Source organism: Sander lucioperca, chromosome 14, assembly GCF_008315115.2.
Source record: "Sander lucioperca isolate FBNREF2018 chromosome 14, SLUC_FBN_1.2, whole genome shotgun sequence".
Classification (NCBI taxonomy): domain Eukaryota; kingdom Metazoa; phylum Chordata; class Actinopteri; order Perciformes; family Percidae; genus Sander; species Sander lucioperca.
In genome coordinates this window covers 12,236,306-12,365,901 of record NC_050186.1, presented here as the reverse complement: position 1 = coordinate 12,365,901, position 129,596 = coordinate 12,236,306, and the positions used below count along the sequence as shown (strand labels likewise).

The following is a 129,596-nucleotide window of genomic DNA, read 5'->3' as shown; positions in this document are numbered from 1 at the left end:
CAGCAAAGGTCCCTGGTTGGAAGTGAATCAATGAATTCAACTTTAAACATTAATGGGTATCTTTTTTTGTTTAATCAGAGGACGGTTTAATCCTCAAATGAGCGAGAAAGAAGCAGCAGCCTTCATCATCAAAGTCATCCAAAGCTGTTTCCTCAGCAGCAGGTAAGAAAAACCCCACCTCTCTGCAGCTTTTTTACTAATCTCAAGTGACATTAAAGGGATAGTTTATATAGTTTAAAGATGGCGGTCGGCACGCCCCCAGTTTGGAGAAGCAGGCAGGAGTACCGACACGGAAGATAAGCAATGTCCTGCTGTGGACGGAGGCAGCAGCTAAACACATTTTAGACACCTGAAAACACCTCTATCAGTTTAAGTGGACGCTATATTTAGAGTATTTTCAGCGCTTTACCTTGCTGTCAGATAGCCCTTTACGACGGGGAACTGAGGCCGTTATCTCTGCTCTCTTCAAATCCACCAGACTACTTTGACAAAAACAGTGATTTTACCTCGCAGAACATGGGAGTTGCTGCTCTACTGCTGCCTGTTAGTTTTTGTGTTATTATGTGACTTTGGTGTTAAAGGGTTAATTCGGATTCACCCAAGTCACACAATGACACAAACTAACTAATCGATGGAGGCAGCAGTAGAGCAGCAACTCCTGTGTTCTGCGAGGTAAAATCACTGTTTTTGTCAAAGGAGTCTGGTGGCTTTGAAGAGCAGAGATAACCCGTCGTAAAGGGCTGTCTGACAGCAAGGTAAAGCGCTGAAAATACTCTAAATATAGCATCTACTTAAACTGATATCAATGTTTTATGGTGTCAAAAATGTGTTTAGCTGCTGCCCCCCCCCCCCCCTCCACAGCAGGACGTTGCTTAGCTTCTGTGTCGGTACTCCTGTCTGCTTCTCCAAACTGTTGTCTTGCCGACCGCCATCTACCGTAACACACTGACTATGGAGAAGTAGCTCATACAAACACACTTTAGAAGATCAAAACTATCCCTTTAGCATCATGCAAACACCAACATGAGAAGAATTGTTATAACCTAGAGATGGGGTTGTTACTAATATATATTTTTCATGAACTTGTTTTCAACAGGAGCAAAACGTACGACATGCTGCAGTATTACCAGAACCAAATCCCGTACTGAAAGTCTCTTTTGCCGGACCTCAGCTGTACTGTACGTCCAATACAAACGTCTCTACACAAGCAATGCAAACCCTCTTTTTGGATGATTTTAATACGGCGCTGGATGCACTTTACGTGTGTGTCCAGCCGATTCTGTACTCCACTCTGAGACAACAATATGGCACTTTGATCCTAATGCTCCACTTTTATTCAGCATATTGTAAGTTGTCGGATTTTATAATGTACTTCTGAGTTTTAAAGATGTTTAACTTGTGAAGAACAATGTACGACCAAAAAAGGCATTTGAATCACCCTTTAAGTATTTTCTTCTTGATGCTGTTATTTGTTACCAACACTAATTGTCACACGTGAGGAAGATGGCCAGAAAGGGAGCCATATTTATACACTTTGTCAAAGCAGCTTTTATCATCATTGTTATCATTGTGTTACTATGCTGGTATCCACTTTTATGCACTTTATAGATCACAGTATTTCATCGGCTTCTCCTGCCTATGATCACAAGCTTGAGTGGAGATTATACGTGAGAAATCAGAGATTAAAACGACCTGCATTTAAATCAACCGATCAATAGAATTGCAGTATTTTTGATTTAGTAGAACACAAGCTGATTGATGGATCAAAAATCAATGCAGGAATCATATCGCATTTAATCTAACGCTAGTCTTTAGGAATGTAACGGTATTTAGAGGATCAGACGTAATTGTGCTGTAGTCTTTACTGTAGAATATTTACTGTAGAATTACATCAACATCACAGATCTCTTTCTGTGATTTACGTTAACTTGTAGAGTTATATGTGACGAACATATTAGTCAGAAGGTTTTTAATAACTGGTACTTTGATGCTTATCCTCAAAGCCGGTTATGTCGCACATCTTCATGTCAGCTTTTAGCTTTAATTGGTTATTTAAATGGTGTTTTTTATCAACTATGGGAACTTAATGCCCCGTAAACTGGACCTTTTTAAGGAGCTGTAAAGCATTGGTGTTAGGTTCTGTCTTTTGTTTCCACTGTATTTTTAAAAGCCGGGTTAGTTTGGGTACACGTCATTGAAGAGACAACATTTTTAGGTGCTGTTTGGTCGTAATAAACGGCCCAGTTTGTGCTTCTATATTTTAGTCACAGAACTGAGCGAACACATATCACTGTTATGGAGGTACACTGAACAAAATTATAAACGCAGCACTTTTGTTTTTGCCCCCATTTTTCATGAGCGGAACTCAAAGATCTAAGACTTTTTCTATGTACACAAAAGGCCTATTTCTCTCAAATATTTTTCACAAATCTGTCTAAATCTGTGTTAGTGTGCACTTCTCCTTTGCCGAGTTTTAGGTGTTAGGGTTAGGGTTCAACCATCTCTCTCTCTCTCTCTCTCTCTCTCTCTCTCTCTCTCTCTTTCTTTCTTTCTTTCTTTCTTTCTTTCTTTCTTTCTTTCTTTCTTTCTCTCTCTCTCTCTCTCTCTCTCTCTCTCTCTCTCTCTCTCTCTCTCTCTCTCTCTCTCTCTCTCGACCTGACTGCAGTTCGTCGTCGTAACCATCTTGAGTGGGCAAATGCTCACATTCGATGGTGTCTGGCACTTTGGAGAGGTGTTCTCTTCACGGATGAACCCTAACCCTAACACCAGATACTGACTGGTTTTCGGACCCCTCCTGGACCCCCCCAATGCACATTTTAGAGTGGCTTTTTACTGTGGCCAGCCTAAGGCACACCTGTGCAATAATCATGCTGTCTAATCAGCATCTTGATATGCCACCCCTGTGAGTTGGATGTATTATCTCGGCAAAGGAGAAGTGCTCACTAACACAGATTTAGACAGATTTGTGAACAATATTTGAGAGAAATAGGCCTTTTGTGTACATAGAAAAAGTCTTAGATCTTTGAGTTCAGCTCATGAAAATGGGGGGCAAAAACAAAAGTGTTGCGTTTTATAATTTTGTTCAGTATATTTACAGAATCCTACAAAACTCATCGTACCATCTGGATGAAAAGATATTTAGTTTGTTTCAGTTGCTTCACTACCCGATCCGTACCGGAAACTAGGGGTGGGACCCTCTAGACCCCTTTACGATTTGATTCAATGGGCTAAAATGAGATTATAAAACGATTATCTATGCATCTTGTTGCATCAAAGAAATGTATTTCTATACATGTTTTGCGATTGATTATTTCTCACTGTGTGACTACTTGCTACTTTTAAAACATACATTTGTAATGATCCATACTTAAAATAAACAAATACATGTACTTCCATTATCTTTTGTTAATACAAGGAACATGAAATATGGTCCCTCATGTTTGTTGTGTTACCAAATAGTTGCAACAAACAACAATAACAATAGTTGCACAACTTGCATACAGTGGGTCTCTCATCCAGGGTCCCTTAAACTTCATAGAAGCCAAAATGCTTCCACACGCTAGCTTTTAACCCAGGGGGTGTCGATCGGTTTGTATCCATATGTGGTTGCTCACACTCAGCCATCCTCACCAAAACTCAAGTAGTAGCCTAGTCGGATGTCCTCACTTCGGCCGGATGTCCGTCCCCTTCCTCTTTCTTTGTGTTGGCGTTCTAACCTCCGGTGGATTTGTGAGGACTATGGTTAACTGCTCCTCAGATCTCTGCAGGGTAAATCCAGACAGCTAGCTAGACTATCTGTCCAAGCTGAGTTTTCTGTTGCACGACTAAAACAACTTTTGAACGTACACATGTTCCACCAAAACAACTTCTTTCCCGAGGCTTGCAGAGGCACCGTTGCTCCGTCCGTCGTTTAGCGCCGCCCGAGACGATTGTGATTGGTTTAAAGAAATGCCAATAAACCAGAGCACGTTTTTCTCCCATCCAGGAATGCTGTATGGACTAACCAGACCCTTCTCCGCAGCGTTGCGGAGGAAGGTCCGGTAATGCGAGACTAGTAGTAGCCTAGCTTAGATCACGACGCACATTTTTACTTCCGTAAGGTTGCACCAATCATTTCGTACAGCTATAAGGAACATATAGCCCGGTCGTACAAAGTTGTTACCGGTAATCACATCAGGGTAATAATGTGAACTGAAACTTTTGATGTTATTATTAAGTTATAGCGGTATGTTGATGTTTGTTTCCAGTAACCTGGATTAGAAAATATAGTCACAACTTAAAAGAAACGAGTGTATTGATTAACAGATGAAACCTTTTTTCGTCCAGATGTTTTTTTGAAGAGTCTTTGAGGATTCTGCAAAGACCTTCAGCTAACAACAACTATTGTTACCTGAATTAGTTCCAGGGTGGAGAACAGTGGAAATAAAAGCAGAACCTGCGACAGTGGCTACATGTTGAGTTCATGTAGTGGAAAAAGTGAGTTGATACAGCAAAGAGGGTAGACCGGGCGCTCACTGACTGCTCTACATCAGATATATTTTGTCCTGTCTAATAACGTGTCAGAAGCACGTTTGAAACCCCTTTACGATATGTGTAACCCTGTCTTGAAACATTCCTTATTTGAGTTATATCGAACATCTTTGAGCGTTGAAAGTTGATCTTGCTTTTACTGAAGCGGGTGATGATACTACCTAAAAAGCCATTTCTCGGTAGAAACACAACTGTAGTAATACTTGACAAAAAACCCTAACTTTATGCAATATATTCATGTATATTGATGCTGTATTTGTGTGTTGTGATCAACAAATGAACTTGCTATAATTCCCTCCATCCTGATCCTTGTGTGAGAAGTGTTTCATGTCGCAGCTCGGACTTTGCCGTCATTTCATAATTGAGTATATTTATGTATGTCAGTATACACTCACAAAGTACTTCTGAGAAGAGTTGAAGGGGCTGACAATGCTGTGATTAACTCTCTACAGAGCCATTGTAAATGTAGTGGATTTTATGGAGTTGCTGTATTTTCAATGCGTTAGTCATTCCTTATGTCGGCTGTGATCTGTCAACCAGATGTGTAATATATAAATATATATATATATGTACGCGTGCAGTTTCTTTGTTTGTATTTGCTCAGTTTGTGGCGAAATCATTGCCGGTTCATATGAGATCACGTCTGTTGTTCTGATAATGTGTGAAAACGTATTTTTTTCCAGATTAAATGTGCGAACATGTCATCAGTCAGACTACTGATGTGTTTGACTTCTTTGTTCTTTTTTTATCTTCTCGTCTTCCTTGTCGTCTCTTTATGTCTTTATGTCCATCTCTCTTTCATGTCGTCTTCCTTTTTGTGTGTGTGTGTGTGTGTGTGTGTGTGTGTCTGTCTGTGTGTGTCTCTGTTTGTGTGTCTGTGTGTGTCTCTGTTTGTGTGTGTGTGTGTGTGTGTGTGTGTGTGTGTGTGTGTGTGTGTGTGTGTCTGTCTCTGTGTTTGTGTGTGTGTGTCTGTCTGTGTGTGTCTTTGTGTGTGTGTGTGTGTGTGTCTGTCTGCGTGTGTCTCTGTTTGTGTGTGTGTGTGTGTGTGTGTGTCTGTGTGTGTCTCTGTTTGTGTGTGTGTGTCTGCGTGTGTCTCTGTTTGTGTGTGTGTGTGTGTGTCTGTCTGCGTGTGTCTCTGTTTGTGTGTGTCCGTGTGTGTGTGTCTGTCTCTGTGTTTGTGTGTGTGTGTGTGTCTGTCTGCGTGTGTCTCTGTTTGTGTCCGTGTGTGTCCGTGTGTGTCTGTGTGTGTCCGTGTGTGTCTGTGTGTGTCCGTGTGTGTCTGTGTGTGTCCGTGTGTGTCTGTGTGTGTGTGTGTGTGTGTTCAAAATGAAGGCCAACATCAGAGATGCGTGTGGTCCGATCCTGGGTGATGAAGTAGAGGGTAGAAAGTAGGGATGGTTGTTCCGTTGCTCCCCCACTTTACGCCCCTGGCTCCATTCTTTGTGGCTGGTGCGATCCTATTGCAAAATGGTCTCTAGTTCTTGTTATTCTTTCACGTCGTTTTGGATCTAGCACAATAGACTGGGCTGAAATCCCTGAGACTGCTGGAGAGGCTGAGGGGAGAGGTGTTAGATTCACTGCCTGGTATTCTTTCTTCCTTGTTTTCAACTGCGACATCTGCAGCCAGATTTTGGCGGGATGGGGTCTTAAAGTAACCTGACTCCGCCAGATGGATCGCTTCGCATTTGCTCGGCATATCCATCTGGGAACTTTCCGTTGGAGAACTTTTGGAAAGGGGCAAAAATACTGGTTAGCTGATTGGATCAACCATCTGTCTATCACCACCTATGTTGGTGATAGACGGGCCAAATCAACCAATCAGATCAACGATATATCAAACTGTTGCCGAAACCAGTCGGGAGAAGAGCAAAACATCTTTTCCTCTGAGAAAAGCCTCTAGTGCCGTTTTTTTGCTCTTTCAATGAAGGAATACTTTCTAATTCGGATAAAACTTGCGCAATAGCTACGCTCATCTCATCCGTGGAAGCCGCCATGTTATTTAGACTGAACAGTCGCTTCTCATTGCGTCACACCTAAACCTGCCTCAAAACCAACGCTGATTGGTCGGTCATTTGGCGAACGGCTCCAAATTTTCTCTGTCTCAAGATGCCAGACTGATCTGCGAGTGGAAAACTGGAGCTCGTGAGATCAGGACGGTTTCACGAGGCTAGTCTTAAAGAGACAAGCGCTAAAACGGAGCATTTCAGACAGAGAGTGAATACAGGTATATGGTATACTCAAAAAAAAGCATGTAAACATGTTATAGTAGAAACACAAAATACAAGTATGAACAAGAAATTGAGCATGATATGGGACCTTTAATGAATAATGAATGAATACTTTTACTATGTTCATTAAATCTGATGAAGCTATGAAGTAATGAATGACCTATAGCTACACCCTGGGCATTTATATGAATTGTTTCATAACAGTAAATCAGTGTAAGAAATACTTTTTTAAAGAAAGCTGAGCAGCTGAAGCTCTGTTGTCTCGGCCTGGAAGCTGCTCCATGACGGTGTGAACGAAGACAAAGAAAGAAAGAAGAGTTTGGTGAGAATGCAGCCAGTTGTGTTGAACTTTGACATTGGTATTTGAGGTAATTAGGAAGATTCTGACTGAGAGAAGTGCCCAAAAAGGATAAAAAATACGTTTAAAGTTTGGTATTTTACAATGGATTGATAATAGAAGAAGATACTTCTAGTTTTGTCAATTGAGCAAAGCGCCCATCGAAGACGGTGCCAGTAACACAAAAACCAAGACGGCCGTGGGAGTGAAACTTTGACATGTGCACAAAGGACCCCGCAATGTCTCCTTTTGTCACTGAGCTATAGAGGCCCCCGGGGCCCCTCGGGACATACTCACAAAACATCCCAACACTAAAAGTAGCTCCTAACCGGCCGAGTTTAGAGAAAAAGTAAAGGTAGCTCCTGAGTCTGAGAGTCCCTCAGAACTGCAGTAATGAGCTGTGTCACAATAATCAACTTTTAAAAAAAAGATGTGATGCCTCTTAGGCAGCTCATCCTCCCTACCTGTATACAGAGGGACATTATTTTCACCAGATTTTAGTTTGAGGCTATTGTGTGTTCATTTTCAATCATAAATTGAGTTTTAGTGACCAGGTGAGGTTTTACATCGAACCCCCCCACAGGTTTCTGACCTCTCCAGCACACATCCCGTCTTTTCATGTTTTAATAATAATAATAATAATAATGTATACTTTATTAATCCCGCAAGGAAAAGTACAGTGTTTTCACTCTGGTGTTGTTATTATAAACATTACACACAGGCCTGAATTACACACACATGCTCGGTACCTATACATGCACTAATGGAGAAATGTCAGAGTGAGGGGGCTGCAGTTGGGGGTTCAGTACCTTGCTCAAGAGCACCTTGGCAGTGCCCAGGAGGTGAACTGGCACCTCTCCAGCTACCAGTCTACCACCATACTTTGGTATATTGTTTTGTATGAATGTGTGCTAATTAATAATTCAAATCAAATGTGGGAGAGTAGCTCAATAAGGATCCAATCTTTGTAAAGACAATTGTAAAATACTGTAACAGACACACACACGTGTAGAAACTCTCTCTCTGTTGAACAGAGCACTCACCTTTGTCCTTCCCCCGTCCATCACATCTCAGCATGTTATACTGTAACTACAGAGCGCCATCTAGAGTTCAGCAGAAATACTACTGATAATCAGTTGTGGAAGATAAGATAAAATAGACTTTATTAATCCCACACTGGGGAAATTCCTGTGCTACAGCAGCTCAAAAGAAGAAAAATTACACACATTAGAATAACACAAATGCACATTAAGTAGACATAGGAGAAAAAATATACATAAAGTATAAGAAATTATAAGTATATAACATATTTAGACAAACACCCTTATATAAACAGACAGTATATAAACACAGATATACAGATGAGTAAGGTGCAGATGAATAGAAATGACATATTGCACAGTTGGAGGTGACACAACGTAATAAATAAATAAATAACGAAGTATTCAGATCCTTTACTTCAGTAAAAGTACTTATACCACAGTGTAAAAATACTCAGTTACAATTTAAAGTCCTGCATTCAAAATCTTACCTAAATAAAAGTACGAAAGTATCCAAACTGTTGTCATGCCGACTGCCATCTGCTGTAGCTAACACACTGACTACGGAGAAGTAGCTCATACAAACACACTTCTAACACCCGACCCATACCTTTAAATTACTTTGCAGATATAATCAACACGTAATTTATGATATATTATTATAAGTTAAGTTAACTTTATTGATCTACAAGGGTGAATTCATAAACTACCAAGCATCTTTACAGCAGCAGCATTCAAGTGATTACAAAGTTAATGCATCAATAATTATAATATAATATATATTATTCTAAAAGGGACCATTCTGCAGAATGAGTACTTTTACTTTTAGTACTTTAAGTATATTTTGATGCTGCTAATACTTTTACTTTTAGCCAACGAGTACAAGTACAATTTTGAGGACTTGTAACACAGAGTATTTGTACACAAGTTCAATATTCTTCAACCTCTGACAAAGTCTTATCTTTAGCCATAATAATTATGATCATGTATTTGTTGATTATATTATGTTTTATTGATCTGAATCTGGAAAAAGCCCATTTCCGTCATTATAATGAGATAGTATCTCGAAATATTAAGAAAGTTTCTCAAAATAATAAGTTAATATCTTAAAATAGTGCCTTAGTAGGCTATATTTGGAGAAATCATCTCATTATTTTGAGAAATTAAGTCATTATTTTGAGAAAGTTTCTCATTATAATGACTTAGTTATTTTTTTCGTCATATTGGCGGAAATGGGTTTCCATATTAAGTACATTTAGTGCAGTAAAAAAGTAGAGTATTTCCTTTTGAAATGTAGTGGAAGTAGAAAGTAGCAAGTTGAAATACTCTGAGTACAAGTACCTCACAACAGTATTTGAGTGAATGTACTCAGTTTATGGCTGCCTCAGGTAAAACATTTTTATGTTTTTGTCTTCAAAAAAACTTTATTATTCAAGTACAGATACACAAACACATTGAAAACATTAAATACATACATACATACATACATACATACATACATGCAAAAAGGGGCGCATGAAATTTACATTAAATAGGTTGTAAGGCATTGCAAATGTTCAGAGTCCGGATGGCTTTCTTATTTGTCCTTTTAAAGTTTCAAAATATAATTTCATGTCATTTTTAAATTGGTGAATATTCGGTTTTCTTTTAGACCATTTATGGATATACAATTTTCCAAATCAAATTAAAAGATTCAAAATGAAAACATGGCATTTATCCAAATCATTTCCTTCATAGTAAAAAAATAATGTCTCTACTTTGTAATTTCACAATACATGAAATACATCCTCCACATCAATCCAGAACAATCGGACATAAAAACATTCACAAAACAAATGTGCAATCGTCATCCTCAGGTAAATTAAGCCCCGCCCCCACAGTCTGAGTGACGTCACGGGGATGGGCAGGTCGGAGTCGCGAGGGAAACCTGTAGGTTCAACGTTACTGAAATGGGAGAGAGAGAGAAAAAAGGAAAAGGAGGAGAAGGAAAGGAAGCGAACAAGGTAAGTTAGGCAGACTACATATATTTAGACTGTATTTACATACCATAGTCAAACGTATTAATCCGTGTGTTAGGTTAAATATCGATTAGGAGTCCTTTGTAGTTTGAAACGTGAACTTTTAATGTCATAAAGTCAGTAAACGTAACGTTACGTTTAAAGCTTAACGGGCACATCGAGCGAAGTCTACCGATGTTGCAACGAAACTTGTAGAAAACCCTCAACTAAGAGCAACAATTTTGAAAGCTACATTCTTTATTGCATTTATAAAACAACTTTAAACAGGATATGACTTAACAATCACATGTTGAGAGTCAAAGTGTTACATTGACTCGTTCCCCCGACCGAGCCCTCTGGCTGTGTGCCAGCTGCAGGTTTGTTGTAACGTTATGAGGCCTCCATGACTGCACACACAGTGTTAACGTTATATGTAATACGTTGGACTGAATATTATACATATCGTCTAGGTATACGTGCAGTTTAGTGTCCCAAATTCCCCATACAATGTCCTTAATTAATTATGAACCTGCTCACCCTAACCCTCAGTTTTTTGGAAAATAAACTAACCTGTCATCATTTGGAACAGTTGTTGGGAAATAATTTGGGACACTAAACTGCACGTATAGGCTACCTATCGTCTATATATAAGTGTCATGTTATTGTATCAGAGCTGACATGTTTATAAACTCCTATTTTATTATAAAACCGTTTCCTCATAACAGGAGTAGTCGTCTGTCTGACTCAATCTGATAATAATGTTAGTACACAAACAGTCATCCTCAACGTGAGCCGTTATCCTAGTATTCAGGTCCTGTACTGAAGTTAAAGTACTAATACCACACTGTAGAAATGCTACACTACAAGTTAAAGTACTGCAATAAAAAGGTGTTACTTAAAGGAGATACTCTGCCGATATTTAACCAACTTTATATCACAATAATGCTGGAAGTGTGTGTAAATGAACTTTGTTAAACTTCCCTTCCCGCATCTGTCCAGTGACCTCACAGGCCAGCAGCTAACCTCCAAGTGATGCATCACTTGGAGGTTAGCTAATCACTCCGCTCAAGTAGCAGAAGTAGCAGTGCTTCGCCTTCTGAGAATATAGTTCCCAGTATGTATACGGTTAGAAGACGGCTGTGTCTCATGTGACCTTGTTATTTGTACACGCTGTGACTATACAAATCACAACATGTAAATAGGAACATGTTGGCGTTATTTTGTCACTTATTGGGAGCAGTAGGCTAGATGGAGCCGGTTACCTCCAGGATCTGTGCTAGCTAGCTAGGAGCGGTTACCTCACGTCGTGCTAACTAGGTACGGTGGGGGCGTCAGACAGAGTTACGACACGCACGGAGATGAGAAGGGTATGTATGGACTTATCTAACTCTGGGGGATACGGTGAATAAGACAAAGTCCCAATAAGTCGGTGTGTTCCTTTTAACATAGCGGCTGAACAATGGAAATACAACTTCTGTGTCTATCACGTGATGCCATGGGGCCCAAAAATATTTTTTCCCATAGACTTACATGGCCAAAGAGATGTCTTTCAATCAGTGGATGCATTTTTTTTTTTTTAGCTGTACAACCCCCGTGGAATGACTTGTTTCACTATCAGACTTTGATACGTCATCCCCATTTGAAGTTAACAGGGCGTTAATGCACCATGACCACATTCAGCCCCAACAGAACATAGCAACACCAGTTTTTATATTGAAACGTGGGCATGTTGAGCGCTCTGCCTTTTTATTACCACGAGACCCGTCTCTGCTGATCTGGTATCACCTGTGGCGCACCCACCAAACGAGAGAAAACATATCTCAAAGCCGTTGCACACAGTTCCAAGGAAACATGTCGTTCAACCAGTAAACCGTAGCAAAACGTGCACACCGTTTTTTGAGAATGAACATGCCCCTGCTCTTTGGGCTGCAGGTCTAATAATGTCCCCCCCCATCTTCACATCTCAGACCTTTTTATATCTTTGTGTCTTTACAGGCGATTCCTCAGCACTCTGTACGTTCACACCAGGTTTGCATTCTGAACTGCAGGCCAATGTAAGTCGTGTTGAGTGACTGCGTGTGAAAGAGGTATACAAGCACAGTTCATTATATTTTTTACTTCTCGGGATCATTTAAGGAAATGGGCTTTTAAGGGCTGATTGGTCGTCAAGAATGTATTTTTGTGCTGTCTGACTGCAACAACTGTTGGTAAGTTGAGCATTTACTGGAAAGCAACACATGAGCATTTTTTTTTTACAACAACCACAGGGGATTCTGTGCTTCCTAATTTGGTTGCAGCACAAAAATGCATTCTTGACTCAGCTTGCATGGAGGATGCTGGGATAACATCTTCACTCATGAGGGCTTTTTCTCTGGTGAGCTCAGGTACTGGGGGTCAGCTGTATCTGTTCGGAACGGGGAGTAAACAGACTTTGCATGAATTGTATTCTTGAATTTCTTATCAGTCTGGGGACTTGTTATCTTCTGGTTTCTTCCTTTTTATGTTTCCTCTTTCTTTGCCTACTGAGTTCTGTTTTTGATGATAATATGTTGAGAGCTTAAACGATTAATTCATTCATTGATGGAAAAATAACTGGCAACAATTTTGATATTTGTGTCAATAATAGTCATTTTTTCAAGCAAGTTCCTGCTTGTCATTTGTGGGGATTTGATGCTTTTCTATTTCTTACATGATACTAAATTGAGAGTTTGAGGGTTTTTTGTTTTTTTTTGGGGGGGTGGGGGGGGGGGTGGGGGGGGAAGAGACATTCAAGGATGTCACCTTGAAAAGTGGGACTTTAAAAATGTGTCCTGGTTATTCATTTGGTCTATTACACAGTAAAAAATATCTCTAATGATATCTTTTAAATTCCTGTTTTTGTCCAAACCCCATTTAATGAAACTGAGAAAAGCGACAAATCCTCATATTTTGATAAGCTGGAAAACGCAAATATTTGGCCTTTCTGCTAATAAGTCACTTATCAAAATAGTTGACAAATCGTTTCCTGTCGAGCAACAAATTGTCTTTAAAAATAGTTTTACTTGCAGCTCAAATGTAAACACATTTAAACGTGTGTGTGTGTGTGTGTGTGTGTGTGTGTGTGTGTGTGTGTGTGTGTGTGTGTGTGTGTCAGGGACCATCACCATCCTAATGTCCAATGGAGGAGGCTTTTACGGACGCACTGAGCGTGTCCGTCAGTCGCCGTACTATGACCAGGTACCGCTGGGCTCCTTACCGCGAGCCGACTCCAACGATCTGCTGCCGCTGAGGGAGCAGAGAGCGCCTCACCTCGCCCAGAGCGCCGACCCGCTCCCTCCTCCGCCTCTGCCGGACCAGCCTCCCGTGGGGCCCGAGTTGTATCCCAGCGGCAGCGAAGACAACCCAGACCCGGACCACGACCCCGCCCTCGACATCAAGCCGGTCCACCGCTTCATCCCCGATTCCTGGAAGAACTTATTCAGAGGAAGCAACCGTAGCAGTAAAAAGGCGTGGTCTATGCCTGGCTCCTCGTCTAACAACAACAACAGCGCCACCAGCGAGGGGGTTCGCTGCTCTCCTCCACATTCCCCCTCCGTTCCTGGATCCTACCGGGATCCGTATGGCGGCTCAGGCGGCAGCCACAACTCGCACAAGGAGCTTCTGGACGCCCATGAGTCTGTGTCGGGGCAAACCTACCGCACAGCTCTGACCTACAGCGAGCGGGTGGAGGAGTATCATATGCGCTACGACTACATGAAGTCCTGGGCTGGACTGCTGAGGATTCTGGGATGTGTGGAGCTCCTGCTGGGAGCGGCTGTGTTCGCCTGCGTCTGTGCTTACATCCACAAAGATAACGAGTGGTTCAACATGTTTGGATACTCGTCTCCTGGAGGAGGGTACGGCGGAGGTGGGTACGGAGGTTACGGTGATGTGACAGGGGGGTCCTACTACTCAGGCCCCAAGACCCCGTTTGTGTTGGTGGTGGCGGGGCTGGCCTGGTTGGTGACTGTGATAATGTTAGTGCTGGGGATGACCATGTACTACCGCACCATCCTGCTGGACTCCTCCTGGTGGCCTCTGACTGAGTTCACCATAAACCTGGCGCTGGCAGTGCTGTACATGGGAGCAGGTAGGTAACGCAGCTGCACATCCAACACATTTCAGTGTTTTCTACAGGTTTTTGTGAGACTATGGTGGGTGGACCTCTGACCCTCTGCTCCCCTGAAAGAAAATGGTGTGCATTTTAAAGTTAAATGCATCAATCTGGTGCACTTTGAGAGCAACATCAAGAAGCTGGATCTATAAAGAGTCTGTGCTCTTCTAAAAAATGTCTTCTTGTTAGCAATTTAATCATAAACACATTGTTTGGGCTGCACAATATATCGTTTTTTTATTGCCATTACAATATCACCTGGCGCAATAAAAAAAAAGAGAGGTTTCGACACATTGCGAAAGACACTCAGAGATTTTGTTTTGTTAGTTGAAAGAAAATATCAGTAGCAAGCTGCAATTTAAAGTCTAACTGTCGTTCTTTTTTTTTTTAGTGGTGCCTTTTTAGGTTCAATTCAATGTTCAATTAGTTTAAGTATATTTAGTTTTAGTATTATAGTTTATATTCAACAAGCAATTTGTTTTGCATTTTAGCAGAATCCTGAAAACAGCAGAAATTCAGAACGGAGTACACTTTAATATCTGTTTATTTATCGCAACTAATTCAAACAACGTTATCGCATATTTTCCTCATATCGTGCAGCCCTAGTTTTTGTATAGATATGAATGGTGAGGACATGATAAAAAAGTCACGCCCGCAAAGCATGGTAAACGAGACGGGGTTTCGATCACAAATGGTCAAAACACAAAATCGACTGTCGTACTGTATTGATGGATACCACTTTTTTTAGACTGTCTCTTTATTGCATGTTATCTTTTTTGTTTACCAGGCATTGCCTATGTCCGAGACACAACCCGCGGAGGGCTCTGCTCCTACCCGGTCTTCAACAATGGCATCAATGGGGCGTTCTGCAGAACAGAGGCAGGCCAGACTGCTGCCATTATCTTCCTGTTTGTCACTCTGCTTTTGTATCTGATCGGAGCCTTGGTGAGTCTCAAGCTGTGGAGACACGAAGCTGCTCGCAGATACCGGGAGAAGCACGGCCTTGAGGTGAGATCGCAGACTGTTTGTTTTGTTTTAAGGGTTGGGTCCTGGGATTCTTCAAAATCACTCAGGGATTCCTCTTAAACTTTAACCCTATCTATCACTCCGATGGCTAAAAAAACAGGCTACAGACATGTTGACACACACACACAGACTGCAATGCAAACCACATCATTTGCACACAGGCGTACAGCTGTGGAGGAATGACTAGGTGCTGTCTGTGAGTCCTGTCTGTGTGCCGCAGGGCAAAAAGGTGCACACACAGGATAGTTTAACTATGCTAGTTTTATTTTTTATTTTTTTGGGGGGCTTTTCCCTTTATTAGATAGTGACAGTGGATAGACAGGAAAGGTGGAGAGAGATGGGGGATGACACGCAGCTGCAAAGGACTCAGCCTACGCTCTTACTGGGTGAGCTAGCGGCAGCCCCAACTATGCTAGTTTTTGAGGCTACATTTACACTACTACATTTTGGTTTAAAAGCGATTATTTTTTCCCACGTTAACGCTTTGCATTCACACTACTCCGGCCCCTAAAACGGAGACATTTGCAAACACCGCTGCCCCCGTTTTGGTTTGAAAACTCCGCGGTTGCTTTGTAGTCTGGATGGTCATAAACGGAGACCTTTGGAAACGACGACGCACGTCAATCAGTGTTATCGGTTAGGTAGGCTTCAAAGTTTTCAGTAACAGTTCCACCTCGTCGTCGGTACAAGCTAATGAATCCCTGCTCTTACTTTTCACCGTTGTTGTTCTTTCTCCAAAGTATTTTCTGTATTTTCAACTTATACACCCATGATTTTAAACCGCAGAGTAACGTCAGACAATCTACTTCCTGTTTACACCGGCACGCACATGCCCAGTGTGTGTGAACGGTCATGTGATATGTGTTGTCAGACCTGTTAATATGGACGGAGATTAGTTCTGCTACTGGAGCTAAAACTCCATGTGGACAGAGATTGTTTTTGTCTCAAAACGCCACATAAGAAATTTGTAGTGTGGATGTAGCCTGCACCATATTAAACTCTTGTTTGTTTTTTCGTCTCTTGGGAAATATGCTCATTTGCTTTCTTGCAGAGAGTTAGATGAGAGGATTGATACCAATGTGGACAAAACGAGACATTTGAGGCCGTCTTGGGCTTTGGAAAACACGGATCGACATTTTTCACAATTTTCTGGCATTTTAAAGACCAATCATCTTTATATTAGACAGACGAATCAACAATGAAAATAATCGTTATTGGCAGCCCTATTATCAATTCTCTCATCTAATTCTCTGCAAGAAAGCGAATAAACACATTTCCCAAAACGTCAAACTATTCTTTTAATAGTTGATCATCAATATTAGCTGCATGTTAACTTTGTTAATTATTCTTTGTGTATGTTTTGTATACACAGATGCGTCCCTCCGACTTGCGAACGACACAATCATTGGTAAGCACATCCTGTAATTTAAAAATCATAATACAGACAGAAACGTATCTACGTTGGGGTTGATGAAAGCATGAAAGTTAACACTCTTTTCATGTAATTCGGTAGCTCAATCAGCACAATTAATCTGACATGGTTTGGTTTTCCTGTTGCTGTGTCCATGCAGATAGCTCCAGTTTCGGCTTCTGCAGCCAGAGCTCCTGAACAGATCCAAGGCTCCTCGGTCGTTCCCATCCAGGCTGCTCCAAAAGCAGTTCCACCACACATTTTGCAGGGAGCCATACCATCAGGACACATTCCAAAACCTGTCATTGTGCCTGACTACATCAGGTAAGTGCTAAAAAAAAAACGAGTAGAACTTTACTTGTACCCAGAGAGGCAATTGGTTTTGCAGCAGTGACAACAGTAATCAATCTAAATACAACATATAATAATAAATAGTTAAAAAAAACATAATTAAAAAGCCATGTTTGCCAAGCACGGTTGGTGGTCAAGCTGATATTACCTTATCCAATTTGAGTTTAGCAGTGAGATGGCTGATGGTATGAAGGAGTGTTTATATCTGTTGGTTTTAACTACTATGTATATGAAGCGGGTCCCAGAAGACACGGTCTGAAAATCTAAGTGCAGTGTGTGGGTGATGTCAGACAGAATGGATTCTGCTTTCTTTAACAACTGTTTTTTTATACAAATCAAGACTTTTCTGTTGAGTAGCCGTGATACTGCTACAGACCTTTGTCGCCTTTTGTTAAAAATGTAATTTTTTTTAATTTTTTTACTGTATACTGTATAGTACAGTAGATACAATAAACTGTAGGGCTGCAACTAATAATTATTTGTATCGATTTGTAACGATTAATCCAGCAATTGTTTTCTCAATAAATCGTTTGTCCTTTAAAGTGCTCATATTATGCTCATTTTCAGGTTCATAATTGTATTTAGAGCTTCTATCAGAATTCATATTATATCAGTTTACATGGTTTAATTTTCAAAAAACACCATATTTTTGTCATACTGCACATTGCTGCAGCTCCTCTTTTCACCCTGTGTGTTGTGTTTTAGCTACAGAGTGAGACCTCTCACTTCTGTTCCATCTTTGTTGGGAGTCGCACATGCTCAGTAGCTAGTTAAGGACTACTAGCCAGTCAGAAGCAGAGTATGAGGGCGTGCCCTGACAGTACCTAGGTAAGGACTACTAGCCAGTCAGAAGCAGAGTATGAGGGCGTGCCATGCTAGCAGCTAGGCGAGCATTATAACGTGTGTTCCAAAGTGACCACGTTTGTCTCTGAAGTAAAGGCTGGACTACAATAGAGCTGTTTGGAGCAGTTTGTGAACAGTGTTTTCTGTTGGAGATGGTAAGTCCCTTTGGGGTGGACTTTGGGCTTTTTCACTTTGTAAACCTATAACATGCACAGAAAAGATATATAACACAATAAAGGAAAGGGGAAAAGCCAAAAAGCATAATATGAGCACTTTAAGATGTCAGAAAGCACTTTATTCAACTTGACCCGAGGAGCACGCCAGGGTGTTCATCCTCTTTTTGCAGCGGTCTCGACTGAGTGGTCCAGTCCGCACCACAGTTTGATTGATTGACAGCTTTCACACCGGCTGAAATGATCTAAACTGAACGGGCAAACACACCTGAGTTAGTTTACTCTCATAATGTTACTGAAGTGTTCTTCTCTACCTCCATCGTGCAGCAAGTACCCAACGATCCGGTCAGACGAGGAGCGGGACCAGTACCGAGCCGTCTTCAATGACCAGTACTCGGAGTACAAAGAAATCCACTCGGAGGTGCAGGCTACCCTCAAGAAGTTCGATGAGATGGATGCCATAATGCGCAGTCTGCCCCAGAACCCCACCAGCCAGATGGTGATTGGTTGCACACATCTCCTATGCTTCTCTAAATTTTTCTTTGTGTGCATTTATTGTTTCTGAAGTCAGGCTTTGATTATCTAGTTTGGAGTATTTTTGTCTCAGATATATACATGCTATTTAAAAGGCTCATTAACAGTGATTTTACACATAATTTAAATCATTATAAGTAGATTTATTCAACAGGCAGGGACGGTTTAAGAAAAGTTATAGTCACCTTGCATTATGGGAATTGCAGGCTCCGTATTTTTGTAGGTTGACCCACGCTCAGGACTTAAATTTTCATCAAAATCGAGGCCGAGATAGTTTTTTTTTTTTTTTTTTTTTGTGTGTGTTTTACAATTGCAGAAGTCCTCTTTTAGTATTTGAATATGCAGTACTCCTTACGTATATTTACATATTTCACATTGTGCAGACAGTTTCCAACAAACTGCACTGCCCAGAAAGGATCTTTTTCAGGTTTGGAAAAACATTTTGATGCTCGCAGTTTAGGTGTAGTCCATTTTAAACGCTGTCTTTGCAAACAATTCAAGATGAAATTAAAAAGTAAGAAGTTGGTTCAATCCCCAGACCAGCAGGATAAAATCTGGGTGGTGAAAGTGAAAGAGCAGCGCTTTTCCCTCCCTCATCACCACCACTGAGGTGCCCTTGAGCAAGGCCCTTAACCCCAACTGCTCCAGTGGAGCTGCTCAGTGGCCAGCAGATCAGACTGTGGTTGTACTGGGCAGCTTCCAGGTATGAATGTGGAACTGTGAATGTGATCAGGCTGTTCTTGCAAAAGAGAGCCTGCCTCTCAGTGAACCTTCCCTGAATAAATAAAGGTTAAAAAAGCTGATTGAGAAATTAGTTTTCTTTAGGACCTTTAATCCAACCTAGTTCTCATTGTGTGCTGCTGGTAGTCACACCTTTACCAACCCACAAATACTTAAAGTGCACCATCACAGCACACTGGACTGCACTTTGCATTGATTAACAAAAGTTATCGCCTATTCAATCTGATTCTGTGTGTCAGAAACCCTGCTGGACAGTTTCGACCAGTGTTTGGTTTCATGTGAGCGCTGAGGAAACATTTTGGTCAGGGACCGGTTGTGTCTGGAATATTGCACCTAGTTTTTTTGTTGAAACGTGCCTCATTTCCCTATCTTGTAACATCCTCTGTTTACACTTCCTGTTCCCGCTGCACTTCCCCTCCACCCTCAAATTCCTTCTCTGCTCCATGCAGAAGCACTTCATTTTCAGTGCACCTGATTTTCATAATTGTTGAAGCATTTTACTCTTTAATGGATCGAGCTGAGTTTAACACGCTCTCTCTCTCTCTCTCTCTCTCTCTCTCTCTCTCTCTCTCTCTCTCGTTGCAGGAGGTTGATCGCATTAACAGAATCCTTCAGGACTACCAGAGGAAGAAAAATGTGAGCCTATTGTCTTGTTGATGTTTTGTATACACCGTCTGTAGCAGTGGCTTTTTTTTTTTTTGTTGTTGCTCTTTGACACGGATTCTAAATATCTAAATAGATTAATGTAAAAGTCAGCTTTTATATTTTTCTTTTTGTCAACAAATCCCACGAGAAGACCAAAACTAACAACATGTAAGTCCGTCCCTCGATACTTTGTCTGTTGCTCTCAGTTCCAAGCCCATTGGTTCCTACTAAGGACGTACATTTTTAAAAACACAAATATACAGTTTCATCAGTATCGGTAACTTCCTAAAACAGCTGGTTGCTATAATTTTTATCAAACAAACAGGAAGAAATAGTGCATTTGTTTTTAGACTATTTTCAGCGGTGCATTAATCCACATTTGGTGCTCTAGTGAGTATGTGTGTCAGCAGGACGGTGTGGGTGTGTGTGTGGGTGTGGGTGTGTGTTTGTGTGGGATTGAGTCAAAATAAACTACAGTGTGTGTGTGTGTGTGTGTGTGAGTGTGTTCATGCTGATGAGGGAACACGTCACCAAGTGCAGCAGTGTGGCTCACCGACGTGTTTTTAACAACAATAGAGCTTTGTGTCACAGAGGAAGAACATATATCAGGGTTTGATACACACAGTACTTGTTAGTTGATACATTCACTGTTGGTTTGGGTCTTTTTATGGGATAATTAGAAAAATATAGAAAATCGGACGAACAACTGTTTTTACAGTTTTCAGCGGTGATCCAGAATGAAAATCTGCAGAATTTAGCGGACTGCTTTTCAGCTTGGGGTGGAGATGTGATAACATTCTGAGTTTAATAAAAAACGTAATTCTTTTTTTGGACTCTGCGGAAAACTTTTACGGAATTCTGCGTCCGCAGATTCCGTGCGGCCCCGAATATCACCAGCGTTATCTGTTAGGTATAATAGTAGTCATATGAGTAACCGCTCCTTAACAGCTGAATAAAACCGTGAATAATCATTGAGGTGACTAGTTTGTCTGAAAGTCAAACCTTTTCGTTTTCATTCATCCAACCAGGACCCGACTTTCCTCGAGAAGAAGGAGCGCTGCGAGTACCTGAAGAGCAAACTGTCGCACATCAAAAAGAAGATCCAAGAATACGATAAAGTGATGGAGTGGAACGACGGATTCGGCTAAAGCTCTGAGGTGTCTCTACCCTGTTACACCACTGATCACTAAAGCTAACTATTTCTGACAGCTGAGCACTACTGGTGGTGGAAACGACATTTTAACTGGAGAGTAAACAGGATGTTTCTGTAGCCGTACAGTGGTTGTTGTCTATCAGCAGTTTTGTATGTATGGATGTATGTTTACTAAAGCCCACACGTAGAACCAAAGGGGAAGGCTTTTATACTTAAAGGAATAATTTGACATTTTGGGAAATCTGCTCCAAGATTTAATGGGTGCTTCCTTGGCCCATGCTACCTTGTAGGATAAGGCTGGGTATTGCCAATGACTTCCCAAATCATTTAGACTCAGATTCACATGGTCCCAAGTCACCTTTTTTAATTTGGTATCAATTAGGTTGGGGAAATTGCAGTTATAATACAAGTTTAGCCTGGATATAAAAGAGATTCTCAGATAACTTATGCCAGAAATTGTACAAGAAAGAACAACCCTCAAATGCTTTTTATAATGCACCTGTTTAATGATTACATTAAGAATTTGCCCCGAAAAAGTGAGTTTAAAGTACTTTTTACTTAACAGGACTTACATGACATGTCATTGACAAACTACAGCAGTCGTCAACACAATATAGTGCAACTGTCAACTACAGTCAGTAAGTAGAGTGATCATGTTGAAGAACAACTATACAACTATACCATTGTAAACAATCAAAAAAGCCCTCTCTCTCTGACAATTCAACAGAACTTCTGGTCTTTACAGTTGAATTTAGCTGAGAAAGGGTACCATGAGGGTGGCGGTTAAATTTAGCCGATAAAGGGTGACTGATTTGCGGCAAGGACAGTTAAAGGGTAACTACCGTGTTTTTTCAAGTTAAGGGAAAAAACACAACAATGTCACCCAGGAAACAGGTGTTTATATCCTGGGACTACTTAAGGAGACTGGTGTTTTAACCTAAACCACAGTCATTTTTTTTCTTTTCTTACTAGTTGTTTTGAAGTCTAAACTTAAAAGGGTAACTACCATTTTTTTCAACCTGGACCCTATTGCGGTCAGCAGCGGAGAAACAAGCTACAATGTAAGTTAATGGGGCAATTGTCCAGCTTGTATTTACCTTCACAAAAGTGCTCGTTTTGCCGCTGACAGGCTCAGATTAATATTCTAAGTGTCTGACAACATTATGGAAAGGATCCCTACAGAGATGGACCTTTTAAAACATTTAAAAAAAAAAGCAATACTTTAGCGTGTATAGAGCCAACATATTTTCACATGTAAATCAGTAAACTGTGTTTATTTGAACTAAAACTAGAGTTGTGATGGTTGGAAAAGTGGAAAGACGACCCAAAACGGCTTTTCATAGTTTTATTTTTTCTCTTTCGACTTTGTATGAAGTGTATTTCACGATGCCAAAATGTATTTACATGGAGTCTGGTGGGTTTAGCGAACGCAATTTTGCTTACTCTTTAACAGAAAGGTTAAAGAGTAAGATCCTCCTTAGAAATCCTTTCCATAATGTTGTCAGACACTTAGAATATTAATCTGAGTCTGTCAGCGGCAAAACGAGCACTTTTGTGAAGGAAAATACAAGCTGGACAATTGCCCCGTTAACTTACATTGTAGCTTGTTTCTCCGCTGCCGACTGCAGCGATCTCGCTTAATACTGGACCAATGTCAAAGATTGTTGTTCCCATCAGTCACTTAGACACAAAAACCTAGGAAAATAGGGTCCAGGTTGAAAAAAATCGGTAGTTACCCTTTCAAGTTTAGACTCCAAAACAACTAGTTAAGATAAGAAAAAGAAGATTGTAGTTTGGGTTAAAACACAAGTCTCCTTAAGTAGTCCCGGGACACAAACACCTGTTTCCTGGGTGACGTTGTTGCGTTCTCCTTAACTTCTTCCTGGACATGAAATCCGCACCCCAGCTTGACAGCTCTGTGTGTGTTACATGATGCCCGTATACATCCATAGTGGAAAGGTATATATTAAAAGATCATTTTCAGGATATCTGATCCCTCAAACAAAGATCGATTTAAATTGGAAAATCGATTATTTTGAACCCAGCCCTACACCTTTACAACAACTTTCATGAAAATCAGGCCACTGGTTTTTCTGTATTCCTGCTGACAGACAAGCCGCACTGTAAAACTAACCTCCTTGGTGGAAGAAATGATACGAGAGGGGTATCGATCATCTCATCTGACTCTGCCAGCAAGTAATTAAACACGTTTCCCAAAATGTCAAACTATTCCTTTTTAAAATGTATCGTAATATGCAAAGAACTTTATATATATATATATATATATATATATATATATATATATATATATATATATATATATATATATATGTATATGTGTGTGTGTGATACTGTGACTGTGATTGTATCTGAGGCTTAACTCTTAATCTCATAAAATGACACTGGTATCCGATGGATGAATGTTTGCATGTAATCAGTGGAAGATGGAAAGGTAAAAATGTAAGACGCTGCATTTATTTCTGTAAAGGTTTACCTCCGCTGCAAGTCCGCCTCTTGCCAGTCAGTTTTCATGTCTGTCTGTCTGTCCACATAAATTTCACAAATGAAAACCACCACTTGTTTGGACTAATCCTAATCTAGCTGGTTTCTTGAACTGCTGTGACTATTTGCATTTTTTTTTAAATTTTTATTATTGTACACTGTGTCTTCTGTTTGTCTCAATCTGGAATTATGCATGTCTTATCGTAGAATTTTAAATGTGTGTTGTAACACTACCATTTCACAGATTAAACATTTTGTACTTTATAGTCACTAAGTTCCTAAATATCTCCATTGTATCTTCTTTATACCACTGTAAACATTGGACTCTTTGATTGACAGGAGATTATATCATAAGGTCTGTGTTTCTCTTTCGTTATCAAGTATAATTGTACATGTTGCTGTATATTTTTTTTTTTCTTCATAATTTAAAGTGATTAATTGGTGCGTTCTGTCTGAAGAATACAGTTTTGCTTCTGCACTGACACTCTGTGGTCTTCCTTTATTCCTTTATCAGCAGGCAGCCAGTTTCTTAAACTGGAAAAGGGAAAAAGAACAATGCAGGGTGTTGTGTTAAACTCAGCAGAATAAAGCTGAAGAAACTCCAGAGATAAATGAGTAAGTAGGGTCACTTGTTCAAGTCATTTTTTACTGCAAAAAAACAGGAAACATTCCTTTGTTACAGCTTTTCAAATGTAAAAATGTGCAGCTTTTATTATTTACAATCGTATCGGGAAACCATAATGTAAGGACAGGTCCTAATTAGGGTTGGGCATCGTTTGGATTTTAACGATTCTAATTCCGATTCCAATTCTTCTTTCCGATTTCGATTCTCGATTCCGATTCTTTGAGAGGTGGAGTTGAAACGGGTCACATGCTTATTTCACAAATAAGAGGAAAGTTTGATTTTTATTCAATGGTGGGTTGCAGTTTCACCGGGCTTTTTCAACGTTAAATAAAGCCACACTAGAGCGCCGCTTACTGTGCTCCATGGCTGCAGCACAACAAGCGCCTGGTTGCTATGGAAACCAAAACCTGCGCATGTTAAATTTGGAACCCATGATCAGATTTGAAACCAAATCCTCCAAAACGATTCCAATAAAGAAACGATTAATAATATTTTTTGAAGCGATTCCGAGTAGGAATCGGTTCTTGATGCCCAGTCCTAGTCCTAATGAGATGTAACAGCACATTAAGTTAAAAAAATATATAGTTTGTAGGATATTAGGCCTATGTATTTTGTATTTTTCGTCGATTCCTCTGCCCTGTTTGATTAATGCTGCCACACACACACACACACACACACACACACATACACACACTCATGTTTGTTTCACTATCTTTGTGGGGACCCGTCATTGACATAATGCATTCCCTAGCCCCTTACCCTAACCTTAACCATCACAACTAAATGCCTAACCTTAACCCTTACCCTCACCCTAACCATAACCTAATTCTAACCCTAATCCTACAACCAAGTCTTAACCCTCAAACAGACCTTTAACCTTGTGTGGTCCAGCATTTTGGCCCCACAAGGCTGTGCAGACTCCACAAGTATACTGTATTCCCCGGTTTTTGGACCCCACGAATATAGTAAAACACACACACACACACACACACACACACACACACACACACACACACACACACACACACACACACACACACACACACACACACACCACACACACACACACACACACACACACACTTACTGAAGCATCTCGAGGTATTTCCAAGACATTTACAAGGTATTTCCGGTTCAGTTAGGTAATGTGACACCTGTTAGGGGGCGGGGCTAAACTGACCGAGCGCACCAGAGCTCACCAAGGTGTGGCCTGGATTGTTTTTATCAGCAGTTTCAGTTGAGACATTTCAGGTGCAGCAGAGACAAAGAGACAGGTGAGTGTGTCCCTTCAGTTCGTTACATTAGTACCAGACACTTGTTTCACTTTTTGGTTTTAATCTTTGATAACGTGTTAACCTGTGGCGACAACAAACAGGTGTGTTGTTAGTGACGACTTAAATATACTTATCTCCTGAACAACATCTCTGCTGTGTTGCCAAAATAACGCGTTAAAAGTGGGTAATTATTAGGAATTAAACATACAAAATGGTTGAATATGTTGGCTGTCACTTTATTTTGGATTAAACAGGAAGTTGTTTTTAGTTTTATAGTTTTAAAAACCATGAAAATGAAGTGGCGAGATGTTTCCCTTTGAGACAATTTACAGTCTCCGCCAAACCTGGAGGTGAAAATGTCCGTTTAAAAACTCACAGCACGTTATGATGTCGTAGTGTAATTAAAATAAACACTAAAGGACTAAAGGATTTGTTAGTTGACCAGAGAAATAATTGGCAACCGTTTTTATAATAGATTAATCGTTTTCAGTCATTTTTCAAGCAAAAATGTCCCAGCTTCTTACGTGTGAGGAATTTGTTTTGTCGTAGTAAACGTACTATCTTTAGGTTTTTAGGAATTATGTTCGATAATGTATTGTCCTTTTTTAAAATTTAATGAAGTAAATCATTGCTAACAATAGAAATGTTGTTGCAGATTCTTCTCACAGAGCAGCACCCAGTCAGTCATGTCCTCCATGCCCAATGGGAGTCCACCTCCCTACGACTCGGATACCAGAGAGTAAGTCCTTTTCCATAATAATACAGTAAACGTATTGTTTCGATTTATTTTATATGCCTAATTTAAAAATATTCACTGAGCTCAAGCTAATGCCAGACTGTATGAACACCCTCAGCTTGGTTTAAATGTTGAAGAATGTTACTGAAGAAGACATGCCTTCATTTATCCCGCGAGGGGAAATTCACATTTTTCACTCTGTTAGTACATTTGCACACACATTACACACACATGCTCAGGACCTATACATGCTATACACACTAATGGAGAAATGTCAGAGTGAGGGGGCTGCTCCCTAAGAGCAGTTGGGGGCGGGCATGATATATCGACTTAATATCGTTATCGCGATATCATGTTGCACAATATTATATCGAAAGTGTCGCGATAAGTATGCAATATTTTAATTTATTTTGTGGAGCGCTGCGTCCCGTCCATTGGCTGTGCGGCTTAGTTGTGTTTGATTTAGAGCTTGAAACGCTATAATGATCATGTTTCATTGGCCAGTTACCGTGCCACTTGCACATGTTGGTACACGTCAGCGCACGGGTCCACTACGTCACAATGTGGATATGACACATGCCTTTGGTGTGGGAGACCTGGGTTCGATTCCCACTGCGATACATCAACCAACGTGTCCCTGAGCAAGACACTTAACACTTAACCCCTAGTTGCTCCAGAGGCGTGTGGCCTCTGACATATATAGCAATTGTATGTCGCTTTGGATAAAACAGGTCCTAATTAGGGTTGGGCATCGTTTGGATTTTAACGATTCCGATTCCAATTCTTCTTTTCGATTCCGGTTCTCATCGATTCTCGATTCCGATTCTGTGAGAGGTGGAGTTGAAACGGGTCACATGCTTATTTCACAAATAAGAGGAAAGTTTGATTTTGATTCAATGGTGGGTTGCAGTTTTACCGGGCTTTTTCAACGTAAAATAAAGCCACGCTAGAGCGCCGCTTACTGTGCTCCATGGCTGCAGCACAACAAGCGCCTGGTCGCTATGGAAACCAAAACTTGCAAATTTGGAACCCATGATCAGATTTGAAACCAAATCCTCCAAAACGATTCCAATAAAGAAACTATTAATATTTTTTGAAGCGATTCCGAGTAGGAATCGGTTCTTGATGCCCAGTCCTAGTCCTAATGAGATGTAACAGCACATTAAGTTAAAAAAATATATAGTTTGTAGGATATTAGGCCTATGTATTTTGTATTTTTCGTCGATTCCTCTGCCCTGTTTGATTAATGCTGCGCCGAGTAAAACATGTCCTGTTCTGTAGACATGGTCATTATGTTGTAAGAAAACTTGTTTAATTTATCATGAATCTATTTTGATGCGTTTACCCAAAACTTTTGTAATTTTACATGTTTAAAAATATCGAAATTAACTGATATCGCAATATTCATAATCAATATCGCAATATCACATTTTGTCAATATCGTGCAACTCTAGCTCAATGGCACCTTGGCAGTGCCCAGGTAGTGAACTGGCACCTCTGCAGTAACCAATACACGCTCCGTATTTTGCTTGAACCGGCGACCCTCTGGTTCCCAACCCAACTCCCTAAGGACTGGGAATACTTAATGATATTTTTTTGTAGTGTGGTTGAAGTGGACAGAGGCATTGGCTTAACAGATTTTACACACCTAAAAATAATCTGCATCATCTGTACCCGTTTAGAAAGTTTTCACAGCTTTACCTTTCTGTCAGGGAAGTTCAATTTTATTCCGGACAAAAGAAAGCATTCAAATATACACTTAATTGGGCGCCTGGATAGCTCAGTTGGTAGAGCGGGCACCCATATATAGAGGTTTACTCCTCGACGCAGCGGGCCCGGGTTCAACTCCGACCTGCGGCCCTTTGCTGCATGTCATTCCTCCCCTCTCTCTCTCCCCTTTCATGTCTTCAGCTGTCCTGTCATTAAAGGCCTAAAAATGCCCCAAAACAATAATCTTTAAATATACAGTTGATTATAAGATTATTTCCTTCCATGGTGCACTCCTTCTGATTTGACTGACTCAGTGATGTCTTTGTTACTCTCTTCGCAGTTACATCCCCCCCGAGCCGGCCTATTCCTACTACCCAGATGACGAGTTCCAGCATTTCTACCGATGGTCGTCTCCGCCAGGCATCCTTAAAATCATGTCCATCATCTGCATCGTACTGAGCGTTGGCATATTCGCGTGCGTCGCGTCCACGCTGGCTTGGGACGTTCAGGGAGCTATGGATGGCTTCGGGGGCTACGGCTACGGAGGCTACGGGGGAACCGGGTATGGCGGGGGCAACTCGTATGGCAGCTTTGGTGGCGGTGCATACGGAGCTGGAAACAGCTATGGCTACGGTGGGCTCGGAGGGAACTACTACGACCCCAGAAAGAGCAAAGGGTTTATCATCTTCATGGCGGCCGCCACCTTCATCACCTGTCTGACCATCTTCATCATCATCGTGTCTCACCAGACCCTAACGGACAGCAGGAGGTTCTACCTGGCAGTGATCATCATCTGCGCCATCCTAGCGCTGCTAATGCTAATAGCCTCCATAGTGTACTTGGTGGCGGTGAACCCCATGGCTCAGTCCTACGGATCGACGTTCGGCATGCAGATCGCCGGTCTGTGTTCTCAGTACCAAGGGCCGCAGGCTTCAGGACTTTTAGTCAATCAGTACCTCTACCACTACTGCGTCCTGGAGCCACAAGAGGTGAACATTTTCATTCCCTCGCGCCTTTTCTCATGTACAAAGCAGTAGGGTTGGGCATCGTTTGGATTTTAACGATTCTGATTCCAATTCTGATTCTTATCGATTCTCGATTCCGGTTCTTTGAGAGGTGGAGTTGAAACGGGTCACATGCTTATTTCACAAATAAGAGGAAAGTTTGATTTTGATTTAGTGGTGGTTTGCAGTTTCACCAGGCTTTTTCCAACATAAAATAAAGCCACCCTAAAGCGGCGCTTACTGTGCTCCATGGCTGCAGCACAACAAGCGCCTGGTCGCTAAGGAAACCAAAACTTGCGCATGTTAAATTGGGAAGCGATGATCAGATTTGAAACCAAATCCTCCAAAACGATTTCAATAAAGAAACGATTCCACTGGAATCGTAATTTTTGAAGCGATTCGAGGGTAGGAATCGGTTCTCGATGCCCAATCCTACAAAGCAGGCTTATTGTTAGGGGTGTTAATCACGCCTTTTATAACGATACGATATTATAGCCATTTGTTGGACAACAAAACTATTTACTGATCACAAAGTCTGCCACCGTAAGATTTTGAGTCAATTCAGGGGCCTGATACATAAGTCCATTTAACACAATCGGTTACATATATATATATATATATATATATATATATATATATATATTACTAAAATACGTTCCTAAAAGTAACTAAAATATGATTTGACAATTTCATTACTGAGCTCTTCCAGACATTTAAATTGAAAACAAATTACTCTAAAATAAAATATTTTTAGTAAATAGAAACTAAATAAAAAACGATATGTAATGATATATTGCCATGTTTATAAAAAAAAAAAAAAAACTAATACAAGTTTTAGTTTTTTACAGAAAATGAACGGGCTTAACATTGACATTCCAGGATTTGGCGCTGGGCTGCATATTACATCACATCGGACACTAACGTAGTGTGAAGATTAAACATTAAACATCATGGCCATTCCTACACAGTTCTCAAACTATGGATTCTGTATGTATACGTAGCTACGTACTTCTGAGACTTTATCCGGCCCTGACAAAACAAACAAACTACTTCAAAACTTAATATATAAAAACTAAACCTTTCTGAAAAAACTGAAACTAAACTAAAACTAACAAACACACTCTGAAAACTAACTTAAACTAAAATAAATGAAAACTAATTGAACGTTCCAAACTACATAAATATAAAACCTTGGTTGTGTCTGTAACTGGCTGGTTTGCGTCTCCTTTCAGGCCATCGCAGCGGTGTTCGGCTTCCTGGTCGGCGTCGCTCTCATCATCATGCTCGTCTTCGCTCTGAAGACTCGCCAGAGAATCCAAAACTACGGCAAGAGCAACATTTTGTGGAAAAAGGTGAAGGTCCTCAACGAGATGGAGCCACCTCAAGACGTGGAGGCGTGGGTGAGTTGATTGTTGAGCATTACTAGAGCAATAATTCAATAAGATCATTCATCATTATCAAAATGAAGTGCAATACGAGGGGGAGGATGTGTTGTGGGTTCTCTTCTGTGATTGTGAGGAAAGGTAGGGGTGGGGGGGTACTGTGTGAGGTTTATTAGATGTTTCTTCGAAGCATTGGATGAGATAATGTATGATTATGTTTCTATATAGGTGAACTGTATTTTTATTGGGTGTCGCCATTCTGTTTCTCTCGAATGCCCAAGATGAAGTTCTCCTATAGGAGACAGTAAAGGCTTATCTTATCTTAACTTATGATGACTTATCGCCTTTCAATGGAATCATATCGTGATGAAATCATATATAGACAGACCGTGATATACAATTACGTTGTCTAAATTGATAATAACAAGCACATACTAACTAAATTTTCTCAGAAAATCTGTTGTGAAACATTTTGAGGAAATATATGGTTTGAAGAATTGCAGATTTGTTTTAACATCACACTACTTTTGTTCATGTGTGATGGTGTCGGAATATGTGTGGGGTTTTGGACGAAACAAGACATTTGGAGATGTCTCCTCGGTCTGTGGGAAGTTATAACGGGCGTATTTTTACTATTTTATAGACAGAACAATTAATAGATGAAACGAAAAAAATGAGCGCATAACGTCAGTCGCAGCCCTTAAACACTTAATCAGTGATCAAAATAGTTGACTGTTCGTAGATCGATTGAGTCACGCTTTCAGCTCGAAACTCTTTGTAGAGATAGTCTCGGCTAAAAAGTCTCTCTGATGCAGCAGCAGTTTGAGTTTGTACCAGGCAAAGTTGTCCAACCAGTTTGGTGGGAGTCACCTGTTTGTTAGCGGGGGAGGGGGAAGTGTGAGTAGCAATACTAAGCTTAGTTTCAAGGTGTGGCATGTACACGGGTGACAGTTTCAATCTTGCGGTGACATATCATGTTAGCAGGAAGAACTCCCAACAATAAAAACCTGGACTTTGTATTGTCAAACCTTTACAAAGCACTGTACTCGACATTCAGAACATTATTTAAAGAAGACATATTTGATATGGACAGATAAAGTGGAGTAATAGCGTCCTGAGCAGAGAAAAAAGTCACACTGACAGGTGTGCTGTGATCCGAGCTTCTCTGTTCTTTGTTTTGATAACCAGTCCGACGTGTACATGCAGGTTAGTTCACTTTATGCAGATTATATAAAAAAAAAAAAACCAATAAGGCAACACAGCCTTACATCACATAGACTGCAGCGATGCTCATGCAGTGTGATGAAAACGCAGGCGTTTAAGATGCGGCGGGGGATGCCGCAGGGGGGAACCGGGGGGGGGGGGGACGCAGCGCCCTGCAGCGAAAAGTCAAGACGAATTAAACCTTTGAAGAAACACAACCTGACGTCAGGCTGAGGTGGCCAATCATGGGCAGTCAGACTAGTCAGTGTGTTTTTGAGGGCGATGTGAGAGTCCCGTACAGGAAACAGGAAACATCCCTGCCGCTATCACTGTCACAAGAAAGTTTTAAAACCCTACGAGGGTAAAAACAAAAAAGGGTTAAAGAACACAAGTCGTCACAAATGGGACTTTTAAGTGACACTCCCACCGCTGCACAACCCTGTGGAAAATTGCCGGATTGGATTTTCTAGTGTGAATGGGCCCTTAAAGGTCCATTGTGTAGGAATTTCTCCCATCTAGCATTGAGATCATATCGCAATCAACTCTCTCGCTCCACGCAGTTCAGAGTACGTCTTACAGCTACGGTAACCTTCACGCTTCAAGAAGGGCCGGGAAGTGACGATACCCATTAGCAGTATGTCCTGTATGTCCTTTACCGGCTAACGTATTTCAAGATGGAGCATGAATATGGAGCGTCTACCCCAGTTCATGCAAATGCAAATGTAAAATTTCAAGCCAATAGGAATACTTGGAATTGATGGTGGTGGTAAATATTCATGAAAAAGGACAAGTTTGTGAACGGGCAACACAGATTTTGATAATGAACAACTAAACATGTTACACACTGGGCCCTTAATAACACTAGTTCACTAAGCAGCAGTGAAAACTACAAAAGAAGAACAATAAAGAGTGTAAGTTTACAAAATGGGATGAATTACAATAAGATTTTAAAAGCTTTTCAAATGTTTTTGAACGACATGAATGCCAGTGCATGTAACCGTGATTAAAACGTAGGTATTTCACGTAATGGGGAGCGGTATGTGAGAGCTGTGTGGAGGCAATCCCAGCCTGCGGTTTTTCCTTGAGTATTTTGAGTACAGCCCCTTTTTTTAATATTCAGTATTTACATTTCAGGATGAGTCATACTTTGTGTAGTTATTTTCAGGAGTGTTTCTGCACCCACTCTCACATCTGCATACTCCGGCGTAGCATTGTGTGGGTGAGTCATTTTGTTAATAGTTGTAAGTCATGATGACATTCAGCACAGCACAGTCCTGAGTTAATGGCAGAGCGGCGAAGAGGAAGAAAGGGTTGGCCGGGAACTCAAGCCCAACAGTTAGCAGACACATGTAACCCCAGTAACATGACACTGGGAACCAGAGGCATTTATTTCACCGTAGCTTGTGGGAACTCGTGTGAAAGTGCTGAGGCAGAGTGACTGCAGCGCCCAGCAGCACATACATGTTGTTTTGGAGGAGTTCAGCAGGGCGTGGCTTTTTTGTGTCCCATACTTTCAGAGGACAAGTACATGCAGGTTTGTCATACCAGAGTTGGAAGAGACTCGACGTGTTTGTCGCCTGCCGGAAGCTTTTAGACAGGCTGAGTCTGTGGATGCTTTTAAGAAGACTCACTTTTATTCTCTGGCTTTTTTTGTGTTTAAAGGCCTCATTAAGTGAAAAAATGCATTTTTCCAGTGTTAAGGCAGTGTTAACTCTCGCCAAAATGCAACCTAGGGTGTTTTTGTGAATGTACCCGAGTCAAACTTTCGTTTAAAAGCATATTTAGCCACTTTTAAGATTTACCGTATTCTCGCTTTTCGATCAAATGGCCTTTTGAATGGGAGTGCTAGGGGCACTACTATGCTAGCCTCAAAATAGCTGTTTTTAAACCACTAAGAAGGCTCGACACAACATGAAACTTTGCTCCAAGTATCACCAGGGGCTCTACACCTTAACTACACCAGTGCACCAGGGATATACTAAATCTGTGGCTACTTTTTGATATCGACTCGTTTTGACTGCCGAGGTGGTAGCGGCCGGAAACAACAAAAGCTACGTTGAGTTGTTCAAAACCTTTCTTTTTAGTAAACTCTGGGTACACAAACAATGTTGTCAATGCTTTCGTTAAGGTGTAGAGCCCCTGGTGATACTTGGAGCAAAGTCTCATGTTGTGTGGAGCCTTTTTGTGTTTTAAAAATAGCTATTTTAAGGCTAGCATAAAAGTGCCCCTAGCACTCCCATTCAAAAGGCCATTTGACGAAAAATGAGAATACGGTAAATCCTAAAAGTGGCGCTTCCGTCCTAAATATGCTACTAAACTAAAGTTTGACTCGGGTACATTCACAAAAAGACCCTAGGTTGCATTTTGGCGAGAGTTACGGTTTAACCTTATGTCTTAGCCTGACGTGGTCATACTCAGATTCTAGTCAGAATATGAGTCTGATGCTGCTCCATTGGGCTGTGATTATGAGGCGTGTTTCAACCGAACCAGGAAAGAAAATTCCTCTCCACTCAATTGGATAGACCTACAACCAATCAGAGCGCCCCATCTTCTTAGCAACCATCGCCAACTGATAACTTTTGCCGAATCCCGTAGGAAGGAAGGCAAAAACATCTTACCGATTGACAAATGCCTTGAGCGTGGTTCTCTGTTCCTCTTTTAAAATGAATGCGCTGTCGATATCTTCTATAAAAGACGCAATGGCGGAATCTACACATCTCAATTCTCCAGCGGCAGCCATCTTTGTTGTAAACTAATTCAACCCAAGCGCTCTTTGGTGACGTGGTTGATTATGTTACTGTTGATCATCTGTCCATCATCGTATAAAGCCCGCCCTGACAATTTGATTGGTCCAAACAGCTCTGGTTCGAGCATAGTTGCTCCACAACGGATCAAGTCCAGACCCAACTTCCTGACCTCAAATGTTGTGGGCGGGGCTAAGTTTGGCTGGCATCCAGGCTACCTGTGTCCCTATGATAAATGGTCGTTTATCTATTGTTCTATACCAAATGTTTGTAAAGAAAAATTCAATTTTGAGTATTTTTACATTATAATCACGGTCCTTTATCTTCCTGTGAAATAGTTTCAAAGGTTTGATGACTCATTCTGAACTCGAGGGCGTTTACTAATTTTATGTCCAATGAAAACATCAAGTTTTGACGCCCCCATGACTATCTATATATTAGTATAAATGCATACAGCACAAAAATATGTGGAAATCATACCAATTACAGTGCTTAACTTTTCGAGCGTATGATTCATGAGAACGGGCTGCTTCCGGCGGTCCCATGTTTAGCAGCTGTCACTCTGGCGGGGGGAGGGTGGAGCCCAACGCCCACACAGCGCTATTGGCTACTTTAAATGGCAATCAATATCATATTTTTTTTTTATCGGAATTGCGGAAACAAATAGAGCTCTGATTTCCATTTCATGTGGCCTTTAACCTGTTTTTATTTCTTCTTTATTTCTTTGTGTTTTTATCTGATTTTTATGGGTTTAAGGCATTATCACACTTGGTCTGTTTCAGCCCTCCAAAAGAACACCTAATAGGCTGCATTCAGACCAAAAAAAGCGATCTAGACATTTTTCATAGGGTTGTGCGGTAGTCTGATCTCCGGTTACATGATTGGCCACCGCAGCGTCACGTCAGGTTGTATTTTTCCAAAAGTTGAGTCGTTGCAACTTTTCGCCACAGGCCTCTGCATTTCTTTTTTTTCTTCAAAAAACGGTCTATTCTGTCGAAACATTCAGTTTAATACCGTGTACGGCAAAAAAAAAAAATAAAAATAAAATCCTCACATTCCAGTCGCTGGAACAAACCAATATTTGGCTGTTTCTAAAAGTATTTAAATCATCAAAATAATTTTATTGACATGTGTTGTTGTGATATTGTGGTGCTAATAGGTGTGATTTTTATTTACTTTCTCTCCCAAAGGTGAACAATGTGTCCCATGGTACTGAAGTGATGCCGATGGACTACCCTGAGAAGATGAGAGGCTCCAGGAGTCACCTGGATGACGAAAGCACCAACTACGACAAACCCCCCTACGTCTACACCCCACAGTGAGTATACACCACAGTCTGTATATAAAGATGGAAGACGGGTCTCCACTTCCTCCCACTGGACAAAATCTCCCGGATACAGGCACTGGCATCTTGTAATTTTGACCCAGAGTCTGCGCAGTAGTGATCGGGGCGGTGGTGCCGTGATATCAAAGTCCCGCCCATACACCCGCCCGACCAATCGCGAGCGAATCCCAGCTGTCAGTCATAGTACTTCACCCCGTTTTTACAGCATCAAATAACTACTAAAAACCAAACTTATAAGAAAAATTAACACAAATACAAATATCAGCGTGATCACAGCTACCTAAAGTGACAGAAACTATCTTTGGTAAAATGTATTTGACGTGTACTTTGATTTTTTTTTTTGTTTGGCCCATGTCCCATCCGCAAACAACAAACTCAAACTATTAGTTCCTTCAAAAAGTGGGGCCCTGCAGAAATAGTTTGGGAACTGACTGACAGTCTATGCATCAACACCTGGTATACATTGTGATAAACAGCTGTAGGGACAGGTGCGTGTGTGCATGCATGCGTGAGTGATGTTGGATGCACTGCAGATAGCAGCATAGAGAGAGTTACACTCTGTGACCCAATGTCATACTTTTTGAAGGTTTTTCATTTGACAGTAGAGAGAGAGATGGGAAATATGGTGAGAAAGCAACAAAAGCACCCAGCCGTAACATTGCTACATTGCAGTTACATGTTATTAGACCACCATACCACAGAGACGCTTGGGGTTTGTGTTTATGCTGCAAAACTTTGAATATCCTTTTGAATATCCTGACTTTGAATGTTTATCTAGACCGGAATAAGACGGCTTTAGGAAAGAAATAACGTATTATTTGGATGAACCTTCTTTCTCTCTCCCTGTTAAAGCTGCAACAACTGAATATTCTGCATTAACAAGAATTTTTACAACAAGTAGATCTGACCAGGCAATCTGATTGGTCAACTAGACATTTAGAACGTGATCAAATCAGCATGACAGCACACCCAGGCTCATCTCTAAAAATATTACTCCGCCATTTCCATTTCAACTTTCCAGAGTTGAATCAAAGTGTTTTGAAACATTTGTATTCATGAAATAAATCTATTTTTTTATTTTGAGACTGAATTGGCCAAAATATGACAACAGTTTATTTTATTTTTGTAATGCTTTTGTTGGTAACCGTTGTTTGTATTCGCAATATTGCAATAGATGGTGTGAATTCTTTTTTATTTTTATTTTTATTTTTTTAAGGTCATATTATTGGCACCTCAGTGACGCTTACAGATCTAGCCGCATCGCTGTCGTGCCAATAATTACATTAAATCACACCCTCTGTGTAATATTGCTTAAAACAGGTATAAATGTGTAGTATTTTAACAACATTAGAGTATTGTACAGGCGTTGGACACAGCTTTAGACTGGTTTTCTTCAGATGGCTGCTGTCAACTTGCAAGAACTTGTTATTCAGCAAAAATGTGGATCAGGCTGTTTTTTTTCCTTTGAGGAGAGTTGACAAGCTTCTCTTTTTATCCGCGTGGACGTTAACGTTGCCAGTTCCGCATTTTCTTGCAACACTGAAACGAAGTGAAATACTTCTGTGTTGATTAGGGAACGTGGAAAGTATGTATGAGGGAAACAAGAAGTCATTGTTGACGTCATATGAAAGATACTGAACAGTAGAGAGATTTGACATTTAGAAACAGCCATGAATACATACAGCAGTTTATTGGATTGACAGACATTATTTTGCCATGTAAGGCAAGAGTCTTCATCTCTAAATCTAAAACAAATGAGAGTTGCATGATGAATGTATCTGTTCTAGGGCTGTACGATACGAGGAAAATATCTGATTGGGATTATTTTGACTGACATTGCGATATGTTTCACGATATTGGAGGGTAATGCTCATTTTTGTTTTCATTATTCTTTTTTTCATGGAAAAAATAAAATGTAAAGGATATAGTGTGATTTTTGCAATGATCTGTACCAAACAAAGATGGTTTCTGTAGTCTGTAGGATAGGATTTGTAGGCTGGGACGTCTCTGCAGCACCGCAATACTTGATTTAGAATGGTTTGACACGTTTTACCTTTTTTTTTTTTTTTTTTTTTTTTTTTTAACAGATATTGCGCCCCCCCTCCTGCGATTTGGATATTGCAGGAGTCCATATTGCAATTTCGGTTAATTGTGCAGCCCTAATCTGTTCCTTGTCCCGCAGGCCTGCAGTGGAAGACGACCTGCCCTTGCAGAACGGGGATCGCTACAGCTCTTACTCAGACATGCCCAGCTCGGCGGGAAAGCCTAAAAAGAGACGCGCGGCGCGGCCGCGTCAGGACAACGAGACGGACTACAACTCCTCCGGAGACGAGCTGGACGACAACGACTTTGACACGTAGGGAGAAATTAAAGACGCACATCTCAACTGCTGCAATTAAAGTGCTATTTAAGTAAAATTACAGAAGTATTATCAGTAAAATGTAATTAAAAAAAAAAAAAAAAAAAATGCTGAATTTGTTAGGGTTGCTCCCTCTTACGCTGGGTTTCCACAGGCGGCGGTTGTGTCACCACTACATGATGCCGACGTTTTGCAGACAATGACTTGTTGGTGTTGATATGTTTTCTATCTGTTTAAATCTGGCCTAACACAACTGTCTCTCAAGTCACACACATTTCTGGTTAAAAAAGTTGTTTAATTTTAATCCACTTATATTACTAGCAACAAGCTAGTTGTCATTTCTACAATGCTAACGTTACTACAATGCTACTACTACTAAAACAAATCCATATAAAAACCCACCAGGAGTGCCAACTGCATGGACAACCTTTTGCCAAGCTAGCGGTTAGCATCCCTGTAGTCATACAGAGACGTAACATAAAGTAAGCTATAAGAAAATCACAATCTTTTAATTTGCACGTACAGTATGTGTGTAGAATATACTGGAGGCACGTTCGCTAATCTGCCCTCTCATTGGCTACCGAGCGAGAGAGAGAGATTTTAGAGACCGACAACCCTGTTAAAATCCCTGATGGGTATCTTTATGAAATATATTGATTTTCAGCGCAGAGAATAGGCTATTTGTCGGCTTCCTGAGCCGTGTGTTGCCAATGCGCACATCGGTTTGAATTATATGTTTTTATTTGCTCCAACGATCGCGTACCACTGCCAGGGTTGCAACTGAAATAAAAGGCTAAAGCAACGACAGTTTATGGAAAGCACAAGTGTAATTATGGTCAGATCTTGTGCCTGACTGATGGGGAAGTGATATTAATAAGCGTTGTGATTTACACATAACAGCGTCGGCTATTTTTTTTTTTTCCTGTTTTAGGAAGCAGCGACTGTACTGCTTTTTGCCTGTAAACCCGTGTCTGTGTTCTTCATATTTATGTAGAATTATAGTTTGCTCTTCTTATGAGAAATATGCGGCTCTGGTAGATGTTTGCGATTGGTCGTGCTGTGCAAACACCGCCTCTTTTATGTGGACGCGCATGCTGCTGGATAGGGAAACCCTGGGTTGATTGAACTAGTTGTTAACCACCGTCGTGACACAGGTTATGCGGGACCGCGGTTGTTAGGGTTAGTGAAGCCGGGTAACTCAAATCAATCCAGGGCATGTTGATCTTGATTCGTAGTACAGGCCTCGGGTTCTCCCAAAGTTGACCCGGAGTCAACATTGCGGGAGCGGGGAGAGCGGTGAACATCCGGGCACTTTCACCAACGCCAGCAGATTTCGCTCGTACCGCTGTTCTCATAGGAAATAATCGCTCTGTGGACACCCAGCGTTAGACGATAAGTCGACTAAGCTGTCGTTTTGGTCTCAGTCGACGGCGATTTCTTTAGTTTATTCATGTTTTTATGCGTTTTTAATGCTGAATGATTTATTTCCAAGAAACTTCTGAGCGCATCTCTGGTCAACAAGATTTAAAGTGCTTTTACAGATCAACTTGTTTTTAGAAGTTTTTGTAAATGAGCGTGAGAGAAGAATCAAGAAAAAAAAGTCTCATCATTCTAGAAAATACATACAACTTGTTGACCTCTATTAAAACACAATTATCCAATCACTGTGGCAGATGTTTCCTTGTTATAAGGAAGAAAAAAGACTTTTAGGACACAAATTGAAATGAAATGAAGAGTTTTGAGGTGTTTGCAAAATGTTAATCTACAACCTGAAACTGTGGTGTTCCAGATTACTTTTACATGTTTTTCCTCCTGTATTTTAAATCTTCCCTTTCTTTCCTCCTTGTTTTTCCACCTCCAGTGAATTTCCTCCCATAGCGAACGAGGTGGAGCGCACCGACTACAAGCGTCAGTTTGACCGCGACCACAAGGAGTACAAAGACCTGCAGGTGGAGCTGGACGCACTCAACAAGAACCTGTCGGACGTGGACAAAGAGCTGGACGAGCTGCAGGAGGGCAGCCCACAGTTCCTGGTGAGAGCTCGCAGCAACACGCACTTCTTATTCGTTTATTCACTGATTTATATTTGTTCATATGATTAAAACCAGAGATTGAAGATTTGAAGCATGTTGATGGGTGGTCTCAATTTATAAAAAAATGACGTAACTGGCAGCAAGGACCAAGGAATGTAGTTTCCTTTTTTAAAGTTCATTAAAGCTGCTTCAATACATTTTTTTCGGAATGGATCAAATGGCTTTGTGTGATGTGAAAGGAGTCGCTTGTACAGACAATTATCACCAACTAGCGTCTTCTAACTAGCCCGTCGAGCCAGATGGTGTGTTAACACAGAACCATCTGAGAAGCCGTCATTGGAAACGGTTTGGAACTTACAAAAAACACATCAGTGGCAGCCGTCTCACACACACCTAAACCACACCCGGAGCTGCCAGTAGCTTCTCACCGGAAGCTGATTGGTTGACTAGCTAGACCCTCCTCCACAGCGCTGTGGAGGAGGGTCTGGACAGGCCTGGCGCCAGGGTAAAATGACTAAGGTGGCAGGTAAAAATCTCTTCTCCGTAAAATAGGCTAAAATTAACTAATTTACCCAGGCTTTACCTGCTGCCACAACAGGGTCAGCACCCTAAATATTGCATTTCTTGAAGCAGTTAAGTTGTCCATTTTTATCTATTTAAAAAAAAAAATATGTAGCCTACGACTTGACAAAGTAACCATTTTAAAAGTCAGTTTATGGCCTTTAGGCTCTTTCATTATCAAACACACACACACACACGGCTGTGACTGCGCTCTCCCAGTGCGTGCTCACGGTTGTAGACACTACATTTTTTTTTTTTTTTTTTGCTAGTGCAGTAAGCTAACGTCAGAAACTGCTAACGTTACACGAGTTACATCTAACTAGGATGCGTATCGCTTGGCTCTAACTGAGGCACCTGTCCCACCAGCGTCTGAGGGCGGCTGCGCTGCGATGACACGGGTAGATGGGCGCTCCTCGTCATCAGATGAAGATTCCTCATCAGATGAAAATGACGGGTCACTGATCTCTCCCCGATCCGATTCTCCATCACTCATGTCCAAATCTAGCTTGCTGTAGCTTCTGATAATGCAGCCGCCTTGTTAAAAGACGTATAAACAATACGCATTGCTAGGCTACCAACAGTGGCCTGACCGCAGCACAGCGGCTTTTATAAGGGGGTTAAAGTCATAGACATATATACTAATGAAGTGAGAAATATCGCCGCAGATGGGATTACATTGTTAGTAGTTGAAAAGCCCCCTGCGATAAAGATGCCATGGAGACCTTGTAATAGTAATTGTGTTGTTGTGTTTGCACGTTTAATGGATGTAAGCTGCTGAAACAAGGGAGCAGAAAATACAACTGAGGGGGCAAAGCCCCCTTGTGGCGCCGGGCGCGGGTCTGGCAAAGCGAGACTATACCGAGTGTAAACGGAGTCGATATGTTTACAGCTTGTTCTTTTGCCCCTCAAGTGGCCCAAAATGTTTTAGTTTAAGACTGATGAGGTGATGGAGACAAAATAAAGTTTGTTTCCATGAAAATATTGTTAAAAGTGAGATTTTGTCGACCTAATGTCATTTTGAAATGTGATGAATTGTTGATGCACTCTTTAACAGGATGCTTTGGATGAGTACAACAGGATTAAAGACATTAAAAAGGTACGTGGGATTATTGTTGATGTTCAAAATCAAAATGCAGATTCAACATTATAGTCACAGCTTCTGGTTTTATTTTATTTTTTTTTACATCTTACAAGCCGTTGATCGTATATAACTCTGTTATTTGCTCCCATCATCCCCGCAGACTCCAGACTACCAGGTGAAGAAGCGCAGGTGTAAATATCTCAAGTCCAAGCTGAGCCACATCAAGAAGATGGTCAGCGACTTCGACCGCAGGGCCTGAACAACTCTGTGAGGATGTTAACGCCTGTTTGAGACAGGAAAGAAAGGACTAAATCTTGTTTTAGGGGGGAAATGTCGGAGGCTTTTCTGACCACGGCAGACTGTAGAGAACAGAGCTACACTGATATAACACAGAAGTCTGTCTGAGCTGTTAGCTGGTGAAACGTTGCAAAGCTTGTTTTATACTTTGGAGGCACAGAAAACAAATATTCTCTCTTGTATTAGATGCCACTCTTTGTGTTGTCAGTATCACCTGCTAGATGCATTTAAATGTATTTATTTTCTTTGCAATAGTTTGAAAAAGTAACTGAAATAGTCTTCGAGGAGTTAAGCTACTATAGTGGAGTGAACAGACTCCTTTATAATCCTTGTTTGTTTTTAATAGCTCTTGTTACAATGGAATCAACATGAGATGCTAATTTGTTAAGATATCTTTAATTCTCATTTTTAATCCTTTCTCAGCGATGTAAATATGTGGGAAACTGTTTTTAGAAGTAAGTTCACATGTATGTATGTGTGTGTGTTTCTTTTATGGATGGTAGAACAGACGGACACTTTTACAATGATTATGCATATTTAATGCGTAATATATGTACTTTTACAATGAGTTGTGATACCTTTTTATTATAATAAATTCATTTGTTAAACAATTTTTTTCTTGCTGTTCCTACACAGTAAGCGTTGTAGCTGACAGACATATTTGGGACTCCTTGAGTGGAAAGCGAGAGAGAAAGCACTTAACCATCTTGATTTTTTTTTTTAAGCAATTATCACATCTTTTATTTTAATATATCATTTTTTTTGTAGAAAAAGGAAACATTTGTGTTTCTGTCTTCCATGGTGATTTTTCTGCACATACAGTAGTGACTTCAAAGCTGCGCTAATCAATATTTTTTTATATTAATAGATCAAAAAAGCATACTTAATGTGAAACGTGTTATTTGAAGTGACAGATCCACAGATAATTATCAACTTTAAGTCTGCGCTGCTTTTTAGCCTCTTTTAAGCTCATGGTTTTGGTTTTGAACCTGCAAATTACGCTCTCATCCACCCTGTTTTTAAAGCTCAGATAAACCTACCATACAGTACCTGCCCAGCACTAAACTGAAGAAAGACCCAATTAAGGTGTGTTCAGATGAAACGCAGAACAATTCTTTTTAATGTGACGTGATTACACACTAGTCAATGCAAATTAGTATATATTCTTGACGCTCTACTTTCGGGATTGCTCCGGTGCCGCACGAAGTTCCGCCGGATGCATGTCTTCCTTCCTCTTCCTTCGTGTTGCCGTTCTAACCTCTGGTGGATTTCTGAGGACTATGGTTAACTGCTCCTCAGATCTCTGCAGGGTAAATCCAGACAGATCTCTCTAATCTGAGTTTTCTCCCGCACAACTATTGTACAGCGGCTCCGTGCGGAGCTTAGCGCCATCCAAGACGATTGTGATTGGTTTAAAGAAATGCCAATAAACCAGAGCACTTTTTTCTCCCATCCAGGAATGCTGTGTGGACCAGCCGGACCCTCCTCCGCTCCGCAGCGTGTGGATGGTCTGGCAAAGCGAGACTAATGCGAATTGATGTGAATCCGCCGCGGCCGACACAAATATGCGCCCATGCGAGTTAAAATGTTCAAGTGTTTAAGCCTATCAGCGTTGAGATTCTCCTGACGTCACCGAGATTCAAATGGAGGACAAACTTCTTGTCTCCCGTCTGTGAGGACTCGGAGCTCTACGACTCAACATCGGTACTTTACATAGACGGAAGAAAAAAAGTAGAGGGCTTGGTGAAAACTGAGCTAAGCAATGGGACTACATAGCAGTGTTGTAGTACTAGAGATTGGTCTTGGTCTCAAGACCACTTTTTGAAGGTCTCGTCTTGGAATCGACCGCATTTTTACTCCGTCTTGTCTCGGTCTTAGATGAAGAGGACTCTGGATTTTATTTCTGGTCAAGACCACAACTTCAGGCATATCCCTAAATTACCTGTGTTTCGTCTGATTTATGTGTTAACATCATTATTATGATTGGATGTAAAATGTCCTGCTTCAAATACAACCAATAAGTTGACTCATTTCTAGTTTGTAATGTGTTACTGTTAACCCCTGTTCCCCGCCCCCCTTAACACGCACTCCCAAAGTGAATGTAGGTAACGGGAGAAGAATCTCTGGCTGTCTGGGAGATTTCAGCCAAATCGTCGGTAATAACATTTTATTTATTTATTACATTTTTTTAAAGAGTTTATTCCCAAAACATCTAAAAGAAAACACAGCAGTGTGTAAATTCTGCAATGTAATGCTAACCGACACAGCTCAGACCACCTAAAATAGTAAGGAAGTATAAAGAAAGGTAAGCTAAGTGTAAGTGACGCCAGCAAAGCTAGCTAGCTAACGTTATCAATCTGCCTCTGTACCAAAACGCTTCAGAAATATTAGCTATACACATTAGCTAGTTTTGTATATACTGTGTGTTTCAGGGATCTAGTTTCAGTTGTTTGGTCTGGTCTGGTCTCGGTCTCAACCCCTTAAGGTCTCGATACACTTTGGTCTTGGTAATAACTTGGTCTCGGTTTAGGTGGTCTTGACTACAACACTGCTACATAGTAAGTTCTGAAAATATGTATTTGTTACTTGATTGGTTGTCCTTTACTACAAAACAAGTTAGGACTAAAGTCATAACGTAACTAATGTAAAGGCCAATATTCGGGAGTTGAGAAATTTTCCAAAAAACACTCCAGAAAATTCACTTTTCGTTTGGTCCGAACACGACTAACATCTCGTGAAAGAGACAAATATTTTTCAAGAGACGAAGACACGGGCAAAAATATTGGACTAACATTTGTCAGACTGACCAGAAACATGGCTTAAAATAAGTACTAATGTTGCTCTGTATCACTGACTGTATATAAAGATGGACGACGCGTCTCCACTTCCTCCCACTGTAAAAAAGTAAAGCCAAAATCTCCCGGATATAGGCGCTGCCATCTTATAAGTTTGGAGCCAGTCTGCCCAGTAGTCCCGCCCATACACCCGCCTGGCCAATTAATCGAGAGTCAATCACAGCTGTCGATCATGATGTTTTAAACTTGCTCTGTTGTCACTAAGTGGCCAAAAAATCTTAATGCAGGTTTCTGGAAGTGTTACTAGTAAAACATTCACACTTAAGCCACATGCAGAGTGATGCCACGCGGCACACTGAAGCAGAGGAAACCACCCATAGTGTGTTACGTCGATAAGGATGCTTTGTTTCTCTTTTATAGCCTCTTTGGTTTCCCGCGTTGAATTTCACCACATGACGGAACATTTCACATTAAAACACGCGGATGAACTACAGAAATTCACACTGAGGTTTTGAACTGTTCGGTCTGCATGGAGTGTCTCCTCAGCAGCATCCTCCTGGTCAGCTCTTTGGGGTGTCCAGGAGGAGCGGAGGGAAGGAAACTCTTTAGGCCAGACTCTTTCTCACAGAAACCACCTCCTGCACTGGAGCTGAGGTTATAAACATTTAAGACGGGGGTGTTGGTGGAGCCGAGGGTCAGAGGTGGCAGAGATCGAGGCCTGGCCTGCGAGTTGTGGTCCAACAAGAAAGTTCCAGACCCTCTGCGCTCGTACCCAGACAGCACTCTCCTGCTCGGGCCCAAGGTCGACAGGGACTCCTTGGAGCCCAGCGTGCCGGAGAAATGTAACGGGGCATGCCTCTTACCATCTATTGAGTCTTTTGCTTTCTGCTGGGACTCCTCAGGCAGATTGTGGATGTCTCTAGCTAGCTGGGGGTCAGAACTGTAGATGTCCGCCCCGAGTTTGCGCCTCTGGATGATGCTGTGAAGGCTTGAAGAGGCCATGCTGTGAAGTGGAGCGCCAAGGTTTTTGCCACCAGAACAGGAGGAAGAAGAGGCGAGAGAATCTGTTCCAAGGTTTGCAGAATGGAGGTTAGGGTGGGAGGCAGAGTGGGATGAAAGGAGACCTGGTAAGGATAGCTTTTGTCCCACGTGTTTGGGGCATTCATTCTTTCCTTCTTCTCCTCCTTTGTCCCTTGCCAATCCTCCTTCATACCATTTGCAGCTGTCGGTTGTTGGAGTCGTGCCATCCAATTTGGGAATTCTGAGAGCGAGGTCCTCAGTTTGGGTGACGTCTTTGCCGTCTTTTAACGACGGGGCTGCATAAGACGCTGGGACCTTGAGCCACGGCTCAGAGTTCAACCTCAGGAGGGGCTGCTGCAGGGGCTGCTGCAGGCCCTTCGCCGGCGCTTTGCGGAGCCTTTGAAACCGTGATGGGGAGCATAGATGGGAGCTTACGCCACAGGACTGGGCTTCTTTAAAGGAGAAGACAGTCTTTGGGGGACATAAAGAAGAGGAGGTGCACTGTGGGGAGGTGATGAGCTGGATTTCAGAGGGAGATGCAGGAGCTGCTGACGCCATTTTGTCCGTCTGATCAAGAGGACCAAGGGGAGGCATGCTGAGGTACTGCTTGGCTTGCAGTTTCCCACACGGGAATTGGTCAGTGGTTATGATGATCACCTCCTTCCCCTTGGCCTTGTATGTGTCGAGCATCAGCTTCAGAACCTTCCAGTCTCCGGCCATGACTGCATAGACCAGCGCTGACGTCCCGGACTGATCCTCCAGGCCAATGTCCGCTCCGCTGGCAAGGAGCAGAGACACCACCTCGGGGCCGGCCTGCTCCTGGCAGGCGTGCATCAGTACAGAGCGACCCTCCTTGTCCTGGATGTTGGGGTCTGCTCCTTTCTCCAGGAGAAACTGGACCAGCTTGACCCGGCTGGCGCTCTGAGCGTCACTATGCTGCGTCCTGCAGGCCACCATCAGCGGCGTCTGGCCTTGGCTGTCGCTCTCGTTGATGTAAGCGCCTCCCTCCAGGAGCAGCCGCGTGAGTCGCAGGCGACGGAGGAAGACGGCTCTTAGCAAGGGGTTACCTGAATCCATGGCTACCCCATGGTTGCTGCCTTCTCCCTCCATCTCTCTTGGTCCCAGCTGGCGGGTTTCGGAGACGTCGTCAGACAGGCTTCTGTGGAAAATGACAAAACACTTTCAGAGAAGATGAGCAGGGAAGCTATTTTCATACACAAGTTCAAAAGTTGAGACACTTCTGAAACAGACACATGCATTCTAGGGTCAAACACATTACACAACAGCAACCCCCAAATTTTTGGTTTTGTTTTTTAATCATTCATCATTTTATTCCAGTTGTTTTCTCTCATTTTTGGCACCTTCTGTACTTGCGATCCAGAAAATGACATCACCACGTCTTTCACGTCCAGCTCGAAGGCTCCGCAAGTTGTTGCGGTATGTGATCGTGCACCTTTGAATTTTTGTAACTCTGCACGCGTTGCATTTCAACATGGTCAGCTAGAAAAGACTGGCCGAGCCGGTTCACCTGGTCAAACATCCGTATAATTCACAGGACCCCCTCAAAACTGACATGCTGCCGTACATCTCAAGGGGCTATCCTTTCAATAAATTAAAATTCTTCATGTAGAGACCACAGGGGACAGTTAAATGATCTTAAATTCGTGGAAGGAGAGAGACACCACACTGGGGAAAAAAAGAGGCATTTTGCTGGAGGGTGTGGGAAAACATGAGAGATCGCTTTGTCCAAGCTAAAAAAACGGTCTCATGGAAAGAGTGTTTGTAACATCGAGAGGCAGACAGTCATTTTCAACTTGAAGATAAGCGACTAACTTTAATGATTACACAAATGCAATGATTGGCGTTACGTCGGTGTTAATAAGAACTGGATACAGCGTTCGAAGGGGAGCCCCGTTCATTCCTATGAGAGTTGCTCCATGGATCATGAAGCCATCATAGAGCCAAAAATGACCCAGATGAATGCCAGATGTGCAGCCCACAGAGCAGGCACACTAGAGACCTCCACCCGGCGTGCCGGCCACTTACAGTTTAATGCTCTGCTAATTTAAATGGGGATTAGGATAGCTCACCTGGTAGAGCGTGTGCCCATATATAGGTTTACTCTTTGAACCAGTGGCCACAGGTTTGACTCTGGCCTGCGGCCCTTTGCTTCATGTGATTCCCCCTCTCTCTCCCCCCCTCCCTCTCTCCGCTTTCATGTCTTCAGCTGTCCTATAAAAACAAAGCTCTTCTAGACTTTCCAAATGAAGAAGTCAAACTAGTCATTTTGCTGGGGGTTGTGACTCTGAAAAAAAATGTATCCACTGATTTACAGACGTCTCCTTTGCCATATAAATCTATGGGAAGAAGTATTTTTGGGCCAAAGGGCATCACGTGACGGGCTGGGAGTTGGAATTCCACCGTTTGGTCGCTATAGCTATGTTCAATATGCTTCAAAGCCACAGCGCACTGCCTGGTTCTCAGGTCAAACACATTACACAACAGCAGTGGTGGAATGTAACTAAGTACATTTACTCAAGTACTGTACTTAAGTACAAATTTGAGATACTTTTACATTACTTGAGTCTTTTCTTTTCATACCACTTTCTACTTCTACTCTGCTACATTTCAGAGAGAAATGTTGTACTTTTTACTTTACAAACTGCACAAAAAAAACACGTAGTTTATAAAATACGATGTTTTATTATAAATTAGCCTACCCAAAAATATAAAAACCTACAGTTACAGCTGTTTTCTTTTCTGCATTGAGTACTTTTACTTTTAATACTTTAAGTACATTTTTGTGATGATACTTACATACTTTTACTTATGTAACATTTTTAATGCAGGACTTTAACATGTAAGGACTCAGCCTACATGGGGAGCACGCTCTTACTGGGAGAGCTAGAGGCCGCCCCCTCTTTGGTCTTTTTTACTTGAATGTGAAACATAATAGTTTTGGCGTTGGAAAAGCAGAACATATACAGTTCTTGTCTTTCTTGCATATAGGAATCATTCAGCAGCTGCTTTTCATGCTTGTCCTCCACAGCACCAGCAGAGGCAGCTACTTTCTATCAGCCTTTGTGCTGTTTGTCCTTGCTTCTCTTTATTAAACCAGATAAGGTGGCAGTTTCCAATGTTGAGTCACAGACCATGAGAGTGAAACATAGTGACAAACATTTTTTAAAGGAAAGAACATTATTTTGTATGCTGCAACGGTATACAAAGTGTGTGTGTGTGTGTGTGTGTGTGTGTGTGTGTGTGGTGGGGGGGGGGGAACTGTGCACGCACCTGTGTGAGAGAATAAGATCCTGTGCATACACTTTACATAAACATGATTTTAATTATTGTGAATTAAAATTATTTTGTATGCTGCAAAGGTATACAAAGTGTGTGTGTGTGTGTGTGTGTGTGTGCGTGTGCGTGCGTCTGTGTGTGTGTGGGGCTCATAAATGTCTTCTACCAACCATAATGGAGCTGTAATGACGATGAATGACACACTGAACAGCAACAAGTATCAGCGCAGGAGTTTGAGTGATCAATGATTTGAAGATACATCTCTTGGGCGTTTGTTTTTTTTCAATGATTAGCCTCATTGTGAGGGGGAAAAAATAGCAGCTAGGTAGCAACCAATATCATAATAATAATCAGTGTCAAGTTGATGCTAATGTCAATCAAACATTAGCCACAGAAATGGACCAGGTGAGCCGTATACGTCTGCAAAATTAGTACTTTTATTTTTGGTTATTTTTGCTAATACTTATACTTTTACTTAAGTAAGATTTTAAATGCAGGACTTTTCTGGGATTTGTTGAGTAAGAGATGTTTGCATATATTGTTGTATTGTTCACTTATAATGCCATATATGCCATACTGTGCAGAAATATGGGGAAATGCATTTAAAACGAATATAGATCCTATAATTAAACTTCATAAGTGCGATTAGAATAATACAGAAAACTTAATATGAACTAATCAATTTTTTATAAGTTCCAGCATCTTAAAATGTCCAGATCTTGTATATTTAAAACATTTAGAGATACTTTTTCCAGTTGTGAACAAGGCCTTCCTGTCTGTATTCATCTTTTTTTTAATTAAAGCTTTAGTGCGTAACTTTTTGATATTAAAACGTCCGTTACATTCAAGCCATGGCCAAATGAGTTGCTACAAAGCTAATTAAGACTATCAGCTCCACACAACTCTCTCTGGATTTCTCAGTATGACTATGTTCAGAAGATTGTGGCGTCCGGCGAACTTCCCGCGCAGAAACTCAAGTGAAGATAATGACGTCTTCTGAAGAGTCCGTCATGTTTTTTTAATCCTCCGTGTCCTCCTTGGCTACTAGCAACTGCGTGGAGGAGGGAGGTGGGGGTGGCATCACGTAAGGATGTATCATGTGGACGCACCGACAGTTTTGTTGTCATTACTTAGAATTCCTCATGGGGGAGACAGACGCACTATAGCTTTAAGAGAAGGTAATTATAATTTAAGACTGTTCTCTATCTTTGCAACTGGTAAAGTTAGGGACTAATGTAAAATATACATGTGTTTCAGTTTTGGGGCTTAAATTATGGACTTAATGATGAGTTGAAAATGTGTACGTCTTTGTTGAGTTTCAAAAAAGCTTTAAAATCTAAAATAATCAACGGTTATCAAGTAATTTAATTAAAATGGAAAATGACTAGGATTGTACTCAAGTATTTAGTTTTATTTAGTTTTGTTGGATTTCTGGATGATTCTATGGGATTATATACGGACCATGCCGTATGAGAGCCGTTCTTCTTTCACTCCCTCTCCTACGCTTTGCTAGCCTGGCTCTGCCCTCCTATGTACTTCCGCTCAATTTTCATTTTCCTTCAGTACTACGTCTGGGTTTGCGGTATATTCTTGGGTTTTCTCCGGTCAAAATTTAACCGGTCCAATCAGCGAACAGAGGGAGTGGCTGAGAACGATGACGTTGAGGTCGTGCGCTAGTTTGAGTTGTAGTTCCGTAATGGCGGTGGAGAAAGATGCGAGCGAAGCCATTCGGTCCGTTGTGGCAACGCTGCTGAATATCCAGAAGTTAAAGCCCGAGCAAGAACAATCTTTGCTGAGTTATGTTGGTGGCCAGTTGGCTAAGGCTAACGCTAGCGATGCTAAGCCGATGTCACGACCAAACGTTAGCGATTGGTTATGGCAGATCCAGAGTGGCTCTTGGCAGATCCAATAGTTTTAAACTTCAACAGAGTACCCGCCTTCAAGGAAGTTAACACTTGTGTTGAGTCTGGTAGGACCAGGCTAGTGTGCCAGAGTCTGGTAGGACCACTAGGGGATTATAGTATCGGCAAAAATAAGCCTTGGCTTCAGCCTATTCCTTTTCCGGTTAGCTAAGGTGGCAAATTGTGGGAATTAATTGTTTTTTTTCCATGAATGTTAATCGAAATAAAAATGATTAATCATTTCTACACTGTACTATTACTACTTTTACTTAAGTAAAATATGGCTATCTCCACCTTCTGATTGCATCACTGGCTTAGACATGAGCAGATCTTTTCTTTCTTCTTCTTCTTCTAGTGCTTCATCCTGCTGCTGCCGTCAGCGGTGACATCATCCCTAAAACTAATCGGAGCTCTTTCCGCTGGCAGCCTCACATGTCTGAGACAAAAACACCACCTGCACGGACCATGTTTGACAGATGAGGTGGAGGTGGCGTGCATTTAATCACGCTGTTCCTTTTTTTAGTCGACAGTTCAGTCTTTGTGCTGTTGCACAGATCAATCATTGAGTCATTAAAACACTTTGTTACACAACTCTACAGGTTTCTTATTGTCACCTGCATGCCTTGAATTTAAGGTACTTTACTTGAGTATTTCCATTTTATGCAACTTTATATTTCTACTCCACTACATTTGTCTGACAGCTTCAGTTATTTTTTTTCAGATGACAGTTTTTCATCCCCTTCCTGTCCAGTGAGAACCTCGTATCTCCAGATGTGTTGATGTTGAATGTTTGTGATAAACTGAAGGATGAAGTCTTCCTTCACGTGTTGACGGAAACTCTCCTCCTTCTTAAGCTAAATTAAGTCTTTAAAAAACCTTTTGGATCAGCAGTCGACTAATCGCTAAGTAGCAGATGGAATCGTCGATTAATAAAGTAATTTTTTTAGATTATTTTTTTTTGGCTTTTCCGCCTTTAAGCGACAGGACAGCTAGGTGAGAAAGGGGAGAGAGAGAGGGGGAAGACACGCAGGAAATCGTCACAGGTCAGACTCGAACCCTGGACCTCTGCATCGAGGCATAACCCTCCAAGTATATGTGCGCCTGCTCCACCCACTGACCCAACCCGGCCACTGTTAAAGTAATTTTTTTAATGCAAAAATGGCAGAAAATACTGTTTTCAGCCACTCAAATATGGAAATTTCCTGTTTTTTTTCTGTTCAAAAACCAGAATAAATCTAATACATTTGGGTATTGAACTGACATAACAAGATATTTAAAGCCACACCTCAGTCTTTGAGAAACTGGGATGGACATTTATCACAATTTTTTTGACATTTTATAGAAGAAAATAATCCTTAGTTGCAGCCCTAATCGTCACAAAGCTGAAAACAGGGCTGTTTATCTGATACCATGAACAGTTTCTAAACTTTTTTTGGATACGTGGTTCTCACAGGACAGCGAGCAACGCTACAAACATACAGTATAAACGTGATGACCTTGTAGAATATGATGCATTGCTGTAGATGCATCTTTCTAAAGCTCTTTTGTGCACGAAGTAACAATGACACACATTCAGCTGTACCTGTGTCAGCATCAGGGTACTATATAGATATAAAGAGCCACCCTGTTCATCTGTTGTGGATGTAAACACCCTCAAAATGAAGCTGAAAGTCTGCACTTTATCTTCATACTGTAGTCAAATGTTGGTTCCTTTCTAATACTTACAAACTGCCCTTTACATGCTCATATGGTACAGTGTATTGTAGTGTTTTGTTTCCACCCTGCCTGCAGATGGAGGATAGAAAAGTCCACTTCACCTGAACAGGCTTCGCTCAAACACTCATCCTCTCTAACAGCCCTCTAACATCACTGTGTGTGTGCGTGCGTGCGTGCGGTGCACGTCTGAGCCGTGCAACACACTCTCAAGCAGACAATATGATTAAATACAGCATCATGAAACATGTTAAACACATAAAATAAAGCTTTACATCCAAGCTGGGGATGTGAGGACACACTCAACTCACGGTTCGATGCGATTCACGATTTTAAGTTCAAGATACAATTGTTTCTCACGATTTTTTTTTAACAGAATGAGCTGCAGTGAAATGACTGAAAAATACTCCTTTATACATATAAACTGTGCAAAACCACAGATGTGTCCCCCTTATAAAAAGTGCAACTGAGATTGTATTTTATCTTAAATAACAAAAATTGAAATGCTCCCACAAATCCCACATCAAAATAACTAAATAAATGGAAAAAAATGTTTTTAAATAAATAAACTAAGAAGACGTAGTGACATCTGAAGTCCAACAAGTGAAATCTAAAGTAAATTAGGCCCTAGGCCGTTTAAAAATTGCATTGCGATACATTTTCTTTACAATCTTTACACATGTATGTGTGTGTGTACTACTTACCTTCAGTCAGGATGAGCCCTCTCTTGCAGACATCTACTCTCCGCTTGCAGAGCTGCGACTGACTGCAACCAGGCAGCGCTGTGTGTGTGTGTGTGTGTGTGTGTGTGTGTGTGTGTGCGTGTGTGTGTGTGTGTGCGTGTGTGCGTGTGTAGACAGGAGCTGCAGCAGTCAAGGTTTTTCAGCTTGTGTTTGTTCCTCAGACAAAGTAGAGTGGTCCACGCTTGTCGTCAGGCAGGTCTAAAAAACGGTTAGTCCATTACAGCAGCAGCAGCAGCAGCTCAGAGAGCCACGGAGGAGAGAACAGGAAAGGTTGACAGATATAAACGCGCTGGAGGTGAAGCACTATAGCAACCCAGCGTCTCTGATTTGCCTCTCCTTTTTCTTCTTTTTTTTCTTTCCAGAGTATTGCATACGTTCATGGCATTTCCAGTTACTTCTCCTTGTTGATTACAGTAAACATGAAACACTTGATTAATGGTGTTCATAACCAGCAATATATAAAACATAATCAACACCCCCCCCCCCCCCACTGTTTCCCTCCCCTTTAGATAAGAAAGCATATTACATTTATGCACTCTGATTTTTCTTTTTATTAAAGGAAGGTCTTTCAATTTGTGGAACTGCCTCACTGGACTTTTCTTTCTTTAGTTACAAACAGAAAGGAAAAATGGTTTTGTCCACCTTATCAATGGCATCTCCATGACAACCGTCAAGGAGGGCGGATGACGGTACATGTTGTAATTGTGCTAGCGGAACTGTACTTTGTGTCTTTCAGTGTGTGTGTGTGTGTGGGAGTGTGCACGCACCTGTGTGAGAAAATAAGATCCTGTGCATACACTTTGCATGAACATGGCTTTGATTATTGTGATTTCAGAAATTATGAGAATGCAGGGGCGGAGCCAGATGTTGTAAACATTCGGGGCTCAGCCCAAAACCTAGGGGGGCATGTTCCCTCAGGAAGACCCCCCCCCCCCCATTTTAGGCGCCTATTTGCACTATTTTTCAAGCAATGTGATAATAGAATGCCTAAAAATCTGTAAACCATTTGTGAACCAATGATAGTCACAGAGGAACAACTGCAGGAAGTAAGCATGTCTGTAAACGGGAGACTTGTGGGCACCCATAGGGTACGTCCCTTAAAGCTTTAGTGCGTAACTTTTTGATATTAATGAACGTCCGTTACATTCAAGCCATCACCAAATGAGTTGCTACAAAGCTAATTAAGACTATCAGCTCCACACAACTCTCTCTGGATTTCTCAGTATGACTATGTTCAGAAGATTGTGGCGTCCGGCGACTTTCCCGCGCAGAAGCTCGAGTGAAGATAATGACCTTTTCTGACGAGTCCATCATGTTTTTTAATCATCCGTGTCTTCCTTGGCTACTAGCAACTGTGTGGAGGAGGGGGGTGGGGGGGACGTCACTGAAGGCTTGTATCATGTGGACGCCGACAGTGTTGTTGTCATTACTTAGAATTCCTCATGGGGGCGGCAGAAACTACGCACTATAGCTTTAAATTGCATCCATGTTTCCTTCCTTTGCTTCCCTTCGAGGAAACGAGGAAATGTGTTTATAAAGGGACAAGACGTCCTTTCCTCTGAAGCGTCACGTGAATACGTCAGCTGTATGGGCGGAGTTAGCAACAGCTTTCAGCTGCACGGCTTCAAGGAAGGCTGCTCTCGTGTATCCTCGCTCATAGCTCCTCAGAGATCCCTCCTCCATCCTCCATCCTCCATCCTCCCTCCTCCCTCCTCCATCCTCCATCCTCCATCCTCCATCCTCCCTCCTCCCTCCTCCCTCCTCCATCCTCCATCCTCGGGGCAGGTATTACATCTTTGAGATGGCCTTCACGAAGGAGGGCCAGAACAACTTCCAGTTCAGCCGGGGAGCAAGATGTCAAATAAGAGACTTGGGATCCACCCGTAGAACCCATTTTCATTCAGATATCTGGAGGTGAGAGGTCAAGGGACGCCTCTGAAAACTGGCCATGCCAGTATTTCCCTCACAAACGATATTTAGGTTCGTATGATACCAAAATCTAGCTTCACTCTGGCTTTAGAACGGAGCCTGCTTAAGCTTTTGAAAGACAGTAAATTCAGCCTTTGAAATTCCAGGCTTTTGAGAAAACATTCAGGGCTTTTGAGCCCCAGAAGCCCCTGGGAGAATGTGAGTGATTCTTTGATTGATTTTAAATGTAACTTAAATATAAAATACAGGCACCAGAGATGGGATAAGAAGAAAGGAAAGAGAAACCTGTTATGCAGGTAGTTATCATATTAACATTAGATGATGTAATATGTAACTCTGCAGGAGTAAATACAAACCTGCACTGGCATCGTGATATACAAAACGCTGCATGATTAAAAAAAAAAAAAAAAAAAACATGTTCTTTGTATCCTCTGTCCAAAACATTACTTACCCAGCTGGTAGTTTTGCAAACCTGTAGCCATAGAAACACTGTGACTTCACACAGCGCAGTTCATAAATCCACCACAAGATGTCAGCGTCTGACCATAAGTTACAGAGCCGTAGAGAGACTTTGGCCAGCTGAGCTATCGCGTTATGCGATTGGTTCCGAGGTGGCCACGTGTTTCGTGGACTCCATGCTGGATGTCACCATTCACCTGATTCCCATTGACATAGTGCAGGGAATAGTGGAAATGAAATGTAAGCATAAATCACTGAAAAAATGCCCTATTGTTGCGCGTTTGGCTGCAAAGAAAGACAGGGAAGGGGCAAAAGATTTCACAAGTTCCCCCGTGAACCAAAAAGGCGAAAAGTATGGGAGCTGAAGGTGAAAAGAGCAAACTGGAAGGCAAATGACTACTCAATATTGTGTGAGGTAAATGTCAGTTTCTCTCTTCGACCTATGATAACATATTACATAGGACAAATAAGTAATACCCTCGTTAATGTGTACCATGCTGCTGTCAAACAAGTTCCAACACTGCTTTAGAAATGAAGTTTGAAGTTAGCCATGCCCTATGCTAGCGTTAGCTTCTTCACTAGCACTCCATGTACACCTGACCAAAACACACTTTTTACCCGTATGCTGTCGGCCGCATTATCATTGTCTTATCGTGTATTTTGTCAAAAGACTGTGAGTAACTTTGTTAAGAGTTCAGTTGCTAGTCATGGCGTTTTGGGAAATACAGAAATCAAGTAAGTTACTGAATGCCCTTCTGTATTTGGCCTGTCCTGCTTGTAGGACCACTTTGAGGAAGCAGCCTATGAGACTGGCAGAGTTGATGGTCTGAGGAGGCTCAGGTCGACTGCTGTCCCAACACAGTTCGTCTTCACACCACGAAAGCTCCCTGGCAGAACCACCAAGCGCAGTAGGAGGACAGAAGGTGAACCATGTGTTGGTGGACAGGAACACATACAAATTGACCATTCATATTGTTCTACATCCTGTGCTCCATCCTTTGAAGTTCAAACAGGTAATTATGTTTAAGGTCAAGTGAGAACTGATTTAAAGTTGTTTGGAAATTGATTATCTCAGCAACAGGGGTGCAAAATGATCACAGGGGTGCAAAATGGAGGTATAAAGTTAATGAAATGTGCACATAAATAACAACTTATTGGAGAATGTAAATTTACTGTTGCTGTATTTTATTTGTAGGTGTTAATAGTTTTCATGAAAAGATGATACATTAATCAAAAGACTAATTTACATCATCAAACTAGGGATCGACCGATATGGATTTTTTTTTTCGTCAGCCTTAGCCGATGACCGATACGGGCTGCCGATTTTCTTGAGCCGATATTTGGAGCCGATACTGCTTTCGCTCCCTGAATTTATATCATAAACATGTAAACCCAGCCACACTGGATTTGTTTTTCGGAATCTGCTCTGCCATTTCTTTAAAAAATAATAAACAAAAACACAGATCAGTGTCACTTCTGCAATCATCTTACATTCATATCACCCAAATTATGTGTGCAATGTCCATCATATGGATTGGTGCACTGCATATGGTTAACTGTGCAAGGGTGAAAGGCTTTAATCAACATCTACAACACAGCCTTGATGATGCATTGCTTGCTGACATATTATGAGACAGATATAATCAGGTCTTCACAAAATGTCCTTTGTCAACACATTTAAATAATTTAAGAAAACAATAAACCTGAAAAGTAGCAATTGAAATAAATTGCTTGATTTGTAATTTAAGACTGCTAGTGGGGGAGGGGCAGTGCATGGTCTGCATGTGAACTGCAGCGTCTCCAGCAACACAGAGCTGCCTGTGGACGCCTGTCTGTAAATAATGCCGGAAAAAAAAATATTGGCGAACGCAGCAGCTGCGTATCGGCCGATTTGATTTGACGATAAAATCGGTCTATCACTACATCAAACAACATAAGGCACATTTTGTTTATTATTAATTTCAGTAATGTTTACAATTGCAAACTCAAAGTCTGAGCATGACTGACACTGCACCATTACCATTATCCTCGACGGAGGTGATACTAAAAAGTACCTGTCGAGTCGAGTCGAGCAGGTACCATGTGATGGAAAAACGCCATTAGTCTGCATGCATGTTACACAAACAATGTGTAACAAATGTTAATCATGCTGCTTCTACTCTTTAAAAAAAAAAAAAAAAAAAATAATTCTATTCCAGATATCCAAGTTGGCCATGAAGAGTTTGATCTGAGGAACAACGCCTGCACTGGTGGGACTGTGAGCAGCGAGCCGATCGGCGAGGACCTGGTCAGCCGGGACACGGTCAGCGACGAGGCGGTCAGCGGGGAGACAGCGGGCAGGAAGAGTGTCAGCAGGGGAACTGCGAGAGGGGAAGAAGAACTGAACGCCTTGAAAAACAAAGTATCATCACTCCAGCGGGCTCTTGTAAAAGAAAGGAAAGAGAAGTGGAAGGTCATCGGGCGGATCAAACAACTCAAAGCAAATGTTTCAGGAGTCTTCAACACAAATCAGCTTTACAAACTTAGCCACGCAAGTAGACGGGGGACAAAATGGTCAGCTGACACGATCAGAAAAGGTCTTCAATTAAAGTTTGCATGTGGTGCTAATGGATACAACCTGCTTCTTGCCCAAAATCAACCTCTGCCATCAGCTAGATCACTACGAAGAAGTTTGGAAGCTGTCCCATATTCGCCCCATAGGGTTACACCGTAGAGCAGGGGTCACCAACCTTTTAGAAACTGAGAGCTATTTCATGGGTACTGAGTCAGACCAAGGGCTACCAGTTTGATACACTCTTCTGAAATAACAAATTTGCTCAGTTTGCCTTTAGTTATATATGATTATTAATGATTAATGATACTCATCTATGTGAAGACACTGATCACGTTAATGATTTCTCACAATAACTATCAACAATGACTTAAGGTGGGAAACAGATATCAATATTCAATTTTCATTTTTAGAACAGGCCTGAGGGCTACTCATGTGGTCCTTGGGGGCTACCTGGTGCCCGCGGGCACCGTGTTGGTGACCCCTGCCGTAGAGTCTCTATATACGGCTCTGATAAGTTACGTACATCATGTGTAATGACTTTCAATTTCAATAGCGCAATAGTTTGAGTGTTTTTGCACAATAATAAAATAACTCAACCTACGGAAGCACAATTTACTTTTCTATAAATGACTTTAGAACAAATAAATAACAGAAAGATACAGAAAATAAAGCAGTTGGTGTGCTCGGAAATCCAAACAAATAATGAAAGAAGGGAACTCAAAAAGTAAAAAAAAAAAAGGAAAGGTCCAAGGCACCATTCTTGCAAAAAGTTAAGAAGCCTTTATTTAGATGGCTATTTCATGTTGATATTGTAGGTAGGGGCATAGTGGCATATTTATAACATAATAACAATAGCCGTCTAGGCTAAATAAAGGCTTTTTAACTAATTAATTAATATATATATATTTTTTCATTAAATATGTCTTAAAAATACAAAATAACATAAATCCAACATATTAGCAAAGATAAATCGGCCCATTCGTGGGAAACAAATAACTAACATTTAAAGGGTAACTACTGTTTTTTTCCAACCTGGACCCTGTTTTCCTATGTTTTTGTGTCTAAGTCACTGATGGGAACAACAATCTTTGACATTGGTCCAGTATTAAGAGAGCTCGCTGCAGTGGGGTCAGCCCTATGTTCCCACATTTTTAAGAATTTTTTTTTCACTGAAAATTAGGCCCTTTGTTCCCACAGCCGTATGTTCCCACATTTCTAAGGTTTTTCTTAAAATTAGGCCCTATGTTCCCACAGCCCTATGTTCCCAGGGTTAGGGTTAGTTACCAGATTTAGCTAAAAGCTACATTCCATCTGTAGTCCATTGCTACTGGATAATAGGGTGGGTGTAATTGGCTACCAAAGTGGGAGAAAGGGGGATAAAATCTGATACAAATTTAGGAGAAAGGAAATGTGGGAACGTAGGGCTGTGCCTGTTGTCAGGCTACAATGTAAGTTAATAGGGGCAATTAACCAGCTTGTATTTACCTTCACTAAAGTGCTTGTTTTGTCGCTGACAGGCTCAGATTAATACTCTAAGTGTCTGACAACATTATGGAAAGGATCCCTTCAGAGATGGACCTTAAAATCCTCTTTCCTCAGCCTTCAGTCTGACAGTAACAGTGACTAACAGTCACAGTTCAGATCTGACTCTAAATGGGGAAAAAAACTCTTTTTACTGTCAGTTTTTGAGCTGCAAATCAGAGCTCTGCATATCTATGGAAAAAACATCCAAATAAAAAAAGTGTGTTCTTGCTTTAAGAGGGCAATCACACAGGTGCCTGGTTAGTCATGATGTCTAAACATACAGTCCCGTGGGTGTCTCCAGTTTCCAGCTCAGAGTACTTGTTTGCTGTGCTGATTTCCATCCCAACAGGGCAGAGAAGGGGTGCAGGTAACGGCTGCTTGTTGTGCATCACATTCAGGACTCTCACACGATCCTCTCCTGAAATAATAACAGTCACAATAAAAACTGCATTTGTCAGTTATCCCACAGTGTGCCTTTTCCTAGAGGCCTTGAATATGAAACAAAATCAAAATAGTAAAGAACGATAAGAGAATATGTCGTACGTAGGTGTGAAACTCGTGTCTTTTGCTTCCACTTCACCTTCAGACCTCGAGACTCTCACCCAGAATTACCTTTCCAACCCTGGCAATGTACAACTATATCAAAGTTTCATGTTATAGACAGCCAAGGGTGTAACTTTGGGTTCAACATTGGTGGGGTTGAGATCTCCGCTATCTAGGGAGGTCCCGGGACATGTATGCATGTATTTAAAAAAGCCACAAAAACATTGAAAAACTTGTCCGAAAGAAGCGACAAAAACGCCAAATGTATTTTTTGGGCATTTTAGCCCTTTTTATTTGTATAGGACAGCTAAAGACATGAAGGGGGGGGGGGGGGGGGGGGGAGGACATGCAGCAGGTTGGAGTCGCACCTGCGGCTGTTGCGTCGAGGAGTAAACCTCTATATATGGGCGCCTGCTCTACCATGTGAGCTAACCAGGAGCCTTTATTTTGCTAATTTTTTAACATTTTATTGTCTTATTGTTGTAATTTTTAGTCTTGCTTAATTTTGTTTTTTGTTTTATCTGTGTTGTTTTAATTTTGTTCTGTGAAAGGTATAAATAAAGTTGAGTTGATTGTGTGGCTCTGTAACATCTATAGTTAATATCAAAGTAACTGTGTTATTGGCAGCTTATCATATACATCATTCCCAGTGATGGAATGTAACTAAGTACATTTACTCAAGTACAGGCTACAATGTTGAGGTACTTGTACTTGACTAAAGTATTTCCATTTTCTGCTACTTTCTTTCTACTTCTACAGTATAAATGGAAATATTGTACTTTTTACTCCACTACATTTATTTGTTTTAGTTACTTTACAGATTTAGATATAATACAAAATATAAAAATAATCTACCCAACAGTAAATACACTAATTAAAATGAGCTCCACCTTTACCAGCTGCAACATTAAAGTGATGAACACGTTATAATCCAATAATATATATTATTCTGAAATAAGCCATTCTGCAAAATGAGTATACTTTTTGTAACTGACAGTTGTGCCCACTCAGAGTTAAATGACCAAAGACTATTTGGCTTCATGGAGAAATAATAATCAGGTACATGAAGTTTCATTGTACGCTGACAATATTCTTCTCCGTTTAACTGTTATCGGCCTCTGTTTTTTAACAATTATTTGTTGCAGTTCACCAGATGCCCTCTAGGACTTTCCCTCCTTCCCCACCCACCTGCTCACCTGTTACCACTTCCCTCATCAGCCCTGCAGATATTTAACCAGCCTTTTCCACGCACTCTGTTTTTTTTTTGTCGCTTCTTGCTGTTTGCGTTCAAGTCTGTGATTCCTGGAACCTGGACCTTGTACCGGAGTCCTCCGTCCTCTGCTGCCCGAATTCACCCCTGTGTCAGCAAAATATCCAGGTACAAGAGTAATGACAACAAAAGTCTGAAGCTCTGCCTCTAGACACTAAGTTATTCGCTGTCAAAGTGACGCCAAAATGAATGGGAGTCAATGGAATACTAGCAGAAGGTGATGGCTTGTTAGCCTCAGAATCTCCCCATAGGAGGCATGCTTTCCGGATGCTCGCTTACCCCCTTGGATTTACGTATAAGATATAAGATGTCTTTTATACGCAAAATTGCTTGCTTGGGTTATCTGGATTATTATCCTGTGTGTGGTTTTATTTTGTGCCTAAATGTTTAAATTGTGTTTATTTAATGTTATACAGGTTGATGCAGTGTTCCCCCAAAGACAAGCATACTACTTTATTCATGTCTGAACAAGAGCATATAAATTATAGCTGCTTTAATGAATAATTTGTATGTTTATTTTGCAATCTGAGCTGTTGTTGTGTCTTCTTGTGTTCAGGGATTTTCAAATGCATCAGGGATATTCCCTAACTTGCTGACGTGTAGCTGAACCTCGGCCTGCTGCCATCCTCTCAGACATCACTGGACAGGACATCACCGTGCTGTCGGCACCTGAAAACATCCTGAGGTGGGTGGTTTTACAAAGCTGTTGCTTTGACAGAAGTTCCGTTTTTGAAAAAAAAGCAAAACACAGGAAGACAAAAGAGTGCATGGGTCAGAGATATATTTCTGTATGGCCCAGGTAAATCCCAACAGCATACATGCAGACCACTAGACTAAAGGACTGCGGAGTTGTGGAGGAGTTGTGGGTCTCATCTGCTGTTCACGCAGGTTCACGGGCTCACCCAAAATAACACATCACATGTAAGAGATGCAGAAGCAGCTGTGAATTTAAAGTCTTAAAGAAAAAACTCTTAAACCAGTGTTTCTCAAATACCCCTAAGGGTGCTTTGGAGGACTGTCCAGTTTGACATTTTCTTTTTTTTAAGATCATTTTTTAGGCATTTGTAGGCCTTTATTTGACAGGACAGCTTAGACTTGAAAGGCGAGAGAGAGGGGGAATGACATGCAGCAAAGGGTTGCAGGCTGGAATTGAACCCGCGACCGCTACCCAGGCACTCCCGGTGTGACATTATTATACTATAATGATGAGTGACTTTAGTGATGATTCTAAACATTTGAAATGTAGGCTAGCATAGCAAGTGTTTTTCAGTGTCAAGTCGTTTTTATTTCTATAGCATATTTAAAACCACAGAAGTTGACCCAAAGTGCTTTCCAGTCGAGGCAGATGGTTCAAGATCTGCCTTAATACAGATAAACATCATAGAGATGACGATACAAAATGTAATACAAATCAACTGTGAGACCAAAGTCAATAGATTTAAAAAGCAGCATAGGGAATTAAAAATAATACTCAAATAGTCAAGAGAGGACTTAAGAAAAGCCGAGCAGCCACGAAATAAACCAAAAGCGAGTGAAAAAGGTAGGTCTTTGAATTTGATTTAAAGGGCCGATATTATGAAAAAATCACTTTTTCTGGGATTTGGGGTGTTATTTTGTGTCTCTGGTGCTTCCACACACATACAAACTTGGAAAAAACATCCATGCTGTTTTGAGTGAGATACGGTTTCTGAATGTAACCTGCCTTCAGTCTCCGGATGAGCTGTTCAAAATCTGCACGGCTTTCTATGTCATCGGCTGAAACATTTGGTGTGTGCTAACCACTTTAGCTAATACCACATCAGCTAGCTGTTTCTCCAACTTCAGTCAGTGCAAGGCAGGATTAGCCGGGAGACTTCTTCTAAACGAGGGCACACTTCCAACTTTGAGTGGAATACCTGCAGAACAGGGACATGGAAGTAGTTCTATATCATTTCTGTTGTAGATTAGGGTGAACTAGTGTGTGTTGTAGCAGTGTTTTGCCATTGAGAACGAGGTGGCTAACCACTAGCAGCGCTAGCTTCTAGCTAGTAGTCCTTACCTAGCTACTGAGCATGTGTGACTCCCAACAAAGATGAACAGAAGTGAGAGGTCTCACTCTGTAGCTAAAACAGAGAGCTCAACACACAGGGTGAAAAGAGGAGCTGCAGCAATGTGCAGTACAACAAAAATATGGTGTTTTTTGAAAATTAAACCATGTAAACCTATTCTGGTATAACCTCTAAATACAATTATGAACCTGAAAATGAGCATAATATGAGCACTTTAAAACTTTCAATTTTGGAACAATTGAAAATTGCGTTGTGCCTCATTATATAGGCTGTTTTCCCCTACCAACAATGTTTTGCGCTGTTCAGGGGTTACTTGCCTAACTAAATATTTCAAAGGGACTACATTATTGGAAAAAGTTTGAGAAGCACTGTCTTAAAGTTCTAAACACAAGAAATGCTGCAGCAGCTTTTAAAGAGTACGCAGCATAAGATTGTAAAAACTGTATTTCAGAAAGTAAAAAATGATGATGTTCGTTGTGCAACATAAACACACAAACATTTCTGATCCTGATCAGTGATGTTTGGTGGTTTATGTGCAGCGGTCATAGTGGCAGACACACAGTGATAGTAATCCCCCATAATCCTTTGCCGGCTATATCTACAGATGAGAGCGAGCGCTGTCATTAAAGCCCCTTATATCCCAACACAAGACCACCCACTGTGACAGGTCACACGCACAGGATCAAATAAACTGTTCATGTTGGCACTCAGGCAGATTTCATACGGAGAACTTTGTGTGTGTTTGGCTCTGCACACAAATGTATGAAGTTTAACTTGAACACGAACTGAAGCTTTTTATACTTTAAAGATGCACTAATTGATTATTTTTAAACTTACAATGAATCAAATAACGTGCAATGGGAAAGGTGTTGCTCGTAGTGCCAAAATCACAGAATCTGTTGTTCCTTTGAGCTCTACGAGGCTTTTCTAAGCATCTTCCAGCTTATTTTTTTTTTGGGGGGGGGGGCATTTTTAGGCCTTTATTGACAGGACAGCTGAAGAAATGAAAGGGGAGAGAGAGGGGGGGGAATGACATGCAGCAAAGGACCGCAGGCCGGAGTCGAACCTGGACCTCTTGTCGAGGAGTACCTCTATATATGGGCACCCGCTCTACCAACTGAGCTATCCGGGCGCCCAATCTTCCAGCTTCTTGTTTTGGTTTCAAACCATAGTCGGTGTATAAAGATGGATGACTCGTCTCCACTTCCTCCCGCTGTACAAAGTGAAGCCAAAATCTCAAAACAAGAATTGTGTCTAACGTTACTTGTGCTACATCTTCTATGTAGCTTTAAACTTTGGAGCGTATAGCTTTAACAAGTCTCATTCTCTAACAGATTTGTTGTAAATGTACATGATTCCTAAAAAAAACATCTTGAAATATGTGTGATGTTTTGAATGTGAAGAAAGTTTTGAACAACATTTTTCTTTACAAGACATTTGCACCATAAATTGATGCATAAAAAGTCACCAGAATGCAGGAAATAAAGTGTTTGATGCTTAAAATTTTATGTGAAAGGAGAGCTCCCAGACCCCCAGTTACAATGTGTCCGCCCCCAATGTTGAAACCAAACCTACGCCCTTGTCTAAAGCTATTATTAAACCAACAGAAGAACATTTACTCAATTATATGAGATGCATTAAGTGATAGCAGTAGCAAAGAACAGTTGAAGGCATTTCTAAAAACCTAAAAGATTCAGGGCTTCGGAGACTGGAGCCCCAGAAGCCACCCCTTGCTCCGCCCTTGCTGCCACTTTGTAAATGCACAGATCAGGCTGAAAAACAGCTGAAACTGAGCAGGAGTCTGGTGCAGCAGTGGCTGTGATGCAACGCGCCCTTGCCCTCTCCTTTAACCTCTGGGATTGTTTCTCTCCGTGCAGCTCCACTGATGATATTGAGCTGCGATGAGACTTTTCATTTGTCAGCATTTGCCTGCGGACATCAGATGTGGTCTTTAAGGCTCGCGAAGAGATAAGACGCGACAGGATGAGGTTAATCTACCTCTAGTGGTTAATGTGTTCGCTCGCCAAGACTTAGCCTGATTACCTACCCAGCCCTGGATCACATAGATCCGATGTCTTTCTACAATAACGGCACAGTTTAAGACATTATTCTTACTGAGCGCTGAAGCTATTAATCGATTAATCAGTTAGATGTTCCTCAGGAAAAAAACATTTTAGATTAAAATATTCAAGAGTTTAAGCATCTTGCATGTGAAGATTTGCAGCTTTTCTATGTTTTCAATTGTAAAATTAACATTTGGGGGTTTTAAACTCTTGGTTGGACAAATTAAGCTGTGACAAAGTCAGTTTAGGCCTTTTTTTTTTAATACTATTTTCTGACACAAAAAAATATAATAGCCAGATTAATCAACAGTGCAAATAATTGTTAGTTGCAGCCCTGTTCTTATTCAAAATCTAAATGTCTTATCTGTTAGGTTATATACTATTCCTGTATTTTAATTGTCTGATGTTTGCATCATTGTGTCCTCTAATGCTTTTATCATCCTGGTTCAAACATGTAAAGCACTTTGTTTTTAAAAGAGTGCTGTATGAATAACGTTTGCAATTATTATGTTACAGAAAAATTTAACTCAGCAAAAAGCTTGTTCATAGCAACACATAATATCTAAACACAGACTTTATTCTCTGTTCTGTTGTGCCGTTCCTTTCCCTCTGCATGCTTCATTTGCATCTGAGCATGTGCAGAAGAGTCTCAGGTGCAAGGTGGGTTATAGGAGTTGGCGTGCGGTCTCTTTACCTGGCGCTCCTGTTTTAGCCTCCCAGAGGGAACAGCTCTGCTCCAGCAGCGTGGGCTTGATTATTCTCCGTCAGCTCTGCTGATGTAGGCGGCGGCTGAACTGGGAAAGATGCACTCTGGCTTCAACTGAAAGTGTGTTTTTGTTACATTATCCCTTTATCAAATAAAACCTCAACAGGCAGCGGTGGAGGAAAGTATTTAGATCTTCTACTTCGGTAAAAAGTACTAATACCACACTGTAAAACACTCTATTACAAGTCAAAGTCCTGCATTTAAAACCGTAAAGTATTACCAGCTAAATGTACTTAATTAAGTGGATTAATCTGCTGATTATTTTCTCGAGTTATCGACTGGATTGATTGTTTGGTTTGTAACATTTTCAAAAATAGTCTCAGTATTTGTAGTCCAAAATGTCAAAATGACTAAATAGATGTGAAATAACTAAAAGGAAAAGCAGCAAATCTTCACATTTAAGAAGCTGGAAGCAGACTATGTTTTTATATTTTTACAGTTGCCATTGATTTTCTGTATAAAAGTGAAGGTATCATATTTTTCATCCACGGAAGTACATTTCCAGGATAAAGCATCTGACGCGTGATGTCCCTCACCTTCCGCTCTGTGTCGCCGTTCTTGAACTCTGTTCGCTTCGGGAAACAACAACAAACTTGAAGCTAGCAAGCTACACGCTGAAAAAAGTTTTGAAGAAAATTTGGATCGTGCAACAAGGCAGGTCTGCTTGGTTCTTTCCGACCCATTCTCACTCTGAACTCGTAAAATACGGACGTTTGGGCAGTAGCTGTTGGCGTCAGAAGTGACGCAAAAAGCGCCCTTCAGCGTGTCTGTAGACTGCACCAGGGAGAGCAGCAGCTACACGGGGTGTAAAAGGTGGCGTAGCACTAAGAGCGACTATGGTAGTGAGTAGTATGAAAGACTGAAAATCCACATAGGGAGGTTGGTTGGGGGGGGGAGGATGGAACAACACAGGACTTTCACCCAGGAGACCGGGAATCGTGTCCCGCGTGTCACGTTTCCTAAACCCAACCGTCCCGTTCTTCCTGCGTGTCATGGAAACGTAAGCCCACCCACAACCTTTTCCTAAACCTAACTGCGTCAAAAGTGACGCCAATAGTCTCAACCAAGCGTGTTTTGATATGACGCTAAAGACTTTTAGCGTCAATAACGACGCCAAAGACACCTGACCAAGCATCCGTATTTTACGCGATGGGAGTGAGAATGTGTGTTCTTCTTACTGTATTGTCAACAGTTCACTTCATTTAATATTATATGAGGCGTTTTCTTTTGCAGGGTGCAAATGTTCCACCAAAACAAGTTCCTACCCGAGACCATTTAGCAGAGCTTAGCGACGCCCAAGACAACTGGGATTTGTTTAAAGAAATGCAAACCCAGTGTTTTTTTTTTTTTTCTCCTATCCCAGAATGCATCTGTGGTGTAGCCAGACCTTCCTCCACAGCGCTGTGGAGGAAGGTCTGACAGTGTGAGACCATGTTTTACAAACTCTTCACATGTTTTATGCAAAAATCGTAATGTAGCGAAAGCTGTCAGACAAATGAAGTGGAGAAGTATAAAGTGAAATGAAAAGAAAACACTCAAGTAAAGTACAATTACTTCAAATATAGAGTACTTGAGTAGATGTACTCGGTTATGTTCCATCACTGTGAGCAGGTCACTGCAGAGTCGGGTAGACTTCATCACAGTAAACTGATGCTAAGCTGCCTAACAGATTAGAGCAGCGTCGTCTGTGCGTGACATTGTGTCTTTTGTGTGTGTGTGTGTGTGTGTGTGTGTGTGTGTGTGTTTTATCTGTTATGTGATGTCCATGAAGTGTTGCATGTGTCTGGCCCTGAACTCAGCCAGACCTCCACCTGACCCTTGGACTGCAGGGCGGAGCGACAGGGCAGTGTCTTCGGGATTAATACCCCTCCATCTCGCCAACATGGAGGCGACCCGACCCAATCTATCACCACATCATGCACAGGGAACATAAGCGAGAGGCAAAACTCTGTGGCAGCTTAGCTTGAAAAAAACAAATAACATCTGTCCACACACACACACACACACACACACACACACACACACACACACACACACACACACACACTCTGAAGCAAACAGATGTTGTGCGTTCAGGCTGGATGACAGTTTCGTTGTCTCCTGAAGCATAACCTCACTTTACAAAAATAGAAACTTCTGCTTGTGTGTGTGTGTGTGTGTGTGTGGGGAGGGCGAAAGACTCAAACATTTCTGTAACGCCCTCATTTGTCTAAAATCATAGTTGGAAAAAAAAGAAATTTATACGTACGCATCACAGCCGGGTTAGTGAATTAGTCCTTTAAAGGGTGTTTTTTATATTTGGATCCTTTTTTTAATCCGAAATAAACACCTGCTATTTAATCAGAGGAGTGAAGAAACTAGAAAATATTCACATTTAAGAAGCTGGAGTCAGAGAAATTTTACTTTTTTTTTCATTAAAAAATAACCCAAACCAAATAACTGGGGAAAAAAAATCTAAATTGTTGGCGATTAATGTAACAGTTGACAAGTAATCAATTAATCTTTTTATTTTATTTTTTTGGGGGGGTGGGGCTTTTTTCCCCTTTATTAGATGGTGACAGTGGATAGACAGGAAAGGTGGGAGAGAGATTGGGGATGACACGCAGCAAAGGGCCGCAGGCAATATCTGTATTTTGACCCTTTCAGCAGTGACACAGACTGTCTATTCATGTATACTGCGTTATCGCCATATCCCTTTCGCATATCCTTCGGCTTACTTACTCCACACGTTTGTGTCAGCTTTGTAATGCCTACTTAATCTGCACTTTATGTAGCCTTTATGTAGCCTATTGTATTTTGTACTCCTGTATTGTATTGAATGTGAAACTGTATGTTGTCTCGCACGCTCATACTTTCTTGGCCAGGTCGCTGTTGCAAATGAGAACCTGTTCTCAACGGCCTACCTGTTTAAATAAAGGTTAAATAAAAGTACATTTAAAAAAAAAAAAGGTCAGATTCGAACTGGGGCCGCTGCAAAGGCCTCAGCCTACATGGGGCGCACGCTCTTACTGGGTGAGCTAGAGGTAATCGATTTAATCTTTAAAGATTATTTTTTTGGGCATTTTAGGCCTTTATTTGACAGGACAGTTGAATTAAATTTTTCAATTCAATTTTATTTATAGTATCAAATCATAACGAGTTATCTCGAGACACTTTACAGATAGAGTAGGTCTAGATCTCACACTATAATTTACAAAGCCCCAACAATTCCAGTAGTTCCCCCAAGAGCAAGCATTAGCAGAAAAACTCCCTTTTAGGAAGAAACCTCGGCAGACCCAGACTCAGGCGGTGTCTGACGGTTGGGGTTATGACGGTACAGGATGTAGCGTGGCACAGCAGAGCATGGGTGGACGCGGTGGACGTAGCAGGACGTAGCCGGGCATTGCAGGGAATCGCAGAGCGTAGCAGGGTGTAGCAGGTCCATAGCCACAGCTGCACCCAAGACCCAGGTCTTGGTGTCGCCCTAATCCGAGGCAATGTTCTGGGCGAAGAAGAAACCTAAGGACTCCGGGGAGTAAACTCCCCAGAGCTAGGTGAGTAACAAGCACTTCTGGGACAGGATGTGCATAAAAGGAAACAAAAGAAAAGAGCGTGTCATAAGAAGGAAGGAACTTCCTCGGCAGTCTAGAATTATAATAGCATAACTAGGAGAGGCACTATATTATTGATTATACGATAGGTAAATCTGATGACTGTAAAGAGAAGCAGAGAAAAGCAGGGGTGCTGTGTCTGCAGCTATACACCCTGCCCCGCCGGTCTAGGCGTTCACTGCAACTCCTCACTCCCTAACTATAAGCTTTATCAAAGAGGAGAGTTTTCAGTTTAGTCTTAAATGTAGCGACGGTGTCTGCCCCCCGAACCCAGATTGGGAGCTGGTTCCACAGGAGAGGAGTTGAAGACATGAAAGGGGAGAGAGAGTGGGGAATGACACACAGCAAAGGGAAGCAGGTTGGAGTCGAACCTGGGCCCGCTGTGCCGAGGAGTACACCTCCAAATATGGGCGCCCGCTCTACCAACTGAGCTATCCGGGCGCCCAATAATCGATTCATCTTTGCAGCTCTTGTCCCTTTAAGTCAATTACAGCACCTCCTAACTTGTTTTTAATTGCTCTTGTATTTACATTTACCCTTTTGCTAGTTATATACACCTCTTATTTTATTGTATTTGTATTTCTATCTGTAATCTGTCCTGATATTTCCCTCTGGGGCTCAATAAAGGATTATTTATTGTATCTTAAAGAGGGAACGCAGACTGCTGAAGCCTAACATTAGCTTTTGTGAATTTTTTTTTTATCGCCCATCACTGAAACTGCTTTAAGAAGAGATTTCTTTGTGACCAGTTTGGACAGGAGGAATTGTTTACAACCTGTAACAAACAAAAACATATGATTTTAAAAAAAGAAAACATTACACATTAACTATACGAGTATTAAGAATCTGTCACTTTCAAAGCACTTCTTAAAACCTGTATCGTTAGACAACCCAGTCTCACGGCAGTTTGTGAAATGGTAATAATAATAATAATAATAATAATAATAATAATAATCACGTTTAACTTGTTTAATATGCTTGTTTTGTGTTTTATTGCTTGCCCTGCTTTTATTGTATTTACCATGGTTTTGTAGTGTCTGAGCAGTTAGAAAAGCGCTATATAAATACAATTTATTATTATTAATAATAATAATACATCTAAAATGGAGGTCAGCAGACTCTAACACACCTGTCAGGCTGTGATGTTACCCTTTCAACTTTTGGCCCCCCTCACGCGCTCCTGCGCACCTGCACTCCCAAGGGGCGTTCCTCGGCTCGTGCGCTCCTGTGATGAGGCGCGAGGCGCAGCGAGGCGCAGCGAGGCAGACAGCAGCGCGCGGCGGGCTGCAGGCAGCGACCTGTCTCTTTAAGTTGGTGTCAAAGCCGATTACCGCTGATCTCCGTCGTGATTCTGTTTTCACCGTCTGTTCCCTCAATCTATTTCTGTCTCCGCGGTGCTGCCGGGACGACAAGCTTTCTTCTTTTTCATCGCTCAGGTAGAGTAACATCCGAGGGCTCGAGCGCTAGCTAACTCCTCGCCAAAGTTTGGAGCACGGGAGCGTCGTGAAGGGTTTCCGGCGGCTTTGCTTTGTGAGAAAGCCCCGACATTAAAGCCCCAATTTGCCGGTGAGCTGAATGTCTTTCCAACTTTTTCTACCATGGTAAGCTTGGATTACTTTCCCTGTTAACGGAGATATGAACCGCTTTCTCTCTGCTCATAACGGCAGTGACAGAAAACCGGGGGATGCAGTGATGCAGTGATGCCTCGGGTTACTGTTTGAAGTTTGCACCAAAATAAAAAAAATCCGGTTGGACATAAGATGCAGAAGGGCGTGCGGTACAACGAGGGCCACGCTCTGTATCTGTCGGTGGTTGCGCGTAAAGAGGGCTCCAAGCGCGGCTTCCTGAGCAAGAAGACCACGGAGATCAGCCGCTGGACCGAGAAGTACTTCGCTCTCTACCAGAACGTGCTCTTCTACTTTGAGAACGACCAGAGCGCGAGGCCCTCCGGGATATACCTACTGGAGGGATGCACGTGCGAGCGGGCACCTGCACCCAAAGTCTCCGCCATCAGCAAGGAGCCCATGGAGAAACAGCAGGTGAGTCCCGCTGAACTGTAACTGAGAGGAAGGGCAGCGTCGAGGCAATGCACTCTTGCAGGAAATCTCAATTTACACACATTTCTGAAAAAAGTCTGTTAAAAGGGTTAAAAAAAAAAGTCAAAAGTCCTATCACAAGTTCCCAGAGCCCATTGCGACGTCTCTAAATGTCTTGTTTTGCCTGACTAACCGTCTAAAACCCCTAATATTAAGTTGCAGGTGGAGAAAGATCCCAGTTAAAAGTTTACATTAGTTTAAGAATGGAGGCTGTTTCCTTTTTCATTAATTATTCCATCTGAAGCGTCATTTTGGGGATTTTTGCATCAATGGCTCATTAATCATGTTGAGTAAAGCAACATGCACGGTTTCATAATTTGTACACAAACTCTGCTGCAAGTTTGACTTCCATTTGGTCAATTTTGACAAAATAAAATGCTGCCAGGATCCCGCAATACAGGACAAATGACACAGGCTCCTATAAAAGCATACACATCTTTAGTGATAATCACTCAAAATATTATTAAACTGTTAGGTTTGTACAAAAATACAGCAGAAAATTTCAAGAAGTCATGTAAAGTGACTTCACTTGTATGAAGTCCTGGTCAGGGAGAAGCTTGCTCATAAAAATGCACTCTTGCAGAAAATGTTACGTCAACACAATATTTCTGGTGTAATTAAACACAACAATGCCTAGTCGATCAAAACTGGCTGGGTTAATGAAGTCAAAGTTAAAATTCTGTGGCAAGCATATATATATAATTTTTTATTTATTTTTTAATATATTTTTTTAATATATTTTTACATGTTTACAGAAAAAAACGAACACTGTGTAGGTTACAGCACAGTTATTTTTTTACATGATCCCTCGTGTTCAGTGTCCACAGACATTCACAGTATAGCAGTGTCCATTTCTCCAATTTTCCTTTTTTTTTTTTTTTTGGAAGATTGCTCTTTTAGACCTTAAGGCGCTGACGCACCAACCCGATTATCGGCCATTGGACAGTCTGGCGAGGTCGGTGACTCGAGTCTGTTCGGTGTGTTCCGTTCCGTTGTCGGTCCGAGGAGCCGTCGGCCTTCATTTTGGGCCGATTTGACTTGTTGAATCGGCCAGTGGGCAGTCGGACTCAATGACCAATCTGATTGGTGGAGTGCTAGCCCCTGACTAGCGAATCAGTGCACTTATGTTGAAACACTTAACCGGAAATGACAAGTGGGATGAGCCTGGCCAACGCCTCTCAAAATCTGACGAAAATCTTTCAAACTGACCTTTGTCGATCAAAAAAACGGACAGATTCAGCAACTGCACGGCCTATTTCTCGCTTAAAATGTTTTCAGAAACACGTTTCTGTGAACTATTTTTCGTAAAATACGAGATTGTATTCCGAACGAGCCGCAATTATGGGTCGGCTTTGAAATTCAGGAGAAGCCAGACCCACTTGACGCGTTCGTCATTACTGGTTTAAATTTCTTTGGGTGACAGTACAGATTAGCGCCGCCTGCTGCTATGGAGACATATTTTGTCTCGCGCACGCGCAGAACGTATGCTCAAGTCGGCGTCGTTTCGGTGTGTTCTGAGGCACTTTTTGGACCTCGAGGAGCCGACTGATCAGTCCGACTGGCTTTTCTGCCGATGGTCGGCCGTCAGGTTGGTGTGTCAGAGCCCTTAAGGAAATGCAAGCAAATATTTGTTGTTGAAATGTAAGCTTACATGGTTCCTAAACAAACATCCCAAATGCAGAAAGTTTTGAACAATACTGGAGATTACTTAATTTATAATATTTACATTAATAAATACATTAGCATGGACAAATTGTTGCATACAAATTCAACAAAATGCCAGAAATAAAGTGTCTGGCATTGTAGATGGAGATCTCAACCCATCAACCCAAAGTTACGCCCTCCCAACCAATGAACATTCTTCATTCTATAAAAGTCAGAGAATGATGAAAAAGTCCCATAACAAGTTCCCAGAGCCAATGGTGCCGTCTTTAAATGTCTTGTTTTGCCTGACTAACCTGACTAACCATCTAAAATCCCTAAATATTAAGTTGGAGGTGGAGAAAGATCCCAGTTAAACCAGTTAAATGTTAACACACAGATTAAGAATGGAGGCTGCGGTTTACTTTTTCATTTATCATCCCTCTGCAGCTTTATTTGTGTTTTTTTAACTTTTTCTATGCATTAACTTCTGTCTTAGATTCACCTTTTGTAAAGCGTCTTTACTCCACTTGCATGGTTTCATCACTTTGGAACAAACTCAGCTGCAAGTCTGACCCTCATTTTGTTTTTTATTTATTTAACAAAGTGAAAAGCAGCCAGGAACCCAAAGTACAAGACAAATGACACAGGCTCCTATTATTATACATACAAATCGTTACTGATAAGCACTCAAAATATTATTATTGAACAGTAAAATGTTGTAAAATATATAGTTTCACTATTAATAAACAAATGCAGCAGAAAAGTTCAAGAAATTTACTATATCTACTATCATACAGCCTGTTTACATGCAAAGTGAGTTGTTACTGTGCCTTTTTCATGAACAGTCTACAGTACAACCTCGTAAATCACTGAAATGTTGAATAATTCAGTTAAAATGTTTTTATGGTCTACAAACTACTGTGTGGAAACCCCACTTCAGCAGCTTGTCGCTACACAATATATAAATAATTATACTACTATAAATAAGGCACGCTCAGGGTATTCAAAAATGAATACGTGTGTGTGTGTGTGTGTGTGTGTGTGTGTGTGTGTGTGTGTGTGTGTGTGTGTGTGTGTGTGTGTGTGTGCGCAAAATGAAGGCCAAGTTTGAAAATGGGTGTGGTCCGAGCAAGGGCGCAGGAAGTGTGTGTGGGGGGGGGGGTAGGATGTACGCAAGAGCCCCCACTCTAGTTTGCTTCGAACAGAAACTACTTTGCACATCTATTGCATGAGAGAGGTGCGTAGGAGCGAGCAACGCATTCTCATGAACGGGTACGAAAACGTATGATTTATTACTGCTGGTCTTGTGAAGACCGGTCACATGACCGTTAAATGTTGCCGACAAAAGGTGACTTTTGCAGAAGGTGCAGAAGTATTCAGCCCCCTTTACTCTGATACCCCTACTAAATAAAATCCAGTGCAACCAATTGCCTTCAGAAGTCACCTAATTAGTAAATAGAGTCCACCTGCGTGTAATCTAATCTCAGTATGAATACAGCTGTTCTGTGAAGGCCTCAGAGGTTTAGCCGACAAAAAGTGAAATGTCATGCGGCGACGGCAGTTAAGTTTAGGCGCCAAAACGATTAGAAAAAAAGATTGTAATTTCGATTAAATTACGTCCCCTTAAGTAGTACTCCGGAACACAATACACGTTTCCTGGGTGATAGTCTTGTGTTTTCCCCGTGAGTTCCCCGCTCGAAAGCCTGTGTTTTAGTAAACGTTGACATTTTTTGGTGAAAAATAACTCAACTCGATCCTCCGATCTTTTGTTTAAACTGACAGAGAAACTTGTACACAATGTGCACAACCTCCGTGTTTAGCGGTAGAAGACATAAACCGGAACATTTCTTGCACACATTATACGTTTTATTTAATATAGCACCTTTTACAAAGTCACAAAGTGCTTCACATAAGAAAAAATGGTTTAAAAAAAAAAAGAAGACCCAGTAAATACCCACAATAAAATGGACAAGCAAAAAAAAATAATAAAATAGAAATAAAATTTGAAAGAAATTTAAAAAAGTACATGGCTGTGATATCCTGGACACATCCTTTACAGAGAAAGTCCTGTGTGGTGGTATGAGGTAGACATAAAAAGCCTGATGCTATTGATTTAATTGTGAACAGAATTAGATTATGAAAATATTTGTTCTGGGAAAGCTAATTTTAAATGACCCATATTCCACTTTTTGCTGCTGTGGGCTCTGAAGATGTTTCATCCCATCAGCAGCTGGCGTCATGTAGACGAGTGGTTATTTTGTAAACTATAAAAGCTCATTTTCTGCTCCACATACAGTCCACAGAGCCTGTATGGATATAGTTCATTTCATTTTTTATACAAACTGGATTACGTTGGTTAAATCTAATCTCATCGATACGCAGGTAATCTGTCGCTGCCTGACTCTGTCATCACGCCACATGTCTATGAGGCAGAATAAAAGCAGACATGTTGTATTCACAGCTCTAATGTGGCGACAATGTGTTCACACGCTCCAGTGGGGTGAGAATCTGCTGAAACACGATGATGACTTAATGATTGCTGTCGTGTACAGCCTGTCAGAATCACTCCACATGTTGACCTTTGGGCTTAAATCTCCTTTTTATTTCATTGCTGTGAGTTTTGTTAGCATGTTTTAGGCATTTCTATGTAATGTAAGGGGCTGTTTGGATATTATTAGGGGCTGTCAGAAAAAGGCGTTTGTCCCCATTACATAGTTTTTAGGGCTGCCCCCTTATAAGTAGAGATGGTCCGATACCATTTTTTGCTTCCCGATACCGATTCTGATACCTTAACTTGCGTATCGACCGATACCGAGTACCGATCCGATACCAGTGTGTCATATATTTTATCATGTTTTAACAGCTGTATACTACTATCCCTGTATGGATGTGATATGATTTCTATCTTTGTCGGTCTGGCTCAGGTTAAACTCTTTGTGAAACCTGAACAAACTCAAACAATGAACGCCCCAGAGCTTTTTTATTATCCAGTTTGACAGTCAGTTATAACGGAAAAAGAACATAAATAAACTACTTTAACGTAGATTTTCTTTAGGGCTTTATTACGTGGTATCGGATCGGTGCATAAACTCCAGTACTTCACAATACCAGCGTTTTAGGCAGTATCGGAGCGGAACATCTCTATCTTTTAAGTAGCCTGGAACAGGCCAGTAACAGTAAAACTAAAAATAATTCTGAAATATGGAGGTAACATGGCTTTAAAAAACATCCCTTTTTATTGTTGTTGAAGAGAGGGTAGTCTGACAGGAGAGGCTCTCAGTTACATTTAATTTCAGCCTTTCCCTTGTGAAGTCGGTTATATAAAACGGAGATTAAATAGTTTTGTTGTGCACCACAGGTCATAAAGGTGCAGTATACAGAGGACAACAATCCTGTCTCTGTGATGGAGCGTTATTGTCCTCCTTTTTCCTGCAGAGAAACGCTCATATGGCTGTGTGTCTGCAGATAACGAAAGTTTTCAGTCATATTGATCGAAAGAGGGAAGAACCAGGAGGGCATTTTTTTTTTCTTTTTAAGGATTATTTTTGGGGCTTTTTCGCCTTTTATTTGATAGGACAGCTAGGTGAGAAAGGGAGGAGAGAGAAGGGGAAGACATGCAGGAAATCATCACAGGTCGGATTCGAACCCTGGACCTCTGCATCGAGGCACAAACTTCCAAGTACACATACGCATGCTCTACCCACTGAGCCAACCTGGCCACGAGGAGGGCAACTTTTACTCCAAAAAACAAATAACATAACGGACCTTTTTCTAAGCAGACATTTGGACTTGTCATAGCAGGAAAAGCACAGCTGAAACTGATAACCTTAACGATGGCTCAATTCTATCAAGTGTCCCAGTAAGATATTTCAGTGAGTCAGCATGCACAATACCAGGGCCTCTCCTAAGAGGAATGTAGCCATCATTAATGGTCTTGAATACACCTGTGCTTTTCCTACTATGACATGTCAACATGTCTGCTGTGAAAAAGGTCTATGGTATCGGTAATTTTAAGCTGCAACTTGCTTTTCAGGTTGTCGTATTTGCAAAAATTTTGTTTACTTACATTGTTCACTGGCCTTTAAAGGACACTTTTCTTTGTATACTAGAGAGGTTGTGTTGTTGGATGGGTGTAACACCTCACCAGTGAATCCTGTTGTCAAACACACAGGTATCATTAGCAGTATGCAGAGGACAGCACTCTGTAATCTGTTATGAACACTTTAACACGCACACTTGCACAGAACGGTTTGTGTGTGCTCTGTTTAATGTCATGTATCACAATGCGACATGCAGGGCGTGTATCGTTGCTTGTAGAAGTTCTTCCGCTTACCTTCATGTGGTTATCAGGACTCCTATTTTTGCCATGCACTGCAAAACAACTCCACCTTATCAAGTCATTTATGTCCATATTCCAGTCGTTAAACCTTATTTTCTTAGAATAAGTGAAACAAATCGGCCAATCGGTTTCCAAAAGAAATAAAGAAGTTACTCAAAGTAAATGTATCTTGAAGTAAACGTATCTTGAAATAAAGAAAGTACTGAACTAGAACGATGAAAAGTAAATTTGACTTTAGACAAAAAGTTGATTTGCGATGGGAGCTTCTTTCTGTTCTGACATAGCGAACCTTTAACTCACGGTAGTGGTGTGCAATACTGCAATATTTGGTATCGATCCAATACCAAGTAAATACAGGGCCAGTATCGCCGATACCGATACTTTTTAATAATTAAGGTGGATGCATCATCAAATTGCTAAATCTGAATACATTTGCATGACCTTTAGTGTTGTGTTTTTTCTTTTGGATTATTAATTAGTTAAATCCCAGGACAGAATTGTCATATGCTTGTATGAATTTGTTGTGTTAACACTGTATCTTACAGCCTTTTTACAAATTATACAGCTTGCTGTTGTTTCATTTTTGGCCTGAAAATATAGCCACACGACGCTCCTCTTCCTCTCTGCCGTTCCTTTGCTCTGTCCTGTTTATGTGTGTGGTGCTGGCCGCTGCCAGGCCTGGCCGCTTGCTTGCTTGTTTGCCTGGTGCGCTGAGTCACGTGACGGTACAACATACTGTAAAATCACAAGAGGAGGGAGGAGGAGCACAGTGTACCTGCTCCACGCTGTGACAGGACCGGCACCGCAGCAGTGCATACTGGAGAGAAACTGAAACTTGGGATCGAGCTGTCCACCACTAACTCACGAGACTGATCAGAGAGAATCATCACATTCATTTGTCTTCGTCTCATTGCCAACACTAGCTGACATAATGTGAGCATCATTGGATACTCACATTATCCCGACCCTCTGGGGGAAAAAAGTGTCATTACTCCAGTGCCTAAGAAAGCCTGTCCATCTGAGAACGACTTCACACCAACATTTTTATCTTCAGTTGTGGCAAAATATTTGGTCTCCTTGTTAAACGCTGATATAAACCCACTGTTGGATCACTTCCAATTTACCTATAGATACAAGAAAAGCACCGACGTTGCTGTGAACAGTGGCACCCATTTCATTTTCAAACTTTTGGAGGACAGTAAGTAAGCCTTTAACACAATACAGCCTTACCTCCTGATCCAAAAAATGAAGTTAACTGCTGTTAACCCCTTCATTACCAATGGTACCATTCCTTTTTAACTGAGCGTACCCAACTTGTGAAGGTCAACAAGAGCCTCTCCGAGCCTAAACTAATTAGTACAGGTGCCCCTCAGGGCTGTGTGAGCTCCCCAGTGCTCTTCACAGTATACACAGTGTGTGTGTGAGCATCCACCCGAATGACTATCTATTTAAATTCTCCGACGATACGGCTATCCTTAGCCTTATGCATACAAATTCAGACCCCTCATCAGGGGTGTGATTCTTCCGGAAAATTCCGGAAATCCGGCTTTTCTGACCTGAAAATGAAGCTCTCGTAAATCATGCAAATCCGCTTTTTTTTTGTTGTCGCAGGCACGGGTCGGGGGTATTGGTAAACATAATGACCGGTCACTGCTGTCAACGTTTTTTGTGCCTCTGACTCATGTCTTCATATCACTCCGCAAGTGGTCCATTAATTTGTCACGATGTAACTTCATTCAAAGCAGAGCTCCACCAAAGAGCCTGCAATCGTTGCGGAAGGTTATTTGAATAAGAATTTTGGACGTGTGGGGGCGAACTTCTTAGCTGAAGCCGACAATGGGACAATATTTTTATTTTATGTTGGCAATGCAAGCTGAAGCGACGTAGCAGATGACGTTGAGAAGTTGCAGTGAGGAATATTTTAGGAGCACCATTTTCGGCAGTGCAGAGAGGTAGTGGCCCACACTAACTTAGTGTTGAGCCGGGAAACATGGCTAAAAGAGCTCTTCAGCGAAAAGATGTGCTGGGCGAGCCATCAGTCGGTGGACGCTAAGAGAAGCTAGCTGCGGTCTGAAGGGCTAATCCTCGCTAGATCACTAGTCAGGAGGTTGACAGCTAACGTTAGCCAGCTGAAGCTAACAGTCGATCGATGGTGAGTAACGTACGTTACACAGGCTGGCAGCAGCACAGAGTCCAGAGTTGATAAGTGGGGGGGGGTAGAAAGGTGTTGAGAATGACCAACACCTTATCTTAAACTTAGGGTACTTAATTTGCTACGACCCGATCAGAGGTTACTTAAATTGGGACATTCAGTCAAAATCAAGCATGTCACCTTCAAACGGGATCTCCGTTTGCAGGGTTCAGGCTGGACCCTCCCGGTGATCATGCTGCTCTGGGGGACCGGCTGTACAGTGAGAAGCCGCTGCTGACCGGCGCAGAGCTCTGCCAGAACTCCAACTGCTGTCTGTCTGCGCGGCCGTCTGACGGCATCAGTATTACATTGAGACAGTTTTATTAGCGGTTAAAAACGTCTTGCTTTAAATAGTATTCTAATTCGGTACAGTTGGTTTTAACGCCTGATGCGAAGTGTAGGCCTATAGGAGTACACATGAAAACTCTGAACAAGCAGCGTCGCTCTGCTCTGTCTTTCTGCTGTGCCCCATTCATATGGTGGCCGACAGGGGCAAACGCCCTGCAACTTAAGAAAACACACGCAAATAGACAAAACACAAGCAAATTAAGAAAACAACTTCATTAATTTGACAACACGTGCAGCATTCAGCAAACGCACTGCAAATATCACAACACAACCAAATAGATAAACGCGCTGCAAATACACACAACACAACCAAATAGATAAACGCGCTGCAAATACACACAACACAACCAAATACATAAACGCACTGCAAATACACACAACACAACCAAATAGATAAACGCGCTGCAAATACACACAACACAACCAAATAGATAAACGCGCTGCAAATACACACAACACAACCAAATAGATAAACGCGCTGCAAATATGAAACGATGCAAAAAGAAAAGCACACAAACCCCGAAAACAAATGCAACAAAAAAACGCTGCATCCAGATTACACAACAGAAGTTCTCCAGACCTCTAGAGGGAGCAGCTAAGTGGAACAGCTGGATTTTCGACCGTTATTAACCGATATTAAATTCTTCTTCTTCTTATTCTTATTCTTATTATTATTATTATTATTATTATTATTATTATTATTATTATCGTTATTAATAACAACATAATATATTATTAATATACAGTCTATGCTCCCGTCTCATGCCCTCCCGGCTGGTGCCGTCCCCGAGCTTCAGCTTTTCAAAATAAAAGCTTGCGTCTGGTCCGCTATGTGTTTGTACTTTGGTGTGTTGGATGTTTGTGAACTCAACAGTGCGGTAATCATGCTAATGAATACAATAACTTTTTCAGCAGATGTCTTAGTTACAACACGTTGGAGTTAGCAAAGCAGTTTTGTGTTTATATGTGCAGGTGGGATATATTCAGTTTGATAAATCCCACGGTAAATTGGCTGGTTAACTAAACAGGGAGGGACTATAAATCCTGTCTGTTTTTTGTATTTCAAGAGCGAATTGCTCCACAATATGAATACAGATTGATCACTTATTTTGTTGGTAACCGTTGTTGTATAATCACTATTACACTTGAGGAGGCCTACACTTCAGTAATTTTGGACCTCGAAATTAAACCCTCTCATGTGGCTTAAACAAACGTCAACATTAAACGCTGATGCAGTTTTAAATGTTTTATCACCACAAGTTTACAGACGTCTCTGCTGATTATCAGCTGGGACCTGAGCCGAGACACACCCACCAAACCAGAGAAAACATATCTCAAACATAGATTTCTCTCTCTCTCTCTCTCTCTCTCTCTCTCTCTCTCTCTCTCTCTCTCTCTCTCTCTCTCTCTCTCTCTCTCTCTCTCTCTCTCTCTCTCTCTCTCTCTCTCTCTGTGTGTGAGGTCGAAAATCCAGCTGTTCCACTTAGCTGCTCCCTCTAGAGGTCTGGAGAACTTCTGTTGTGTAATCTGGATGCAGCGTTTTTTTGTTGCATTTGTTTTCTGGGTTGGTGTGCTTTTCTTTTTGCATCGTTTCATATTTGCAGCGCGTTTATTTTTTTTGTTGTGTTGTGTGTATTTGCAGCGCGTTTATGTATTTGGTTGTGTGTATTTGCAGTGCGTTTATGTATTTGGTTGTGTGTATTTGCAGTGCGTTTATGTATTTGGTTGTGTTGTGTGTATTTGCAGCGCGTTTATGTATTTGGTTGTGTTGTGTGTATTTGCAGTGCGTTTATGTATTTGGTTGTGTTGTATTTGCAGTGCGTTTATGTATTTGGTTGTGTTGTATTTGCAGTGCGTTTATGTATTTGGTTGTGTTGTATTTGCAGCGCGTTTATGTATTTGGTTGTGTTGTATTTGCAGTGCGTTTATGTATTTGGTTGTGTTGTATTTGCAGTGCGTTTATCTATTTGGTTGTGTTGTGTGTATTTGCAGCGCGTTTATGTATTTGGTTGTGTTGTATTTGCAGTGCGTTTATCTATTTGGTTGTGTTGTGTGTATTTGCAGCGCGTTTAGGTATTTGGTTGTGTTGTGATATTTGCAGCGCGTTTGCTGAATGCTGCACATGTGTTGTCAAATTAATGAAGTTGTTTTCTTAATTTGCTTGTGTTTTGTCTATTTGCGTGTGTTTTCTTAAGTTGCAGGGCGTTTGCCCCTGTCGGCCACTGTACATTCACGTAGTAGTTTTACACTATGTAGATTAAACTCGGCAATTAAGCCGCGGTTCACATGTATGTATGAACTGTGGTGGTCCGTTACACTGTAGGCTATATTCAACATCACTGATTAAGTAGTCAATACTACAAACAACTGGACTTTAGGGTCAAGTGTTGTTGTATCCGGCCCATGTCCCGGATGTGAAAGCCTCCTTACTGGACTACTGAATATAATAATATTCCATTATATTTTGTATTTTGAATTGTTACCTGCCACCAGAATTTTGTGATTTCCTTGCAATAAATATTGACATTTTTACCATAAATTGGTGCCTAAAAATGTATCAGAATGCAGGAATTGAAGTCTTTTACCCTCAGAATTTCCTGGGGGAGGACACCCAGACCCCCTCCCCCCCCTGCTTTGTGTGTTCCCACAAAGACAAAGTCTGAGCAAGGAAAAACCCTGAAGTATAATCACAGACAGCCATAAAAAACATTTAAATTGCAGAGTTGGAGTTATAACTTAATATGTACAGTGTCAGAGAGAAACACGGACAATTGAACAGACAGTGACAACATACATACTACATACCTACATACTGTAGAGAATGACAGTAACAGCATACAAACGGCATAAATAAAAATTTGTTATAAATGTGTGCTCTTTAAAAAGTAGAAAGCATTGTTTGCCAGTTACATTAAATGTTTAAAAATCCGTAAATGTCCGTGGGTGGGGCTGCATGGGCGTAGTAATGTGGGCTGGTGTGGGTGTGGGTGTGGGTGTGTGTGGGTGTGGGTGTGGTAGTAAGGAGAGAGAATAGGAGAAGGAAGTTTGTGTGAGGTGGACCTGGTCACCACAGACCCAAATCTTCTCAGCTGTTGCTACTGTCATATGCTGCACTGTCTCTTCATGTGGCACTATTATTTATATTATAACAAGGTAATGCAATGTGTAATCAAGTGATGACTGATTAACAGTAATGTAAATGCTAAATGCCCTAATACCTACATATCATGTAAGACTCAATTTCTCCATATCTTCGCACAAAACTCTCCAGAAAGTGCCATTTAATGGTTTATTTTTTTTTTTTAAATGAGGGGGGGGCTGTCGCAGCGTCATGGGTGCGCCGTATATTATATTTGCCAATCACACCTATGCCTCATATTACCAAGTTGAGATCAATAACTTACAGTACAGTGGTGTGATGCCAATCACCTCATTCTGAATAAGATGAAGACAGGAGATTATATTCGACCCAAAAACAGGTGACCACAGCACTGTGCTTATCCATAACACTCAGGTTTGCTCATATAGGTTCTTGGGGATCCACTTTGACAACATAAGACACAGAGATTATACTTTGTGAGAAGGCTAAGACTGTACGGTGTGGATCAGAAACTGTTTTTGTTCTACCAGGCACTATTGGAAAGTCTGATCAAATACGGAATACAGGCATGGTATGGGAATCTATCCGTACAATCTAAATCTAAACTGGCTCAATTCACAAAGACCGCCATGAAAATAATAGGTAGGGAAGAACACAGACCTGTCCAAACAACCTACGAGCAGTCAGTTCTAAGAGGTGCACAGAGAATTCTTGATGATCCATCCCATGTCCTTCACTTTGAGGACGAGCTCTTACCATCAGGCAGAAGATACAGCGTGCCTAGATGCAGACTTAATCGCTTTAACAATTCATTGTTCCCTGTTCCACCAGCCTTCTTAACAAAAGTCTGTTAAAGACTTAAAACGTCCAGGGTTTGTAGATTACTATTCACTGTTTGTAATGTATGCAGCATTCTCTCTAGACGAGTTAGATGGCCATGTCAACTTGCTTTGTTTCTGCTTAGCAACCTCTAGCTCTTGTACTATGTTTACTGTTTAACTACAAGGTAGCCGAGTTAATTTGCTCCTAACCAGTTAATGAATTGCACCCAATTCACATTTCTTTTTTTGCGACAATTTCAAAAGTTCGCTCAAAATTTGCTTGACAATTGAATGGAAACATGGCGACTGTTTCTAAATTACTTCAACCATACAGTCTCTTTGACACATCTGTACTGCAGTTTCCTGTTTTTACCAGCCGACATACAGCAACACCAATATATCTGCAAGAAACAAATAATGGCAGATATATCCGCCTCGCCAAATTATTCAAATTCATTTTGAGCTGCAAATGACTATTTAAATTTTGATTAGTCGATTGCTTTCCGGATTAAGTAATTCAGTCCTCTCTTCTTGACCAACAAACTGTCTCTCTCTCTCTCTCTCTCTCTCTCTCTCTCTCTCTCTCTCTCTCTCTCTCTCTCTCTCTCTCTCTCTCTCTCTCTCTCTCTCTCTTAGTGTTAAAAACTAAAGAGTAAAAGAGGAGAGTTGAGCTGCAGTGTGACAGCTTGGCATTAGAGCCACGGGGGGGCTGTCTGCTGGCTCACCAGCAACTGAACCAGAGTGGACAGCACAGCCGAGCTGCATTCAACACCCTCCAAAGAAGTCAGATAATAAGACTAAAGGTCGGGCTATGTTAGAAAAGAACCAGTTCAATGACGTTTTGTCTGAAGGCAAACGTGTTTACAGCTCTAGAGAGGGAATGCCTGCTGTAGGGTTGACTATTGGTGCTTTCACAAGTATTTTCAAGTGGTTAAAGGCAAATAATAAAACAGCTAGTAAGTCTGGTACTTACTGTAATGTAGCCTTTTAAAATCAAGAAAAGACTAAACTTACGCCATATTACGATATCCAAAATCGAAGACGATATCTAGTCTCATATCGATATCAATATAATATAGATATATTGCCCAGTCCTAGTTGTACACATGAAAAAAGACATTGTCAATGAATTTGCTGCTTACTTCTTTTTTGATTCATTGTTAAGTCTAACACATCAGAAATTGCTAAACCTCAAGGTGACTTCATCAATTGTTCTGTTTTGTCTGACAGTCAAAACCCCCAAAATATTTAATTAACTGTACCGCAGCATGAAGCATGTTTTTCATTTTACAAGCTGGAACTGGAGCTCATTTTTTACGATTAATTGTCTTATCGACTAACCAGGGCTGTCCTAAATATCTCTTTTTGGGCTAAGAAGCTTCAGTTGGAAGCATTCAAATACATTCGAAGCTCTTTGCAAATTTTGAAATTATTCCAGGCGCTTGACTTTGGTTGATGGTTTTCCATCTATCGATTTCCCCACCAGGGACAGCGCTGCAACTAGCCCTTCACACACGCACCCTCGGCCCTACACGTTAGGGCCGGGCAATATATTGATATTATGTCGACCTCGATATACGAGATCAGATATCATCTTCTATTTTGGAGTTTGTAATATCGTGATATGACACAAGTGTTGTCTTTTCCTGGTTTTAAAGGCTGCATTACAGTGAAGTGATGTAATTTACTAGCTGTTTTATTATTTGCTTACATATTGTATCGACATTATTGGTGATTATTTATTAAAACTCTCATTGTGTTTAATATTTTGTGAAAGCACCGATAGTCAACTCTACAATATCGCTGCAATATCGGCATCGATGTATTTGGTGAAAAATATCGTGATATATATATATTTTTTTTTTCTCCATATCGCTCAGCTCTAACACACACACACACACACACACACACACACACACACACACACACACACACACACACACACAGACACACAGACACACAGACACACACGCGAAACAGCGCTCCGTCTGGAATAAAAAAAATATAATTCATGTTGATGAATAAATGATGGATTGGATTACTATTCCTGATTTCCAGATGTTCAGGGTAATGCAGATCTACATGACATATTTTTACTAGAGCTACAGGAAAATAAAGGTGTGCGGTGACATCGTAACGTAGCTCTTCATGTACGGAGATGAAGCAGTTTGTCAGAGGAAACGACAAATGCACGACACACGTCATTGTTTGATCTGGTCCTGATGAACTGGAGGGTTAAATCTAAAGCAGGCTTCTAATGGAGCAAGTCAGACAAAGCCTCAGAGAGCATCAAAGCACTCTGGTGTGATTGATTACCCGGCTCATTTGATGCCCACTCTCTTCACAGATACAACATAAATTATTCAATTGCCTGTATCTGTGGCTGCTCATAATTCTGTTGATTATAACATGACTGTAATCAGTGCATTGATCTCAATAAGTAAATATGATTCTTTGTTGTTAGTATAAGTCAAGATCTCATCATTAAACCCACAATCTTTTTTATTTTTCTGTCAACAAAAGACGTTTGGTGTTGTATGAAGTAGCGTGGGATCATGGGAGTTGTAGTCTTCATTAGGGATGTCCAGATCCGATCACGTGATCGGAAATTGGGCCCGATCACGTGGTTTCAGATATATTATTTTTTTAACACATCTATAGTTGTGCGGTAGCACAGAGTTAGACCCTTTTGACTCCACACAGAAACAGCAACGCGTGTGGCATGACATCACTTTGTTGCAGAGACGCTATTGGTTAAATGCCGGCAAAGTAGAACACGGAAGCAGCTTGAAGCGGAAAGCGCGAGTATGTCTGTATGGAGGTATTATAAAGTTGATGACAACAACATTGCCGTAGCAAACTGTGAGATATGTAACAGAAGTGCTCCGTTTGTTAACAGAGTTGTTGAATGTTAAAATAAGGTGAATTAAATAAAAAATAAGGAACATCCTGGATCTGTTTTTTCGCTCTTCATTCTGTTTTTATATATTATAGAAGTATCGGATCGGGACTCGGTATCGGTAGATACTCAAAATCAAATGACTCGGACTCGGACTTGAGGGCAAAAAAACCTGATCGGGACATCCCTAGTCTTCATTGCATTCACTTTCTCTCGGTTAGGATTCCTTCAGTGTTCATCGTTCAGGAGGTTTTTATCCGCAGAGGTCTCCTCCTCACCAAAACAAACGGACCCGCTAATAAATCAGTGTTTCTCTGACTCTGTTTGGCCTGTCAGCGGACAGGCTGCGAGCTGAGCTGCCGCTAATGTTTGATCAGCTTGTTACTCCGAGAATTTAAGATCTAGACGTCGATAGCTGAAGTCCTTCATCCGGTTCAAATATAGAGTTAAAAACCACCAAGGTCTAAGAAAGTGTATCTAAAAAATATGTCTTTAAACTGGATAAAAAGTCAATTTATGACCGCTTCTGGCAGACGACCACAACAATAGCATGCACAAAGGGGATTTGACGCCACTGATGGGCAACTGGGGCGCCCGGTAGCTCACCTGGTAGAGCGTGCGCCCCATATGTTATTAGTACGGGTCCACTGTCAGCGGCATTTCATTCGTTGTCTGTGAGCAGCCGTGCAATGCATTCTGGTAGCGTCGTTGGGACTTTGGAGAAGTGGGGCATCGAGTTGCCCACTCCTCATTTGCATAAAATTGAATCCAGGCTACATTATGCAAATGAGGAGCGGGCAGCTCGGCTCGCCACCTCCCAACAACTCACGAAAATCATTTCAAGTGACTGTTGTCGTTCTGAAATGAAGACAGATTCAGCAGCTACATAGCCTATTTTTCGCATAAAAAGTTTTCAGAAACCCATTTCGGTGAACTATTTTCCAAACGAGCCGCCATTATGGTCTGTTCTGAAATCCGAGAGCAAGACAGCCCCACGTGAAGCGTTCGTCCAATCAGGTGCAGCCACGCGGCTGTAGGAGGGTGTAGCCTGTTTTCTTTGCTTGTCAGTGGTCAGTAAAGAAACTGATAACTGCTGGTGGCGAGCCCACTAGTGTGCAATGCTGGGAGGTGGGGGGGGGATCCCTGCCGTGAAAAGAAACGTGTATATGGACACGTACCATGAGGCTGAGTCCAACTCCGACCCGCCTCCCTTTGATTGCATGTCATTCCCTCGCTCTAGCTCGCTCTCTCTCTCGCTCTTTCTTGCTTTTTTTATGTCAATCTTCAGCTATACTATCTCATAATTGCAAGAAAAGCCCAAAGAATAATCTTAAACAGTGGGACACAGAACACAATGTTTGTAACATCCCTCTGGATTAGTGTAACATGAGTTAAATAGACTGTTAAATATGAACGAGTGACAACACAATTCACGGCTCTGATTTGCTGCCTAATGAATTGGAAACATAAGCCAGGCTAAAAGCTCATGTAGCTCATTGAAGGCTTGTGCTGTGATTGTTTTTGTGGGTTTACTTGCATCATGCTCAGTTGGTTGGTTCAGAGAGCGAAAACTTTCTGATTTGTAGCTTTGAATTGTTTTTTAATTTGTGCACAAATCTACACTTGTTTACCTTGTCATCCTTAGACATGATCTGCCTGTTTGTATGGCAGTGATAGTATCAGTGAGGTAAACTCGAGGCTGTCCACGAGAAAAGAAATTCTTAGTTGACGCTCATACGATTTTGTCGAGTAATAAATTAGATTTAATCGACTTTGTTTCTCCACAAAGAATCAAGCAAAACACCACTTCAGATCTTGTGTTTGCAAGATACATATGTGATGCAAGTTTCTTGGAAATAAATCATTCAGCATGAAAAAAGCATTAAAAATGACTAATCGACAAGAGAAATCTTGGTCGACTGAGACCAAAACAACCAACTAAATAGTCGACTAATCGTCCAAGAGGGGGCAGCCCTAGTAAAGTTCTAGTTTTTCAGTCCATCCATAATGTTTGATATTTACAGAGGGGGAGGGTGTGGGGTAGGGCTGGGTATCGTTCAAAAATATTTGGGGAAAAAAACTATTAAAATCGGCACCCAGCCCTAGTGTAGGGTCGACCTCGGCAGGGCATTCTGTGCGAGCGAGCAACAGGATGCTCACTGCAGTTCACTTAGCGGCCACTCCATCATTAATTAAAAGGATTTTCTGTGAAAATTACACACAGTACCTTTTCTAAGTAGTAACAAATTCTGAGTAATCTCAGTCTTATTAGTGCTAGGGTCGGACCACATGTGAAATCGTTTGTAATTTTCCCCCCTCTTCCTGCATACAGTTTTGGCGTTATGCTAATGCTGCTTTCCACTAAAGGCTACTCACACATGATGATTTCCATGGTGAAGAGGGTTTATAGGTTGAAGTGGCTAATGTAGCTCATGTTTGTGAGAGGAGACTCAAGACATTCTGAAGAGTCAAATAAAAACAAATGGAAACAAAAAGGAAGTGATCAGTGATGGACAACAAGATAACGGATGATATGATTACGTTTAAAAAGGGAATTGTATTTTAAGAGTGTGCTTGATGACACTTTTTGTGTTTTCTCATATGTACATGTTTGACAGCTTTGCTCTTACAGTTACAGGAATAAAAAACTGTTAACGTCATTCCAAACCGAGGATTTAATGTTAAATCAAATTGAAATGAATAGAGTTGACATGTAATGCTGTCTGTTTGTGAGTTTGTGGCGCTGCTCTGGGAGGCTGCTGTGCTCGACTAAGAATAGCATCCTTACCAGTTAATTTGCCTGCAGTCACAGTCTGAATACCGAGTGAACACAACTGCACACAGACTCTAGTACACACTGCTGGTACCTGTGCTATTTGTAGCCTCCTTTAACTGTACTGTGAGGGGATCTGTCTGTCTTTCTCTGAATGTAATATATGTTTAAAGCCTTTCAAACAAGCCTAATTTACTTCTGTGTAAAAAGGTTTAGGTGTGGAAATGTCCTGAAGCCTGGTGGGTATTTAAAATCCTTTAGAAACTACAGCTGCTCTGTGTGTTTGTGTTCATGCATCAGTGACTTTATATAAGTGGTGTTAACATTGTCTCATGAATAAGTTATGTTTCTTACTTCATTAGAAACATAATGGTCTGTGGATCACCAAGCGGTTCAAGTCGTGCACGTAAACTACACGCAGATCTCACTGTTCTGTCAGAAAGATTAGTACGATATAGGGGTGTGAATCTTCACTGGTGTCACGATTCAATTCGATTATGATTATCCTGTCAACGATACAATGCAATATCACGATGCGCCACCTCCTCAAATTTATTATATATGAGAGAGAGAGACTGAGACTTCCTGAATGTAGCGGAGTCTGAACGCAGCAGCAAGCGAAAAATGATAACATCAGTAGGCAATAATCAATTATGGTCTGGCACTGCATCGATGCAGAATCATCCATGTCTGCATCGCGATGCAATGATTAATTTCAACACCCCTAGTACAATATAGAGAAGCACTGGAGAAGGGCACACTGCCACCAACATTTAGGCAGACTTTCATAACTTTGATTACTAAAAAAGGTAAAGACAAGAACATTTTGGCAAATAGATTAAATAAGGTTATTCTTTAATTCATCCTGATCAGGTGGGGTTTATTCGCGGGCGTAGCTTGTCAGATAATCTCATTAATATTGCACAGTCTGTAGCTGATGAACAATCAATAGCTGCTCTTTCCCTCGGTGCCGAAAAAGCGTTTGATATTGTTGAAAGGGGCTCTATGTTTAAAATTTCTGAAATGCATGGGTTTGGCAGCATTTTAATAAATTGGATTAAGGTGCTGTATAAGCTCCCAGAGGCTGCGGTGCAAACCATGGAGCCTTTGGCAGAAGCCATAAGGGGGAGGGAGACTAACTTCCTAGGTGTATTGGTAGGAGGTGTAGTGCACAAACTTGCTTTTTGCAGATGATGTATTACTTTTTGTGTCTGAACCTAGCAGATCAATACCCTGTCTAATCATCTATCATTGGCTCTTTCTCGAAATTTTCGGGTTATAGGGTAAATTGGTCCAAGTCAGAAGCGGATATCTAGGTATCTTAATCCCTCCCCAGTTAAAAGACCTAGATATTCTGGATCCAATCTCTTTTGATGTTAATAGATGGGACTCTCAATCTCTTGATAGCAGTCTTGATGTTATAAAAATGGTTCCCAAGCTGAATTACCTTATCCAATCTCTCCTGTGGTGGAGGTTCCCCTGTCATATTTTAAATGGTTTGACAGGATAACAAAGACATTTATATGGAATGGTAAAAAAACCTGGCTACATTTTAATAAATTGCAAAGACCGATTGATAGGGGTTTGGGACCTATTACTGTGCATTCTGTGCCGTCGATACTTTTGTAGATGTTTTATGTCCAGAAAAACATATGAAGAAAAAAACTAATAAAATTCGTCGTCAGATGATGTCCGATAGGTTTCTGAGATTGTATTTCGGCCAATACGTTCCGCCTAGGGGTGTAACGATATTGATTTATAATCGATAATCGACCACAATGAGTTTTTTTTTTTTCTCCACCTCTGCCAAAGAAAAAAAGAATGTGGATTGTGCGATGTATGATGTAGGCCTGCTCGGTTCTTTCAGGGAATGATTGTAAAGATTTACAAAGAATATGTTTACGGCATTTCCTCTCTAACTGGGACGTTTTGGGAGCGATTCGTGCGATTGCTGTGGACGAAGTACACACTGCGATACACTGTTATCTGGTGTATCCAGCTAATTTAAATAGCTCATGTTACTGTATTGTGTCAACAGTTACATTCATTTAATGTTTTATAGGGCTAAAAATAAAACTCCACGCAGAAAAAGAGTCCCCTAAGGAGGAACTCTCACACTTGTATCCGTGCGTGTAGGGCTGGGCGATATGGACAAGATCAGATCAGATACTTGGATGTCGATATTGTTGGGTTGAGAATTGTTGCTTTTACAAAATAGTTTATCAATGAGACTTTAGATAAATATTCAGCAATAATGTGGATATATCGACTAAGTAGTTAAAGGCAAATAATAGAACAGCTAGAACAGTCAGTTCAGAAAATTACATAATTTTACTGTAATGCAGCTTGTAAAACCAGGAAAAGACAACACTTGTGCCATATTACGACATTACGATATCCCAAATCTAAGACGATATCTAGTTACAGATATCGATATAATGTTGATATATTGCCCAGCCCTACGTGCATGCCAGACAGATGAGCTGATGATTTTTGTGACTGGACGAAGTGATGCCAAGTGCAGGGCAGGGCTTAAAGCTCCCTCTGTCTGTCTATCTCCATCCCTGTCTGTCTCTGTCTCCTCTGTCTGTCTGTCGCCCTCCCTTGCTGTCTCTGTGTCCTCTGTCTGTCGGTATGTCTCTCTCTCTCTCTCTCTCTCATTGTTATCCTCAAGCTTAAATCAGGCTTGTGACCGGGGAAGCCGCATTAGCAATGTGAGAAGCTGTACAGGCCCTGATGGTTATGTAAACTCTCCCTCCCCTTCAACACACACACACACACACACACACACACACACACACACACACACACACACACACACACACACAAGCCCTTAAGCCTATCTCTGGTCCGTAGCCGGCACACGCTAGCAAGTGTCTCTCACCCGCTTATCGTTACATCATTACTATACAGGCCTACTTTCTCCCCCTGGCAGCCTCACAGTAAAGTATATTGTCAGATGCTATAAAACAAAGCGAAAATAAATATGCAACATGAACATATGGCTTAATTTTTGTTTTCAATAAGCAAAAACAAAACAAACACAGAAGAAACGTCTCCTTTTTATCAGCAGAAATAACTTCAAGATGGATAATTTAGATATTTAAGATTACTTTTTATTATATGTATCCTCAATAGTACTTAAAGTCATATAGATTGTCGATTTAATCAGTTGATTATTTTCTGGATTAATGGATTAGTTTGTTCGGTCTATAAAAATGTCAGAAAATGGTGAAAAAAGTTGATCGGTGTTTCCCAAAATGTCCAAGATGAAGTCCTCAAATGTCTTGTTTTGTCCACAACTTAAAGATATTCAGTTTACTGTCACAGAGGAGAGAAGAAACTAGAAGATATTCACACAGAAGCTGGAATCAGAGAACTTTTACCTTTATATCTTAAAAGTGACTCAAAACAATTTACCAATTATCAAAATAGTTGGCGATTAATTTAATAGTTGACAACTAATCCGTTAATCTTTTGCAGCTCTAAAGATATCTGCATCACTATGTTTATGGTTTCATTATATGAGGAATTGTGATCGGAAAACGTCAGCTCATGCTCAGTTATAAAACACTTTGGAGCTTCTGTTTTTAGGGTGCCAAATTACGATTCAACTAGAAAAGAAGTCGGTGATATTTCGTCATTTCTGACCCTAAACTCACTCTCCCTTAAAAGTCTTGACATTGAATATTGCTGCCTATAAATGTGTAAAAATGATATTTTGTGTGGGTTTGTGTTCCTGTGGATACTCCACATTTTGTTGGGACGGTTGTATAATTTCTCAACATTTCTTCATCTGTTTTTACGAAGCAAAGACCTGTCAGCTGTTCACGTACAGTAATGAGATCGTTGATATTGGCACAATGGTGCTGGAGATCTAATGTGTTTAACGTTAATGTGTTTTGACAGAATGACAGGACGCGGTGCTACGAAGACAAGGGGGTTATGTAGGTTATATAACCCTGAGGCATCATGGCACTCTCACCCTCTCATAGAGCTGCAGGAATGCTTGCGCCTCCTGATCAGAAAGTTTGGCATGATCATGAATCAAATCACATATTTGTTATAATATCAGCCGTCAGACAAAACCTTTGTTTGCTGTAAACCCAGCCACACTGGATTTGTTTTCGGAATCTGCTCTGCCATTTCTTTAAAAATAATAAACAAAAACACAGATCAGTGTCACTTCTGCAATCATCTTACATTCATATCACCCAAATTATGTGTGCAATGTGCATCATATGGATTGGTGCACTGCATATAACTGCAAGGGTGAAAGGCTTTAATCAACATCTACAACACAGCCTTGATGATGCATTGCTTGCTGACATATTATAAGACAGATATAATCAGGTCTTCACAAAATGTCCTTTTGTCAACACATTTAAATAATTTAAGAAAACAATAAACCTGAAAAGTAGCCATTGAAATAAAGTGCTTGATTTGTAATGTAAGACTGCTAGTGGGGGAGGGGCAGTGCACAGTCTGCATGTGAACTGCAGCGTCTCCAGCAACACAGAGCTGCCTGTGGACGCCTGTCTGTAAATAATGCCGGGAAAAAACTATTGGCGAACGCAGCAGCTGCGTATCGGCCGATACATGTAAAAACGCAAATCGGCTTGATATATTGGCCGGCCGATAAAATCGGTCTATCACTAGAGACTAAGCTACTAGCGTCACCATGGCAACTACCAGCAACGGGCGGAGTCTACACGCTGCCTTCTGTTTATGCCTAGTATACCTGAATGTTGATGAGATATGCAGTTTGGGCATGTTAGTTTAAACAGATTAGTTCTTCTACTGGAGCTAAAAGCACTTGTGTGCACGGCGATCGCTTTTGGCTGAAAACTCTGCTTAAAACCAAAATGTAGCGGTGTAAATGTAGCCTTAGTCTTTTGAGTAGAGTAACCCACTGCAATGAATCACTGTATGAACAATAAGAAAAGAAGGCTTTATGGTTTAATAATGAAGTAGCCTGATAATCAGACTAATGCCCAATTGTAATTAACATTACAGGGGAAGGTGTCTTACTGTGCTCCTCTGTTATGGAGGAGAGAAGTTTGGACTTCAGCTGTTTTACCTTGAAACAAAAGCGGTCAGGTTTTCATAATCGGAGATCGGAGCTGTCTACTAAACAACATTGCATTGCTTGTTGTCAGTGAAAAACAACGCACCAAAGTTATGGATGTCTTGATCGGTGCTCAGGCAAATCTGCATGGCTCAAGTTACCGTAACATTTTAAAGCAATGGGCTTTACTGCTGCAGCAGGAAGCATCGATCCTCTCAGTTCTCATAATAATGCATGGATTGAAATGTTGACATTGCACTTAGCGCTGGTATGCTTAGCAGTTCTGACTATTAGAGTGCCGTGGCTCCATTCTTTCTGTTATAAGCTCTATTTAAGTTAATGTGTGCTGACTGCTTATGGCATCGTTGGTGTCTGTCAAAGAGATGATGGATTAAAAAAAAAGACGCGAGAAATCCAATAACCTACTCTCACTCTCATTTTCCTTTGTAATAAATCAAGCTGCTGAGTTAGTCCCCGTCTCATTATTTACATCAGATATAATAGTGATTTTAAAATGTATAAGTATTTAATGTAACATTTTGTACACTGGTGAATCCGAACTAACCCTTTTTAAAGTGCTCATATTATGCTCATTTTCAGGTTCATAACTGTATTTAGAGGTTATATCAGAATAGGTTTGTGGTTTAATTTTCAAAAAATACCATATTGTTGTACTGCACACTGCTGCAGCTCCTCTTTTCACCCTGTGTGTTGAGCTCTCTGTTTTAGCTACAGAGTGAGACATCTCACTTCTGTTCATCTTTGTTGGGAGTCGCACATGCTCAGTAGCTAGGTAAGGACTACTAGCCAGTCAGAAGCAGAGTATGAGGGCGTGCCCTGACAGTAGCTAGGTAAGGACTACTAGCCAGTCAGAAGCAGAGTATGAGGGCGTGCCCTGACAGTACCTAGGTAAGGACTACTAGCCAGTCAGAAGCAGAGTATGAGGGCGTGCCCTGACAGTACCTAGGTAAGGACTACTAGCCAGTCAGAAGCAGAGTATGAGGGCGTGCCCTGACAGTACCTAGGTAAGGACTACTAGCCAGTCAGAAGCAGAGAATGAGGGCGTGCCCTGACAGTACCTAGGTAAGGACTACTAGCCAGTCAGAAGCAGAGTATGAGGGCGTGCCCTGATAGCAGCTAGGTGAGCATTATAACGTGTGTTCCAAAGTGACCACGTTTGTCTCTGAAGTAAAGGCTGGACTACAACAGAGCTGTTTGGAGCAGTTTGTGAACAGTGTTTTCTGTTGGAGATGGTAAGTCCCTTTGGGGTGGACTTTGGGCTTTTTCACTTTGTAAACCTATAACATGCACAAAAAAGATATATAACACAACAAAGGAAAGGGGAAAAGCCAAAAAGCATAATATGAGCACTTTAAAACCCAGAGGTCACACAATAACCCAAACAAACTAACCGATTGAGGCAGCGGTAGAGCAGCAACTCCTGCGTTCTGCGAGGTAAAATGACGTTTTTGTTGTGTTTTCTCTACTGCAGCACTATTTCCTGGTGATTTTTGGCCACGATGGACAGAAACCTTTGGAACTGCGGACGGAGGAAGAGTCGGACTGCAACGAGTGGGTGGAGTACATCCAGCAGGCCAGGTGAGAAAAGACAGCTTTAATTTTGAGGTACTTATTGTTAAAGAAAAACTCAAGAGCAGCACACCTCATTGCACATACGTGAAGAAGGTTCGGGAGACTTATGACTTACACACAAGTATTTATTGAGCACTCAATTGAGGAGACAATTAAGCAGGCAGTACAGTATAACCACGATGTGTAATTGTGCCGTCCCAACTCTCTGAAGTTCCTGTCCTCCTGAAGGTGTATTTAAACTCACGCTGGAGGCGTTACGTTTAGCTGAACCTTTAAGGTAAACAAAGATATTGCAGGCGCCGTAAACACAGATGCTAAAGACTAGTTCAGCCTATCACTCTCTCTGGGAAGTATGCTAAAGTGTGCCAGGCCAGCCGACCTCCAAAAGGAGACAGTCCTGAATCAAATCATTCCCTTTCATACAGCTGCCTTGATTCCCTGAATCTGTAGAGACGAGCATAATTATACATGAACAGTTTTGGTTATTAGAGACTGGCTGAATATTCTCGTCCCCTGACCTGTGACCTACTGTATGAATGACCTGATGTTGTGTAAGCTTTCCCTTTAGTCTCATCATACCACAACCTGGTGTTTCCAGAAATTCCACCACACTTATACTTGCTTGATTATTCCCATGTTATTCTACTTTATACTGCTTTTCTTACACTGCATCTCAGAGGTAAATATTTCTCCACTACATTTGTCTGACAGCTTCTTGACAGTTTCTCATTACGATTTTGTTTTTAAATATAATACATTGTGTGGAGTATATTTACTCTGTGGTATTGATATTTTTTACTTACATCTGAATACTTCTTCCAACACCGTCGTCTACTAACATGCAATTATATTTAACACATCTCATCAAAAAACAGTTTCTCTACTTTCTGCTTGCATTGTGTGTGTGTGTGTGTGTGTGTGTGTGTCAGCAGTTCACATTTAGGTCACACTGGTGCTGTTCTGCTGGTTACATCACAGACTTGATCTCGCCACTCCACCTCCATTCCTCTCTCTCTTTGTCTGTCTTTATCTGAACATTCAGTAGAAAATATATGAAGCCTTTGTTTATCCCTGCTGATATTTTACTGTATAAACACGTTATGTCAGGTTGTTGCTTATTGACAAAAGGGGGAAGAAGTACTCTGATACTTAAAATGAGCTGGTCTCATTGGTCGCTTGACAGGATGTTAATTGACGTGGAGGCAGACGCATCTAGCTGTCGATGTTTCGCCTGATGTGTTTATGATTGTGGTTGACTTTGGGAAATATTTGCAGCTTTAGTTGTTTTTGTATTTTTAATGTTTGTGTGTGTGACTGTACTGCTGCCTGTCTTGGCTAGGACACTCTTGAAAAAGGTTTTTAATCCCAATGAGGTTTTTTCCTGGTTGAATAAATGTTAAATAAAAAAATAAGTATAAAGTAGCAGAATACGAAAATATTAAAATAAGTACAGGTCCATTTTGTGACTAATGTGTCAGATGAATCTCCTCACCCACTCGTCTCCTTTCCCATGCTCCCTTTAGTTACTCTGACATTATCATCGAGCGTGAGATCCTGATGCAGAAGTACATCCACCTGGTCCAGATCATGGAGACGGAGAAGATCGCAGCCAATCAGCTCCGCACCCAGCTGGAGGACCAGGACACGGAGATCGAGAGGCTCAAAGCTGAGGTATGCATGAGTGCTTCCACATCAACACACGTACTGTACGTGCATGTTGTTAGAAGGCACTCAGATGCAGATCAAAGAATGCAAATGCATCTGGCATGATGGGAAAAAAACTTGAGTTCTGGGCATAGACTGTTAAAATAATGGACATAGCATCCGTGACGTCGGCCATTGGTTGTGCAATGCCGTTTTTTAAGTTTTACATACAAAACGTACAACTTGCAACATGAACACATTTTTAACCCTTCTGAAGTGAATCATCAAGTAGAGATTTACCAGCGAGTAAACGCACAGTACTGGGTACTGCCGCCATTCATATACATACAGAAAATCGGCAAACTTCCCTTTAAGTTACCAGCTAACGCTAGCGGAAACTAGCCAGCTTGGTTGGCATAACGCTAGTCTCGCATTACCAGCTCTACTTCCACAGCGCTGTGGAGGAAGGTCTGACAACACCACAGATGCATTCTGGGATAGGAGAAAAAAAAACGCTCCGAGTTGTTTACATTTCTTTAAACCAATCACAATCGTCTTGGGCGGCGCTAAGCTCCGGACGCAGCGACGGTGGCTCTGCAGAATAGTCTCAGGAAGGAACTGGTTTTGGTGGAACATTAGCACCCCGCTAAAATGCCACAAACATTATTAAATGAAGTTAACTGTTCGTCCAATACAGTAACGTGAGCTATTTAAATAAGCTGGATACATGGTCAAAAGTAATTTGCGCTTCCCAGTGTATCCCCGTCGTTCAAAGAACCAAGCAGGCCTGCCTTGTCGCACAATACAAATTTTCTTCAAAACTTGCCATTTTCAGCTTGTAGCTCGCTAGTTTGAAGGTTGTTGTTGTTGTTGTTGTTTCCCGTAGCGAAGGGAGCTTGAGAACGGCGACACACAGAACAAAAGGTAAAGGACATCTGGCGAAACGTCCGGCGGCATCGGATATGAGGGCAGTTACGCGCCCTACCTTGCGGTTTTATGCGGCTTGCAGCTTAACAAGACATTTTTAGGCGACCAAATGTTCCAATTAACTTTGAAGTAAAAACACACAGTGAGACCGTAAAAAGTTTTAACCCTTTAAGCGCCAAAGTCGCAAAATTGCGACATGACGGCGTACTGAATCAAACAGCTGTTTTCTCTGAATAGAGTGTTATATGTCATTCATACTCCCCTCCACTAGTTGGCAGACATCCCGTACTTAGACCTTAGCTCAGAAATACGTCATGCTTCAATGCAAAATGTTCGAGAAAATCCCATCCAAACGTGACTTTTTTTGTCAAAAGCGACTAGCGACTTTTCTGGTGTTATTGGAGACTTTTGTGGTGTTTGGAGACTCGTGAAAGCACGTATCACTCAGCAGTTATGTGCTCAACGAGGAGCGGGTGCTGCCGTGAGCCCCTCCCCCGTCCAAAAGCCCTCACAGGCGGTCAGTGTCTCAGTAGCCTCGCGCAACGAGCAGAGAGGAGACACACAGCGCTCCGCGTCCAGCCTGCATTGAATCACGTATGCAGCGCCGTTCTTGCCCTGGCTTACAGAGCGGGGTGTAAATGTAAATGTTTCTTCACTCTTACACAAAATAATTAGGGACAGGACGCGGTACTGAATCAAACTGCTGTTTTCTCCGAGAAAAAGTTATACGAGGAGCGGGTGCTGCCGTGAGCCCCTCCCCCGTCCAAAAGCCCTCACAGGCGGTCAGTGTCTCAGTAGCCTCGCGCAGCCGTCACAGCCTGCCGTCAGAGCAGAGAGGAGACGCACACCACTCCACGTCCAGGCTGCACATGGACAGCTTTCTGTTTACATGTATATGCTACTATATGGCACAGTAGTCATAATTTTGAACTGTTGGTTTTACCATATACAGTTTTCCTGTCCATTTGTTAGGCTTTGTGGTTGGGTGTCTCAATATTGTTCATATTGTCTCTGTACTGTATAATAATAATGATAATAATGAAGAAGAGAAGAAAAAAGAAAAAGTGTCCTCCATTAGCATGGTGGTGGGTAAAAAAACAAAAAAAACAACAACTAAATAACGCCTACTGTTTACATGAGTTTTGTGGTGTAGTAATAGTTCTAGTTTACGACTGTTGGCTTACAATTTACTTTTTCCCTGTTCATTTGATATGTGGACAACATAACAAATGGATGGAGGGGGGTAAATCTGATTAAATAAGTTCAACTATCTTCTAAAATATCAGGTATTTCATGGAAATTACATAATCCAATATGGCCGCCGCCATATGACGTCATAATATGCAAATTAGATGGGAAAATTTACTCCCGAGATAAACGTTAGGTCATTCTCAATATTTGTCTCATTTACACTTTGTCTCTATCTCAAACCACTTTCAAGCCAGAGCCTTCTGAAATTTAGGTGTCAAAATCTAGTATTTTTAAAAATAATACCCGGCGCCTAAAGGGTTAAGATGAAAACACGGACAACACCCAAAAACAAGTTCAGGTCTATTTTGTTGTGCACGGCGTTAGCATGGTTAGCATCACTAAGCCTCTGTTCTGATTGACCGGTCCTAAAGCATCCCCTGCTTTATCGTCTGTTTTAAAATAAATGGGACCATGATTTACAAAATGAACATCATGCTGCGACTGAGGCCACTAACTAATTATGAAAGTGTTTACTGAGGTCATAAATCAAGTGAGAAATAGGGTAATTCTTTCCGCATTGGCTTCACTTTTCAGACTCGAAAGCTTCGTCCATTATTTATATACAGTCTGTGCTTTGGAGCTTAAATGAAAGCTCAGCAGGGGTTCCAGTGATTCCAAGGCCATTACTTCCCCATCATGCAACGACATATTTGTTGTTTTTAAACCTCCAAAGGGTTTCATGAATATTTCAACCTCTGTGCGGGTATACTCACATGGAGACTGTTGTTTGCCAGATTCTTGTGTTGAACAAAACCAAAGAGAGGATGCGGCCGTACCACAGCAACCAAGAGGAGGAGGACCCAGATATCAAAAAGATCAAAAAGGTAAATTGTTGGTTACACAAAATGACAAAGCCAGGGGAACAAAGAGAGACACCTAGTGTGCTGTGGCTGTGCAGGTGCAAAGCTTCATGCGTGGCTGGCTGTGCCGGAGGAAGTGGAAGATCATCGTCCAGGACTACATCAGTTCGCCTCACGCCGAGAGCATGCGGAAGAGGAACCAGATTGTCTTCAACATGGTGGAAGCAGAGACGGAATACGTCCACCAGCTCTCCATCCTGGTGAACTGTTTCCTGCGGCCGCTGCGCATGGCCGCCAGCTCCAAGAAACCTCCCATCAGCCACGATGACGTCAGCACCATATTCCTCAACAGGTACAGGGCTGCAACTAGCGATTATTTTAATTATCAATGAATCTACCGTTTATTTTCTCAATTAATGGATGAGTTGTTTGATCTCTAAAATGTCAGAAAATGGTGAAAAATGTGGATCAGTGTTTCCCAAAAAGCCCAAGAAGACGTCCTCAAATCTCTTGTTTTGTCAATAACTCAAAGATATTCAGTTTATTGTCACAGAGGAGAGAAGACACTAGAACATATTCACATTAAAGAAGCTGGAATCAGAGAATTTTTAAACTCAAACTGACTAATCAATTATCAAAATATTTGGCATTTAATTTAATAGTTGACAACTAATCGATTAATCTTTGCAGCTCTAAACAGGTATCTTCTTTTTTATTTTGTATAAGAGTAAATGTTTAATCTCCCAGTTGATAGTTACAGTAAGAATCTCTCTCTCTCTTTCTCTTTCTCTGTCTCTGTCTCTCTCTCTCTCTCTCTCTCTCTCTCTCTCTCTCTCTCTCTCTTTCTATGTCTCACTCTCTCTGTGTCTCTGTGTCTGTCTCTGTCTCTCTCTCTGTCTCGGTCTCTGTCTTTGTCTCTCTCTCTCCCTGTCTCTCTCCCTGTCTCTGTCTCTCTCTCTCTCTCCCTGTCTCTCTCTCTGTCTCTCTCTGTCTCTCTCTCCCTGTCTCTAGTGAGACCATCATGTTTCTGCACGAGATCTTCCATCAGGGTCTTAACGCTCGGATCGCCAACTGGCCCACGCTAGTCCTGGGTGAGTACTTCACAGCTCAATCACGTCTCTTTCCGACTTAGGAGTTCCCTAACTCCCTGTCTCCGTTTCAATAATTTCAAAAAAATAAAGAACATTTAATGGACATTTTACGTGTTTAGAACACGTGGACACCATTTCACATGCGAAACATTCACATAATATACGCATATATAGTTTGTTGATTAGTTAGTTTTAGGATTACAAGACTACTATTTAACAGACATCTTCCGGTCTCACATATACAACTCATGTTGAGAAATGCATGAATAAAAAAAAAACAGTACAACAAAAAACATCTACAGATCATCTCGGTAAAGAGCTTTTTGTCTCTTCTCCCGGGTTTCTCAAGACAACTGGCTGATTTATGTGTTTCCCATGTGAACAGCCATCTCAGCAGGGTTCAAAATTAACTTTTTGGTCCACCAGCCAAATGGCTAGTGAATGTTCACATTTTACCAGCCCCTCTATAGATTACCATTGCTTTTTTTTGGCTAGTGAGTGAAGCAAATTTACCAGCCACTTGCATATTTTACCAGCATTTGGCTGGTAGATGGTGCTAATTCTGAACCCTGCATCTCAGGGTTATGTATAATACTTTCCAACAACGGCCAGTTTTCAAAATATCAGTTTTCTTGAACGCGTTTTCAAAACTTGCTCACATCTAATGCAGTAGTTCTCAAACTTTTTTTTCAATCATATACCCCCTTTGAATTGTTTTGTTATGCCAAGTACCCTCTAACCAGCAACATTTTTGTTAGAAAAGAGAGTTTATATAAACTGGTACAATACAGTGTCGGCAGTGATAGATTTACTCAACAACAACCTTGTAACTGAAAAACATTTCAATCCTTAATTTCAAATGTTAAGAATCCATCACTTATTTCATTCATTATTATAGTATAATTATTTTAGGAATTATGCATGACATCTATCTATAAATTACAGGAATGTCAGCTTTTTAAGAAACCAATATGATCATATTTTCAGAGAATTGCCTAAACATGATAAAATATACAACAAAATAAACACATTTAGTTTGGGAGATAAACTCCAATAAAGGTGACTGTTAAAAGACATTTAATTTGGCATATTAGTGTCATTTCAACACTGAAATGTTTTAAATGATTGACTGCTAAACTAAAATCGTCTACGCAATTGAAGAAATAGATCAAGATTTTTTGAAAATAATATAATAACTAATCCAGAATTAACAAATTTATTTTAGCCTGATAACAATGTGTTAGCCTGGATTAGTTCTGAAAAAATGTTAGGATATAATATTAATAGCTCTTGCAGATTAGCATTTGATAACCAGTACAGACCTCCCCCTCAGTTTAAAAAAATCAGTTTATAATAATACATTTTAACAGATAGAGGACTTGAAGTGTGCCCACATGGCCCAGCCTCCTCCACCTGTAATGGAGCAGTTTCAGAGAGCTTGTGGGCTTCAGCGGAGGCCGTCCTTCAGCGCTCACTCCCTCAAAAACTCAGCCCAGCTTGCCCTTGCATTTATGCATGATCTGCACTACCCCTGGTCCCAAGTGCACATTTCCGTTTTAACTGAACACTGGAGCGTTACGTGGAATAGTCCAGTTTGTTCATTCGAACTCTGGTGCGGACCAAACAACCAAACTCTGGTCCGCATAGAGTGCACTAGAATTCGGTTCACTTTAGGTGAGAAGACATTCTGACCCTAATATAGGAACTGAACCGAAAAGCAATGCATTTACTAGCTTGCAATTTCAACTTATATATGATTTAAGGGATAACTTTAAAATCCATAACCTTCTCCTTACTCGCTGTCTTGTCAGCTGCTTAGAAACACTAAAGCAAAACCAGAAAAACCAAGACGTTATAAATTTGATGTTGCTCCATTATTTCTGAGACCAGGTTAGTGTCAGCGAGTTACACCAGGATATTCTGTCTAATAGACCAGCGACCATTTGATTACAACGTGCGGCACACTTGACAAAGTGCAGCGTGAGCGCTAAATGAACATGTGAAAAATGCAACAATGTTACAACGACAACCCCGAATCGAGTCTACAGAATTAAAGGTGTGAACCCATGACTGTTAAAAAACATCAAGGTGTGAACATGCCCTTAGACTCCAGAATCACTTCATATTGTGTTAAGGTGAAAATTAAATGAAAGATCATCTTCAGTTCAATCAAAAAAGGTAAATACGTGAAACATTTGCGGTCAGGTTTTCACGGTAGATGTGTTTTTATTGAACCCATTTAAAAAGACAAATGCACAGATAAGAGATTTATTTTTTTTAAAATGTGGCAGTAAATCCGGATTACCCAGAGTACACCAACACTATTTTTAAATTTTAACCTGCAAGTTTTCAGAGGGGGGGAGAGAAAGTTTGATGTTAATCATCTCTCTTCTCCTTCTGCTCCTCTTCCGTCGCTCTCTCCTCCTTTTCTTTCCTCTGTACCTGAGGATCAGAGTTTTTCTCTTTTAGGAGCTTGATTTCGTCCTCTTTGGTAATCCACTCATTCTCCATCCTTCTGCTCATCTTTTCAAACTCCTGGAGGCAGTGGGTTTTGTACCTCAAGAGCAGAGATTTTCTGCAGCAGAGACCTTGATTTCGTTCTCCATTTGGCTCTCTTTGTTGTTCCACTCCATCTCTCTGCTCCCTCTTTCCAGCTCATGCCGTTTCTCAAAGCTCTCCTCTTTTGCAGCGAGCTCACACGTCATGTGGTCTTCCAGAGTGGCGAGTTTTGTTTCAAACTCTGCCTCCCTCTGGATGATCTGCCTTTCCTTCTCCATGAGGTTGGCTTCGCTCTCCAAATACTTTGCTTCCAGAGCCGTCTTTTCCTCCATTATTATGTTGATCAGGTCATCCTTTTCCTGGACGACATGGCTCAACTTCCTATCATTGTCCTCTGCCAGAGTTTGGAGCTTGGCATCCTTGTCCATCAAATTCTGGTTTGGTATGTTTGATAATGTACCATTAATCTTCTCCTGGGTCTCTCTGTTCCTCTCTTGCTCCTGTTTCAAGAGCCTGACGGCCCGGTTGAACTCACCACTCCAGTGGAGTTTGGCTGACCGGGAGATGTTCTTCTCTGCCTTCAAACTTTCTCTGAGAGAGTGAATCTCTTCATTTTTCTTATTCTCCTTGCTTTTACTTTCCTTTTGGACATTTTTCCTTACGGTTCTCTCTGAACGTAGAGCCGTCAGGATTTTCATTTTCTCTTCCTCCAGGCCAGCATTTTCAGAGACCAGCTGGTTGATTAGTTCTTGAGTTTCCAGTTGGTCTTTTTTCAGGTCCTTGAGCCGTACGCTGGGAGTTGGGGAAACGGCTGTCGGTGGCATTGTTGCCATGATCGCTGAACAAAAGTATTTGTTGCGATAGTGGAGTATTGCAGCGTAGAGTAGTATTGTTCTACGTTGTAGTACGGAAGTTTTGGTGTTTTGAGATCTGTCGCACAAATTCAAGGGGCTTTATTGGCATGAATGTTTCAATAACAATGTTGCCAAAGCATCAGACAACACAAACAGTTATATTAGGATGGGTTTATATTATTTTATAAGTCTATTTGTATGGTTATTAAGTAATATGAAACAAAAAGTACATTGTAATAAAAATGTAAAGACAGTCAAATTTTACATTAGACATAAATATGTACAGATATTTAAAACTGGGATCTTTTGTGTGTGTGTGTGTGTGTGTGTGATGACACACTGTGTGATGTTAGGCTGCATCACATGACTTCTCCAGACTGAAAAATGGCAAAATAGAAGTATATAGCCCAACATGGCATTTGATATGCATAAATATTAAATTAGCATTTTGCAAAAATCCCCTGCTCTACTCCCAAGTACCCTTAGGGGTACCCCCACCCCCATTTGAGAAACACTGATCTACTGTACATCTCCACACAAGAATACATTCTTAATATAATTTAAAACTTCAACTTTGTATTCTTTTTTTTATTGATACACTTTTAAATACCCTTCAGGTACTTTATCTCCTCATACATTTTTCTTAATTTTACAAAAGAGAAGTTAGCTATTAATAAAAACAACAGCAGAGCACACAGAAAGCGTACACATCTAATACAGATATTACTACTAGAAACAATTACAGTCATGGCTAAAAATATCAAAGCTAAAAATATGTGGAAAATGCTTCATTTTTCACCCTACGGTTAGTGTATGTGTTGTTGTTTTTTCTTCCACCCAGCGGATCTGTTTGACATCCTGCTGCCGATGCTGAACATCTACCAGGAGTTTGTGCGTAACCACCAGTACAGTCTGCAGGTTCTGGCCAACTGTAAGCAGAACAGAGACTTCGACAAGCTGCTGAAGCAGTACGAGTCCAACGCTGCCTGTGAGGGACGCATGTTGGAGACGTTCCTCACTTATCCCATGTTCCAGGTAGTACACACAACATAGTACATTTACTCTTTAGAACTGTACTTAGGTCAAAATTACTATAGTTTACTTGTGTATTTCCATTGTATGCTTCTTTCTACTTGTAATCCTCTACATCTCAGAGGGTAATATTGTACTTTGTACTCTACATTTGTCTGACAGCTTTAGTTACTTTTCAGATGACAGTTTTTCTTCCCCTTCCTGTCCAGTGAAAACTGAAGGATGAGGTCTTCCTTTATGTCTTGAGAAAATTCTCCTCCTTCTTACACTAAAAAGTCTTTAAAAAGCCTCTTGGATCAGCTGGAAAATGCATCGTCACAAAACTGACACCACGAAAAGTTTAAAACTTTTTAGAGGAAAATGCTGATAGGGAACATTTTACTGCACAACGAGTATTTTCACGTTACGTACTTTAAGTACATTTTACTGACACATACTTTTACTTACAGCTTTGAATGCAGGACTTTTAGTTGTAACAGTGTGTATTAATACATTTACTTCAGCAAAGGGTCTGAAAACATTTTTTTTTGGTATTTCAGATTCCACGATACATCATCACTCTTCATGAGCTGCTGGCTCACACACCTCATGAGCACGTCGAGCGCAAAAGTATGGAGTTTGCCAAATCCAAACTGGAGGAGCTTTCCAAGTGAGTTTGTGCACAATTCACAGATATACATGTATGTTGTGACAGATGATGTTGATGAAGATTGTTCGTGTTGTCAGGATGATGCACGATGAAGTGAGCGACACCGAGAACATCAGGAAGAATCTGGCCATAGAGAGGATGATCGTCGAGGGCTGTGACATCCTGTTAGACACGAGTCAGACCTTCGTCAGACAAGGTGAGCCTCCTCTACAACATCTGCTACCACTTCATTTTATCCCATGGCCTTTGACTCACTCCTGACGCCGTGAACAGGCTCTCTTATCCAGCTGCCGTCCAGCAGTGAGCGGGGCATGCTCAGTAAAGTCCGCCTGGGCTCGCTCACACTGAGGAAGGAAGGAGAGCGGCAGTGTTTCCTGTTCACCAAACACTTCCTCATCTGTACACGGACGTCTGGAGGAAAGCTTCACCTGCTGAAGGTCAGCCTCACCTGTCCACAGATATACTTCACAAATACAATGGAATTAATAGAGCTCGATGGTGTTTTAAGCCCCCAACGTCTCCTTCCAGGCAGCGCTGCGACCGTTGACTTCAGGGCACCTAGCCTTAACCCTAACCCTAACCATTGCCTAATCCTAGTGCCTTCCAGGCAGCGCTGTCTGGAAGGAGACGTTAGAGGCTTAAAACACTGATAAACATTAATAGATAACCTACCTTCTACTTTTAAAGTAGAAAATTTATAATAATATATTATAATTTATAAATAAAGTTTATGCTTTTCTGTATTTTCTGTCCTATCTATAATGTTACATTGTTGGATTTTCATGTTAAACTTGGCCGAAGCTGGGGCGCCCAGATAGCTCAGTTGATAGAGCGGGCCCCCATGTATAGAGGTTTACTCCTCGACGCAGCGGGCCCGGATTCGACTCCGACTTGCGGCCCTTTGCTGCAGGTCATTCCCCCTCTCTCTCTCTCTCTCTCTCTCTCTCTCTCTCTCTCTCTCCCCGTTCATGTCTTCTGCTGTCCTATCAGAATAAAGGCTGAAAATGCCCTAAAAATAATCTTTAAAAAAAAAAAAACTTGGCCGAAGCTTCAAATAATGAGGTAAACGTATGTAAAAGAAATCCCTGTGAGACAAAACCTCAGATTTCACATGCTGTAGTGCTGTGAGTATCGGAGTGACGTCATACTGAGCCGGTTTTCAATTTATGGTCATCTGCTCCATGTTACTGCAGTGTTGACATTAGCCACATGCTAAGTCAGGGAAAGCTGTAATCTTGGTTGAAGATGTTTTCAATTTCTCCCCAATTTCGGATCATATTCCAGCTGGAACATGTCTGGTTGTGTAACATTTGGTTTAGAAGCCTTTATTGGGGATTTTTGACTGTAAAAAGTGCTGCTATATACTTAGTCAGTCTCAGGCTGCAATGGACTGTTCATTATACAGAGGTAGAATCCAGAGATCAAGAAATGCTATCCAATCAGAGCAGACTTGAGACAGGCGCTCGAACAGTAGCGTCTCCAACAAAGTGTGAATAAAGGTATATTCAGACACAGTATGGGCAAAATAATGTGTTTTTGAACATTAAAGCATGTAAACATTTTTTTGTAGAAACACAAAATACAATTATGAACCTGGAAACGGTATATAAAAGTGTCCTTTAAAAACAAGTGAAACAACTTCCCCGTGAGGTAGAATTTCAGATCAAATGTTGAATTTGCTCTCTGTCGCATCTTTTCTCCCCCAACAGCAAGGAGGCACGTTGTCTCTGATAGAGTGCACTCTCATCGAAGAACTAGATGCCAATGATGAAGACTGTGAGTACTTGTTATACCAAATATTTTCTTGTTTAACATTTTCCCGTTAACTAAGTCGTGGACCTTTTACACTTTCAGACAACGCAGCAGGTCAAGGCTTCAACCACCTGGAGTTCAAGATTGTGGTGGAGCCTCCGGATGGTCAGTCCTTCTCCGTCGTCCTCTTGGCTCCTTCTCGCCAAGAAAAGGCTGCCTGGACCAGCGACATCAGCCAGGTACGCCTGACTGTCTTAAAGCTGTTAAAGATCTCTCTAATGTTGGATTAAAGAGGACTGAAAATGTCACCAAATCTCTGTTTCAGTGCATTGATAATATCCGATGTAACGGCCTGATGACCAGCGTGTTTGAGGAGAACTCCAAAGTTTCGGTGCCGCACATGATCAAGTAAGAAAAGAGGATTTTTGTACATGGAGGTTATAGAAAAGGAAGATTTCAAACTGAAAACATTAAAAATTAAATAATGGTCTTTGTTTTTGTCCCGTCATATGACAACATCGTCAACATACAGTACAATTTGTTTTGTGACTGAATATTGCGTGAAATGTTGCTACAAACAACGAAAAAGTGATCAAGTATTTTTTTAATTTAAGAATAGAAATTGTACTTCCATGTTGTAAAAAAAATCATAAAATATCGTGTTTTTTTAGTTGTTAAAGTACTATGAAAATCCATTTTATGAAATGTTAATGATTCAAAACTGAAACTATGAATTTGTGAGGTGATTTTAAAGTGAACTATTAAGAGATGGACGAACACGAAAACTGCAACTAACGTTTAATGGATTAGTTGTTTTGGTTTATAAAATGTCAGAAAATGGTGAAAAACGTGGATCAGTGTTTCCCAAATGCCCAGGATGACGTCCTCAAATGTCTTGTTTTGTCCGGTCAGGTCTGACGCCCGACTGCATAAAGACGACGTCGACATTTGCTTCAGCAAGACGCTCAACTCCTGCAAGGTCCCTCAGATCCGATACGCCAGCGTGGAGCGCCTCCTGGAACGACTGACGGACCTGCGATTCCTCTCCATAGATTTCCTCAACACCTTCCTCCACACGTACAGGATCTTCACCACAGCGGCCGTGGTCATCGACAAACTGGCAGACATCTACAAGAAGCCGTTTACCTCCATACCTGTCAGGTACACATCACTGCGTCAGAGTGTTACCCCTACTGTAGGTACATTGACTACATAATAATCAGATTTTTGCTCTTATTTCGAAAAAGACAATGTTCTGACAAGCTGTTTACATGACTAATGAAAGGTAATATTCAACTAATATTCCCGTTTAAATGCAGCCGTGCAAAATAGGATTTTCTTTTTTTTTTTTTCACCGCTTGTAGACTTGTTGGAGCGTGCAAACACAGCTCTCACAGCTCTCTTTATTCCTTCAACCACCTTCTTGAAAAGGTCGCCGTTGCGATGTTTGTGCATATCCAAAAACCTGTTGATATCCAAGTCTTTCATGTTCTTTAAAAGTAGCTGTGTTTCTCCTTCTTTTCTTTTGGCCATGCATCTCTACCGCAGCCCTGCAAACTGTCGGCTGGTTGGTTTGTGTCCAACAACTATAGCAAGGCCAGAGCTGACCGTAAACCGGCAAGAGTCCGTAAACCGTCACAAACTGCAGTAAAAATCCTGATTGAGACACATATTCTGAATGCGCTGTATACATGTCCAAATAATGCTTCTAAAACCCAAATAATACCTAATTAATGTCTAAATCAGAAAATGGTAAATTCAGAGAAGGGCCTTATTTGGAAAATCCAAACAGAATATGCTGTTTACATGACCTGCATCAAATTCAGAATATTGTCATATTCGGAATAATAGTGGAATATAAGCGTGCATGTAAACGCACTTATTGAGATCTGATAATGTCTGTAAACAACGCTGTGATTGTGTTTATTTGTTTGCACACATTGATCCACCCTCATGGTCTTTCCCTCTCCTCTCATGTAACAGAATTCATGCTGCAATTCATTCACTCCATCTTTCCATCTCCACGTATTCTATTGTTCTTCTCATCCTCCTCATTATTCACCTCCTTTCTTCATCTATCACCCTGCCATACACCTCCTCCTCTTCCTGTCACTGTATCAGGATCGAGCAACATTCGTGTGATCGTCTGTCCATCATGTCCCTCTGTCCTGACTACAGTCTGAAGATCACACAGCTTGCACTGGACCAGTCCAAGTAAATACCATCAGTAGAGTTAGAGTACGTGTCCACAAAGGCGTTTTTTTGACGGCGGGCATCGCCCCGCTTCCCAGCATTGGACGCTTGTTGGGCAGTTTCTCTTCACTGACTACTGACAAGCAAGGAAAACAGGCTGCACCTGATTGGACGAACGCTTCACACATGGGGCTGTCTGCTCCCGGATTTCAAACCAGACCAACATGGCGACTCGTTTGGAAAACTTTCACTTATATAGTAGTTCACCGAAATGTGCTTCTGAAAACATAAGAATACATAGAACATAGAAATAAGCTGCTGTTGCTGAATCTGTCTTCATCTTAGATCAGAAAAAACGGTCAGTTTAAAAGATTTTCGTGAGTTTTCGAGAGTTGGCGAGTCGAGCTGGACGCCTCTGATTTGCATAAAGTTGCCTGGATTCAACTTTATGCAAATGAGGAGTGGGCATCTCGACACCCTACGTCACAAAAGTCGCGGCGCTACCAGAATGCATTGCCCGGCTGCTTATACACTGGAAAAAAGGCAACTTCAGAAAGAAGTACAAAAAACAATGAATACAAGGTGTTTTTTGCTTGTAATAAGTAAAAAAAAAAAATCTGCCAATGCAAGAAGTAAAAATTCACTTGGTAAGATTACTTGAAATCAGATTTGATCTTCAAATTTGATCCACCTTTTACAAATTAAACAGCAGCTTAAAAACCTAATGAAATGTCAAAAGAAAAGCTTGTTTCGTCTAAGACACGACTTAAAAGATGTGTTCAAGACTTTCACTTAACGAGATATTTGAGGTGCGTTGTCTAAAAACAAGTCCCTATAACTCACTGAAATTACATGTTAGATGATTGTGTCTTATATTAAGTGTTATTAGATGTTTTGACGGGAAATAAGATGAATAAAGATCTTGCTTTTTGCGGCGTACATAAACAATGAATGGGAAGCGTGGAAATGACGCTGCCAGTGGACTCGTACCATTAGGGTTTTATCAGTGTTAGTTAGAGACAGATCTACGGATCGACTCTTCTTTTTGTCTCTCAGGTCTCTGGAGCTCTTCTTCGCCACCACAATTGCTTGTTGAATTTAAAAAACCCGAAAAAATCATTTCCAACATTCTTTTATGGAACAAATTGAATTGGACATTAAATTACACTAAAAAAATAACGAATTACGCTACCGGTCAAAAGTTTGGGGTCACTTAGAAATGTCCATTACACTCCATTCCAGACAGAATACCAGCTGAGATCAGTTGCGTTGTTTTTTCAGGGCAGCAGTTGTCAGATTACATTATGTGCTTACATAATTGCAAAAGGGTTCTCGACTGTTGTAGATAGAAGTGGCTGAAGAAACACTTGACATCCATGCTTTTTGGTCTAAACGTCATACCCAAATTAAAAGTGGTCCAGCTCCCAGATACTCAGGGGTGAGCCTGATATCTTTGGAAAGGTGATTGATGTGGGACGTGTGTTTGTGTATTTGAGAAGTGTTGTATTTTGTAGTTTTTTTGGCTTTTTTCTTTGCACTTTTCAAATGGAAATAAAAAAACGCACTGACATATCTGTAGAAAATAATTCATATAAAATCCATTTTTCAGTCTTTTGGCTTCTGGATTTTTTCTGTAGTAAGCTGAGACATGTGGCTATGGCCTTGTGTTGTCTGTCACCTGTCAGATGTGTTTACAGCAGTGTATTCTAATCATTTTACAGATGTATGACTTGGACGGAAATAGAAAACCTCCATTCTAGCCTCTGTAACTCTGTCAGTAAGGCCTAGAATCACCCTGACACATGAGTGTTACCTTTCCAATGATATCAGGCACACCCCAGAGTGTCAGAGTATCTGGGAGCTGTACCACTTTTAATTTGGGTATGACGTTTAGACCAAAAAGCATGGATGTCAAGCGTTTCTTCAGCCACTTCTGTCTACAACATTCGAGAACCCTTTTGCAATTCTGTAAGCACATAATGTAATCTGAAAACTGCTGTCCTGGTTAAAAAAACAACTGATCTCAGCTGGTATTCTGTCTGTAATGGAGTAGAATGGACATTTCTAAGTGACCCCAAACTTTTAATCGGTTGTGTACATTTTGAAGTGAACTTTTCTATTAATACACTCTATCAACTAAGAGTGTCTTTTGCGATATGTTGCAGCCTTTGGCGATGTGTTTATTGCGCAAGTTGATATCACGATAACGATAAAAAAAAAAACCAATACATTGTGCAGCCCTAAATGGGAATCGTGGAAAAGATGCTGCCAGTGGACTCGTACCATTAGGGTGTTATCAGCGTTAGTTAGAGACAGATCTACAGATCGACTCTTCTTTTTGTCTCTCAGGTCTCTGGAGCTCTTCTTCGCCACCAACCAGAGCTCGTGGGCGACGGACCCCTTGAACAACAAATCCCCGAGGCTGTGCCGCAAGTTTTCCTCTCCTCCTCCTCCTCTCACCATCCCCTCTCGCACCGTCTCCCCCGTCCAATCCCGCAAGCTCTCCCTCAGCTCCCCCATCGGTGGGAAAGCCGGAGCGTTGGACCTTTCCGCCACCCCGACCTCCTCTGCAGCCAGCTCCCCCACCTCCAGCCACAGCCCCTCCATCTCCTCTCCTCCCCCTACCTCCACCAGGGCCCCCTCTGGCTTCTCCTCGCCTCCGCCCACCGCCACGCGCTCTCCCAGCCTCCCCCAGGCCTCTGGGGTGTCCTCACCGCCCCCCACCTCCACCAAGGCCCCCCTGGACCTCAGCCGCGGTCCCAGCTCACCAGAGCTGAGCCCAGCTGAAGGGGAGGACATCAGTGGGGAGCTGCCTCGCATCGACGCCTTCTGTGGGAAGCTGAGGCGCAGCATCCGCAGGGGTATGTAGCTGGAACACAAAGGCATATGATTCACACACTGACGGGCGCGTGTGAACATCAGCCCATGTGTGGGCACGCGCCTCAGTTGTCGACTGTTGGAGTGTCACGAAATTGTGGTTTAAAAAATGGGTAAATGCAGAGTTTAGTAACATCTACTGCAAAGTGACTTCAAGTTCTGCATGGAAATGATTTCTTCATTACTAATATTATGCTTGAATCTGACACATCATTGATAGTGGCCCGCCAACCCAAACAGACTCGGGGGGGGGGGGAACGGGACATAAATGGGTCAGCGTTACCCAACAGTGCTCTTAGATAACCATCTGGCTCCCTGCTCGACAGCTCGTTCACTGTAAAAACAGCGGCTGAGCACCAGAAAGTCACAGACAAAACAACAAATTGGAGAGGAGAGAAAGAAAATGAAGAGAGAAACACTAACAGAGCTCTTCTGTTGCAGCTGGAGAGCCTCCTCAGAGGAAAATGACATATTGAATGGGTGAAAAGGAGAGCAGCTCTCCAATAACACCTCTAATACAGCAGCTTATGACCCAGCAGGCCAAATATACACATGAACAACAGCGTTCAAAGGCTATATTGCTGATTTATTTTTATCCAGACGCAGTATTTTCAGATCACTTATGTAACAAATATACTGTATGTGTATTATATTTAACTCCCACACAAAAACGGAGCACACAAGGCAGCCTTTTGAATAGTTTAGGGGCGTTGCAAACGAATGTGCACAAATTTCACAAACAGGTGGCTGTTTAGTGGCTAAAATAAGCAAATTACTTTAGGTTTGTGCTTTCCGTCCCTAGAGTCAGAACTAAACACGGAGAAGCAGCGTTTGACCCTGCCTTTTCTAAGTAATAGTTAATTTCTTACACCGCACTTTAACTTTTATTCTTGTACTTCATACCCGTCCTCTTCTATTATAGATGTTTTTATATTCTCTTTAACAGACTTTTACTTGCAGCAGAGTATTTTTACAGTGTTTTATTAGTACTTTTACTTCAGTAACGCATCTGAATACTCCCTCCACCTCTAGTTTAATCTGATTTGTATAATCAAACCTCACAGAAAGAAGTAAAAGACTAGAGCTCCAAAGATGAATTGATAAGTTGACTATTAAATTTAACTATTAAATGAATCACTATTTTGATAAGCGATTAATCGGTTTGAGTCTTTTTTTTTTTTTTTATGCAAAAAAAGTAAGACTTCTCTGATTCCAGCTTGTTAAATATGAATATTCTTTAGTTTCTTCACTCCTCTGTGACGGTAAAGTTGTGGACAAAACTAGACATTTGAGGACGTCATCTTGGTTGGATTAGTTGCAGCCCTACAAAAGACGTGCATGTTTTTTCGTTGTCTTGTTACATCATGTGACAGATGGCTTTTCTTTCCCTCTTAACAGCTGTCCTGGAGTCAGTTTCTCTGGACAAGTTTCTTCCTGAATCACTGGCCAGCAGCGAGCCGGGCGACATGTCTCCCTGTCGCTCGCCGTCAACGCCGAGGCATCTCCGCTACAGACAGTCGGGAGGTACGACGACGTGTACAAACACACACACAGATACACACTTGTAGAATGCCATGCAGTTCTTCTAATGTCTCTGGTTCCTCTCAGTCACACCGGGGGAGAACTCCCGCTGCACGATGTCGCCGGCTTCAGCGTTTGCGATCGCCACTGCTGCTGCCGGGCACAGCAGCTCCCAGGGTGAGCACGGCAATGAAGGACAAAAGACACACAACTTACTTGGGCCGGGTATCGCCAGTGATTTCCTGATTCAATTCTGATTCACCATGTCCCTATTTGATTACATTTTGAAATCAAGTAGGTTAGGGAAATTTCAGTTATATGTTCAAGCACCAGGTTAAAGCTATAGTGCGTAGCTTCTGTCGCCCCCATGAGTTATTCTGAGTAATGACAACAAAACTGTCGGCACGTCCACATGATACAAGCCTTCCGTGATCCCGCACCCCCCCCCCCCTCCCTCCTCCTCCACATCGTTGCTAGAAGGACACGGAGGATTAAAAAAAACATGATGGACTCTTCAGAAGAGGTCTTATCTAGATATAGATGTCTGTCTGTCTGTCTGTCTGTCTGTCTGTCTGTCTGTCTGGGCACCGTTTTAAAAGTATCGTTTTACAATACCCAACTGTGCTGCTGTACTTTTACGTAAGTAAAATTGTAACAGAGTAGTTTTACACTGTAGTGATGCTACTTTTACTTCAGTAATAGATCTGAGTACTTCTTCCATCCCTGATTGTTGTTTAGACACTTCAATACTCCAGATATTCAAGGCTTTTAACAGGGAGCTGAAGGGCAAGAATGACCTACGATGTTTGAAATGGTTGTCCTAATCTTTCATTTCTTTCCTTTCTAGGTTTTAGTAATTCTGAAAAAGTCTGTGACAAAGAATTCATCATCCGGAGAGCTGCTACCAACCGAGTCCTCAACGTGCTGCGACACTGGGTTTCCAAACACTCGCAGGTGAGCCCACAACAAAGTCTTTTACTACATGTGAGTCCAGAAGACCCAAACCTGGAGAGGACACCTGAAAGAGCCTGTTGTGTCTGTTTTCATCACCATCACACCCCCCCCTCTCCCTCTCCTTCTGTGTGTGTGTGTGTGTGTGTGTGTGTGTGTCTGTCTGTCTGTGTCCTCTCCTGTTACTCTTTTCCCCGACGGAGGTGCTCTTTGCTCTGCGTGTCTTTTCTCCCACCCAGGACGCATGCAGAAAGGTCAGCATCCTCCCCGGGGACAGTGAAAGGACTATCGTCTTCTTTGGAGATTATATAAGATGCTATTTTTGTTCTTGGATGTTAGTAGTCTGAAAAGTTTTATTTGGTCCTGTTGATGAACACAGTTCATGGGTCCATGGGAGTGATCGCTTATAGTAAGTATGGGAACACCTGTGAAAAACTTAAATTAAAATCAAGATCTTTATTATCTTACAAAAAACCCAGTAAGTTCTGTTTGTCTATAAATATTACAGTAAATTAACTTTGTGGTTTTTCACTCCCAAACGTTTATTTTTATTTAAATGTACCATATGTAATTGTCTGCCTCTACGGGTCTCTGTCAATCAAAACAAGAAATGAAGACAAATGTTTTAAGGTTATGTTTTTGTCTTTTCTGTTAACATTTATTATTTCACATGAGAGATTTCTGTATTTGTTTATTATTTTTCTCACAGCTATCCTATTTGGTTTGTGATTTGTGCTGTTCGAGCAAAAATGAAAATACAACACTGGATGTAAATGTCCTCTAGAGGGCATCCTTCTCATGTGACGTCTCTGTAGCTGGAGACATGATAAGACATCAATTTAGAGCAGTGGTGCTTTGGATGCAAACAATTTTTTTTAAATATAATACAATAATTATATAGCAAATATTTTAAAATTCAAATAATTATCAATTTTAAATTAGAAAAATGTCTCTGAATAATCATAACTTGGACTTTACAGGAAAGAACTACATTTTCTGAACTTGCTCAAGTCGGTCTTACTGCAAACATTCAGTATGATAAAGGTGTATAAATGTGTTGATCTCCAGGACTTTGACATGAACAGTGAGCTGAAGATGGGGGTGATCGGTCTGTTGGAAGAGGTGCTACGAGATCCAGACCTGCTGCCTCAGGAGAGGAAAGCAACATCAAACATATTAAGGTACAAAGTCAGAAAATAGTTACAGATTTGGAGATAGATAGATAGATAGATAGATAGATAGATAGATAGATATATATATATAGATATATATATATATATAGATAGATATATATATATAGATATATATATATATATATATATATATATATATATGTATATATATATATGTATGTAAAATATGAAATAAAAAATCTAGTGACCATCAAGAACATGTTGGCCCCTGGTGATAGCATTAATTATTTGGGATAGACTATGTGAACATTGTTTTAGATTGGTTGACCCTGAAAACAAAATGTCTGCAAATTAAGATTTTCTTATCTGGTGCATTATATTGTTTCACCTCATACCTTTCCTGGATGTTATCTGAAGGCTGGATGCCAAAACGCATTTGCCTTTTTTATGAATCTTATTCTAGTTAGAATGGGCCAGATGTAATGCAGGCATTTTACCTTTTGTCAAAATGTTTTTTTGGTGCTTGGGTAGCTCACCTGGTAGAGCGTGCGCCCATATACAGATGCTCAGTCCTCGCGGCCGCGTTTCGATTCCGACCTGCAGCCTTTTGCTGCATGTCATTCCTACTCTCTCTCCCCTTTCATCTCTAAGCTGTCCTTTCACAAATAAAGGCCTAAAATGCCAAAAATCTTTAAAAAATGTCCTTTTTATTTGTATGTACTGGATTTGTTCATGCTCCCCTACCAAAGAGCACCGTCTTATTTTCACAGAGACAAGAAGCTCTCTAGTTCTTCGGTTTTACGTGAAATAAAATCTCAATCACACTACTACAGTAGTACTACGGTACACTATGCACACATGTAACGCTGTCTGTTTCGCTCAGCAGTGCCCTTTCTCAAGAAGAACAAGATGACGCTCAGCTGAAGATAGAGGACATATTACAGATGGTCAGTATTGCCGCCTGTCAGTACCACAAAGAACTTAGATTTTAGTTTATTCTGGGTACATTTTTAAGCGATTGTTGAAATAATTTTATCCCCAGACAAGCTGTCCCCTACTACACTTCATTGTGGTAAGAATAACATCACTCTTAAGGAACACCAGCAGCTCTACAGTAGTTTCTGTGTAATGTGGTGAATTCCCAGTCATACGTGGATTTCCAGTATGCGGAGTTAACTTGGGATGCTTTCACATCGGTCGTTCGGTTCGTTTGGTCCAGACCAAGGGCAAAAAATTATACATTGTAGTATTTATCAGCTATTTCGATTCCTTTTCACACCATGCTGTTTGCACTGGTCCGAATCAGTTGAGGAGTTGGTGAACCAAAATGCAGCAACACAAGTCACGTGACAACATTCACATCATTGGCCAGATGTGTCTTTGAACGTATTTCATAAACTACTCACAACTTCAAGTTTATCCGCGAGTTGCCATGGGGCTATGTTGCTAAAGTGCAAACTTGTCCTCAACCCATAATGCACAGCGCAGCTGACTACGTCAGCTGGTTTAGTCCAAAAATGTTTGAATTCAGATCACGTTCTTCCCACAAAAGAACCGCTCCAGAGTTTGTTTGAAAGTGAAGCGAGAGTGGCCAGGACAGCTCAGTTGGTAGAGCAGGCGCACATATATAGAGGTTTATGCCTCGGCGCAGAAGGTCCAGGGGTCAAGTCCCACCTGTGACGATTTCCTGCATGTCTTCCCCTTCCCCTTTCATAACTGTCCTATCCATTAAAGGCGGAAATGCCCAAAAAATAATAATACCGTATTTTCCGGACTATAAGTCGCACTTTTTTTCATACTTTGGCTGGTCCTGCGACTTATAGTCAGGTGCGACTTATATATCAAAACATTACCGTCTAAAGCCGCCAGAGGGCGCTCTAGGCTTGTGACAACTATATGCTGCTCCTAAAGACAACTGAGAAAGAAAAGAAACTGCAGGTGACTGCAGGTAGTAAAATATGCAGCCGAAAACGGTAATCGAGCAGCAGAAAGAAAGTTTGGAGTGAGAGAGAAACTTGTGAGGGACTGGCGAAAAGGTGACTCTTACTGCAATGAAGGAAACAAAGAAAGCTAGTCGCGCGCTGAAAGCAAGATGGCCAGAGCTGGAGGAACGAGTCCACAGATGTAGATGCACGTCAACGGTGCAGTTACGTCTCCACGCCCTGGTAGTTGTTTTGTTGTATAGTTGAATAACTGTTAATGTGTTACGTTAACATACCGGACACCTACCGTATTCAGCCCCTTGTTCTGTGTGCTACTGTGTAGTTGAATAACTTGCCTTTCCAGATTAAATGTCTGTTCTTGATCTTGGATTTTGTGAAATCAATTTCTAAATAAATGCGACTTATAGTCCAGTGCGACTTATATATGTTTTTTTCCTCTTCATGACGCATTTTTTGACTGATGCGACTTATACTCCGGAGCGACTTATAGTCCGAAAAATACGGTAAAAGAAAAAAGAGAAGAGTGTACCGAGACCACGCTTGTTTGGTCCACTGTTGGTGTGCATCCGAGTGTGATTGCTGCATTCACACCTGCCCAAACGAACCGAACCAAGGGGGAAAACCAACTCTAGTGCGATTCAACCGAACTAAATGAGGCAGGTGTGAAAGCCCCTTTAGCATACTGGTACTGTAGTTCTTCAAAACAGCTTTTTGAAATTCTGGACTACAAATAGTTTGTGTGTGTTTCCAGGTGGAGAGTCCGAAGGCGGAGTGTTTTGAGTCTCTCTCAGCCATGGAGCTGGCAGAACAGATCACACTCCTGGATCACATCGTGTTCAGGAGTATTCCCTACGAGTGAGTACATGACGCAGAACAATATTCACCTCACGCTCACACCGTATACACCTGCAGGTCCGCAGTCCAGTGTTGGTTCAAATGGCTAATTGTTAAAGAAAATGTTGGTACTGTAAATCTTTTTTTTTATGGGTTTGTAATTTCCAAAATAATTTCCTTGAAAGATTGAAAGAGATGTTATGTATTAAACATTAATACTTGTGTGTATGTACTGTATGTATGTGTATATATGTGTGTATGCAGGTGTGTATTAGGGGTGGGAAAAATAATCGATTCTTAGATGCATCACGATTCTATCTAGAATGATTCGATGCTCGATTCTGATAAGTTAATAATCGATTTAAAAAAAAATAAAAAAATTTAAAAAGTTACTGTCTCCAGACAAGTACAAATCAGAAAACAGAGTGACTGAAAGAGGAGGAGATAATGGACAACAACTTAGAGTTTAGGCAAGAGTGCAGAAAAGAAACACACACAAAAATGGCCAAAAGGAAAAACATTTTTTGTATATATACACATGATCTAATAAGACGTACATGAAATAATTAGGCAAAACACATATAGGCTGTTCATCTACTTTATCACATTACATCTGACCACCTCATGTTTCATGTTCTAAGAAGCCAATTCTCCACCTTTAAACATGACTGAGCCTCTGACATGGAAGATTAATGGGAGAGAATTCGACTTTCTCAAGCATGTTTAAGGCTTAAGCATGGAATGACTTTGAATCATATAATTTTGAAAGATATGTTTGCTGAGGACTTTGTCTGTGTTCTTGCCTGTACTGAAATGTTCTTATTTATCTTTTTTTTAAAGGTCCCATGGCATGAAAATGTCACTATGAGGTTTTTTAACGTTAATATGAGTTCCCCCAGCCTGCCTATGGTCCCCCAGTGGCTAGAAATGGTGATAGGTGTAAACAGAGCCCTGGGTGTCCTGCTCTGCCTTTGAGAAAATGAAAGCTCAGATGGGCCGATCTGGAATCTTCTCCTTATGAGGTCATAAGGAGCAAGGTTACCTCCCCTTTCTCTGCTTTGCCCTCTCAGAGAATTTGGCCCACCCATGAGAGAGAGAGAGACATCATGGCTTTCAAACGAGCAAAGTGGCAGTTGGTCAAGGCCACACCTCCCCCCCCTCCACCTTGCCCCCCCTCTCGCCTCCTCAATAGCTCAATAGGCTGTAATTCTGCACCAAGGCTGAATTTCGGGAAAGAGACTTCAGATACAGTATTAGGGGACCACTAAGGTCTATATAAAAGACTTCAGATACAGTATTAGGGGACCACTAAGGTCTATATAAAAGAGACTTCAGATACAGTATTAGGGGACCACTAAGGCCTATATAAAAGAGACTTCAGATACAGTATTAGGGGACCACTAAGGCCTATATAAAAGAGACTTCAGATACAGTATTAGGGGACCACTAAGGTCTATATAAAAGAGACTTCAGATACAGTATTAGGGGACCACTAAGGCCTATATAAAAGAGACTTCAGATACAGTATTAGGGGACCACTAAGGTCTATATAAAAGAGACTTCAGATACAGTATTAGGGGACCACTAAGGCCTATATAAAAGCATCCAAAGAGCACCATGTCATGGGACCTTTAACATGTTCAAAATACGCAAAATAATAAACTAAAACAACTTGAACTAAACTTCATATACTGCACAACAATACATCACATTTTATATTGAAAGTTCTTCAAATGTTTTGGAATGTAAAATTATCTGCAACGTGACAAGTAACTATAGATGTCAAATAGATGTAGTGGGGTAAAAAGTCTCTAAAATATATTGAAGTATATGTAGTATGAAGTAGAATTACATGTACGTTGAAGGTACTTCCAGTATGTCTGACTGTTCTGTGTTCCTGCAGGGAGTTCCTCGGTCAGGGCTGGATGAAGGTCGACAAGACAGAGAGGACTCCGTACATCATGAAGACCAGCCAGCATTTTAATGACGTAGGACTAAACGGGGGTTTTTTCCTCCAAATTTTCCATTATCGTCAATTAGTTAATCAACAACTTTGTCGATAATTGAGTCATCATTTCTCAAGCAAAATGTCAATGGTTCCAGTTTTTCAAATTTGACGCTTTTTGATGCTCATGTTTGTTATATATGATGACGGGACTGTTGACTAAGTTAACTTTGATTTTGGGAAATTGTGGAAGGAGATTCTGACCTTTTATAGACAAAAAGGTGAATAGATTAATCAAATAATCAGACGTAGGGCTGCATATGACCTAAAATCAAAATCACGATTAATTGTACATTTTACCTCTAACGGTAAATGTACGATAATTTTTTTTTTTTCTGTCCTCATAGTTCATTGGCCAGGTTTGCACAGTAAATAAGCTCAAATATTGAAGGTGAGATATTTTTTCTAATTGAAAAGTGCTTATTTTTGTGATTTTAAAACAATTGAAGGAAACGCACAAAGCGGGAACTATTATGGCTATTTATTGAAACTGTATGAAATTGAAATGAAAGCACACATTGCTTGAAATGAAAATGTCACATTTTAGTTTTATAAAAAATTATCGAAATTATCGTCATGGGAAAAATACGTCAACAACGGCTTCAGAATTTCGATGTCGATACATTTTCGATTAATCATCCAGCCCTAATCAGACGATTATGATATATGATAATGATCTGTAGTTGCAGCCTTACAATAAAACCTTCCTTCATGAAGTTCTAATTATCAGTTAGAGTAATTATAGGGTAGACTAAATATAAAAAAAACACCTAAGTGCAACATAAAAATAGTTATACATGGTCTTCTACTTCTTTAAAATTGTCAACCCTCATTGATATAAACAGGGGAGGACAAAATATCACATTAACTCTCGGAATAAAGCACACAGCTCTACAAACTAGAGCAAAATGACTAAAGTTGTGGCTGGGTTAGCTCAGTTGGTAGAGCAGGCGCACACACACACACACACACACACACACACACACACACACATACATACATATATATATTCGTTCCCTCTATCTCTCCCCTTTCATGCCTTCAGCTGTCCTGTGGAAATAAAGACCTAAAAATGCCCAAAAAAATAATCTTTGAAAATAATCGTAAAGTTATATACGCACCTAAAAACAAATACTGAATAAATCTTTAACTAGGTGTACCTACTAAACTGGTAACTAACTGTGGAGTATTTGCTAACAAAGGGGAAATGTCTATTTCTCTCACCCTCTCTCCACAGATGAGTAACCTTGTGGCGTCTCAGATAATGACCCACACTGACGTGGGCTCCAGGGCCAGCTCCATAGAAAAGTGGCTAGCGGTGGCCGATATCTGCCGCTGCCTCAACAACTACAACGGCGTGCTGGAGATCACCTCGGCTCTCAACCGCAGCGCCATCTTCAGGCTGAAGAAGACCTGGGCAAAAGTCTGCAAACAGGTTGGAATCCGTTCATTTAACAGGTTGCTAAAATAAAACCTTACTCTCAGTGCAAAACCTTTACGATTTCTTTGTTTTGTTTTTAGACAAAGGCGCTCATGGACCGCCTGCAGAAGACGGTGTCATCAGAAGGGAGGTTCAAGAATCTCAGAGAGACACTGAAAAAGTAAATACTGCTAATTACCAGAGAAAGAAAATAGATGTTTAAATCCAGTACTTAAAAGCGGTCTAATGTTTGCGCTGTATGTACGTGTGTGTAGCTGTAACCCTCCATGCGTCCCATACCTGGGCATGTACCTCACTGACCTGGCTTTCATTGAGGAGGGAACACCCAACTTCACGGAGGAGGGCCTGGTTAACTTCTCCAAGATGAGGATGGTAACGAATATACCCTTTACCTGCTCCCGTTCTTTAATGATGCTTTTGAAAGCCCAATTGACTGTTAGCTAAACCCTTCCCCTGAAAAAGAAGCCTTTCCAAAACCAAAAATACAACCAAAGTCTTCCAACGTAAGCTACAATTGTTAGCTTGTCAGGCTAACTAGCTTACTTCATACAGTAACCAAGCACTTCTAAGACCAAGGAGCACATCATTAAATTAGTTTGTTCGGTGAAAGTCATAATACATTGTCGTATTTCCCCACTGATTGGGTGCTGGTTGTTAGCGGCTCTGTCACGAACGTTCGCAGCTTTGTTGTGCTATTTATTGGATTTGTGTTAGTTTTCAAAAATATATGAGCAGGATTCCTGTTTAAAAATGTGTCAGCTGGAACATTAATGTCAGAGGGAGGCATTCTTAAACAATTAAGCTAAAGTAAGCTTCATTAGCTAGTTAACTATAGCTGATAAAGTCTGTTAGCGACAGTTATTAGTTTAGGCAGCAAAATCGCAAGTTGACAGCTAGAAATGAAAGGGTGCTTTAGTCTAGAATCAAAGACCCATTGTTTTAGAAATATATTTAAGACTTATTTTATAGGATTCATGTTTTAAAATGAGTCAGCTGGATTAAAAGGCAGCTGGAGACATTTTCAAACAACTCAATGGAGCTAAGGAGTTAGCTTAATTAGCTAGCTAACTAGCTATGGCTTATAAAATCTGTCTGCAACAATGGCAAATTTAAAGGTCAAAGGCTAGAAATGAGAAGCTGCTTTTGTCTGTCACTTCTTAAAATGTATGACCCATTGGCAATGAATTTCGATGGTAAATCTGCCACAGGAATGGCAAAAGTAAAGGGGAGGGGGGGTTTAGCTAACAGTCAATTGATTAAGTTGTTTTTTAACTCTGTCTCTGCTCTCTTAGATTTCTCATATTATCCGGGAGATTCGTCAGTTCCAGCAAGCACCTTACAGGATAGAGCACCAACCAAAAGTGTGTCTAATATAATGCATTATTTGTGCAATATGAAAGTGATTAGTATTTAACCATTAACACAAACTATTTGCCTGTCCTGACTCCCTCCAGGTGACTCAGTTCCTCCTGGATAAGACACTAGTGATGGATGAAGATACCCTTTATGAGCTCTCACTGAAGATCGAACCTCGAGTACCACCTGGCTAACATTTCACACGCAAACATATTCACGCAGATGTGATATACAAAATATATCCATCTAACAATATCAGTGATGAATTAACACAACTTGAGATTCTTTCTTAATAAAGCAGGGGTTGTTTTATGAAACACCAGTTATTGTGCTTAGGAAACTCAGGAGAAAATGTGCCTTTTTGTGTAAATATCTGATGTGTATATTTAGTAAACAGAATGAACTGTATAACATACACAACTCTGCCATACAATCGTACAGTTATGACTGTAGAAACAACCATGTTAGCTAGCCAAACATTGCACTAGTAAGTAACAGTTGCTGCTGTCACATTGTAAATACCAAACAATCTGCCTCTGTAGTCTTGCACGTAAACATTGTCAGATGAGTTTTACATTATTTATGTAATCATGGCCGGATTAACCTGCTTGTCCATAGAGAGGCGAAGTCCTTCCCCTACCGGTGGACCACCATGGGACCTTATTTAGGAAAAAAATATGTACTGTTTCTTCACTTGCAAATTATTGTTTTAATCTGACAATATATGTGTAATTCGTGGCTCAATTTAAATAGGCTCAAGAAAGTATTTTTTCTCTCACCGTTGACTACCGCACAGATTTCTTTTTACATAATTAGGTCCCATTGGGTTCACCGGAAGTAGAGGGACTTTGCCTCTTTATTGGACCCAAGGTTTGCTGTGTGAGTTCCAAATTATTTTTGAAATATGCACTATTTACACAAAGCCTCTGCACAGGATATATGGAGAGAACTGGAGGCTGTGTGCCAGTGAAAGTTGCTCTCTGGAAGCAATGTTTTGGCCTCTTGGGGGCAGCGGTACAAGCTGTAAACACAACATTGATTGACATATTATCTCAAGTAGATATGGTCTCAGTGTTGAAGAAAGGTCTGGCTGAACCCATCGTAATTCTAGGAGAAAAAAACACTAAGTTGTTTGTATTTCTTTAAACCAATCACAATCGTCTTGGGTGGCATTAAACTCCGGATGCAGTGACTGTGTCCTTGCAAAATTGTGAAACTTGTTTTGGAGGAACCTTTGCACGTGGGGAGGCGATCCCTGTCATTAAAATGGCTAAATCCCTACAAAAGAAAATGCTGCTACAACTTTTAGAGCCCTAGAGACGAAGCCTGCCTATACTTCAGCTCAGGAGGAGCTTACTGGACTTATGGTGCGTTCCATTTACCTTGGAAGCCGGAGCTGGAATGACGTCACACCCGCCGACGTTAGTCTCGCTTTTCCAGACCTTCCTCCACAGTGCTGCGAAGGAGGGTCCGGCTAGTCCACACAGCATTACGGGATGGGAGAAAAAAGTGCTGTGGTTTATTGCCATTTCTTTAAACCAGTTAAAATCGTCATGGGTGGTGCTAAGCACCGGGAAAAGCCGTGGTCCTGCTGCAAAATAGCCTCGGGAAGGAACTTGTTTTGGTGGAACGTGTACATTCAACAGTATTTTTAGTTGTGCAACAGAAAACTCAGATTGGACAGATAGTCTAGCTAACTGTCTGGATTTACCCTGCAGAGATCTGAGGAGCAGTTAACCATAGTCCTCATAAATCCACCGGAGGTTAGAACGCCAACACAAAGGAAGAGAAAGGTAACAGACATCTGGCTGAAAAGAGTGAAATCTGGAGCAATCCCGGAAGTGGAACATCGTGGATATAGACTTCCCCCAAGTTAACCGCGTTCCAGTAAAACAAGTCGTTTTTTTGTTCTATCCAGGTTAGCCATTGTTAGCAATACCAGTTGATAACAACTAGTGCTGTCAGTTAAACGCGTTAACGGTGTTAACGCAAACCCATTTTAACAGCGGCAATTTTTTTATCGCGAGATTAACGTTCTTTTTGGCCTAGCAAACTTTGTAGTTTTTTTCCACATGCTGTTGTAACAACTAGTAACGTTAGAAAAACTACAACACCACACCAGATCTAGCTAGACCGGAAACTAAACAGGCACGCCGCACACACTTGTTTGGGCTTTGTGAGCCGGCCAAAGAGTAGTAGGCTAACGTTACAAGACAGAGCTTATTTACTGTATATAACTACAGCTTCACTACTGTTGATGCCCAGAGAAGCCATGTTGGATTGTGAAGTCTGGGTACTGTGAGGTTCTTCAACTTTCCTAGTCGAAAATCCGACTTCAGGGGGGCGTTCGAGTTGAAATTTCCGACTTTGGAAATTCCAACTTCAGATTTCAAATGGAACGCACCATACACTTATAGGTTGCCAGCTCAGGGTCGTGCATATTCCCAGACAAAATGACAATGAATGAAATGACCACAAACAAATTCCCACACAGTGAACCTCAAGCAGTTGGTGCCCCTTGGGGGTGTACGGCGTACCCCGTTGGTAGTCCAGCCTTATGTATGATATGTGTGCGTCGAGACACACTGGGTTCCCTAAACAGCTGGAGGACAGTTAAAGTATTCTATCTTCCTTATACTTTCTGGCTCGCCTGTTTCTAAAGGTTTATGTTGTTGCAGTTGTATTGCATTTGCATGTTAACAGCAAAACTCTTTGTAGTTTACACAAAAAATCAAAGTATGGTCATAGCAAACATAAGTTTTACATTTTATTCATCTTTCTTGACAATCAAAAGCGTTTCTGCTACAGATCATGTCTTTTCACTATCAGTGATTTTTGTACACACAACGTTCTGATTTTAATAATCTTTCTGCTCTTTTTTTAGAGTCTCGGCCTAAAAGGTTTCTCACATGATACAAAGCCCTTCAGTTAAACTTCTTTTACGTGTATCACTAGTATAGGTTCCTTGTCAATGTGATCTTTTAATCATATTTCAAACCTTAACTGTATTAGTAAAATAGTAATACCTTGGCACTGTTGATTCGTAAAGAATACGAGTCAATAGACTCGGTGTTTCTAGCATGAATATAGCACGATGTCCCTTCTGTCCTTCAGATTACTGTTATCTTTATAGTTGACTGTTACTGACTTTTGTTAGCTTCATTCATTTATTTTGGCACATTCCTGATGGCAGGAATCTTCAAACTCTTAAATGCATTAGTGTATAAGACCCCGTGCTTTCTTACAGTACTGTATACTTTGAAATTCCAGCTTTGCTGTTGTATTTTTCCATGCATTTATTTGTGTAATGTACAGATATTTACACCCAATAAAAGCAAAAAAATGTGAATTATAATGTAGTTCCGAACAGTTTTTATGGCAGTTATAGGAAGATACAGTTGGCCCTGAGTGCTCAATGTTCTTTTATCATTGTAGCCAAAATTGCACTCCCTCCTGCGCTTTGGGGCACTTCTGCCTCCTCTTGTGACACCGGCACACCTTTATTTATTCAGGTAAGTCATTAAGAACATGTTCTAATTAGCATGAGGTGCACAGAAAGCTGTTACACTGAAAACACTTATCCAACGTGTGACTGGCCGGCGCGTACGTACTGTATGATGCAGGGGACGCAGGGACTCACGTTCAGTTTTTGGTTTCCCCTGGAAACTTAGTTTGTTTCGTACCTAAAGTGCATTTTATTTTGTGCAACTTGGAGTTTTTTATGCATCCGCTCCGGCGACAGTTGTGGCCGGAGGAGTT

The 129,596-nt window shown here is 41.2% G+C and overlaps 6 protein-coding genes and 3 long non-coding RNA genes across 21 annotated transcripts in view; 7 read left to right on the top strand and 2 right to left on the bottom strand.

Moving 5' to 3' along the window:
- pi4kaa (phosphatidylinositol 4-kinase, catalytic, alpha a) overlaps positions 1-1,445 on the top strand; it is a 51,569-nt gene extending 50,124 nt beyond the window's left edge. For both annotated transcript variants that reach the window (XM_031301219.2, XM_035991812.1), the window contains exons 53-54: positions 79-162; positions 1,097-1,445. In XM_031301219.2, coding sequence (XP_031157079.1) covers positions 79-162; positions 1,097-1,148 — 136 coding nt within the window. In that variant the 3' untranslated portion in view covers positions 1,149-1,445. The remainder of the gene's footprint in view (positions 1-78; positions 163-1,096) is intronic.
- A 2,496-nt stretch (positions 1,446-3,941) lies between these two features.
- Positions 3,942-5,243, top strand: LOC118493126. The gene is made up of 2 exons (XR_004895093.1): positions 3,942-3,992; positions 4,036-5,243. It is a non-coding gene; the product is annotated as an uncharacterized LOC118493126 (long non-coding RNA).
- Positions 5,244-9,971: 4,728 nt separating this feature from the next.
- marveld2a (MARVEL domain containing 2a) lies at positions 9,972-21,264 on the top strand. Of its 4 annotated transcripts, none has more exons than XM_031301221.2 (9): positions 9,972-10,138; positions 12,128-12,339; positions 13,266-14,240; positions 15,052-15,272; positions 16,663-16,698; positions 16,862-17,025; positions 18,396-18,567; positions 19,929-19,979; positions 21,017-21,264. In XM_031301221.2, exons 3-9 carry the CDS (start codon positions 13,283-13,285, stop codon positions 21,134-21,136), a joined length of 1,722 nt encoding a protein of 573 aa, XP_031157081.1. In that variant the 5' UTR covers positions 9,972-10,138; positions 12,128-12,339; positions 13,266-13,282; the 3' UTR covers positions 21,137-21,264. The 4 variants fall into 4 exon arrangements, with proteins under 4 accessions (XP_031157081.1, XP_031157083.1, XP_031157080.1 ...); XM_031301223.2 differs by having other exon boundaries at positions 12,128-12,516; XM_031301220.2 differs by having other exon boundaries at positions 9,973-10,138; positions 12,128-12,219.
- Positions 21,265-25,422: 4,158 nt separating this feature from the next.
- oclna (occludin a) lies at positions 25,423-42,608 on the top strand. 2 transcript variants are annotated; one of them, XM_035991813.1, is made up of 10 exons: positions 25,423-25,542; positions 26,198-26,281; positions 28,329-28,977; positions 30,225-30,392; positions 35,512-35,639; positions 37,849-38,022; positions 39,887-40,058; positions 41,674-41,715; positions 41,861-41,971; positions 42,066-42,608. In XM_035991813.1, the coding sequence occupies exons 2-9, from the start codon at positions 26,229-26,231 to the stop codon at positions 41,957-41,959; spliced, it is 1,485 nt and encodes a 494-aa protein (XP_035847706.1). In that variant the 5' UTR covers positions 25,423-25,542; positions 26,198-26,228; the 3' UTR covers positions 41,960-41,971; positions 42,066-42,608. The 2 variants fall into 2 exon arrangements, with proteins under 2 accessions (XP_035847706.1, XP_031157085.1); XM_031301225.2 differs by having other exon boundaries at positions 41,861-42,608.
- A 1,403-nt stretch (positions 42,609-44,011) lies between these two features.
- Positions 44,012-65,026, bottom strand: LOC118493106. Its single transcript, XR_004895062.1, has 3 exons — positions 64,961-65,026; positions 52,660-52,662; positions 44,012-44,023 (listed from the first exon to the last, which is right to left on the bottom strand). It is a non-coding gene; the product is annotated as an uncharacterized LOC118493106 (long non-coding RNA).
- ankrd34ba (ankyrin repeat domain 34Ba) lies at positions 44,779-46,966 on the bottom strand. Its single transcript, XM_031301224.2, has one exon. It carries the CDS (start codon positions 46,920-46,922, stop codon positions 45,291-45,293), a length of 1,632 nt encoding a protein of 543 aa, XP_031157084.2. The 5' UTR covers positions 46,923-46,966; the 3' UTR covers positions 44,779-45,290.
- Positions 56,048-62,360, top strand: LOC116051016 (peroxynitrite isomerase THAP4-like). 2 transcript variants are annotated; one of them, XM_031301227.2, is made up of 4 exons: positions 56,048-56,269; positions 56,636-56,867; positions 61,768-61,853; positions 62,302-62,360. In XM_031301227.2, exons 1-4 carry the CDS (start codon positions 56,117-56,119, stop codon positions 62,350-62,352), a joined length of 522 nt encoding a protein of 173 aa, XP_031157087.1. In that variant the 5' UTR covers positions 56,048-56,116; the 3' UTR covers positions 62,353-62,360. The 2 variants fall into 2 exon arrangements, with proteins under 2 accessions (XP_031157087.1, XP_031157086.1); XM_031301226.2 differs by lacking the exons at positions 61,768-61,853; positions 62,302-62,360 and adding an exon at positions 58,053-58,622.
- Positions 62,362-62,648, top strand: LOC116051011. Its single transcript, XR_004105241.1, has 2 exons — positions 62,362-62,406; positions 62,603-62,648. It is a non-coding gene; the product is annotated as an uncharacterized LOC116051011 (long non-coding RNA).
- Positions 65,027-71,472: 6,446 nt separating the features above from the next.
- rasgrf2a (Ras protein-specific guanine nucleotide-releasing factor 2a) lies at positions 71,473-126,777 on the top strand. 7 transcript variants are annotated; one of them, XM_031301212.2, is made up of 29 exons: positions 71,473-72,251; positions 96,984-97,090; positions 98,608-98,755; positions 101,641-101,730; positions 101,805-102,058; positions 102,718-102,797; positions 106,992-107,185; positions 107,722-107,831; positions 107,909-108,027; positions 108,105-108,268; positions 109,541-109,607; positions 109,686-109,822; positions 109,909-109,991; positions 110,496-110,744; positions 111,705-111,797; positions 114,126-114,637; positions 116,052-116,177; positions 116,262-116,351; positions 117,022-117,128; positions 118,194-118,306; positions 119,145-119,205; positions 119,301-119,330; positions 120,953-121,056; positions 122,939-123,023; positions 124,278-124,475; positions 124,562-124,641; positions 124,736-124,853; positions 125,774-125,842; positions 125,936-126,777. In XM_031301212.2, the coding sequence occupies exons 1-29, from the start codon at positions 71,973-71,975 to the stop codon at positions 126,029-126,031; spliced, it is 3,963 nt and encodes a 1,320-aa protein (XP_031157072.1). In that variant the 5' UTR covers positions 71,473-71,972; the 3' UTR covers positions 126,032-126,777. The 7 variants fall into 7 exon arrangements, with proteins under 7 accessions (XP_031157072.1, XP_031157071.1, XP_031157076.1 ...); XM_031301211.2 differs by having other exon boundaries at positions 119,142-119,205; XM_031301216.2 differs by lacking the exon at positions 111,705-111,797 and having other exon boundaries at positions 119,142-119,205.
- Positions 126,778-129,596: the final 2,819 nt, after the last annotated feature.

Bases quoted from the DNA above. Each gene is read 5' to 3' on its own strand.
- oclna (XM_035991813.1), top strand. From the start codon at position 26,229: ATGTCCTCCATGCCCAATGGGAGTCCACCTCCCTACGACTCGGATACC. The intron at 26,282-28,328 runs GTAAGTCCTTTT...CTCTCTTCGCAG, and splicing joins TACGACTCGGATACCAGAGA to TTACATCCCCCCCGAGCCGG. The intron at 41,716-41,860 runs GTACGTGGGATT...TCATCCCCGCAG, and splicing joins GGATTAAAGACATTAAAAAG to ACTCCAGACTACCAGGTGAA.
- rasgrf2a (XM_031301211.2), top strand. From the start codon at position 71,973: ATGCAGAAGGGCGTGCGGTACAACGAGGGCCACGCTCTGTATCTGTCG. The intron at 116,178-116,261 runs GTACGACGACGT...GGTTCCTCTCAG, and splicing joins CCGCTACAGACAGTCGGGAG to TCACACCGGGGGAGAACTCC. The intron at 117,129-118,193 runs GTGAGCCCACAA...GTTGATCTCCAG, and splicing joins GGGTTTCCAAACACTCGCAG to GACTTTGACATGAACAGTGA.
- ankrd34ba (XM_031301224.2), bottom strand. From the start codon at position 46,922: ATGGAGGGAGAAGGCAGCAACCATGGGGTAGCCATGGATTCAGGTAAC.
- marveld2a (XM_031301223.2), top strand. From the start codon at position 12,459: ATGGAGGATGCTGGGATAACATCTTCACTCATGAGGGCTTTTTCTCTG. The intron at 15,273-16,662 runs GTGAGATCGCAG...TTGTATACACAG, and splicing joins GGGAGAAGCACGGCCTTGAG to ATGCGTCCCTCCGACTTGCG. The intron at 19,980-21,016 runs GTGAGCCTATTG...TCATCCAACCAG, and splicing joins ACTACCAGAGGAAGAAAAAT to GACCCGACTTTCCTCGAGAA.
- LOC116051016 (XM_031301226.2), top strand. From the start codon at position 56,117: ATGCCCTATTGTTGCGCGTTTGGCTGCAAAGAAAGACAGGGAAGGGGC. The intron at 56,270-56,635 runs GTAAATGTCAGT...TCCTGCTTGTAG, and splicing joins ACTACTCAATATTGTGTGAG to GACCACTTTGAGGAAGCAGC. The intron at 56,868-58,052 runs GTAATTATGTTT...ATTCTATTCCAG, and splicing joins ATCCTTTGAAGTTCAAACAG to ATATCCAAGTTGGCCATGAA.